Source organism: Pleurodeles waltl, chromosome 11 (genome assembly GCF_031143425.1).
Source record: "Pleurodeles waltl isolate 20211129_DDA chromosome 11, aPleWal1.hap1.20221129, whole genome shotgun sequence".
Lineage (NCBI taxonomy): Eukaryota > Metazoa > Chordata > Amphibia > Caudata > Salamandridae > Pleurodeles > Pleurodeles waltl.
The window spans coordinates 630,139,550-630,283,728 of record NC_090450.1 but is presented as its reverse complement, the minus strand read 5'-3'; positions in this window follow the sequence as shown (position 1 = coordinate 630,283,728).

Here is a 144,179-nt window from a genome sequence, read left to right as displayed (position 1 = left end):
TAAACATACTTGTATTGAATTAAATGAATTCCACTAACATGCAAAAAATAAATATACATTTAAAATTACTGTAACCTGTTATAAATAATGCTTGCAATTAAATAATTTGCTCTGCATATATGAATTTTAAGGTTCATAATAGGTGTATTAATGTATTAATAATTGATGTGTATTTTAAGGCTTCCTTAACTTGATTAAGCCTGAAGAAGAACATTCATTTTGCAAGCATCAATGGAAAATTTGGTGTTCATTTTGTCCCCTCTGACCTGAATTATTTTCCTAGGTAGCTGATGTAATGTTGAATTCTCTATTGTATTGCAGAGGAAGAGCTTTAGTTAATGTAACAATATTTGTTCTAGCTGTTGAAGCGGACAGGAAATCACAGTGTTCATTTGGAAGAATATTAGTTCAGTTTATTGTGTGTCATGAGAAAGGAACTGTATGTAGCAAATTATTAGAAAATGTAATATTTTGGCAGAATTGCATGTAGTCACAGTATGAACAGTGGACTTTTGCTGAGAAGGTTCTTAAAAGTATCAGAACTTGGTGGTGCCATCGACAATGATTGGATGCTGAAACTGATGCACAGAGTGTTCCCACCTGAAGGACCAATCAAATTGATTTTAGCTATTTTAATTAGGAAAGAACTTTGGAACTGAAGTCAGTCCATAACCAATTCTTCTTAGAATCTTGTCATATTCAGTCTACTCTTGTCTTAAAGCTGTTTAAGTCGGGTATCACATTCTCTTCTCTGAGTTTCCTGTTGAGTTTCCTTATAATGGTCTTAACTGCCGTATTTTGTTATGTTGTGCTGTACTAATAAGGCCAACTAATTCAAACTTGCTGACTTGTCCTATGTGCAGCCTGTGTTCTGCACCATCCTAATGGTGCTATCAAATAACTCCAGAAGACGGTGACTGTTCCTGTGGAATCATTCTGTATGCTTCCCCATGAGGAGTGGTATGACTAAATGTGGTTTCTTGTTTCCTTTTTAACTTAGTCACTTCCCAGAATATTTTTATAAGGAGTTGCCCTAGTTAGATGTTTTCCAAATAACTTTTGTCTTCTTTTATTGTTGCTTTTGTTCGCATCTGTTAGCCAGTTCCCACACATGCAAGTCCCAATTTTATTTAGTGCCAGGAATGGTCTAGCTCAGAGAAATTGTTAAAACTGTATTTTGATGATTTACTGATGCCATCATCATCATCTGCTTTGAAATCTGGTAGTAATGTTCTTATTGTGCTGTTACTAATCTGTATCATTCTTTTGGAGTGCCTAACTGTATTGATGTTTAGTAGATTGAACCTTTTTAGATGTTTTAGTCAGCCTATGGTTTTTATTTATGTTTACAATTTTGTTTTGCGCACCATTTATGTGGCTTTGAGGATTGGAATAAAGCTGTGAACATATATTTGGTTTGGAATTTGATTTAGTGTTCAAACTGTTATGGTGTTTAGTATGGCTTATGGTGCAATGTCATTGATTTGTTGTGTTGATTATGGCTACTACACTCTTTGCCAACTCCAAAGATTCAGTCAACCCCAGAAGGTGAGAGCTTGGTGTTTGGTGTCTCACACACACCGAACGCTGGCGGCAGTTGAGTCCAGAACTGCAGAAGTGGGAATTTTCCGGGCTCCCTGCACTCCAGCACAACCATGGTATTGTAGGCTGGCTGGCGTACAGCATTTTCAGTGAATGTGCTCCCTCCATCTAAGGAATAGAACCTTTCCTAAAGATTTCCCTGCTTCATCATGGAATGCTCTAATTATGGCGAGAGGGCTGTGAATGGGTACCTAAGCTGCCTCTGTCATTCTTGCAGATTTTTTCATCCCTTCTTCCTCCTTTTGTCACTGTTTATTTGTCTTTTTATTTTTCCTTGTTTCTCCTTTTCTCTCCTTTCTCTCTCTTCTTCTGGGTCAAACTCTGATGACCAAAAAAATAGTCCTGGTCTGCGACCACCTGCATTCAACAGCACACATTTGACATAATGTTTGAGGGGATTGGGCCACTTGAACTGGGGGATCAAAGCATTACTAATGCAGTGGGTATGAACTCGAAACAGTGGATCACAGGATTTATCCAGGATGACTCAGATGTTCATCTTTCTGAAGTTGGCAAAAGCATAAAAAGAAAAAACTTACAGCACTGTTGTTTATATTACTCTAAATGCAAAACTAAAGTTCCCAGGGGAGTGTAAAGAAATTACTTACAGACATTTAAAACAGTAATTGCACCTTGTTAAGCATGAAATCCTTGGTGTGGTACTCCCCCAAACTTTTTGCCTTCACACCTCCTGTTTGATGAATTCGTTTTTGTTATCTTTAGGACCATACCACTGCTTTACCATGCTAAAGTGCTTGTGCTCTCGCCCTCAAACATGGTAAAATTGGACTACACCTAATTAGCAAATTTAATTTAATTATAAGTCCCCAATATATAGTACGACAGTACCCAGCCCTGTAAATTAAATGCTACTAGTGCATAGCACCACTCATTTGCCACCTACTCAATATAGCCTTTTGAAACATGCCCAAGGCTTGCCACTGCTTTAGTGACGCACAGCTTAAAAATTATAATGCAACATAACAAAATAAACCTTTTGCCAGACCTAAACCTTCCTTTTGAATGCTCATAAATCACCCCCATGGTAGGGCCTAAAAGCTCATAGGGGTGGGTGCGTGGTATTTAAAATATAGGACATGTGTGTTAAAGTTCTACATGTACCTGGTAGAGAGAAACTTCTAAAGTTGTTTTTCACCACAGTATAGTGTATTGCTCCAATTGGCTAACAATGGTTTACCTTATTGCCTATAATGAGTACTAAGGCCCTCATTTCGACAATGGTGGTAAAAACTGCCTACCGCCATGGCGATGGGTGAAAAAAGACCGTCGCCGTGGCTACCAGCCATCTGCCGTGTCATGACCACAGCCGGATTTCCACCAGAAGGATGGCGAATATCCAGATGTGGCCATGCCGGCAGATGGGGGTAAGGTGGTGCTGCTGCCACCAGCAGCGCCAAGCCAGTAGACCTCCACCCATAATGACCCATAATGCAGCCTGCCGGTGTTCTGCTGGTGGACGCTTCTGGCAGCAGCAGCGCCCTCTCCCGTCTCCTTCCCGAGGACCCCATGAACACAGATAAGTTAGGCCTCCAATAGGGGAGGGGTGTGGGGGGTGTTGTATATGTGTGTGTGTGTGTTGGGGTGTATGTTTGTGTGTGCGTGGATGCCGGTGTGTGTTGCGTGATGGATGCGAGTGTGCATGTATGGAGGTGTGAGTGCGTGTATGTTGTGTTTTGTGAATGCGTGTGTGCGTGTATGTTTGAAAGTGTGTGCGGATGTGTGTGAGTGGATGTATGCATGTGTGGATGTTTGTGGGAAAAGGGTATGTGTATGTGTGTGTGTGTCAAGGGGAGTGAATGTAGGGTGTCGGGGATCTTTGGAGAGGCTAGGGGTAACTGGAGAGGGAAGGGGGAGACCCCAATCAGTGACAGGGAAAGAATTCCTTGTCACTGATAGTGCCTACCGCCATGGTTTTATTGGCTGTAGGGAAAGCCATGAAACCCTGACGGTAGGTGGGGTCATAATCCCACAGGCGGAACAGTGACGGCCGTTGGGCTGGAGATGGATGTCTTAAGCCTGGCGGCCATTACCGCTGTGGCAGTCAGAGTGGTACATTGGAGAGTTTGCTGCAGCCAACCTGCCAATGTCATAATATGGCAGTAAGTACCGCCAGCCTGTTGGCAGTACTTACCGCCGACTACCATGTTACTGCCGACTGCCGGGGTCGTAATGACCCCCTAAGTCTGGAGGCCATAAAGCACAAGGCCGAAACGCGTCAACTAACACCTTCCAGGAATAACACCTAACAAGAAGAGCTAAGACTGAATATTAAATGCTGTGATAGACCAATAATCCAGTTACAGTTTGACATAATTGAGTTGTGCATTGTACGGGGAGGTCTAATGCTATTGGGTGTTTTTACCTGGAGACGGTTATTATTTAGTTCCAATTATTAAAGGTGATGGTCCGTCATTGCAGATTCATTGTTTTCCTTTACATTTTGTGGTTTTTAAGATTTTGTATGACTTCCTAGCAATATTTGAGAAATATTTGTACATTATCAGTCATTTTTCAAAAAAGGTGTACTAGCAGTTGCTTTGTGTTTATCATAATTATGTAAATGACATTTGCAAAAAGTAAGGTGCACATGCAAAATAATATGCAGCTGACAATTTCTCTATTGTAGTACAGCAATGCCGTTATGGGAGTTTTATATACCACTTTGTGAATGTTGTTGATCAAATCCTTCAAGGTGCCTTCTTGCACCATTGAGGCTTCAAACAATAAGTTGTTCTCTTTTGTGAATTACGATTGATTTTTCCTGCTACGAGCCTTGTTCTTTGATATTACTTTTAGGATGTGGACATTTTCTTGTCCTAGCCATTTTTGCTTTCAGCCAGTGTCCTGGGTCACATGACTGTGGACAACTATGCTGTTGGATTTTGTGTATTTCTCCCAGACACTGACACAAAGGGGACTAGGGCATTGGGCCATCCTGCCAGGCTAGGGTCAGAGCTGTGCCCTTCCCCAATTACACTTTAAAGGGTTTGCCTCCAGCAAACACAAAGGACCTTAACACCAGTCTATAGTCACCCCAGGCTGTTTTAAAGCATGCTTCAAAACCATTTGCTTTTGCATTTATGTGGTTCCTGTCTCCCTTCCTACATGTTTGCCATGAGTAATGCTGAACTTCGGTGCTTTTTGGGGAAGACGGGAAATGATCTGCTTTTGCTTGGCTCAGGGAGTCTAGTACATATATGATAAGACTCTTCAAAATTCAAAACAGTGTGTTTTTGTTTATAATGTGATCTTTGTACTGAATTTCAGTTCAGTAGGTAAATTATACTGTTGTATTGTGTGGCAGTTGTTCGTAGTGACAGATTCTAATCATGATGAACTTAGAAAAATCATTCCCCAACCACCACCCTGACGATGATGCTATTAGTAAACCAAGAGCAAAGCTATCTTTTGTCCCCTATAGGCGGCCCAGATTGATAGTAAAGGCACTGGGTGTTTCCTCAGGAGGCGGGAAGTGTGGTGGTTAGTTTTCTTACTAGGGGCTGAATTTATTACAAGGGGTGATTTTCCAGTAGCAAATTCAGCAGGTCTCCACTTACTTTCCAGCCTCCTAGGATTATTTGGCAACATGGCAGCAACTCCAAGTTGGAGGGACGCACGGATTAAAATAAACACCAGCCATTGTCCATCTTTTATTTCCGTGACATCAGTCACTGTGGAACTAAAAGACAGACAATAGCGTTCACTCTGCACTGATCACGTGGTCCCAGATGGTGATGTGATGAGATGCAGGCAGAAGATGAGTAGGAATATGCAGGGCCAAGGCTGGGTGACCTGTGTGGCTGTAAATTACCTGGAAGTCAACCCACTACTGACTGTACTTTGTACCTATACCACCTGCTTTCTTAAACAAATTTCATCCACAAAGTTGTGCATAATCTATGGCATTTGTCCTCCTTATTTTGGCACTGCCCAACCGAGCATATATTTTTATATTCCCGGCATTAACCCTGTATCATAGAAATATGGTACAGACTCATTTAACGGGTACATTTTGATGTACATGTCTTTCCAATTGCACACAACCTTTCGGTAATTATACATGAGCTTTTTTGTTTTGTACTTGTGACTTGCACTAGGTAAAGCTCGGTTAAGATGCAGGAGAATTGAACCAATTCATAAATAAAAACAAGCTATCTGTTTTGCTTAATGTCCAATTACTATGCTTTCTCACATGAGACCCTCCACATGCAGAGACTATGAGAGGCTGGTAAGTAGAAGAAATTCTTAATTATGGCAGTAAATGTAAGCTTTTTTATAATGCTGATGAAAAAAGACAATTAGAAACACATAGGGACTGATTTAGGGTTTGGCGGATGGGCTACTCCATCACAAACGTGACAGATATCCCATCCGTGTATTACGATTACCTTAGGATATAAAGGGATCAGAACACGGCAGATGGGATATCTGTCACATTTCTGACAGAGTAACTGATCCGCCAAACTCAAAGTCAGGTCCATCGTTTATTTGAAAGATGGAATAGGTGTGAATGTGAAACTGTGAACTTAATAAATACCAAATAATTATTTTATGCTACTGTTGGACTTTTTTGCTTATGCAGGGTCATCCCCAGTCTTTTGCCTCCTGCCTCCTATTTGTTCTGACCTGTTGCTGATGGCTTTTCAACTCTGAGCACTTTACCACTGCTAACCAGTGCTAAAGTGCATATGCTCTCTGTAAGTTGTATGTAATTGGTTTAGCCATGATTTGCATATTTGATTTACTAGTAAGTCCCTAGTAAAGTGCACTAGAGGTGCCAGGGCCTGTAAATCAAATGCTACTAGTGGGCCTGCAGCACTGGTTGTGCCACCCACATAAGTAGCTCTGTAATCATGTCTCAGACCTGCCATTGCAGTGTCTGTGTGTGCAGTTTTAACTGTAAATTCGACTTGGCAAGTGTACACACTTGCTATGCCTAAACCTTCCCTTTTCTTACATGTAAGGTACCCCTAAGGTAGGCCCTAGGGAGCCCTAAGGGCAGGGTGCAGGGTATGATTAAGGTAGGACATATAGTAATGTGTTTTATATGTCCTGACAGTGAAATATTGCTAAATTCGTTTTTCACCATTGCAAGGCCTGTCCCTCTCATAGGTTAACATGGGGGCTACCTTTAAATCTGATTAAAGTGTAGATTCCCTTTGGGAGCGGATGGACATGTGGAGTTTGGGGTCTCTGAGCTCACAATTTAAAAATACATCTTTTAGTAAAGTTGATTTTAAGATTGTGTGTTTGAAAACACCACTTTTATAAAGTGAGCATTTTCTTGCTTATACCATTTCTGTGACTCTGCCTGTTTGTGGATTCCCTTTCTGGGTCAGTTTGATAGTTGGGCTGGTTGCACCTCACACTAGACAGTGACACAAAGGGGGCTGGGGTGTAGTCTGCATTTCCTGATGAGCCATCTGTGCTAGGAGGGAGGGGAGGAGTGGTCACTTACACCTGAAAGGGTTGTGCCTGTCTTCACACAATGCAGTCTCCGACCCCCTGGTGAGTGTCTGGGGCCTGGCCTGGGAAAGGCAGGATTTCACATTCAAAACAGACTTTACTTTGAAGTAGGCCTACTTCAAAGGGAAAATTGGGTATATGAAGGGCACCCAAAACCACAGACTTTAGAACACTTCTGGAACAAGAGGAACCTCTGCCTGGAGAATAGCTGAGGAGAAGTGCTGCCCTGCCTGAGACTGTGCTTTGTGGAGCTATCCTGCAGTTGCTGCTTCTCCCAGAGTAAGAGGGCAAAGCCTGTACTTTGCATGCCTTCCATCTTGTGAAGAAATCTCCAAGGGCTTGATTTAGAGCTTGCCTACTGTTGTTTGAAGTCTCTGGGACAGCAAAGACTTCTCTCTGCCAGCCCCTGGAGTCTCTGGAGAGTCTCCTGCTCTGACAAGTGGTGCCCTATCCCGTCCCTGGACCCTTGAAAGGAAAGCTGGTGGAAATCCAAGGAAATCGACTTCGGACGCCTTCGGACCGACGCCGCTGCTGAATCCGGTGACGCCTCCTGCACCCGACTCCGTGATCTTCACTGGAACCCGAGACCTTTGCAGTCTCGATGCCGCTGCAGCACAGCTGAGGTCTGCAACTCCGTGGAAGTCGCCGCACCACATCGGGACAGATGCCGCTCGAAGTATATGGATTCAAAGTTTCGGACAGAAGCCGCGATCCCCGACTTCGCGCATCAGCTTGTTTTCACTCTTCACTAAAGGTACTGTACTTGGGGGAGCCGTAGGTGTTGGCTTGTTGGGAACGACTCCGTCACGACACCGTGTTAACACCTCGTCAAAGCATTTTGTGTTTCTAAGCGCTATTTTTGAGTTTAATCTTTAAAAATGTATAACTTGACTTGTGTAGGTCGGTTGTTTGTTGTTTTGGTCTTGTTTTGTTTAGATAAATAATTCCTATTTTTCTAAACTGGTGTTGTGTCATGTTGTAGTGTTTGCATTAAGTTACTGTGTGTGTTGGTACAAGTACTTTACACCTAGCACTCTGAATTTAAGCCTACTGCTCTGCCAAGCTACCAAGGGGGTAGGCAGGGGTTAGCTGAGGGTGATTCTCTTTTACCCTAACTAGAGTGAGGGTCCTTGCTTGAACAGGGGGTAACCTGACTGTCAACCAAAGACCCCATTTCTAACATTGGTGATCAGCGGTTGGGATTTGGACTTGTATTTGTACTTGACATACAGTGATTAAGTGTACACTACAGTTTTGATCTCAGACCACTACGTGACCACATACTACTTGTTTGGTGATCTTTCATTTTTCTCTTTGGGACTCCTTTTTGTTCTACTTCCATGATTTTGCTGATCCTTTGACTGATTCTTTTTACTTCATTGGGAGCTTGTTTTCTGCCGTTGGAACTTTGCACTTGTTGCCATCATGTCTCAATCTGGAGATGCAACAGCTGGAGCTGTGTTTGAATTTGGGAAACTGAAGAGGTTCTCAGTTGCTCAATTAAAACAGTTCTGTGAAGATCTTGCCTGTCCCGTTAAGAGCTCCACCAGGAAGGGGGAGCTGCAAGAGGCATTGAGGGCCTGGGTGACAGTCAAGGAAGTTGGGGGGCACACAGAAGATATGGATGGGGAAGTGCAGAGTCTACACAGTGGTGTAGTAGAGGTACCTGTTACATCTGGGGGGAGGGTCTTCAGGAGTGGTAGCAGTTGGTCCTCTAAGGCAGTGAATCCCAACCTTTTTATCGCCGCGGACCGGTAAATGTTTGATAATTTTTCCGTGACCCGCTTGTTTTGATTTAATAATTTTAATTTAATTGTATTTAAACATGCCTTCAAGATTTGAAGGCCTCGGGCGGCCCGGTGCCGATTGATCCGCGGACCGGCACCGGTCCGCGGCCCGGGGTTTGGGGAACACTGCTCTAAGGGACTGACTCCTAAAGATGTGCAGGACAGACAGGCAGAAAGGGCTCGCCGGTTGGAGTCAGAAAAGTTGAGGATGCAAAGGGAGCTTGACGAGTGGAAAAGGAACTTAGGGATAAAAAAGATGATTTTGGCTTATGAGCTAAAACTGGAAGAGCTGGCAGTCAGGAGGGCTGAGTCCAGCTGGAATTGTGGCAGCAACAATTTCATATCTAGTGCTACTGAGGAAGTGCACATGCCCAGAGATGTGGTGCCCTACTTTAAGGAGGGAGTTAACACATGCCAGGAGGTTCAGGGGTATGAGGTAGCTCCAGTGATGCGCAGGGTCCCTGAGGTGGATTGGGGAACTGGCATGTGGATTCATATTCCTACTGGTGAGAGGGACACTCTACTGACTCTAAGTGAGAGTGACAGGGAGAGGGGTTCCCCCCAGGTAGAAGTCCTGGTTATGGAGTCTGAAGACATCCCAGAAGAGTGTGGGTTGAGTGTCAGGGACAGTCAGGTACTGTCTCCCCAGTCTCAGGAGGGTGATGTGGGGTGCTTTTTCAAAGCAGAGTCACTGGATGGTTGGGTGAAGGGTACTTTGGTTAATTCATGCGTGGGGCTGAGTGATGTAATTTCTGGAGAGCATATGTCTAGTCCTTATTTTCCAGAGCTACGCCAACACCAGGTGGAGTTTGAGTTCTCTGACCCCAGGAAGCTTACAATGGAGGCAGACTTCTGGGTGAGTACCAGAGAGTCTGAAGATGCATTTGGGGGTGCTCCTGAGAGGAGTGGTCTATGTATTTCCCAGCCAGGTGAGGTAGGGAAGGATTGTAGTGTCCCAGGTAGGTCCCAGTGTAGTGGGATGGGTGAGGGACCCCATGTCCAGTCTCAGAGGAGAGGGAATGGGGCTGGGATGAGGCCCAAGGTGCCTGGGATCTGGTCCCAGGTCCTGGAAGGTTCCATGAGGGAACTTCAGGAGGGAAGCCTAGCCTGTACCGTAGGGCCATCTGTTGAGGGAGACCCCACAGTGTCAGGAGAGCTCAGGGGGGTGGCTGTAGCCAGCGTCCCACCAGTTCTGGTGTCTGGCAGTACCACTCCTAGTGAGGAGGTGCAAAAGTCCAGACAGAGGGTTGAGAGGGGGTTGCTGATCCCAGTGGAGAACCTGGAGGGTCAGGGGTTAGCTCTGAGAGCAGAGCCCCCCAGGAATGACCTTGGTGAGACCATTTCTGTGTTGGGGGGAATCCAGACTCTGTCAGATGGGCAGAGGTCAGGAGACCTGCGTCAGCCTGACTCTTGTTTGGCCCTTGGGGATGGTGTGTCCCTTGTGGGGGGTAAGTGTGCCCCCCTAGAAGTCCTGGTGTGCCAGGCAGTGGTTCAACCACAGGGAGGTGATTCTGGGTTGGATGACCAGGTTCAGAGGGTAAACTCTGACCTGCTGTGGGGTAGGTATGCCCCCCAGGAAGTCCTGGGTTGCCAGGCGGTGGTCCAGTCTGTGGGTACAGACCCTGGACTGGAGGATCAGGTGCAGGCGGTAAACCCTGACCTGAAAGGGTGGGCAGTTTGCCCAATCGCCCTCCCTGGTGTGATTCAAGGGATACTCTCCCTGATGGGGGGTGCAGAACCCTGAGAGTAGGGTCAGGGGAGAGAGAGACTCACCCCTTACCCCAGTGCAATCTAAGGGTACAGACCCTGGGTTGGAAGGCCAGGTTCAGGGTTTCCCCCCTGACATGTTGGAAGGGGCTACTGCTAACAGTGCCCCTACCATGTTGTCTTCTGGGGAGGCACTCCTTGTTGGGGGGTGCAGGACCCCAGAAGGGAGGGCAGGGAGAGGGAATCCTAAACCCTGGCCCTGGTCCAACCTGAAGGTACAGACCCCAGGATGGACGACCAGTTGCAGGTTTACATCCCTGTACTGGTGGAAGAAATGTGCAGGACTGCTTCTACAAGCATCCTGACAATTTTGGACTCTGGGGGTGCCGCTCCTGCAGTGAGGGTACAGAGCCCCAGAGGGGAGGACCAGGGTCAGGTTGTCATCCCTGACCTGGTGGAAGAGAGAGTGGTCAAAGCGTGGCAGGCACCTGGGGCTACCGCCTTCCACTCTCCGCAGTCACAGTGGTTGGAGAGGCCTGAGGTTGGGCTCTCATCCCTGACAATTGTCTGGGGCCACTGTGGCTTGCTGTCCTGGTGGACAGAGTTGCCCCTGGGGGTGGGACGAGAGTCACACCCTGGGGGTGGAGTGGGCAACACCACTGTGTTGGCCCTGGTGGTGCTATCTGCCCATTGGGATACATCTGTGAGCAAAGTAAAGTTAGGTGCTGCAAAGATGGTATCTGAAGATATGGAGAAGGGTTCCCCATGGGTTAGCTTAGTGGGCCCTGAGAGTATGGACAGAGGGATCCAACTGGAGTCAGGAAGGCGTAGAACTGGAACATGCCCCTGCTGTTGTGGGCCTGGGTCCTTGTTCTATTGCCCCAATCAGGGAAGTACATCAATGTATTGATTGTTCTTCCCTGGCTTTAGTCTGGTACTGGGTTGTGTTGGACTTTTTTGCTTATGCAGGGTCATCCCCAATCTTTTTGCCTCCTGCCTCCTATTTTTTCTGACCTGTTGCTGTTGGCTTTTGAACTCTGAGCACTTTACCACTGCTAACCAGTGCTAAAGTGCATATGCTCTCTGTGTAAATTGTATGCAATTGGTTTATCCATGATTGGCATATTTGATTTACTAGTAAGTCCCTAGTAAAGTGCACTAGAGGTGCCAGGGCCTGTAAATCAAATGCTACTAGTGGGCCTGCAGCACTGGTTGTGCCACCAACATAAGTAGCTCTGTAATCATGTCTCAGACCTGCCATTGCAGTGTCTGTGTGTGCAGTTTTAACTGTAAATTCGACTTGGCAAGTGTACCCACTTGCCATGCCTAAACCTTCCCTTTTCTTACATGTAAGGTGCAGGGTATGGTTAAGGTAGGACATATAGTAATGTGTTTTATATGTCCTGACAGTGAAATATTGCTAAATTCGTTTTTCACCATTGCAAGGCCTGTCCCTCTCATAGGTTAACATGGGGGCTACCTTTAAATCTGATTAAAGTGTAGATTCCCTTTGGGAGTGGATGGACATGTGGAGTTTGGGGTCTCTGAGCTCACAATTTAAAAATACATCTTTTAGTAAAGTTGATTTTAAGATTGTGTGTTTGAAAACACCACTTTTATAAAGTGAGCATTTTCTTGCTTATACCATTTCTGTGACTCTGCCTGTTTGTGAATTCCCTGTCTGGGTCCGTTTGACAGTTGGGCTGGTTGCACTTCACACTAGACAGTGCCACAAAGGGGGCTGGGGTGTAGTCTGCATTTCCTGATGAGCCATCTGTGCTAGGAGGGAGGGGAGGAGTGGTCACTTACATCTGAAAGGGTTGTGCCTGTCCTCACACAATGCCGTCTCCGACCCCCTGGTGAGTGTCTGGGGCCTGGCCTGGGAAAGGCAGGATTTCACATTCAAAAGAGACTTTACTTTGAAGTAGGCCTTCTTCAAAGGAGAAATTGGGTATAAGAAGGGCACCCAAAACCACAGACTTTAGAACACTTCTGGAAACAAGAGGAACCTCTGCCTGGAGAAGAGCTGAAGAGCTGAGGACAAGTGCTGCCCTGCCTGCGACTGCGCTTTGTAGAGCTATCCTACAGTTGCTGCTTCTGCCAGAGTAAGAGGGCAAAGACTCGACTTTGTATGCCTTACATCTTGCGAAGAAATCTTCAAGGGCTTGTTTAGAGCTTGCCTCCTGTTGTTTGAAGTCTCAGGGACAACAAAGACTTCTCTCTGCCAGCACCTGGAGAGACTCCTGCTCTGACAAGTGGTGCCCTATCCAGTCCCTGGGTCCTTGAAAGGAAAGCTGGTGGAAATCCAAGGAAATTGACTTCCGACGACTTCGGACCGACGCCGCTGCTGAATCCGGTGACGCCGCCTGCACCCAACTCCGTGATCTTCGCTAGAACGTGATGACCTTCGCAGGCCTGACACCGTTGCAGCCCGCTGAAGTCCGCGACTCTGTGGAAATCGCTGCACCATGTCGGGACCGACGCCGTTCGAAGTGTGCGGATTCAAAGTTTCGCACAGACGCCGCGATCCCCGACTTAGCGCATCGGCTTGTTTTCACTCTTCACCAAAGGTACTGTACTTGGGGGAGCTGCTGGTGTTGGCTTGTTGAGAACGACTCCGTCACGACGCCGTGTTAACACCTCATTGAAGCATTTTGTGTTTCTAAGCGCTATTTTTGAGTTTAATCTTTAAAAAATCATAACTTGACTTGTGTATGTCGGATTTTTGTTGTTTTGGTCTTGTTTTGTTTAGATAAATATTTCCTATTGTTCTCAACTGGTGTTGTGTCATTTTGTAGGGTTTTCATTAAGTTACTGTGTGTGTTGGTACAAATACTTTACACCTAGCACTCTGAAGTTAAGCCTACTGCTCTGCCAAGCTACCAAGGGGGTAAGCAGGGGTTAGCTGAGGGTGATTCTCTTTTACCCTGATTAGAGTGAGGGTCCTTGCTTGAACAGGGGGTAACCTGACTGTCAACCAAAGACCCCATTTCTAACAGCTACATTTTAAGCATGGTGATGTCATTGTTTGTAGACTGCAAAATAACTAGTGTTGTTAGATGACTCTCTAAATATACAAACTAAAAATATAGGACTAGCCCTGAGCTTTCCTTAAAGAAAAAAGGGGCTTTCTGGGAGATGAAGTCTTTGCTTCAGTTGAACCAATGAGATTCACACACCCGATGTCACTGATTTGCAAAAGGAAAGCCAGGACTGAATACTTGATGGTCAGAATGCAAGGAGTGATCCTACAACTACAGAGATGACGGCACTGAGTTCCAGCGATATGATTGCATAACAGTATAACAGATTATAAGGTTCTAATTGCAAGAGAGTGCACTCTATTGTTACCTACAGTGGAACATTCCACAGAAGGCAAAGATGTGATCGTCTGCAAAGTATTCCATTGCCACGTGAGAGAGAGATGCAGGACTGGGCTTGTCCTACTGGGCACCAAGGCTTTGACTGGTGTGCTTACAGGGTGGGGGCCGGTTTTATTTCTGGTGGGGGCTGGTTTGCTTGCTTAGGACTGGATGGCCACGATTCTTTTGCGCTTTACAATCAATGCACAACAAATAGTTTGAAACGTTGCGGTCAGACGAGGCTTGCCAGAAAAGCATTTGTTTTTGCATTTCGTTCATTCTGGTCTCCTGCAGGGTCACCACGAGCAGCGCTGACCTTCAGGCGGAAGTGAAACACATATCAGTTTATTATATTAAATTATGCAATTGCATTGATTGGCAAATGCTAGAAGTGATTCTAATTATGAACTTTGAAATATTCATCCCCCTCTGCCAGTGCCCTCATGAAAATGCTATTAGTGAACGGGAGGAAAGTCAGTTGTCTTTTGGCTCCTATATGTTTTCTAATATGTTACTATAGAGTAATATTATAGTCACTTGCTACATGCTGTATGATGACTGGTCTGAAAACATTTGCCAGGGCTGCTTTTGGACCCCATTCAACCCATGCCTATAGGTGGCCTTCGGTGTTACTATAGACAGAATAACACTATAGTGTTGTGTTTTTCTTGAAGCGCACACCCCTAAATTATGTATTTCGAGGTGCTTCCGTATGATGATGAAAGGAAATGAGGCACTGTGAAAAAAGTATTGGCCTAGGATCATATGATATAGTTGAGTGGAAGTCGGTATTGACACAAGATTTCCTGGAATTCAGCCATTAAATGGTTATCACATTCTCTCTTCCATTTTACATCAAAGCTTAATTATTGTCATTCTGTTCTTTGAGGTGTTAAACCAGCGCACTGTGTTAAATACATCCAGACTATGCATGTCTCATAAGGACTGGTAGCAGAAGTGTTTGTGGAGGACAATGTTTTAATGTGAAAGCTAAAATGAAAACCAGAACACACACCCTCCCTTGGTCAGTGGAGTGAAACCGTTTGTTCCTCTTAGGTATAAGTCTATATTCATTGTCATCCGCACTTGAATTAAGTCATCCTCCCATTCCTCACCATCCCACTATTCATTTATTGAGCCATGAGGCCCTTCTTTCTTCCTGCCCCACTATATCCAGTCATTCATTGATTGAACAAAGTTTGGTAATGACAAATGTGTTGTCAAATGCACCATCTTTTTTCAACCTTTCCTTGGTGAGAAAAACCCTCTCTGTGCCCTCAAAACCCACTTGTAGAGGTTAAGTAAAATTTTGCAGAACTACTTTTGATTCCCAGTGCAGCCAAGTCCAGGATCAGGGCTTAGGGTATTTAGCAGTCTTTGAATCTTTGATGTCTGCACACTTTCTAAAACCTAACCCCACTGTTAGACCTGTCAGCTCAAGGGTGGATTTCCATCAAACTTTTTGCCTCCTTCATCTTACTTTTGCTAATGTCATTTCTGCTGGCCTCAGGACTGTGCACACTTTACCACTGCTTACCAGTGCTAACGTGCACGTGCTCACTACTCAAATTATGATAATAATGGCTTTTTCCCCCAGTGACATATTTAATTTATTTGTAAGTCCCCAGTAAACTGGTACTGCATGTATCCGGGACCTGTAAATTAAATGCTCGTAGTGGGCCTGCAGCACTGATTGCGCAATCCACTACAGTAGCCCTATAAACAGGTCTCAGGCCTGCCATTGAAGCCTGGGTGTTTGCAGTATTAAACCACCATTGTGACCTGGCAAAATAAACCTTTTGCCAAGCCCAAACCTTCCTTTTTAAATACACATTACCTCTAGGGTAGGCATTCGATTACCCAGAGGGCAGGGTGTAGTGCATTACAAAGTTGGATATGTAACTTTAGGTTTACATGTCCTGGATGTGAATTCAATTAGTTTTTTTCACTACTTGAAGGCCTGCCTGTCCCATAGGCTAACATTGGAGTTACCTCATTACATCTAATAAGTGATAATTTTCAACTGGGAGCCAGGAACCAGTTCGTGTTTGCTGCCTTTACAATTGTAATGAAAAATTCTGTCTCAGGGTGTAGTCAGATTTTACGTTACAATTTTAAAAATTCTACTTTTAGAACAACAGCATTTTCCTGCCTTAGCCATTTGGTGCCTGTAGCCTGCCTCTGGGTCACATGAATGAGTGTAGCTGACAGTTAGGCTTTGTGCATTCCTCGTAGACAGCCACACACCTTAGAGGGCTTAGGTGTGCCTGGATGGGCCATCACTGGCAGGATGGGAGGGTAGTGCTCAGCACAGCCCTATTTACACTCGAATAGGCTGTGTCCTGCCTCCACACAAAGTGCTGCATACCCCTTGTAGTTAGTCTGAAGCAAGGGCAGGAAAGGCACGAAGCATGTGCACTTCGAAGAGAATTTCTAGAAGCTTCTCCCACCTTGAAAGGGTACCAGGTATACAATTTGTACCTCGGACACCACCTTTTCAATAGAATTGTGGACTCGCAGATACTCTGCCAAGAAGGAGGGCTGCTGTTTTGCTAAAAGGACTGCCACTCTGCTGGACTGATGCACTGAAGGATTGCTGCCCTGCTGTGCTGACATGCTGTCCTCTTGCCTGGGTAAGAAGGACTGGGCCTGCATCTGTTGAATGCAGGACTCAAAGTGACTCGAAGGGCTAGTTGTCTGGCCTTCTGACCAGAGCCTCATGGACCAAAGGCTCCAACCATCTTGAACCCAGGACCTAGACACTGCCATCTGTGAGTTCTACCCTGCCAAGTGGTGCCACTCCAGTCCTGGACCCTTGGAAATGGGCCAGAAGATGTTTTGCCAGCCCACCTATGGATCCAGCAGAACCAACAAACCTCCCTCCTATGCAGTGCAATCTCAAGCAGATCCATCGCATCACTTCTGCTGTAAGTGTGCTCCCAGTGCAAGGACTCCACATCGATCTCGCAGCCCACATCGGAGCCACTGATGTGCAAAATTTCACTGACGTGGGCCCTCGCATTGTAAATCTCTCGCCAATGTCAACCTCCTCAATCATGCAGGTTCTTGCATGGCTAGATATCCACAGTTTGCTTTTTGTTATTTTTGGCTCTATTTTCATTGAAATATTTAAACCTGCATCTCTCTAGTTGTACTGGTTGCTTTTTAGTCATTTTAGTCTTTTTGTATTACAAATTACTCTATTTATGTAAGGTGGTGTGGGATCCTTTTGTGTTGTGTTTTCACTGCATTGCTGTTTGAGTGTTGCCCAACTACTTTACAAATTGCCTCTAAGTTAAGCTTGACTGCTCTGTGCCAAGCTACCAGGGAGCTGAGCAAAGGATAATTAAGGGGTTGCATATGATTTCACTCTGACTGTGGTTCCTGCTTGAGTAGGATTCCCCCCTCAACCACTAAACGGATTTCGTATAACCACTAAAACTGAGATTCTCTTTCTCAGCTTTTCCTCCTCCTTTAGTCCTCCTCTGAGCTTGTGTTCACCTTCTACACTACCTTATTCAAATTGTGTTAAAAAACTAGGCTTCATGTTTCAGCAATCTTTGGACTTTTCTTCCCAAATTACTTTAGTTGGGAATTGGGTCTCTTATTGGCAGAGGAATGCATCCTGACAAAGGAGGGACCACAATCCTAGTCAGGGTAAGTCAGATCCCTTAATTAACCTGTGCTCACCCACTGGTAGTTTAGTACAGTCAGTCAGGCTTAACTTTAGAGGCAATGTATAAAGTATTTGCACAATACTTAATTACAGTAACACAATGAAGGACATCACAAAAAGACTCCACACCAGTTTAAACAAATAGAGAATACATATCTGCGTAAAATAGTAGAAGTCGGGATATGGATTTTTAAGATTAAACTAAAAATAGGGCTTAGAAGTCACTATTGGTGAAAATGTTAGTTGAGGTCATGAGGGACTGGTGAAAATCCAGAGTTCAGGCACACCACAATGGAGGATAGGCTGGCTACAGAACCCACACAGGGTCTGCTGACAGAATACCTTGGAAGGGGGAAGCGTTGATGTTGAAGAGCTAATACGAAGGCTATGCATCAATCTTTTCCATGCAGTAAGGTCACGGAGTCATCGTCGGGTCTCGCACTCAGGTCCCCAATCGATCTCAGACTCCATTGAGATACATGCAATGCATTGTCATCGGGTAAAGCAGAAAACTATTGTTGGACTGTGCAGGGTGTGGATCTGCTGTCATTGAATACCCTCTGCATCGGTGTCAAAGGGCGATGTGTTCGTTCTGACCAGCACAGTGGTGGTGATGCATCCGTTTTAACAGAAAACAGCTGCAGAGCCCACATCTGAGGTCTTGGACTGGAGAGGGAGACTTTAGGCAAGGGTAGGACTCACAGGTGGCAGTGTCCAGCAGCACAATTAGAGTTTCAGGCAGTATCCGATGTCCCTGAGACTGCAGGAGAACAGAGGGCAAGCCAACAAGCCATTGAAGAAACTTAAGTTCAAGGATGTAGATATTAAGTCCAGTCCTTCTCACTCCGAGGCATAAAGCAGCAGGCAGCAGGCCAACACAGCAAAGCGGCAGTCCCTCCTACAGGACAGCAATCAAAAGGTAGCAGGCCAACACAGCAGAGCAGTTAGCAAAGTGGCAGTCCCTCCTGCAGCACAGCAGTATTCTTCCAGGCAGAATGCCCTTGGTTCCAGCAAAGTTTGGATCCGGTGGTGTTTGGGGTCCAGTACTTATACCCAGTTGAGCCATTGAAGTGGGCCTTGAAATTCACAAGATCCTTGCTCTTCCTTCCCTGGCTTCAGAGACTCTACAGGGGAGAGAGGCACAGCCCTTTTCAGATGTGTCAGATCCTCCCTCTCATCCAACCCAGGAAGACCCATCAGCATGGTTAAAGGTCATCAGGATGCAAATGTCACACCCAATCTTCCTTTGCGTGTGAACGTTTAGAGTAATGCAAAAAGCCCAGCTGTCATCTACCCCAGACATGTATTCAGAGACAGGCAGAGGCACAGAATGGTTGAAGTAAGAAAATGCCGACTTTCCAAAAGATTTCCAGATTCAGATTTACAATTTAAAATATGACTTTACCATAAATTGTGATTTTAAATTGTCCCAGACACCACACTACAAATTTCTATCTTTTTTCAATTCGAAGTTATACCAAGGATGCTTCAAGGTAATCCAAATGTTAACCTATGGGAGAGATAGGCCTTGCAGTAGTGAAAAGCAAATTTAGGAGTTGTTCACTAACAGGGCATGTTAAACTTAAAGGTACATGTCCAACTTCTCAAATACAAAACACCCTGCCCTTAAGGCTATCAAGGGCCTACTTTGGGGGTGATGTATATGTAATAAGAAGGAAGGTTTGGGCCTGGCAAGTGGATGCACTTGCCAGGTCGAAATGGCAGTTTAAAACTGCACACATGGGCCCTGCAGTAACAGGCCTGAGATGTGTTTAAAGAGCTACTGTAGAGAGTGGCACAATCAGTGCTGCAGGCCTACTAGCAATATTTAATTCACAGGCACTGGGCACACATAATGCACTTTACTGTGGACTTACATGTAAATTAAATATGCCAATTGTGGATAAGCCAATAACCTCATATTTTGAGTACATAGTACCTGCACCTTAGCACTGATCAGCAGTGGTAAAGTGCACAAAATCCTAAAGCCAGCAATAATGAAGTCAGAAAACAGGAGGTCAAAGGGAAAAAGTTAGGGGAAACTACACCAAGGATGCCAGGTCCAACACTGTTGTTTCTTGTTATTTATACATTTACACCTCATATTCTTGTTCATTCCCTGAATATTTTTCTACAAACCTTGCTCTTGTCCTGACTTAATTATTCTTCATCTGTTTTTGTTGGGTTGCATAAATATCCTTTAACTCTGCTTCATCTAATTCAAGACTTCATTTTCGGTCATCCACCTCACTTATCAATTTCCCCTAATCTGCAACAACTTCCTGGCTTTCCTTTATATTCAGTGTTAATATTGCTTGCATTGCCTGGTCTTTAAAGATTACCACTCATTGACCCATCTTTCTCTTCCTGCGTCCTCAACCAAACTCTCCTCCCTCCCTCCCTGCCTCCTTGGGCTACTTCCCATTTTCCTTCCTTCATTTTGTTTGTTGACTTATCTACTATGGCATAATTTACCTGTGCCTATAAGATCTGCTATAAATATTGTTACATTTAAGAAATTATTGATAGAACTTGTTTTGTGCGCCCAGACTTGACCTTGACTGAGCACTTCCGTCATTTGTCTCACTTTTGTTTGTACCAGTTTCCTTGCAACCAATGCTTTGGATAAAAATGCTGTTATAAAATAAATTCATTAAATAAATGACTAATTAACTAAATAAACCAGTAAATAAATGCTGGTCAGGTTGACATAAAGAGATTATTTTCACACACTATGAAAGTTTCCCTCCCTTTGTTGCTATTCTTCTGCGAAAGGAACAGGTAAATCTCAATCAATACTTAGGCCCTCATTACAACCCTGGCAGACGGTGGTAAAATGGGGAAAAGTACTGCCAACTGGCTGGCGGTACTTTTCCCCATATTACCACATTCACCAATGTACCACTCCGTCTGCCACGGCAGTAACAGCCGCTGGGCTGGAGACTTCAGTCTCCAGCCAGGCGGCTGTCACTAGCCTGCCTGCGGGATTATGACCCCGCTTACCGCCATGGTTTTCGTGGCTTCCTTACCGCCACAAAAACCATGGCAGTAGGCACTATCAGTGACAGGGAATTCCTTCCCTGTCACTGATAGCGGTCTTCCCCACCCCCTCCCTCTTCAGACCCCCCATGACATGCATGCACCTTCACGCACCATCGAACACACATATATACACACTCATACCCACATTCATCCACGCATGCATACATCCATTCACACACACACACATCCAAACACACTTACATAGATATATGCACACATGCATTCACACAACACAACATACAGGCATTCACACATCCATACATGCACACTTGCATCCACGCACACACAAACATACACACATGCACCCCCCCACACACACACAACACCCCCCACCCCTGTCAGAGCACCTGACTTAGCTGTTTTCAGGGGGTCCTCCGGCAGGAGACAGGACGGGACACTGATGCCATCAGCAGCGTCCACCAGCAGAACACCGCCAGGCCGTATCATGTGTCATGATACGGTCTGCAGTGATCTACTGGTGTGGCACTGCTGCTGGCAACAGCGCCACCTTACCGCCACCCACCGCCATGGCCGCAGATGGAATTCCGCCATCCTTCTGGCGGAATTCTGGTTACGTCATAATTTGGCAGATGGGTGGTAGCCGCGGCGGTAGGTGGTATTTACCGCCAATGTTATAATGAGGGCCTTAGTGTGGGATAATGCCTGACAGGCAGGAGGGGGCTCTTCCTGCTTTGGATTCAATTCTCACAATCTTCCAACGTCCTTTATCAAATGAGTACAAAAGCGAACAGTTTCCCCATGCTGGCAGGCAAAGTAATCCCTCAAGAAAAATGGCAGCTGGCTCTGCAAGACACACGTCATTTTGGGGGAATTCAGATACATCATTTCATTTCAGGGTTTCCTTGCTTCTCTAAGTCATATATTATTCACTGGTTAGCTGGTTTGTATGTGAAGTTTGTTTAATAGACTGCATATAAGTAACTAGATGCACATGCTTTCCAAATCATTAACACTTAGGCCCATATTTATGGGGAATTTGGCATAGGGCAGCACGGCAAGTCTTCTTGCTGCACTGCCCTAGGCCAATGTGAAAATGCAGGAATGAACTGTATTTATGGGTTACTGCCCTTTCTCCCTGCGTTGGCACAAATAGGGCTGCCTAGTGCCAACGCAGGTACCCTTGCACCATGCACATTGTGTGCAGGAAATAGGAAGGGACAACTTTGTACACAAAAACAATCCCAAGAGGCTTTTTTCTCTTTTTATGTGTGCTGCAGAATGCAGCACAAATGAAAAGACAAAAAAACATGAGGAAGTGAAAATATTTCTTCTTGTTACGCCTGCTGGGGGGAGGCATAAGGTTTTGGTGCTGCCCTAAGTTTACATCATTGAGTAAATGAGGGGCAGAGTCAAAATCTATAGGTACTGCATAGAAAAACCTGCCGCAAAGCCTATAGAATGCCTCCCTGGCTTGGAGTAATGCAACACCGCGACTTGAGCTTCTTTGTATTACTAGTGGCTTTGCATGACCGCATCGATATGGTTGAGAGGCTTGCACTGCCGGAGCAACAAAAAAAGCAATGCTCCGGTGGAGCAAGCCTCTCATAAATATGCCCCTAAAGCACTAGTAGTGAGTGTGTCAACCTTGTGCTGCAGTCTGAGAATTCCACCACCTTTCAAGGCAATGTATCAAGAGGAAGCTTAGAGAAGTGTCATACGACAAGAAGATAGGTATGTCCCTATTGGTGAAGTCATTGACAGCTTAGTTAACCTGTACCCAGGTATAATTGAGGTGGTTTTAGTCACAATTAAAGTATTTGTCCTTTGAGCATTGTAAAAATTCCACTTCAGAGAGAATAGAAAATATACTACTGACTGCCAGGCTAGTGCTTGTCTATACCCACATGGCAATGTTTCCTGCTATGCAAATCTTGCACTAGCTATTAGCCAGGAGCTGCACTAAATACAATATTATATGCATAACAAACAAGGTGGTCAGGAAGGCAGACCCATTTATCTCTCTTTGCAAGTTTATTAAGCAACCTAAGCCTGAAACTGCAGTGTGTAAAGAGAGTACAGTAGGATTCAAAATGTTGGGCTGTCATACAGCCTGGATTACACAGGTCCAGCAATGGTTGGTGATTATTGAAAGTTGTGGGGTATAAATACTCATTTTGAATTGAACAATGCAATCCAGGAAAGCAGAGGTCCCCTTTCAAATAATGCATTTTGCGACACTATTTTCACATAAATTTGCTAAAATGCCATAGGTTGTAAACAGTTTGTCCAAAACTCTTCGATGTGTTAAGCAACCTAACTCCACCCAGGAGTGTTTTTACACCCGTAGAACATTGTAAGAACATGGTAAGAAAATAAGGCAAAAGGGTGCATTACTCAGCACAACATAGCTGAAGCAATTTCCAAAACTCACTGGGTGACACATCCAATTCAGAAAATACAGTTTCACATGGACTGAGCTACAGATAGCATTATAAAAAGCTGTATAGAGGACCTTATATCATTAGTTCTCCAAACAAAGTACAATATGACGAAGTGCAGAATGAAAGTGGGCTTTCAGTCAGCCTCCTTCAGCAATTACCTTCATGTGTTCTTTATACTTAGCCATTGTTGAAATGGGCTCTCCATTAAGGCCTTGACACTTTAGGAATGGCTAATTTGACCATTTACGTTCCCATCAGGGGTTGGTGATGGGTATTAAGTGATCCTCTTCTTAGCCTGTAGAAGTGATATAGTGTGCCGCTTGGAGTGGTAGTCGGTTTGTGTTCTTTAATTACTTTGCTGATGGGACGTGGCTAGCGGCCGATGATGTGAGATGTCTCTACTGGCTCTCGCCTGGCAATCCCACATCCCTGGCCATCCTGACCCCATGATAGCCCTACAATCTCCCTTAATGCCAGTTTACCCCCCCCCCGACTGGACCCCCTGGATGCAGTGCAGTAAAGAAGACTGTGACCCTCATTACGAGGCTGGCGGTCATGTGGAGCAAGCTGTAAAGACCGCTGCATTACAAGTTGTGGGGTTTGGCAGAAGCTGAACAGCCACAACGCCACCTGGACTGCTGGTGCAGTTGTACCGTTGCAGCTGTTGCTGAGCACCTCCAGCCTGGTGGCAGGCCCCCAGCCTGCCGGCCGGATTACTAAACTGCATGAAAACTCTGGCTGTAATGCACGCAGCGACATGAATCCTCATTCCTGTTACTGGCACACACATGCACACATGTCCCAACACCTCCATGCACCCCCCACCCATCCACACACTTACATACACTCCCCCTACTGTCCATACACTTCCACATACCCTCCCAACTGTACAGATCCATTCAAACACCCCCCTGCACCTCATCCATACACTCACTCCCCCTGCACCACATACATACACTCACTCCCCCTGCCCCCTGCACCACATACATACACTCACTCCCCCCTCCCCCTGCACTGCATACATACACAGGCTCTCCCCGTTCACTCACAGAAACACGCAGCCCCTCCCCATCCACTTACACAAAAACATGCACTCGCACACAGGCACCAACAAACACCCCCTCACCTCCCCATCCAAACTCATTCACCCCCACCCCGTCCACAATCGCTGACACCCCCACCACCTCTGTATTCATGCACACCCCCACCCCTTCCACGCATGTATATATTAACACACTCACCCTCTGCATACGCACACTTGCACACATCTACCTCACTCACTTGCAGACTTGCACACAGACACCCCCACTCACTCGCTCACAAACATGCACTTATTCACCCCCATTCAAACACATACACGCACACACCACACACATACACCCAACACTCCCCACCTCCACTTTCGGATGATCACCTTACCTTATCCAGCAAGTTGGTCGTCCGGGAGGGGATGGGTCTTGGTGGTTTTGGACAGCCAGCACCACCACGCCAGCAAGACTCCGCCAAGCCATATTACGGCTCGTAGTATGGTGGGCAGAGTCTTGCTGGCATTTCGGTGCTGGCAATGCCCCCGCCTCTTTGGAGGTGGTCTGTTGGCTGCAGTGGCTTCATCGGTCTTTCAAAAAGACCGCAGAAGCCGTGATGAGGGCCTCTGTCTTTAATGGTCTAGCGGGACAGACGAGGGCTGCTCAAAGATGGCGGTGCCCAGGCCGCAGACACGCAGGATGCCCTGAAAGCATGCCCTGGTGAGATGAGCCATGCTCCTTGTGCTGCCAGTTTGGTGAATCCGTGCCCAACTGAAGGATAATTGCTGCATGGCTTACTGGAGCAGAAGTGGTGACTGAATGGCCTAAAGAGGCAGAGCCGTAGTACCCCTAGAGCCATGCACTGAGACTCTCCTGTGCTATCTGGTAGGTCTTGGGAGGCTGTGGTGGAGATGCGAGGGTTCGCCACTGCGTCCTCGCTGCTGCGGGGGGCAGCGCGGCATCCCCAGATGGCAACCCACATTTCATTGTGGAGCTGCAGTGGCAGCACATACAGCCTGAGTGGCACACAGAGGCCTCAACATCCCAACATGGAGCCGTTTAAGATGGCACGCCAGGGGAGTCTGGTCGCATGGTGTGAACGGAATGGGCGCCTGGGACTACAGCCACTGGCAGTGACCACCATGGAACTTTGTGCTGAAGACAGCAAAATTAGATTGCGGAGGAACAACATCTGCATAGGTGGCCTGCCAGCATAAACAGAGGGAAGGAACGCACTGATCTTCCTGGAGAGATTGTTGCGAGAAGAGATGGCTCCAGAGGGGCTCTCCTCTTTTATGCATTGGAGCGTGCTTGCAGGGTCTCTGCCAGGCCACCCCCTCATAAGGACTCTGACAAGACCTATTGTGGCTCGGGCCTCCACTTCTGAGATTGTGACCAGATATTGGTGAGTGCAGGAGAGAAAGATAAAATCACAGAGGATAATCACAAGGTAATGAATTTCCCAGACTTTACTAAAGCCATACAAAAGCAGAGAGCATTGTTTGCCGAAGAAAAGAGGAGACTACGGCAGCTGAACATGAAATATGATGTTTACTGCCCGGCTCCAGGTCTCGACCTCTGATGGGGTGCTCTTTTTTCAGATTCCCCAGGAGATGTGGGACTGGCTAGATCTGCTTCCCCAAACCGGATCCAGCGAGAGCCTCCTCTGGAAACGAGACCACAGAAGAAGAAGAAGAAAAATAGAGATAGGCGAGGCCCCAGGATGGAAGCTATGAGAGACCGATAGAGAGCAATAAAGACAGTAAAGACAGTAGCGGTGATGAGTAAGAGGAGAGGAGAAGAAGCCGTTAACATAGCGGCACACAACACTAGTGATACTACCTTGTCCAGTACTGATAGTTATTCTGCCCAATCAGATGAAGACCTGCCCAGGGTTACCCCAAGGACAGCAGATGAGTTATTTTAAGACCAACCAAGAATGTAGTGTTAGTGCAATGAAGTTTAAGTAACTTAGGAAGGGGTTTCCACCACTTACCGAGCTGTAGGGGGACATCACTATATCCCTTTGCTCAGTTGCAGGTCACAATTAGAGAGTTTCAATTTTCACCTGCTAATTGACACTTAGTACATTCTGAATGATTGACTTGTGTTAACCACAGCTAACAGGGCTAGTCAGCCAGGCGGTGGGGGGAGCCTGGCCGACTAGCCGGGGGAACCGGGTAGGGTGTGACCTGCTGTCCACAATCACCCTTACTTAGTTTGTTGGTGGGCATGCCCACTAAAATTTGAAAAAAGCAATATTGTTTGGATGAGGGTGGAAGACCTATTTGTCCTGGGAGGGGAGTTGTTGGGATTTTTTTCAGTTCTGGAGTTCAGTGAAGTTGGGTGTCCTAAATTGTTGTTCTGAGACCTTGCTAATTGAGGGATGTAGGAACCATGAGTTGAGATGGGTATTTCTTAGGTAGAGGCAAAATCACTATAGGCCAGCTTACCTATGGCAGTCCCTACAAAATAGTCACCTGGAATATTAGGGGGATGCACACTATGGCCAAGCAGTATAAAGTCGACTCATACCTGCAGTGGCGAGGGCACAGATCACCCACCTACGGAAAACACATCTAACTGCCAGAGAAGGGCTAGCATTACACTGCAGCTGGTAAGGTAAAATCTGTTATACCATGTACTCCACCTATACGCATGGGGTGCTGGTTTGGGTCCAGGCGGGAGTCCCCTTTCCACATATGAGTCATATGATTGACCTGGCTGGCCGATACGTGGTCATGACGGGTCATCTTGATAGCCGAGATAGAGTGCTGGGTAGCATTTATGGTCCCAATGTAAATCAAATGAATTTCTTTGAAGAGCTAGCCCAAATACTAGCTCCCCACTTAACTAGCTCGTAATATTGGGGGAGATTAGAACTGTGTGGCAGATTTGATACTGGATGAATCACACTCACTTCTCCAAGGCGTGCTAACAGAGCGAGTGGCCCCCTTTTTCATGAGCTGGCAGACTGGGTGGGGGCTTATGGACTCCTGGTGGCTCCACCATCCACCTGATCATGACTATTATTTTCATTCTACACTGTGTGATCTCCTTGTGAGACTGGATACCTACCTCTGCTCTCCAGACATCCATGCACAGGTTCACCTAACTGAATATCTCTTCAGCACCATATCAGATCATAATCCCTTGTTGTTATGGCTTGTGTGGGGGAGTGACAGTCCCAGCATACCGACATGGCGGTTGTAACGGAAGGCTTCAGAGGATCCAGTTTTCCGAGACACCATTGGCCTAACCATCACCCAATATTTTGCAGACAACATGGGAACAGCCGAGTTCCCAATGTCAGAATGGTATGCATTAAAACGCGTGATAAGGGAGAGATGCATCTTGGAAGCAGTGGGAATCAGGAGGACCTTGTTGCACAAGATTCTAGCAGTTGAGGACCTATTACATGGGAGCAAGAAGCAATGCCCTGGCCACCCAGAGTTTCAGCAGGAGCTTTTAGATGCAAAAGGAGCAGTACCTTTCAAAGTTGAGCAGTTGCGTTGCTTTGATTGGCGAAACTATATGGTATGCGCAAACACCGAGAGGGATCACACGGGCTTGCTATTAGTGGGGCTGGTGAACCCCACAAAATGAGGATCGGTTACAGTGGAGAAGGTCGCTGATGATGGGACGAGGCGGTACAATCAGAAAGATATAAATAGTGAATTCTATGAGTACTGTGCCCAGCTCTCATTATTCCTCCAGTTGGTTGAGAACAGAAGGTCCTACCAAAGGAGATCGAAAATAAATGGGCCCTAAATAGCAGCCTTCTAAGTGAGCACCACGATTTCCTGTTATTTTTCAAAGGGCATGCAGGAGATTGATAGAGGATTTAACGGCCATATTGACAAGATAGTAAAGTGATCACTGATTAAAATATGAGAATTTTACTTTCTGAGTAATTGAGCTCTCGAAGGTTTCTGCTGAGGTTGAAGTTCACTTGACATTTTATTTTAATACAATTGCAAATACAATAAATGTACAGTAATGGTGTTCTTTAAACCAAAGCTCCACTGGCTGACTTATTTGTTTTGCTGCATGATACGGAGGATCCCTTTTAGTAGGTAGTACATAAAATTACATAACATATAACATAACATCACGCAACATAAGACTAAGCCGAACCTAAACTAAATTAAAGTAAACAATAGTAACATAACTAAACTTTTAACTAAACATACCTAACCATAATTAAGCATAACTATAACTAAATATAAATAGAAGGTAATAGGACTTCTCCTGAGTCGGATGGTTTCTTCAAACACAGGTCAGATGGCACTGAATGTAAGCCGCTGCTATACCAACCAGTACGGATTTATGGCATGGTCTGCCACAAATTAATTGTTCAGTTCACCTCAGCTTGTTAGGGGCAGAGAAGCAGACGATTACTGCACAGATTATATGTGATTATGACTATAGCTGTCCTTTTCCCAAACTGCAAATGGGAGTAAATGATTGCTACACAAATAGTTCAAGGAACTACTGAATCTCAGCCTACCATTTGGGCAGTGTAGAAAAGTGTCAATAATTAACTAACCAATCATTCAATGAACCAGGCATTTTTATACCACCAAAACCCTAAAACGTGCTCTGGAGTAGGGTGAATGTCTCTCACAAAGCTTCCAAACACTAACCTGGAAGAAAGAGCAGGACCATTAAGCAAAGCTTTGTCTATCTGCCTGCAAGAGTGAAACATCACTTTGGCGTATGAGTTATACCATAAAAAACACAATTAAATATGCAGAGTACTCCAGTCACCGAATATCGTGTAAACGAATACATTTATCAGTGGCATATAAACAACAATCATTTATTACTCTGCCTTTTGGACGGAAAACTAGGGTAGGCTACATATACTTGTTAACGTTGTATGAAGGTGTCACGAAGAGTTGTGAAAGTCATAGATTCTCCCAGTTGATGCAGGAGAAAAAACATCTTATGATCTGTTATAAGTATATAGTTCTGCACATATAGTCCTGCTGCAAAATGCCTCATCCAGGTCACAAACTTGAAATGGAGGATACCTAAACGCTTTATAGAAGGTTATCATCCCCGTCATTTCGTGGACAATTAAAACCTTAAAAGTTATCAGTAAAATAAGCAATGCACAAGAGATAAAAATAACGAACTAAACGTAAAGTGAGCTCAGGAAGAAGAAAGATGTCAATCAATTCCTTTTTCCACAGTGTATGAAAAAGCCTTAATTTTCTGGTCACGGTCATTTTTTCTGGACTGATGCTACTGTTTTTTTGACTCTGCACACTGTGGTACTGCTAACCAGGCTCCATGGCATTTGCTCTGACCCCTAAAATATGTTGAAATTTTACACACTCCAGATTGCCATATCTAACTTACTTGTGAGTTTCTAATGCATGGTACAAAAGTGTCACTAGTGGACCGCAGCACATATTGTACCACCACTAACGTAACAATTTAAAACATGACTCCAGACCTGCCCTGCACCTTGGATAGGCTGTTTTAAAACCGACAATTCAACTTGGCAAAATAAACCTTTTCCCTGCCTAAACCTTCTTTTTTTAATTCCTATAAGTTGCTTGTAAAGTAGGGTTGACTTGCTCATATAGTAGAGTGCCTGGTATTTAAAAAGTGCTGATTTCTGTTGTCATAGGTGAACATGGACCAAGCGTGTGTGCCATAACATAGGCCTGTTTCACAAATTGCTATCTTGTTGGAACAGGAGGTGCGCCCAAAGCACACCCTTATAGCGATGGAAGGTTACTGCCCTCACCAGGAGTTAAACAGCATAGTGCAGTGGTGGCAACATAATGTGAAATGGTCAGTTGGAGTCAACCAATCTTTTTTAACCTGTGTCACTGGAGTGAGGCCTACAGGTTCATTAGCTTTTTAAAGGTTCTGCTGTCAAATGCTTAACTCACCCTTGGCCCGCATCAGGTTGGTGTAAAGTGCTGTGCAGCACAGATGTGGTGTACCTATGCTGGGTGTAGGTCTTCCTGTGCAGGATGCCATATAGGGATAATACAGTACTAAGTAGTGCATACATGTCGTATGCATTTGCTGGAGGTGCATGTGCCTATGACTTGTACAGCACTTGAAGGATGTAACACTACGCATTGTATGCAGGTTGAGTTGTGCAAGATAAGTGCAGGGGGTGGGTGTATGTGTACCTGAGAGTTGTACAATACATGAGGACTGCAGTGTGTGCAGGATAAGTGCATATGCTGGTTGTATGTGTGTCTGTGAGTGATACAGTACATAAAGGATTGAGTGTTGGACAGTGCATGCATGTTAAATGCATATGCTAGATGCATGTGTAAGTGTGCCTGTTACATTAGATGGAGGATACAGTACTGTGCAATGCGTCTATGCTGTATGCATGCACTGGCTATACACGTGCCTGTGGGTGATACAATACTTGGAGGGCCCTTGGTTCCATATTGGGGGACTCAGGTCTCATGGAGTGGAAGTAGAGAGAACTGCTTAGACACAGTTAAGGATTGCTGCATTCCTATAAGTTGGGTGGGACACACATTGGATAGGGGAGGGCCAGACTCCCTGTACTCCTCAAAGTGTGCTCATTGAATCAGTGAGAGGTCACAAGGAAGGGGCCAGGGCACGTCTCAAGATGGAGATGGGGCTGATAGGAGAATCATAAAGAGTAGGGCTTGGATGCCCAGGGTAATCTTCTGAGGTACATAACACTGTGGTTGACTTCCAGGTGTGAACTCTAGTCACTCCCTTGGCCTGGAGAGACACTACCCCTGTAACAGACTGTTTTTTTAAGAGAGAGAAGAAGAGTGTGCACTTTAAAAGAAGCAGACCTCTTTCAAAGACTCAGACCCTAAATCACATTTGGTGTCTGCAAATAGACTACCAGAAGGGGAAGTTGGCACTTCAAAAACAGTGATCTGCCAGGCAGCAGGACAGGCTGTATTAGAAGGGAAAGCTCTGCAAGACTTCTGCCTGTGATGTGGAATAGGGGGCCAAGGCCTGCTAGTCTCTGTGCTAGGTGAGGGGACACCACCCAGGGACTCCACAACCACCTGCCCTGGAGCTTGGAGCACCAGCGCCTGCCTGCTTGCCAGGACCAGTGCGCCTTATGAGGAAGAGGAACGATTCCTACACTAATTAAGTTATTATCTATGTGGGGAACTGAGTCGGCAACCCCCGTAGCCAGGAGTGGGCTGCCATGAAGATAGCCATAGAAAAGACTGCTGTACGGTAAAGGGCTGAAACCTTGAGCGATAGCTTTTCAGCAACCCCGCATTCAGCAGGCAGCAGTTGCAAAGACAGCCATGCATTAAGGGACAAAGCTTTGTGTGGCAGCTGTTCATCAAGCTTCAACAACCCTGTATGCAGGGGGGCTGCCAGGAACATGTGCTGTATTGATCGAGTCTGTAGAATGAGAGCGGTCGTGACCAGAATGTCGAAAGGGACTGTGACTGGTCCCACCCCAGTGAGCAAGTGAGAATGCTTTCAGAGCATTGTCACACAATTTTGGGATCAAGGACCATAAAAGGAGTGCAGGAAACTTTCGACCCTTCCTGGAGTGTTATCGTGAGCAAGAGAAACCTGCACTTATTCAGTGCAGCTTCTGAATCCACGTGAAGCAGACTCACCTGATCGAGACCTGAACTGCTGTATGCGCCCGGGGACAGGGTGCACTCCAGGACTCTGAGCACTTCACTCCTAACGGAGTGGGTAAGACTTGTTTTGGGCCTATCGCCCCTTGGGGGAACTTGCTGTTGAGAGCGAAGTGGGTCAAGGACACCTTTGACTGAATTTAGGAGTCAGAGTGGACATGTGAGACACAGACTGCTAGTAGGTCATTCCATGAATGTTACCAAGAGTGATTGGGGAATAACCACTGTGGTTAACACAAGGAGGGATACATTTAGATGAAAATAGCGCATGAAAGTGCAAAATGGCAACTGTGATTACCTGGTTGTGCTGGATTGGGGCAAGCTCACAAGTTCAGGCCAACCACGATGGAGCATGGGCTAGCTACTGGGATCTACTTAGGTCTGCTAAACACAGTTCCTTAAATCTTGGTGCACGGTCTGCACTGTGTTACTTTGCAAGACCTTGTGTCACCCACCATCGATTCTGAAAAGATGTGCAGCGAAGCTTAGCGGGCTTGGCATCACTTTGTATTGGTCCTGGGGAGCTGTGCGGCAAGGCTTTCAGGGCTTGGCGTCACCAGACATTGGTCCCATGGAGCTGTTTGGCAAGGCTTTGCAGGGCTTGGTGTCATTTTGCATCAGTTCCAATGTGCTGGGAGCTGTGTAGCTGTACAGCAGGGCTTGACAGAAGCACCTTCAGGCCCAGTCCAAGGGTCCAGGACTAGGGTGGCACCACCTGGGAGGCCAGGCCTCACACATGGCAGAGCCTGGGTGCTGGGTTCAAGGTTGTTAGAAGCCTATTATGTCTCTGAGGCTTCTGATCAGGATGCCAATCAACTAGCCCTTGGAGGCACTCTAGGATATGGGTTCAAGAGATGCAAGCCCAGTCCTTCTCATCCAGTCATGAGGGCAGCAGGCAGAAGGTCAGCACAGCAGGGCTACATTTCCTTTAGAGCAGCTGTCTAGCAGCACAGCAGTCCTTCTTCTTGACAGATTATCGACAGGTCCAGAAGTGTACTGCAGTGGTAGAATCTGAGATCCTTCTTTTATACACTGGTGACCTAGTCTGGAAGGTCAGAGAAGCTTCTAGACAGTTTATTTTAAGTGCATGGAATTCCCTATCCCCACTGTCCTGGCTCCTAGCTGGCTGAAGTGACGAAGCAGAGTCGTTAGTCCCTTTGTGTGGAAACAGGACTCAGTCTATTCAGGTGTACGTGAGGCTGGGCCCAGCTCCTCCCTCCCATCCTGACAGTGAATGCCCATCCTATCACACCTAATCTCCCATTGTGAGTAACTGTCTAGGAGGAATACACAAAGACCAACTGCCAGCTACCCCCAGTCATGTGACCAGAACAGTCTGCAGGCAACAAATGGCTTAGGCAATAAAATGTCAACTTAATAAAACTGGTCAAAATCTGACTTTACCATAAGTTAGGATTTGATTTTAAATTAGGTTTTTAGAGACACCAACCATGAACCAATCATCTCTTTCCATTTAGAAATACACTTATAAAATATAATTAGGCCACTCCAATGATATCCTGTGAGAAAGATAGGCCTTGAAGTAGTGAAGGATGAATTTAAGAGTTTTTCACTCCCATGGCATGTAAAACATAAAAGTACATGTCCTATTTTTAAAATATGCTGCACCCTGACATCTGGGCTGCCTACAGCCTGCCCTAGGAGAGACTTATATCAATTAAAATGGATGGTTTATTTTGCCAGGTTGAAATGGCAGATTAGAACTGCACACAAGGGCGGCCTGGAACAAAGGGCTACTTAAGTGGGTGGTGCAATCAGTGCTGCAGGCCCACTAGTAGCATTTAATTTACAGGCCCTGGGCAATGGTAGTGCCTCTTTACTAGAGCTTAAACGTAAATTAAATATGGCAATTGAACATAAGCCAATGTTACCACGTTTTAGGAAGAGAGCACACAAACTTTAGCACTGGTTAGCAGTGGTCAGGTGCACAGAGCCCCAAAGCCACCAAAAGTGAATTCAGCAAGAGGGGAGGAGGAAGGCAACAGGATTTGGGATGGCCCTGCAAAAAGGGCCATTTCCAAAAGACTCCATTGGTCATTTGGCTGACCTTCTGTTAAGCTAAAAGAAACACACAAGCTACAAGAAACCCACTTTCCTCAGGAGTCCAGCTGACCAGTTCCAACAGCACCTGGACAGGACCCTGCTGATGGCTTTTACTGAAGTAAGTCCCAACCTCTAAATGGTGCCCCTGAGGCCATGGGCCCTTAGATCAGTGTTGGAGGGTTCCCCTCCTGCCTAATGCTATGTGCTGGGACATAAACCCTTTCAAGTATTTTTAACTGGATAATTGACAGAAGACCAGGTCCAAGCTGCCAAGTCAATCTGAAAAAGGTGTGTTGCCACTGTAACAAAGATTCAGTTTGCTCCCACTTGGAGCTTTTACGGAGCAGCAAATGTGTTTCAGTAGGACATTGCGGAGAAGGTATCCAGCCTCGTGGAGTCCTATTTGGCTACAGATTGCAGCCTTGCATTGCTGGAGGAATCCAAACTCCCAAAAAGTGACTAAGCCTAAAATCAGAAGACATCCAATGTAGCCGGCTTGGGAAGAACCTTCCTTGACTACAAATTTTTAATTTCTTCCACTCAGAGCTTTCCCACTAAAAGTCAGCTGCTTCACTGGGACTTCATCAGACGGCTATTCAGCCTTGTGAAACCTATCATAGCCTGCTGACTTGCTCCATTGAGATTAAAAAGGTAAAACTTCCAACCAGGAAGAACCTGGTCTTTCTGTCTGACCTGTGCTCCATCGCGGTTGACCTTTAATCTTACAGTTGTCCCAGTCTAACAAGATCAGTTACCCTTGGTAAAGCTTTGCTCTTTCTTGGGTTATTTTTATCTAAAAATTTTAAATTGATATTTCTACTTTCCCTTTTTGGATTTTGTGATGTAATTTGGTTCATTAAAATATTCTCTAGATTTATAAATTTGAGTGGGATTTGTATTGTGTTGTGTTTTTTTTAACTGTTTTGGTTCTTCTAAATGCTAAACAAATTTTCTTAGGTTATGCCTGTGTTTCTCTGCTACAGCTACCAGGGGCTGAGCTCAGGCTTAAATTACTGAAACCTTTACTAGACCTAACAAGTGACTTTATAGTTTTAGTGGTTTATTATTGACTCCCAGCTAATGATCCACGTTCTCATACATGGTAACACTGTCTTTCTGTGTTACCAGTCAGATCTCTTACAGCTGAGGGCATCATCAGAGAGGGAAGATTTATCTTGGACCACCTGCAGACGTCAGGCATCCTTACGTGAGAACATATTTCCCAAGAAATACAGGCCGATGAAGCCAAATTTTCAAATGTAATAGTCTCCGATCTCAGGGCCCAGGTTCCCATAAAACAAGCCCACGCTGGAGTATGATGGGTAAAAGTAGGATATGCAAGAGGTACAGTTAATTAAAACAATAATGGAACTGTGACTGCTTCAATGTCAGTGTCTCTGACAGCACTCCTATTTACAGATGTCTCGTGAACATTCACATATTCAATTATCACTTCCCATCTCACTCCACATCTGCTCAGTAAGACAGCTTTCTGATTAGATGCATGAGATGAGACAAATGGCAGGTCACGCTTGCATGCAACGCTTGAGAAACAAAACTGCGTCAGCTAATTTTTACTACTCCGTCGCTTCAAGTGCAAATTACACAAGATAGCCATGCTGCTATCAAAGTCAATCAATCACGCTCCATTCGTGTTTGTATTCTTCCTGTATTTACCCTGTTTTTTACAATTTGCAACAAAAGACAGCAAGGTAACATTTAAACACATCAGCTTATTTTGTGGTTCCATGGTGCTGTTGAATACACATTATGGGGTAGATTCACTAAGATTTTGCATTAGATTGCATGTTTTGTGGTACAACTCCGAGCCATTTCTGTTATTTACTAAGCCATGCAAAGCTGCTTGGCTTTGTGTGGTTTAGTAAATACAAAGGAATACAAGGCAACTCTTGCGTCATCTTGCAGTGGGAAGGCGTTCTGTGGGTGGACCTGGGCGTCCCATGCATCCACCAATGGATTTTGGTGCATTCACAGATTTACAAAGACTTTAAATACAGGAATGCATCAAAAATCGAAGCCACCCTGAAGCAGACGTAACGAGGAGAAATATCTTTATTTACCATGGTGAAAGTGTGCGTGCATTGGCAGTGGGCAGCACACAGTGCACCAGAGGCTAGAAGACAGCAGAAATGCATCAAATCTTAGCTAATATGGCACACTTCTGCTGTTTCTCTTTCATGCAATGCTGCTTGTTGCCCTGTGTTGCATATAAAATTTGCAAATTTGCCCAAATATACGGATTATAGGAAAAAATAACCCCATAATGTTTTTGCATTCTCACTCCATTAGCTCCACAAACTCTCAGTGCCCTTTTATGTCTGCATAGATACATCTTTACTTGTCTGGAACTTCTTATCATCAGTCATTCAAAAAACGAACAATTGAGAAGTACAGATAGAGAGGGCTTTGGATGAACAGCCTTCAACCACTGGATTTCATGTATTTTACACGGCTTGCCATTACCTGGATGGACTGTCCAGCAAGGCAATGGCATTTTGTGAATGGTTACATTGTCTCTTTTGTTTACATTAGGATCAGTAGTAAAACATCAAATGGTTATTTTGTTAGATTACAAATGTAGGATGATTTTTAGCTTCCAATTGAAATTAGGTGTGTAACATACTTTGCTGACACAAAGACATTTTAACTGCTAATTAATGCTTGTTTTTGCTTTAGTGTATGCTGTTCAGATTCCTTATCCTGCAAGAACGAGACAATGGTATTCATTAGTTGCCCTCCATTTTATTATTATTTTGCTGTCATCGTAACATGGTTTTGAATCTACAGCCTTTTGTTAAAAAAACCAAAGATATGTTAAACAAAAGGTCCTACTCTGAGCTTCCATTAAATAGCCCAAGATGTTGCTTTACTATGTGATTTTTTATTTGGGGACAGCACACGTAAAGTCGCCCAGCAATTACCAAACAATTCCCCTATGAGATATCCAGAACTATTGACTTTGGTAATACTTGTTATATAGCTAGTGTTAAAGGCACTGGTGTTTTGCAGTTATGTATACGGAAGAATGCATGGAGGCAGAGAAGTTCCTCTGTACCTCTGCACATCTTGGGATAGAGGTCTTCCATTTCCATGCATCACTGTAAGCAGGGCTGTGTGCTCCTGTTACAGAATGTTGATACATCCCCACAGGAATCTGCAGCAGCAGTTGAGAAGAACAACTATGCATTGATTGGCTCATATGATTCCACCCTGCATGTGAACTCTCATCTCCAACTTTACTCCTTCCTTTTGTCTGTCCTGTTACACCTCACCCCGTCTGTGAACTCTCACCTCCATCTTTACGCCTTCTCACTTTTGTCTGTCTGTTACACCTTACTCTCATCTTTGTCAGTATCCCACCATCTCCATCATGCTGAAAGGTGGCCAGCTATTCTGCGTTTGACTTCATTATCCACATCACGGCCATGCAGATCCCTTTGAGCTGGAGAACTTATTTTTTAACACTGCACGTACATCAGACCCGTAAGAGAAGTGATGCATAGAACTACAGAGAGTCAACAAGCATCTTGATCTTTCACTGGCCACGCCTCTCCTCCTCATATATTGGTGTGTGTTTCTGAAGCTGATGTCCAACAAGCCCCATTATCTCTGCTGGCTAAAACTGCTACACACTACATAGGGGCTTCCTGTGATGAACTGAAGACAAGGAATTCCACTGCAAGCTAAAACAATGAACATCATCTAAAACTTAAATCTAAGTGTATATATATATATATATATATATATATATATATATATATATATATATATATATATATATATATATATATATACATACATGTAAAAAACAAAGGATATAAGGATGTTATAGTTAGGTTCTAAATGTACTTGCACAAAACCATAGACATTCAGGCATTATCGTTAGAGTTATTTAAAGTAACTATAACTCACGTCCTAAGGTAACTGTGACTCGCGCCCATGCACAGTTTTTTCTTCAATAATTTGACTTCTAATGTTTTATTGACATTTATTGAGGTTATAAAGTTGGCATGAGTGCTGTAATATCTGGGGTAATTAGCAGTGCATGGCATGGGCACGAGTTTTTGTTACCTTAGGCCGAGAGACCTTATCCCAGGGGTCTGCCCTTCTACATTTTTTATATTTTTTTAGGGGGGCCACATGCCCCCTCCTCCCCTGGCCGATCTCGGTCCCAGGGATCCCATCCCCTGGGACCTGGCCATCTCTCCTGGGTGCCCCACAGGACACCCAGTGTGCAATGGGACCGTCGGTAAGGCCTGAAGGCCCCCGCGGTCCCAGCAGGTTCCCCACCTCCAGGGAGCCGGAATTGCTGTCACAGACAAGGAGCTGCTACAGAGGCAGCTCCCTGTCTGTGCGATCAATTGTTTCCTCTGTTTCCTTGCCTGGATTTCTGCAGGCAGGGAAACAGAGGAAATCTCCGCTTCCAGCAAGCGAGAGCTGTTTGAGAGCTCTTGTTTGCTGGACCCGAAGTGTTTGCTCTGACTTGGTAGGTCCTGTCAGAGCTCTGTCTAATTCAGAACACTCCAGGACATAGCAGGAGCTGGTCCTGAGGGGTGGTGCTCCCTAGGGCCATCTATGGCTCCACAAGAGGGCCCCCCTCCAATGTTGTATTTGCCCCAGTGAAGTGATGGTCCACATGGGTCCACAACAGACCCCCTTCATTCTTTTATTTTAGCCCTGGGAAGGTGGTGGTTCCAAGGGATGACTGTATTTAAATGTTTTCCCAGAGAAGGTGGCAGCCCTGGGGCAGGTGGTGGCCAAAGGTAATACACAGGGATGGGTTGGGTGCATGCAGCCAGTCCTCTCTGAGCACAGCCAAGGGCCATGTGTGGTAGTGGTTGTATTAATGTGCAGTAATTGGATATTACTTTACATTAAAATACACACCCAAATTCACTGAACAAAACGAAGGTTACAGGGATGTAATAGTTAGGTTGACATTTTACCCATACAAAATCATAGATGTTTTGCAGTTATAGTTATACTATTCTAAAGAAACTATAACTTGTGCGGTTAAGTAACTTTAGAGCACAAATGATAGTTCCTTATCTGGGGCAAAGAATTGGCCAATTTAATTTCTTGGCTGATGCACGCATCCACCATGGTACAAATCGGAACCCACAGTGTAAATCTACTGTGGATCTGCAGATCCAAGCCCAATGTTAAAAAAAACCTCACCCTTTCACACGCCATACCCCTCCGGACACGGCTAAAAGCTGTGCACATTGTGGGGTTGGGTAACTGTGGGCGAGTTGGAAGGGCCTGGCCACTTCAGTCATGTGTGGCAGAGGTTGTATTAACGTGCAGTATTTACATATTCATTTACCTTAAAAAACATAGAAATTCATTGAAAAAAACAAAGGTTACAGAGACGTTATAGTTAGGTTCACATTTTACCCATACAAAACCATAGAAGTTCACCAGTTACAGTTAAACTTATACTTATTTGAAGAAACTATAACTCATGCCAGAAAGTAACTTTAGGCCATAAATTATAGTTTCTTAACAAAAGCATCACTGTAACAATAACTGCTGAATTTCTACTTTTTTTATGGGTGAAACGTGACCCTAACAATAACGTCCCTGTAATCTTTGTTCAGTGATTATGTATATATTTAAGGAAGATCTTATTTGAAGCCGGGATTCTGGGATTCACACTTTATATAAACTGTGTGATAAATATTCATTCAAAACTAGTACTGCATTAATTTATCAGCAATAAAGTTCACAAGCATTCGATTCAGTCAGAAAATACTTTTCGAGCCCAGAATTTATTTTTTACATCCTGGTACTTGTGATTTTTACATTTTGTAATAAAGAGGAAAGACTAAAAGCAGAAGAATGCAATAAAGAGTCAAGGCTGGCTGAAATACTGACACCTGACATGAATCAACTTGAGATCTCTGGAATTGCTCATGGGAGCCTGTCATTCACAGAGAATAAAGTGAATCCAGTTGATACACGAGGATTCCGTAGCTGTGGAAGTTCACTGTGTGAGAATCAGAGGTGTTTACATGTACCCATCCTCTGGTCTTTGTCACATCCCACTTCTGCCAAAAGTCTCACAGCTGCTTTTGCGAGGTTCCTTTCCTGCAGCCCCGACTGGCTATCGATGAGGCCCACTGTTAGCGCGTCTGACCTTAATAAGTAAACTTACAATGCTAAGGTCATGTAGATTAATCTCAATATCAAATGAAACACACACAGAAACAATACTGGCTGTCCAAAGCGACGGAAGAAACTTAATCTAATCAAGGCTTGAACAACAAAACATTCTAAGGTTATGGTGCAACTCAATAGCAAAGTCAACTGTGTCAATGAAATTATATACATGAAGTTTAGCAGGGAATTTTATCAAGCATTAGTCTCTGTTATCATAATTCATAAGTGAGAATCCTTAACTAACATCAGATTAGCATCAGCATGTTGGGCTTCATGCAAAACAATTTAGTAACACTGGTTCTGAAAAACATCTAACTATGGCTCTATCAAAACTGCGCAGTTGGTACCTAGAAAGAAAAGCAATTCACTGTTGCTGCATGAGCCGTTACTACTCTGCGTACCAGAAGGGAGTATAACCTGCTGCTGCACATGCTGTGTCTAGGAACTATACAAGGTTGGTTCACATGCAGTATCTGGGTGGGGGCGGTGTCTGTGTCATATCTGCACTGTTGCTTCTTGTTCTGTACCTGAGCTGGGTTTTGTAGGTGCTAGTGTTTCAGCAACCCATGTTGTAGCCGTGCTGCGTGTGATTGTGAAGCATAGTAAACCTTTTCAATACACAAAAACTAAAATAATTGCCTGTGTACATCTATGTTTTAGGTTTGTGAAGAGAACGTATTTCGATTTTTAAAAAGATCAAAAAAGCCTACTCGGTGTCGCCATATTCTGTAACTGGGTATTTATGAAATTATGTTTATGAACCTTTGATGCAGATTTTTGTAGTACTTTAAAACTCGTCAAGCGAGATACTGAGCTCCCATCTGATAAACTCTCATAGTCCGAGATGGTAAATTAGGAAATACCTATTTCGCAAAACCAATCACTGGGCTATTCACTTGTATTCACTAATAGGGAGAAGCTGTGCTTCAAACCAATGTTTCGAACTCTATAGGGCGTGACATAACTGTTAGAGAAAAGGTTTATTAATAACCCGTTTTTAAACCTATATAGAAGTGGCATAAAGCAGACTGTGTACTTCTTGAATATTACGACGCCCGCAGGAAATGATCCTTTCGCCAGGTCTCTGCATAGGAAGCCCTACCTTCCACAGAGGAAAAATTTGACTTTTCATTAGTCGTGCACAGGAAGTGACATATTTCTCAAATTCTAGGCTTTTAAGGGTTTCCAATCGGCAGCACAAGGTTGCGCATTTGACCCAGCACGAGCTGCAAGTTACTGACGATCCTGGTCCTGTTGTTTCTGTTCCAGGACGGGAAGGCTCCCCAGTTTGCGAGAGGCCAAGGAGCTGCGGTAAAGCCGCAAAAGCTGAAGTAATCAAGGCCGTGACAAACTCTCAGGATAGAGATGTTAGCAGAAGCGGGGAAAGGCCGGAGACAGGGATATCCATCACAACTGCTGACGGACTATATTTTAAACACAGGATCTAATGGCTGGGGGTTGAAGTGGGCCTGATGGAGTAGAAGCCTGCTGACAGCAATGTTTTTTCGGTGTCCTTGTAGGAGGAAAACATATTACCATTATACATGTGCATATTACAGGCTTGAGTATGTAAAGATATAGAACTTTCCGGAAACATAAAAAGCCGAGCATATTTAATATAGGAATGTACAGGGAAAGAGATATGCATGTGGCGGAAACTGTACAACAAAGTGAAGGAACGGTTTGCAAACCACAGGATGTTTTTATAAAAGGGTCGCTTTTCTAAGTTCCATTCCGGTACCACCAATTGTCCCGTATTTGGTGAAACAGAATGAATCGAAGCAAGATTTCCGCTGTCTCTCTATCACCTGTAGTTGGCAGACAGGGGTGGTGGACTCATCAACGGCTAAAAAGTAATCGAAGTAAAAAAGTAATCGAATGGAATTCAGCCCGGAGTTATTACGAGTGGCTAACATAAATTCAAAGTTTTGTCCCAAAAATTTTGTGTAGTCTAGATGACCCAGCAAAAACTCAATGAGGCACTGAATCAGACACTGAACATAAAAACATATGACCGTATTATAAATATCTGAGCTGCCTGGGTAATCGCTGAAAGCACTTCGGAGTATTCCTTCACTACAAGCAGTTACCCACACTGCAGGTAATTATAAAACATTGATTACTGCGAGCACGCCTGATCCTTAGTAGGTAAACGTACAAGGGGATGCGTATAGGCCGATGAACCTTTTGGATCGCATGGAGTATCCTAGCCATGTGCTGACCAGTGTCATCAATAATCAATGTAATCAATCAATAACCACTAAGAGAATCATTAAACATTAGACAATAATCAACATTTCATGAATAACCACAACTCAATAAATGTTTTAACGATTTTTATTTCCCTATAAATTACAATTCTAAACAATCAGATTAATTCAAATTTTATTCAACTATCTCAGAGTTAATCCATTAGTGACCACCAATAACATAATCTAATCAGAACTTGAGAAAACATATGCTCTAATGCTTCAACATAAGCTAACAAAGAGGAATATATCAACATTAATAGCAGAGTTCAGCAATCAGTTTGTCAATCATTTGTCACTGTCAAAGTCACCCAAAGGAACCTTACCTAACCCAGATTAGCATTAGCATGTGGGACTTTGTGCGAAAACAATCTAGCTAAAAGAATGTCTGTTCAAACAGCGCAGTTGGTACCTAGAAAGAAAGGCACAAAAAGTCAATCAGTCACATTGTCATAGCTACCTATCCACAGAAAGGATCAGCAACAAAGTCAGTCTTCGTCTTCCGGTCATCAATCGATCAGCAACGCATCAGACTCTCAAGAGCATGAGCCCAATGACAGAATCTCGAATAGTATCTTCTGGCATCACCAATTCACCCCTCACATCTGAAGGTTTTACCCTTTGTCATGACTTTTTATTAAGGTTTTCCAGTCCATCCCCCTAATTCCTACTTGGTCAGTCAATCACCAGTTATCACTCTGCCAAATAATCTTAATTTTACAAATCTATGAATTCTAATATTACGCCGTTCTCAGTTGATTGGTTCACTGTACAATGTCCTCATCATCCAGTTCATGAAAATGTTGCCTCGTCTTCTCCAGTCAGTGTCTCTACTGTTCAAGTCCTGGGAAAGTACATTGAGTCTGTCTTACACCAAAATTGTTACATGTCTAGTTCCATCACCTCCTGTCGGTTGGTACATTGCAGAAAATTCTAACTAAGCAGATTTTATTAACATTAGTGGTTCAAGGACAGTTCAACGCACCAGCTTCTCTACAGTGCGTTAGAAATTCAGCTTCTGCATGAGGCCTGGAGACTAGGCCACAACTTCAGCAAAGTTAACTCTACAATATAATGCAAAACATAGGTTATCTTAATATGACATATTACTACATTATTATTACTCTTTTTCAAATTTTTAATCATTTTAGTGCAAGTTCATTTAAACTGGCTGTCACTCTCTGTGGACACATTTTCAATCATGCACATTAATTTCAGTAACCTTGTGGCTCAACTTTCAGAGGAGGCAAGCATCCTTGGGGTTAACAGCTACCCTGAGGGAAAGGCCAGCTTAGAATGTCCTAGGTGCCTCTCAATGACCCCACTCAAGAGCTTTTCCAGCTACTGTTGTCATATAGAAATACAAAAAAGGAGCAAATCCTTTAGATAAGAGGATGCATCAAAGTGCACCATGCCGCCAGACACCAGTGGGAATAATGCTTATGCAACTGTACAAAGCTAGACTTCTCTTAATAGAAACATTGATGGTACTCAATTTATTGTCATGTTTTCTTCTGCATTTTGTCTCCCCCCCCAATCTATTTCCACTGTGAGGGCAGACAATATAAATCACAACCTGTCACCAATCAAAACGTCTTCTCTGTGGTCCCTACAAATTACCATTTGCAGCGCTTTGATGGCAATATTGTGCAGCACCAGATCTGCAGTAAAACAAGGCCATGAAATTACAAAGCTACGCGAATGTTACAACTTTGCTAAATTTTATATAACTAAATACTGGATCCATCATGCCAGTTCAAGGTTGTTCATAATAATTTTATTCCCATTAATTTACTGGCCCGGCAGGACCTAGCCTCTTGACTCTTCTCTACTAATAGAGACATAGGTCAGTTGTGTCTGAACAGATTTCATTTCATCGTCGTGGGAGACTTTAAGTTATGGCTAGAGTCTCCCATTGCAACAACTTTAAATTTAAAAAATGATCTTGCATTTTTCAGTTAAACTTGAGAAATCAGAAATACACAATTATTTCATCTAATTTGGTCAGATCATTTGGCACTCTGATTCTCCATAAAAGACTCGGAGTCAAGCAGAGTGGCCAGGTTTAAGGTCACTGTTGTAGAAGGGATTGGGAAAGAGCTAACCCTGAAGGAAGTAACTGTGTTAATTCCTGTTTTTCAAACGGAAACATTGCTACATAGGTGCTGCTCCAAATAACTAATCTCAGCCTTCAAAATATGTAATCATAGATGTATAACAGTGAATTATGTAAATGTTTTTCACTGAGAGATGCTCAGTGACATGACAGAAGCAACGAAAGCCTAGCTTGAGTTGTCTATGATGTCAATTTAAACCCAAGGTGAAAACATCCCTTTAGTGCACTATGGGGAAGATTGGGTGTCTTTGGTAAACTCCACTTTCTATGTCAGATTAGCGTGGTACAATCAAAGCATGGTGTGCCAAAAGGTAGGTAGGTGAAAATGTAAGCTTCCCCAAACTGATTGGGATTATACTTTGTGATCTTTGAAGGGGTCTGTATCATCAAACCTCGTCACAGTTTTGGTTCTTTTAACTCTTTGGATATTTTTCTGAACCAATACTATTACTCTTTACTACAACGGTTCCATTATTGTGGACCAATACTGGCCATTAGGGTTATTCCTACATATTACTAAGTGATTCATTTACATTCCTTGAAAAAGTCAATGCTGATGATGAAACATATGTAGGCTGTTGTCTGGATGTCAAGGATCATTGGACTGACTACGAACTTGGTTTTGAACAAATAATTCTGGACTAGCTTTCCTCACAAATCCTCCTTTGTGGGACCACTGCCTTATCTTCAAAAACTTTTTGTATGCATTCACAAAGGGGAAGGGGTCCCTTGGGGACCCCTTATTCTTTGCGAATGGGTTAGTACCGATTTGAAATTGGTGCTAACTGCGATTGTTTTGCGACCGTGTTCACAGTCACAAAACAATCATACATACCATTTAGATTTGGTATTAGAAAGATATGCCCTGAACACGCCTCTTCCTAATACTGAATCACAAAACCCAAAATGTGATTCGGTACCAAGTTACCGAATCGCAGTTTGGGCTTTGTACATCCCAAAAAGCATTTTTCCAGTCGCAAACGGGCCGATTCTGTGAATCGGCCCATTTGCGACTAGAAAAATGTTTTGTACATGTGGCCCTAAGTGAGCACCAACACATACTTTTTTCTCAAACAAGAAAAACTACCCCATAATTATCTAATTTGGAGGTGTGATCATTGTACCAGAACTACCCAATTTCCTCTTTTAGACCTCCCTGTAGTTAGTCTGGAGCATGGACAGGGGAGGCAGGATTCCTGGGGACGTAAGAGGGATACTTTTAGAAGCTTCTCCCACACTTCAAAGGCACAAATAACTGGGTACAAATATTGGACCTCAGACACCACCAATTCAGTATACTTCTGGACCTGTGGTTACTATGCCAAGAAGAAGGACTACTGTGCTGCTGAAGGACTGCCACTCTGCTACACTGATGCCCTGCTGGACTACTGTCTTGCTGTGCTGCTGCCTTGCTGTGCTGACCTGCTGCCTGTTGCCTTTCTGCCGGGGTGAGATGGACTAGACTTGCAACTCTTGAACCCAGAACCCCAGAGTGACTCCAAGGCTAGTTGTCCGGCCTCCTGATTTGATCCTTGTTAGAAATGGGGTCTCTGGTTGGTAGTCAGTTTGCACTCTGTCGAAGCAGGACCCTCACTCTAGTCAGGGTAAAGGGGATACATACCTAGGATAACCCCTGGTCACCCACTTAGTAGCTTCACACATTTGTAGCAAATGCTGATGGCTCCGCAGACTGAGACATGCTTGTGATTAAGGCTCAACAAAGATGCAATGTTCAGGAAGGCAAGGAAAATCCAAGAAAAAGGAACAAAAGGAAAAAAAATCCCAAAGAAAAAAACTTATGTGGCTGTGTAATGGTTTGCAATAAAACAGTAATGTACACTAATCACTATGGGGGTCATTACGACCCTGGCGGAAGGCGGAGAACCGGCGGTAAGACCGCCAACAGGCTGGCGGTCTTACCTTGTGGGATTATGACCATGGCGGTTACCGCCATGGTCATCCGCCGGTTCTCCATTCCACCCGCCAGGGCGAAGACGACCGCCGGGCTGGAGACCTGGGTCTCCAGCCCGGTGGTCGTCACAATACCGCCGGCGGTATTTGGACCCGGCTTACTGTCGTGGATTTCCAGCGGTTTGAACCGCCATGAAATCCATGGCGGTAAGCACTATCAGTGCCAGGGAATTCCTTCCTTGGCACTGATAGGGGTCTCCACCACCCCCCACCCCCACCCGACTCCCTCCCCTACACCCCCCACCACCCCTGCCACCCCCCAAAGGTGGCAGGAACCCCCTCCCCACCCCGACCCCCAACATCACATAACTCACACACACCCGACACGCATGCAGGCACCACCAACACTCACACGCACACACCCCGACATACATGCCAACATCCACACACACACTCAGACACGCACACCCACATTCAAACATACACGCCCACATCCATACAGACATACACACACTCATTCCCAAACACGCATCACCCCCACAAGCATACACACACTCACACACCCCCTCTACACACTCAGACGCACACCCCCATGCACGCACACAACACACAACACCCCCCCAACCCTCCCCTACCGGACGATCGACTTACCTGTTCCGTCGATCCTCCGGGAGGGGACGGGAGCCATGGGGGCAGCTCCGCCGACACCACACCGCCAATAGAACACCGCCACGGCGAATGACAGGACGTGATTCGCTGGGCGGTGTTCTGTTGGCGTGGCGGTGGAGGTGGAGCAACCTCCACTTCCCCGCCTCCAGCCAGTATGGCTGTTGGCGGCTCTCCGTCCGAAAAAGGACGGAGAGCTGCCAACAGTCATAATAGGCCGAGCGGCAAACCACCTGGACTGGCGGTCTTCCGCATGGCGGTCCCTCAGCGGTCTTCAAAGAAGACCGCCGAGGTCAAAATGACCCCCTATATGTCAAATACAAATACAAGTCCTATCCCAACCACTGATCACCAATGTTAGAAATGGGTCTCTAGTTGGCAGTCAGTTTGCACTCTGTCCAACAGATACCCTCCCTCTGGTCAGTGTAAGGGAGTCACACTCCTAAAATAACCCCTGCTCACCCCCTTGGTAGTTTGGCATGAGCAGTCAGGTTACTCTCAGAGGCAATGTGTTAAGTACTTGTACCCACACACAGTAAGACAGTGAAAACACTACAAATGGACACCAAACCAGTTTATAATAGCCAATATTCCTCTCAGTAAAACATGACCAAAATGACAAACGTCCAACATATAAAACCAAAGATATGAATTTTAAAAGATTAAATCCCAATAAAAGCACTTAGAAACAGAATAGCCTCAACTGTTGTTATCACTGCATTGTGACGGAGTTGTTCCCAACAGTCCAACGCCACTCGCAAGGGAGTGTGGCGCCGGTTATGGAGTCGCATGGACCCCAGGTACAGTACCTTAGAAATGAGGCAGAGTCAAACACGTGACACAGAGTCAGAGTGGTGAGGCATTGTTGGAGCCAGTGTGGAATCAGTTCCATACTGCTAAGCAGGACGTAAGGCATTGGTTCCTTACTGATACACAGTGAGGCGTCGGGTTCTTATGAAGGCAGCGGAGGTGAGGCAGTGCTGGCGGCCAGGTGTAGGTTCCTTAGGATCCATCGGGGTTGATGAGTCCAGGTGGTCAAGATGCAAAGCCAATTACACATACAGTTTACACAGAGAGCACTTGCACTTTAGCCAGCACTGACAAGGTTTTTGCGCGTGGGGGAGTCTTGACCCCATTTCTAACAGCTGGTGTGCTGGCTGTAATAATGTGTCGAGGGCGAGGAGGCTGGTGATTCACCTTGATGGTTCAGGACGGCTAGGCCCCCAGGCTCAGACTAACATTGCTCCTGCGAGAGGGGCCTACAGGCCATCCCACCATGTACAGGCAGCGCAGGCAGCCCAAGGGATGCTGAATGGGGGTACCCCAGGGGCCAGCATTGTGTACCCTGTAGTTCCAACTCCAGGGGGAACCACACCCTCAACTCAAGACTCATTGGCTGCAGGTATAGGTACTTTACTGCCAACCACTGGGCTGGGGGATGTGCGTTCAGAGCATGCTGAGATGAAAGAAAAAATATGGATAAGGAGTTATGTCAATATATGTGAGTTGACTGCTGATTGGCCTGAAAGGGAAGAAAGCAAGTGATCCAAGGAGTGCTTTCTCTCCATGGATTTTGGTCACGGGCCCCACAAGAAGAGGGTTGAGGAGACACTCATGAACTGGGTGAAAGATTTCATGGTTTATCAGGCTATCATATTGGAATGTTTAACAATCGTGGCTCCCGGAACAGGATAGTCGATGCACAGGATGAGTTTGGGGGTACAGAATGGAGAGATTACGTCAAGGAGTTTAGTAGAATCAAGGCTAATAGGCCCACAATGGCATGGGGCCAGATAGATATAAACACCAAATTGCATTTTACAAAGCCGCAGTGCCTTGAAGCCACCCCTAGCCAGCCCTTTCGGATGGGCACTGGGGCAAACAGCAGCTCAGAAGGGGGGATTGCGACAGACAATCCAGCACCAGGTTCAAATTTAAGCATTACTGTGCCTTCTGTGGTTTACCATCCCACCGGAGAGAAAATGTTTCAAAATATCCAAGGACAGGGGTACTAGGAAACAGGAATAATGACACCCTTATGATTAATGCTCCCTCCCAGGTTAACTGGCAGGCTATTATGTCTTGGATGAATGTTTATACCAACCCTAAAGCAGCACATTTGCTGTATGAGGGCTTCAAGGAAGGCTTAAGGGTCCCAGCAGAGGGGTGTGTAGGTGTTGCTTACTGCAAGAATCAGCAGTCTCTCAATTCTAATTACAACGTAATCAGGACCAAGAATATTAAGGAACTGAACCTGGAGAGGATTGTAGGCCTATGCACAATTCATCATGCCTGCCTACATTTCATGACGGCAGAGTTTTCCCTTTATTAGTTACAGTGTACACCATGGACTGCAAGGCAGTGCTTATCACTGATGTGAAAGACCTACAATGCAATTTTATGTGAATAAGACTGTTTTTTGGTCATTGCAAAGATCTGGAATAAGCTTCTACTCAAAATATGTCTTCATCTTCTGCTCTTTTGCAGGAAACTAAACACCTTTTAAATAGTCACTTGTCTCTTCAGTAGCCTGTAGTGTTTAAGGGCATTATTATGACCTTGACGAGGAGTTTCCTCCATCAGAAATGTGACGGATATCCCGTCTGTTGTATTACAATCCTCATTGAAATGAATCGGATCATAAACGGTGGACGGGACATCCGCCACATTTGTGATGGAGGAAATCCCTCCGTCAAGGTCTTAATAAGGCCCTTAGGGGGTCATTCCGCCAGGGTGGATGACCACGGAAGCACCGCCAACAGGCTGGCGGTGCTTCCCTGCCCATTCTGACCGCGGCTTTAAAAGGGGATCCGGCGGTTTCCCGCCAGATTTCCCCTGTCTGGGCTGAATCTCCATGGAGATTCTGACCCCCTTCCCGCCACCCTGTTTCTGGCGGTTTTTACTGCCAGGAACAGGATGGCGGGAACGGGTGTCGTGGGGCCCCTGGGGGCCCCCCTCACTGCCCATGCCAGTGGCATGAGCAGTGCAGGGACCCCCTAACAGGGCCCCAGCATGATTTTCACTGTCTGCTTAGCAGACAGTGAAAATCGCGACGGGTGCAACTGCACCCGTCGCACCCCTGCAACACCGAGGCCGGCTCCGAATTCTCTGTGTTGCAGGGCCTTTCCCGCTGGGCCGGCGGGCGCTCCTTTGGCGGGCGCCCGCCGGCCCAGCGGGAAAGCCAGAATGGCCTCCGTGGTCTTGTGACTGCGGAGCGGCCAAATGGCGGTGACCGCATGGCGGGCGGCGGTAGTCAGAATGACCGCCTTAGTGAAATTCTTTGCTATTGTCTTGTTCAGCAGTCGCATTGGTTTATCTATAGGGCATAGACCCTATGGGCTTCACAAAAATAGAAAAGATAATATTGCATTGGATTGTATTGATATTTATATAGTGCAAGGATCCTAATCAGCCTATGCATAGTTGAGCAAGAAGCTATTCCTTTTGTATAAATTATATAATGATTTTCAATGAAGCACTGTGTTCCTGAACATTCTTTGGTGCATCATTGAAAAAATGTTGGTTGTAGAGTGGCCTACGTGGGAGAGACCTTGGGTATTGTGCGTGAGGTTTGAAAGTACCTTGCAACAAGTGTGTGTTGTGGTGACCTCCTGAGGACTGAAATAACATGCTGATGTACTTCCAAAAAGACTGGTCATCATCGAGCTTGATTTGTATGTTTGTTTTCTGGTTTTGGTTACTTTTTCAAAACTGTTGCCTCTTACATTGAAATGCTGATGAGGTTCAAGTTCCAAGAAAATCATTAGGTCTGAATATAACTCCAATGATAAGGGTATATTGATGAGGACGGCTTGTCCATAAGAGAACCTAAGCCACTACAGTTCTCAAGAGACATGCAGACATTTCATCGGCAAAACAAACTCAAGGGCTCCAAAAGGGCTCGAAAACTTGAGAATACAACTTAAAATGTTCTTCAGAGGCTACAATGGTCTAATTTTCTCCACTGTAACATTTACACTTCTATATCAATCCCCAAAATCTGAAGGAAAACATCTTGACTGTGATGTCCAATGAGGCTTACCTGAGCTGTGCTCCATTGTGGCCATCCTTAAATTGCACGTGGGTCCCAGTCAAATGCATCAATAGACGCTATCCTGGTTCTTATTGCTTTATGATTTAACAACTTTAAACATGAATATCGCCAATCTCTGTGGTCTGATTTTGGTCATTTTGGTGTCATATTGCTTATTAGAATGTTCTTCCGTTTGAAAAATAGTTTTGTCAATTTGATTGTGTTATTTCATGGCATTTGTTTTGTTTTGATGCTGGTTAAATTACTTACATGCCTTTCTCTGGGAAAACCTCTATCTGCTATAACTACTAGGTTTTAAAACAATGTTTTCTCACTGAAACTGTTTTTTGATCTAGAACAGTGGTTCGCAACCTTTAGACTTCTGTGGACCCCCCACTCTCTCAATATGGGGACACGGGGACCCCCATTGAATAATTATTGGAATCCGGGGACCCCCCCAATGAATCATTATTGAAAGCTGGGGACCTAATTTGTTAATGTTATATAATTTTCTAAGCAGTCACGGACCCCCTGAGGAGGCTTCCCGGACCCCCCAGGGGTCCCTGGACCACAGGTTGGGAACCACTGATCTAGAAGGATACTATATGGTGGGGTCTGCACTCTCAAATTAATAATCCAAAATCTTACCATAGTATTTATCTTTCTTTCTAAAGTAATGATCAAATGCTATGAAATTGCTCGAATGTAGATGTCTTATTGGAGTTTCTCACGTAAAAATATTGGAATTGAAACCCAACTAGTCTGCTTATTTTACTAGTTTTTGTGATCCGTGAAATATGAAATGTACTATTCGTATCTAGTTTTATCATGGTCGCTCCAATTCTTACTCTCTTTGTTATTATTTTCGGCCCACTGTTAGACTTCTGTGAAAAATCTGATTTGCCTTTGCTGCTTGGCAAGGGGGGAATGATTGACCACTATCCCAGGAGCTCTTATATTCAAACATTCGTACGGATATGTGTTCACTACCGTACGCACTCCTTGAGGATCTTATCATAGAATGCCGTGTCAATGTTCAAGATTGTTAACGTTTGGTGGTGAATCCATGTGAGACCATGGAGGAACATATCCACATTGCACTGATTTACTTGCAGCCTGTTCTACAACAGTGCTGACCCTAACAAAGTGTGTTGAATCAAGAAGAGATCATTGTCTTTCTATTTCTACTGCAACTAGAATCAACTGTTGAAATAACCGAGCACTGATCCACTGACGTTCATTGAAATATGGTGAATTTCAGTTGTAGTCTTTTCCCCAGTGGAATCATTTCTCAGCTGTCCAGCAGTAGGCGTAATGTGGAGACGACTGGAAAATGAATGACCTCTTATGTAACAGGAGTGCTCATGACAGAACTTCCCTGTTGTTCTCCATTTATAGCGGAAGCAGCATAGAATGCAGGTTGGTGGCTCTAGGGAAGTTTTGATCCTCCAAGAGACAGAGCAAGTGGGTAGCAGAACAGGACTCGTGATAAGGAAGGATCAAAACTGGTCCTCATACAATTATTAGAAGGAGGACTGCAGCTTATTAGAATAACCCATGGTACATTCAAGATATGCCACTCCTTCACTCCTTGCAGTATGCTAATGTGAGAAGGTGGATTATTAGTTGAGGTGGTTGTGAGACCGTACCCAGTAATAATGTCACCGTTCTTTAAATCAAACCTCAGCTCAGTCCTGGGTAACTGTGGCTCAGATCAGTTAGACTTAACTCAAAGGAAAACAAGCGTCAATCATTTATCAGTACCAAAACAGTCAGTAGATACAAAAACACAATAAAAATCGAACTCTAATTTATACAACTAGTACATATTTTTTATCTTTACATCTACACTGAAATTACAAAAATAAGGTGAACTGGAGTTATGATTTTTGCAAGATTTTAATAAATCACTGCTTTTCCAAAATGTCAAAAATTTTGTGTTAGAAATTGGGTGTCTAGTTGGGAGAGGTTTGCTCTGTGTCTATGCAGGGACCACAAACCTAGCCAGGGCAAGAAAGATACACACAAAAGTTTTACCTGTGCTCACCCTCTGGTAGCCTGGGACAGAGCAGTCAGGCTAAACTGAAGAGGCAATGTGTAAAGTATTTGTGCACGCACACAGTAACATGGTGAAAACACCACAAAAGGACCCCACGCCGGTTGAGAAGAAATAGCTAATAAATCAAAAGATTAAATCTAAATGCAGTGCTTAGAAAACAATAGCTCCAACCAGAACTATCTGGTTGTGCTGGACCGGGGAAAATTCAAAACTGCAGTCCAGCCGCAATGGAGTGTGGGCCAGGAACACGAGTCACGCATACCCTCTGACAGTACCCTTGTTGCGTCTCTGCTCAGTAATGACGTGTTGATCCAAAGGAGGGGATGCCTCATGCTTGTAGGCGATGCATTGTTTCCTGATTGAGCAACATCGTTGATGCGTTGATGTCCAGAAGCAATGAGTACTGGTTCTGATGTATCTGTGCTGTGTTGGCCAAGCTGGGGCTGCATAGTAAGTTGGGATTGCTGCATTGTGCAGAGTCGGTGAGCCATGTCTGTGGCTACCGTGAAGGCACCAGCAAAGTGACTACTCAGCAGAGGGATTTGTTGGTTCCAAGTGACATACTGGTGTTGTTGCATCAGTTCTTGTTTTGCAGCACCATACCTCCAAGGGCCCAGGAGTGGATTTGACACCACTTGGCAGAGTAGGACTCACAGCAGGGGAGCCCAGGTGCTGGTAGCAAGATGCAGGTGAAGTCTTTGATATCCCTGAGACTTCAGGAAGAGGAGGCAACCTCAATCAGGCTCTTGGAGAAACTTGTGATTGCAGAATAAAGAGAGTTAGATCCAGTCCTCTCACTCCCACGCAAGAAGAAGCAGGTAGCAGGCCAACATACCAGAGCAAACAGCAAAGTGGCAGTCCTTCCTGACAGAACAGTGGTCCGTCTTCCTGGTAGAATGTCCTCAGTCTATAATGTTCTGAGAATATGGTGTCAGAGGCCCAGTACTTATACCCAAAATGGCATTTGTTGTAGGGGTAACTTCAAAAGAATTCTCCGAAGTGCACAAGGATCCCTTTCAATCCAGCCCTGGCTTTAGACTACCAGTAGGAGGTAATTAGCCCTTTGTGTGAGGGCAGGACACAGACTAGTACGATTTTAGTGTGGACTGCCTCTCCCTCTTCTTGCCCAGAATAACTATCAGTATGCAGATGAATGCAGATGTATCTCATGTCACACCCATCCCTTCCTGTTTGTAGCTGTCTGGAAAGAATGCCCAAATATAGCTGTCACCTAAACCCAGGCATTATTCAGAGACAGGCTAAGGCAAGTAGAATTTCAGACGTGCAATTTAAAACGAACTTTACAAAAATACGTATTTTTCCATTGTGAGTCCAGAGACACCAAACTCCAGTTTTCTATCTTTTCTCAATTGGAAATTACAATTAGAAGATGGTCCATGGGAGTGATAGTCCTTGCAATAGTGAAAAACGGATTTAGGAATTTTTCACTATTTGGAAATGTTAATCTTGAAAGTACCGGTCCAACTTTTTAAATGCACTGTATACTGCCCTTGGGGCTAACTAGGGCCTACCTTTGGGGTGTCTTTCATGTAATAAAGAGGAAGATTTGGGCCTGGCAAGTGGGTACCCTTGCCAGGTTGAAATGGCAGTCTAAATTGCACACACAGGCTCTGCAATGGCAGACCTGAGACATGTTTGAAAGGCTACTGTAGTGGGTGGCACAACCAGTGCTGCAGGTCCACTAGTAGTATTTGACTTACAGGCCCTGGGCACACATAGTGAACTTTACTAGGGACTTACTAGAAAATCAAATATGTTGGTCATGGAAAAGCCAATCTAACCACGTTTTAAACACAGAGCACATGCACCTTAGCACAGGTTAGCAGTGAAAAAGTGCACCTGGTCCTAAAGCCAATAAAATCAGGGTCAAAAGTCTGGGGATGACCCTACAGAAAAGGGCTATTTCCAACAATTTGTAAAAGGCAAAGTTTCCAGCTGACTGCGACGGACGTCGGTGCCTGATGCGGGCAATGGTTTGGTCCCAGTCAAGATTTTAACTTTGCACTTAGAAACTTTTCTGGTTCCTTTTCTAATCAACTGTGAGATTGGCAGGGTCCTCGCCAGCTTGAGACAAGCATTGGGTTTTATGTCGAGAGACAGGTGAAGTCCAGCAGTCTGGTGAAGTCTTTGGTTCTCAACCGCAAACGAGGCTATTAAAAAAACAACAATTAGTGATAGTCTGTGAGCTTCGCACTCTGTCCTTCTCTTTAACATTCAGCACCTTGTCCTATGGGCTACTAAGGCTTACTTTACAGGTGATTAAAACGTTTTTTAAAAGGAAGGTCTTGACCTCACAAAAGGGTTTATTTTGCCATGTATTGCTTGCAGTTTAAAAGCTGTCTGACTAGGCTGTGCTATGGACATAGAGCCATTTTTATGGGCAAGCGCAAAGCGCTCTGTCCTTAAAGTAATCTCTCTTCGGGCTTCAAACCACACCCAGGTCACGTCAGTCTCCTTCATTGGTTCCTAGGCTTGCTCTTTAAAATTTGCTTGCTTTCATTTGTGAAAGGCATGCATACGTCATGCCTTTTCCGGTGTTTAGCCCACCTACACAGCACTGGTAAACTACTAGAAACATACGAGGCTCGATGTTTTGAGCCTGGTTTCTGGACCACTTTATCTGTTAATTTTCCCTGCAGCGCGATCGCGCTGGGGTTTACATAGCGCGATCGCGCTCCGTTTTTTCATTTTCAATTTCAGCACGATCGCGCTGCATTTTACATAGCGCGATCGCGCTATGTTTTTTTTCTTTTCATTTGAGTGGCAAGAAAAGTTAGGTTAGGAGTTTACAACGCAAATAGATCCAAATCGAGCAAATGCGAGCTCTATTGCATTGAAAATGTCTGTTCATCTTGTCACTATTCTGGTGGCACAGTATGTGCTGCAGTGCACTAAATACATTTAGGGCCAGATGTAGCAAAAATAAAAATTGCGACTCGCATTTTGCGAGTTGATGCGACTCGCAAAATGCGAGTCGCAAAATGTAATGCCAGAAAAAAAAACGATCCAATATTGCGACTCGCAGCCGGACTCGCAACGCAGTGTGCGAGTCCGCAGATTGCGAGGTCGCTTTTTGCGAGTGTGCAAAAAACGAACTCGCAATTAGCGAGTAGGTGTCGCAAATTGCGATTACCTTGAAAATTGCTTGCAGGTACAGCAGAACACTCCAGAAAGCACACCAGAACACTCTGGAAACACTTCCTGGCACATGATGATGACATCACAGCCAGGAAGTTTACAAATACACCTGGGAGGAGGGAGGACCACACCCTTTTATAACTGCCAGTCTTCACACAGAACAAACAGCAGCTGCCATGGAGGGAACCCCAAGAAAGAGGAAGCTCAAATTTTCTGAGAGGGAGCTGGAGGTGCTGACAGAGGAATGCTGTCAGCACCATGATGAGCTTTTTGGGAGAGCAGCCCTCAATGTTCCTGAGGCCACAAAAAAACAACTCTGGCAGGACATTCAGGATAAAATCAATTCCCTGGGTGTGAGCCACAGGACAATCGAGGACATTAAGAAGAGGTGGTATGACCTCCGCTCCCGGACCAAGGAGAGGGTGGCTGAAAGGCTCCGGGAGATGAGAGGCACAGGAGGGGGACCATCATCTGTGCCACCACCCACACCCCTGGAAGAAAGGGTGGAAGAAACATTGGAGCAGGAGGCAGTGTGTGGATTTGGGGACCTGGACACCTCAGAGCCCAGCACATCAACCGGTGAGTACCATGTGATAAGCCTGTACCCCTATCAATGCCATACCCCCACCCACCATGTACACAGGTGCATGCACAACCAAAATAGCTCCATTTCAGGGTAGAAATTGCCAGAATGATGCATTATGGGAAATGTAGTCAAATAGGCAGTTCATAGGCAAATGTTTATTAGGATGTGTGCAATAGATAGTAGACACTGACAGTCTGTTCCCCATGTCCCACAGGTCTCCAGCAAGACACCCCCAACACCCCAAGCACCCAGGCCCAGGAGGACACCCCAGGACCCGCCAGCACCCCCACCTGCACGGTCAGCAGCATCCCTGCAGTAGCCACACCTGCTGCAACAATCACGCAAGAGGCTGCCCCAGCAAGAGGCAGGGAGGACACAGGTGGGAGCACAGGGCAGCCACCGCTGCGCAGGCGTCGCAGGTCAAGACCATCTGGGCTGCAGTCTGCATCCGGGATACTTCCTCCAACCACCAGTGAGGCACATCTGCTGCGTGGTCAGCGCCTGCAGAACAGAATTTTGGGCAGGATTAGTGGTGTGCTGCACCGCTTTGTGCGAAACAACCATGCAAGCATGCAGCACCTCAACAGACGCATGGACATGATGTGCCAGAACACTGGGGACCTTGCCCTTGCCATTAGGGAACTGGCGGGAGGACTGCTGGCCCAGGCAGAGGCTGGGCGGCGCAGAGAACGGCAGATAATGCACAGACTGGACAGGATGGCCAAATCGATCGGCAGGCTCGCCATGAATACAACAGGCCTGTCGAGGAGGACAGTTGGGCTGCAAGTAGAGATGGGCCATTTTGCTGGGGATGTTGCCAGGGGCCTGGGACGTCTCACCCACATCATCGAACTTATGGAGACACGGGAAATGTCGAGGGCCACAGGGGAAACACCCCAAGACAGTGAGGAGGGCTCAACAGTGAGCAGTGTCTCTGCCACTGACAGCAGGGTGCTCAGGAGTGGTAGGCAGAGCACCACGGACGCAGCAGGGACCAGCCAGGCTGGCAGGAGGGGCAGAAGATCATAGAGAACACCCAGGACCATCAAATGTGGCACATGGCGTTAATGTGCCACATGACTGGTTGACATTTTCCTGCCCATGGACAATTTTGACTTGTATATAGTTTCTTAATTACAGTAATAAAACAGTTATTTTTGTTCCACTTAACGAATGGAGTTTTTGGTCAATAGGTGAGTATGGTGGGAGTTGACACGTACCGTCCAAAATATTGTGTTGCAATGTGTTCCGTCTCAGTCTGCCTTGATTAGCTAGACTCCTATCCCCATGATGGCGATGTGGTTGTTCTTGCTCTTCATCATCAGGATCTGGGTCTGCAGGGGTGAGAGGTAGCCCACGTCGGGTGGCTATGTTGTGGAGGATGGCGCATGCGACCACAATTTTGAATGCGGTAATGGGGGTGTATTGGAGGGCGCCTCCACTGCGGTGGAGGCATCTGAATCTTGCCTTCAGGAGTCCGAAGGTGCGCTCTATCAGGTTCCTGGTCCTCTTATGCGCACTGTTGTATTGCCTCTCTGATTCAGTGCTGGGTGTTAAAAACGGAGTCATGATCCAAGGCCTGAGAGCATAGGCACTGTCACCTGTTGGGCACAAAAGTACACTGTTAGGAAGTCCAGATAGTCGTGCACAGTGACCTGTGTGTATGTCTGCAAGTGTCTGTGGCTCTACCTAGGAGGTAACCGTCTCCGAATTCCCCACGTTCCAGGCGTTGATGTATCCCACTATGCCTAAAAATGTATGAGTCATGGGTACTGCCTGGAAACTTAGCTACGATGTCCGTGATGACATAATGGGCATCACAAACAACCTGTATGTTGAGTGAGTGGGTACACTTTCTGTTGCGGAAAATGTGTTCCAGATTTGCAGGGGGGCATATTTGAATGTGTGTCCCATCTACACACCCTATGACATGGGGAAAGTGGGCAATCCTGTAAAAGTCCAGCTTGGTGCTGTTCATTTCTGCCTCATTCCTTGGTAAGTATATGAAGTGAGACATGTGCGTGACTAAGGCATCTAGGAAGGCCCTGAGGAACCTTGACACTGCACTTTGGGATACCCCACCTGCCACAGCAATGACCCCCTGATAGCTCCCTGAGGCCAAGAGGTGCAGTGAGCATAGTACTTGCACATGCGTAGGAATGGCGCAGCCACGCAGACTCTGGTGTTCTAGCTGTGGTTTGAGTAAATCTATTAATTCTAGAATGGCTGCGCTGCTAAGGCGGTATTTGTCATAGATCTCCTCTTCAGTTTGCTGAAAAAGAGTCTACCTGGTTCTATATATCTTCTCCTGTCTGTGGCCCCTCCTCCTCCTCTGCTGGGCTGCGTAGACTCTCCTCCTCACTGCTATCAGGTATATCTCCGCCATCTTGAGTAACCCAGATGGCTTCTGGGTCCCCTTTTATACTTTGGTAATGGTTACCACCTGCTCTGAGTTAGTGGTAAATGGGACATGCAAACTGGGCTTTTTGCGACTAGTCGCAATTTGCGAGTTGCAATTGCATAAGGTTTGCGACTCGCAAATTGCGACTTGCTATTTGCGGGTCGCAAAATGGGGTCGCAACGGATGCGACTCGCAAACAGGTCCCATCGCTTTTTGCGAGTCGGAAATGGGCTTTTTGCATCCCATTTCCGATTTTGCACTGTCGCAAATTGCGATTCTGCCCGTTTGCGAGTTGCAAACCTTTGGTACATCTGGCCCTTAACTTCCTAAATCTTGCTACACTTGGCACCATCTATCAGGGACATATAGGTAAGCTAAATATGCCACTCAGGAATTAGTCAATTACACATACACTAAAAAGAGTCAGAGCACATGCACGGAACCGGGACAGCAAGGCTCAGGGCACCTCATAGTAAAAAAACTAGCACCATCAGTCTAATAACATGAAGTGTTAACTATAAAAAAAGGCACTTAAAAACTTCTAACAGCATCAAATGTGAAGTTCACATTAATTTCCAACAGTATAAACTTGTAGGAAAGTCCTCCTTTTTGCCCTGGTCACCCCCAAACGTTTTAGACAGGTACTGGTGGTTACTGACTCTTGGGTCTGCCCTGGGTACTGCTTACCAGTCCCAGGGCAAGTGCTCTGTGTAAAATGGATATGCAAATTAGGCTCATTATAATTGGCAAAATTAACCTACCTATAAGTCCCTAGTATATGGTAGGGCATGGAGATTTAGGGACCCCAGCATAGGTAGTGCCCCGTTAGGTGCCGTGCTGAGGTGCCCAGTGTCATTTTAAAGGCAGGCCTGCCTTGCTGGCTGCTTTTAAATTAAAGTTACATGCAAATTCGACTTTGGAATGAAAAGTAGTTCCAAAGTCTTAAACTCCCTTATTTTTACATATGTCACCCCTAAGGTGTGCCCTATGTGCCCATAGGGCTGGGTGCCATGTAACTATAAGCAGGGACCTTATACAAATAGTTTTATAGGCCCTGGTGAGGTAAAATAGCCAAATTAAGTTTTCTCTCATTGTAGTGAATGGCCTCCATAGGCTAGGATGGGGAGACTTTATTTACATTTTTTAAATCCCCTTAATTAACAGATACCAGAAGTTTGGTATCAAATTAATTGTTATAATAAATCCCACAACTTCCAGTTGTGGGATTTAATATAACTTGTTCAGGTAAAGAGTTTAAAACTTTACCTGAAAAGTTGCCAACTTTAGCCCTGCAGTGTTTTTGCCGCTTTGCTATGATTGGCCAGCCTTTGGCAGCCTGGCCAGGCTGCCTGGATGAGGTGTCAAGTGGCCAGGCTCAGCACAAAGAGATGTGCCTGGGGGAGGAAATCTCCCCTCAGCAGATGGGGAAGCAGGAAGGGGATGGCTGCCTAACTGTTCTTCAAAGGCAGAGAAGGACATCTGGAGCAACCCAGCAACACCCTCACATCCTGGAAACCCAGACCATTAGGTGCCCCCTTGATTAGATTAGGAGAGGGCAGAAGAGGGGTGTGTTTATGATTTTTAGCCACACCAGTGGGTGGACTGAGCCAGATGTAACCTGCAAAAATCACTTTCAACCATGGTGGATTTTTGAGGAATGTTACTCCTTGGGATTGATTTTTGCCACACTTCCCAGGAAGTGGTCATTACAGGGGGAAGGACCCTGCAACTGATTGGAGAACCAGGACCCCCTGTTTTACACCAAGGAGCAAGGATAAAACTGGCAGACCTGCACCCACACCTCAGATCCCCATCAGATTCCAACAAGGAAGAACTACAGTAGAAGAAGGACTGCCCTTCTGGACCCCTGGCCTGCACCTAGATCCTGCACTCTGGAGGACTACACCAGCTGCACACTTGGGCTTCAACACAAGAAGGACTTTGCCTGGCTCAACTGGTTCAAGGAGGGACTCCCTGTTTGCTACAGGTGAAAACGTGCCAACCAGAGTCCCCTGCACCAACTCCTGACGAAACCAACCAGCTGACCACTGTCCAGTGACCAAAAATGAGTTTGCGCCAGGTGCATTCTGTCAGTTGTAGTCCACACCCTCAAGGAGCTTCTGGAACCTTGGGGTGAACTGTGGACATCAAAGAACCTCAAAAGAACATCTGAAGGAGATCCAGAAGTTTCGAGAACTTTTGGAAAAAAACGCTATATAGAGGGACCGACCTGCCGCGGCAACTCTAGCCTGACTTGCAGGTTCATCCCGGTGAAGAAAATCTCCAAAAAAGAGACTTAGTCCGAACGTAGAAAGTTGACCGGGACCTCCCAGCCAGCGCATCCGAAGAGGGCTCCACGGACGTCAGATCAGGCTTCAGGTTTGCCCCTGTCGAAGGATTTTCACCTCGAAAAAATGACTACGTCCGAAGGTAAAAATCTCCACCGAGGGCTCCCGCAATGCGTATCCGAGGAAGAGTTCAAGGAGGTCGGATTTACCTGGCAGGTTTGTCTCACTGAAGAAAATCTCCAGAAAAACAACTAAGTCCTAAGGTAAACTTTTCACCGAGGCCTGGCTGTAGCCAAGCCGGGCTCCATCGCGGCCGGCCTTAAACTTTGACTTTTCCCTGGTCAAGGTGCGACCAGATGACCAGATTGGCGCTTTTTATTTCTATGCGCTAGAAAGCAATAATTGTTTAAAAATTCATATCTCCGGTTCCCCTTATCCGATTTTATTCGTTTTGGGTCATTTTATAGCAAAAACGATTTCCTATTTTTATAAATTGATTTGGGATTTTTAAACTGTTTCCTGTGATTTATTTAATTACTGTTTTGTGATATTTGAATGCTTCACTCTTTGTCTCCTAAATTAAGCCTTGTCGCTCGTTGCCAAGCTACCAAAGGTTGGGCTAGGTTTAATTTACTGAGACCTGACTGGACCTAGGTGGAGGTTGGTGGCCTATTGCTAAGTGTAGGTACTTACCTGCCCTTACCAATAACCCATTTTCCAACAAAACTCCATTCAAATTGTGAATTAAACCCATACTCCAGTTGCTTGACTACTACCAAAGTCATTGTGTTTGCGAAATTGGAATAGAGGCACACAACGCTCAGTCAAAATCAGATATAAATAGTTTGTTTATTAAATCGTGACTGGATTGCTAACTATATTGTTTAACACTACTATTAACCATGAACAATTGCTACTGTATTGATCAATTATTGCTTTTTGTAATTTCTTCTATAAAACGTAAAAGACCACAGCAATAATGTTTTTGATTACAAAATATTTATTATATCTACACACACATCTTCTATCACTACTCAGCCTCACTACTTGACTTCCAGTTTAAACATTCCTACTGTCCTTGAACAGGTTTATCTTTCTGTATCCTGTTGTTGATACTTGAGTATTCTTTTATATACATTATTTAGACTTGAATGCAAGATCTTGGAGTTAGAAAATAAATCAGACCTCAAAATATTTAACTGTTGGTGTCAGCATTGAAGTGTTGGCCCTCACATCATGTTCTGCAAGTCTTACTCTGAACTAGAACTTGTTTTTTTAATGTCAGGATTATTAATTCCTACCTTTTTTTTCAAAAATATTTTCAAAGTCTGTGTGGTCCATTCATGTTGTTTGCCACTTTTAAGTATTAATCTCACCCATTAGATATATTTAGGGCCATATTTATGGGCTTTGGGTGCCCTGCATCAAAGGGAAAGGAGCAGGAATGCATCATATCTATGGCATTCCTGTCCTTTCCCACTGCCCTGATGCCGTTTTGGCAGCCTAGCACCAATGAAGGCACCTGAGCACCATGGCACAAGTGTGTCTGTGTTGTAGGTAGTATTGTTTTTGTGCAGGGAAGGGGATCTTTAAATATATATATATCTATATATATATATATATATATATATATATATATATATTATATATGTACACATATATTGGCATTACAATACAATATATTGCGGCTTGAATACTGGGCGTAAAGGCTGTACTGTTTGCCTTCAGCAGCACTGTGGCTTTTGTTAGGATATATATTTATGCAGAGGCTGCACTAATTTAGAATGCCAGATTAATCCAGACGATCCGGGACCCAACAATTCAGTTCAGTGTTTCTTTTTACCCACTGTATGTGTATTTAGAATGTTAGCGTGTTAGTCTGCGGGATAATTGAGATGACCCAGGAACACAACTCCACCAATGTACTGAGTTGTTAAATGAATGCCTAGAGCTGGAAATATTACCGCGACAGCATGGGGTCAATGATCATCTTATGTTTTCTTTGTGTGCAGTGCAAACTCCATACTATTTGCTAAAATAGTTTATTTAGTGTCATATGGAAGGGAGACCAGGGAGGCAATGAAAATATCTTGTACCTTACAGAGTCCCCCTCCACAGAACATCACAGGAATAGATTATTTCTCAAGTGCCAGCAATGTACTTACAACTGTGCTAAGGAGATTTCACAGCACGGTCTCCGCGCTCCACACTGCATGCAGGCAATTAATATTATTCAGCAACAGCTGATTAAACTGGGACACGGGAAGTAGTCTGACTGTTGAAAGGTCACAGCAAGTGACTGATGGGGCGGCTCTGGATAACTAAATACCCTGAATCTGCCAGGATGTCATTTTGATCAACAGTAACATTTAGTTCATGATTTTGCACCTATATAAAGTGCACGAGGTACTTGCATACATGCTACAAAAAGGAAAAAAAATGTGATCTTCTCACTGCACTCAGATGGTACAAATACAAATTCCCATGTAAAATTCCAAGCCCTTAGTTCATCCTTGAGCTGTAAATAAATTGTGACACCCAAGCACTGTAAGTGTTCTGGACCTGATATATGAAACCTTTCTGCATTTGGAAAAGGCCCGATTAGCAGAACTGGCTGTTTGCGATTGCAAAAAGTATTTTTGTGATGTATGAAACCCAAATTGCGATTCGTTTACACATGACCGAATTGCAATTTGTGTGTGACCAAGGGCCACATGTACAAAATTCAGGTTTTGCGACTCGCAATTTGCGAGGCGCAAAACCTGATGTACAACAGTGTCAATGACACTGTTTGTGATTCCCAATGGGGTCGCATATTACCTACCTCATGAATATACATGAGGTAGGTCGCAATTTGCGACCCCATTATGAATGGCTGCCCTCACAGGGATGGCAGCCTGCTGTAGACAGCAGACCACCATGCATGTGACTGCTTTTAAATAAAGCAGTTTTTTTTTTAAATGCAGCCCGTTTTCCTTAAAGGAAAATGAGATGCATTTCAAAAACAAAAATGAAAAGTTTTCTTTTCATTTTTTCAGAGCAGGCAGTGGTCCATGGTACCACTGCCTGCTCTGAAAAACAATTTTCGCTGCCCTTCACAAAGGGGAAGGGGTCCAATGGGGACCCCTTCCCGTTTGTGGATAGGTTAGCACCAGTTTGAAACTGGTGCTAAACTGCGATTGTTTTGCGACCGCATTCGCAGTCACAGAACAATCATACATACCATCTGGATTAGGTATTAGGAAGGGACCCCCTTGTCACACCCCTTCCTAATACCGAATCGCAAAACTCAAACTGCGATTCGGTAACAAGTTACTGAATCGTAGTTTGGGCTTTGTACAACCCAAACAGCATTTTTCAAGTCACAAACGGCCAGATTCGCCGTTTGCAACTTGAAAAATGCTTCGTACATCTGGCCCCAAATTCAAATTCTGAATTTATACTTATTCCTATTTGGAAGGAGTATGTTTTTTTTTCTAAATACCAAATTAAAATGGTATTTATTCATATTTTGAGAATGAAATGTACTTGCAAAACATTAATGTTTTACTGACTACTGAAAGGTAGTGGGAGGGCATTCACAAATGGTAAATAGTCCCAAAGGACCTCCTCCTCCTCCTTGTGAATGTAGATGGAAACATTTTAAGAATAGGCAGTGGTGCAAGTCTTAAAGATGTTAGTTAAACTTTTACTAATTTATTTTTTAACCACTTCCTAATTTTGTTTGAGGAAAATAGGCCACATTAAAAAATCACTTTATTTGCAAGCAATCATAGACATAGTGGACTACTGACCTCAGCAAGCCACCAACCCCTGTGATGGCAACAATTCATAGTGTGTCGCAATTTAGGACCTACCTTATTAATATTTATGAGGTAGATGGAATTGTGACTCACTACAAATCAGATTTTTGGGAGCCGAACAATTAGTACATTGGTTAGTTTGTGAAACCAGAATGGATTCAGTAAAAGTCTGTGCGCATTTTGCACTGAATTTTACCAACAACATTCTTTGTACATCTAGGCCTGTGTGTTAAAGTGTTTTTAATCCACTGCCGAGTCTATTAACACATACAGGTAGGTAGCCTCAATTTGCTGTGCAGTCTGAGGTATGTAATAGATGCCTTTGTCAACAGACTGCAAGGGAGATGCTGTCTATTATTGAACTGGGAAACCAAGTTCAAGTCCTGGCATTGACTCACTATTCTACGATTCTTAGAAAATCACTTAATCTCCTCATGCTTAAAAATGCACTATTATCTGGTGCTCATGTAAAGAGGTGTCATGCCCTAGGGACAAGTCTGAGCTGTATTTAAAAGAAAATGGCAAGGTCTTTCAACAGGCCCAAAGGGGGAGGGCTGGGGTGTCTATACAGTGATGAAACACCTTTTCATATGGACCAGAATACCACAGACAGTACACAATGGCAACTCGTAACTGAGTAGGTAATCCCCCATGAGCCAGAACCAAGTGGAGTATAGTGAGGCAATGTCCTGTTTGGGGAACTGGATCACTTGTTCATCTTAGTAAGAACAGGCTGCATGGTAGAGGAAAATGAGGATAACATAATTATTGCCATCACAGTCTTAAGATGGGCCCCAGTAGTAGAACCTGAGAGACTGAACAGGAAGAAAAAATATAGACTGACTGCCGGAAACCACACTATGAAAGACTCTGAAGGTAAGGCTTGTAATAGGGCGATTTGGAGATGGAAGTTAAGGTCACAAATGGAAAATGATGGATATAGAGAGAAGACTAACCCCCACTTGGTTGTTAATATTTTATTTTTATGGATTTCATCCGGTTTAGGGCCGTTTTCTATGTTTTTTTACCTTCTGTGTGCTTAAGAGAATGCCTGCAGTATGAGTAAGTCCCACGACCCAACTTCACATGGATGTCACTGTTAGAATGTTCTGGCTGATTTGAGGAAACAGGAGACAGGAAAAAGGCAGGATAGCAGTTCTTGTCAGGAGTCCTCTCAATGAGAGCTATCCGTGGCTAGACTTAGGGCCTGATTACAACTTTGGAGGACGGTGTTAATCCGTCCCAAATGTGACGGATATACCACCTACCGTATTACGAGTCCATTATATCCTATGGAACTCGTAATATGGTAGGTGGTATATCCGTCACATTTGGGACGGATTAACACCGTCCTCCAAAGTTGTAATCAGGCCCTTAGTCTACACCAGTGCTAGTTTGTAGCTCTACCAGGGGCCCCTCTCAGGTTTCGTCTGAGAGAGATAATAGGCTCCTGTTGTCACAGTCACCCTTCCAATCTTCCCTATCTTGGGTACAATTCACCATTGGCGATAAAGGAGCCACAACGGCTTAGGTACCTAGGTGCACACAAGAATCTAATGTGTCATTGAACAGATGGTCCAATAAGTTGCTGAGTGACGATAGGTTTAAAGTAGGACAGGCAAATAACATGTGAATGGTCGCCGAGTCTAAAGAAATAGAGTTCAGGGTACCCCAGTACCAACCTTAGAATGGTTTATGAGATTGCTCTTGAAAAATCATGAGATTCACAGGATTCCCGTGTGGCCAGTATTATAGAAGGAGGCAACCCAAAAATGTAAGCTCTCATTATTAGTCATCCTGATATATCACTATGTCATTCAGCTAGAACGGACTAAGGTCATTGTTCCAAAAATGATGGGAAAGGGAACAACCCTTTCCTGTTAGCTTTTCCAGCACCACCATCTATGCCAGGGTGTAGTTAAGATAGATAGGTAAGAGGGGGAGCGCTCCAAATAGGCACACAGCAACCCAGTCGTACAAGAAGAGGGTTACAGATATGTTTCTGTCTTTTGCCAGAAGAAGGCTGGCGCTCGGTTTCAGACGACAAGAGGGAGCGCAACTAGGTTGCCATGAACTACTCGTGAAAGAAAATGGGATCACCTCAAACGGTAGGACAAAGGAAGGTCAGTCATCAGTCTGAGAGAGTAATCTACAATACTCTACCGCCCTCTATTCTGCTCTGATCTGTTCTCATCAGTTCTAAAGGCATGCAGACATTAACATTTTACACACCTACGCTCACTTCTCCCAATGACTATCCCATCAAGTTAAAGATAAATGATATAATTACATACTCAATAAATTCTCAAGTTTTCTCACAATACAAACTTCTCTCTGCATTTTTCAAACCTACACTATCTGTAAGAAGATAAGATACATTGAGTTTTCTACACACTGCAGATGTCTCTTGAATGTGCTATTCATTAAACAACATTCCAAAAAGATCGCAAACAACATTAGACATTTTGAAATTCTGGCCTACACTAGTATTAATCGATTTAAATGTGGCTAAAAATAATTTATCTCTACAAATAGCCTAATTGTAGCTATGCATTCATATTATGTGAAAATGCAACCATTTAATATATCAAACAACTTCACCAGGTCCCTCTTGCAAACCTTCCAGCACTAGTGCCCCTGAGCCCCAAAGAAAAATTCTATTTGTGGCTGTTTTCATCTAAAGTGCCATATTGTGTCATGGACTGTTTTTTCCGCTGTTGTGTTCTTTCAGTGTGTTATTGGGTTCCATTATATTACATGACTGCTTTACAGATCCAAATGCTGCTGCGTTTCCAGCCACAAAACAGCACTTGAAATTACAGTTCCTTAAAAAGTACAAATATTTACCACTGCCAACCCTATTAACATATAGCCAATTTCCAGCAAGTAGTAAAAAAGTAGAACTTCTCGACTGCATGGCTAGTGGATTTTGTAATTTATGTTGCCTTTGAGTCTACAATAATTTAAATTTACAATTAGACCTTCTCTGTTGCTAAGGCACAGAGGACTTTTAATTTACTTTTACAAGCAGAGGAACTATTTTGTTGTGATCAAATTACTGCAGTCTTGCTATATCGCTGCTCTATTGTGTCAATACAGTGGCTTAACAAAGGCCCCCACAACCCCTGTGGTGCAGGGGGGCCTGATCTCCAGGGGGCCCCCTCAGCATAGTGCCTGAGCCTGAGAGCTTGTGAGAGGGAGTGCCCTCCATGTACTTTGCAGGGGAGCCCATTCAAGTTTTGTTGCGCCACTGTGTCAATGGGCTGACGGCTGTCATAAGACTTTAGTTTCAAGCAAGTGGAGGTACGCTGATCCTTCTGTCTGTCCCAAGTCTTTCTTACCCCTGACACATCAAAGCAAACTGAGGGGCAGAAGATTTAAGGCACTTTGGGGCTGATTTAGGAGCACCTCCTTGAGCCACATTAGAGTCATTTTTTTAACTATACTAAAATGTGCCCCAACGGGGCCAAAGTATTGCACGCATTGCACCACTTTGTAACGCTTTGCGATACATTATGCCTGCACCAGGCATAATGTATGCAAAGAGGGCATTCCCCCATTAGGGGGGGGCGAAAAAATGGTGCAAAGAAATCTAAGAAATTTCTTTGCGTCATTTTTTTCTGCACTTTTGATGCTTGCTCAAAGCAGGTGTTAGAAAGAGACACACCATTGTTTTTAATGGGCCTCAGTGGGCTTTGGAGGTTTAGTGTCAATATTTTTGAGGGTCCCTAACTACCATCATGGTGTGCTGTATCTTAGGCACACATGGGGTGGCGTTAAGGGGGATGCTAAGGGGTGCAAGGAAAGTGACGCTGCACTGGGCCTAGCATCACTTTCCTTTAATCAGGCCCTTTATTTTTCATTTATTGACAGTGCCCATTACTGTGCAGTAATTGATGATTTCTGAAGATTGAGGGATCTTCCAGTATCAAATTTGTATTTACACAAAAAGATACTTATAGTTATTCCCAAGTGATAAAGCTATTTTATTTCTGTCAGAAATTATTTCCTTTCATTCATGTTCTACACATCGGGGTCGTTCATTTCTTCTTCCATTATGTTTGATTTCTAGACAACTGACAAATCTGTTATGTTCTATTAGAGTGCCCTCTCTAGCCCACTGCTATAGCGCTGGTCCTCATTCAATTGTGCTCAGGCTGTTGTCTCGTGAGTGCTCTTGTACTTTTCAATCTCATGTTCTCGTTCTGCTGATGTTTGCATATCAAGGACCAGATGTAAAGACTGGTGGTCAGGCAGAAAGGCTATGCCTTGATGGTGGCTCCTCTTAAGACAGCAATTATTTGCTGAGTTTCACACAACTGCTCAGAAAACTTTATTGTTTTACAAAAACACAGTAAAAAAGTGAGAGCTTGTTTCTATAAAACAAAAACTAATGGCCCTGCACCTTCCAAGTTTCTTTCCTATGATATAGAGGTAATTTTTCATTTTTTTCCCATCAGAATCGCCAGTCTTTTACTGGTGGTCACAAGAGAAAAAAAAGTACATCAGACTGCCCGTTCTAAATAGGGCAGATGGACTGATGTATTTTTACACCAATGGGCCCAACTCTGTTTTTGTTATAAATGAAGGCTTCCACCAGTGGAGCCAGCGGGGGCACTGCTGGCGCAAACATGACGGTGTGCCCAACTCCAAATAGAATGGGCAGACCATCCGTATGATGGACAGGTTACTCAGCCTTCACTTTACCTTCCGTACGTCAGGCAGTGTCTAACCCACAGAGCTAAGTAGGGTTTACAGGCCCAGCTATCCATTGCAGACCAAGTGGCCTGGTCTAGCCTCCCCTTTGATACTGCTATCTGATCTATACAAATGTTCAGCTCTAGGAAGAAGCTTGACTGTGGTGATGAAAAGTCGTGCCTGTACAAAGGCGTGCACAGCCTGTTCCAGATGTTGCATTCATTATTTTATTTTATTTCAATAAATGTTTCAATTCATTCTGTTCTTCTTGACCTCTGTGTTTCAGGGTTAGTTGCAAATACCTCCATCTCTAGATTTCCTACAATGCTCCAAGTTCCCATGTATATTGACCATTTGCTTTCGCTTTCTTCACTCACAATTTTTTCTCTCTCTAAACTATTTTGCAGTACACTTCAGTTATCATCCTTCTTTCCGAGGGCCTGTTGAAGATTAATTTTCTTTGTCACAATATAGAAGTCCTAGGCTGAATATGATATAACATAACAAATCAAGGCCCATATTTATGGAAAGTTAGCGCCGCCTTAGCGTTATTTTTTTTCTGCTTAAGCAGTGCTAACTTAACACCATATTTATATTTTGGCGCTAAATATGTCTAGTGTCCAAATATCTGAGTTAACATCATTTTCTGGAAGCGTCAACCCACCGTCTGCCATTTTGCGACAATGATATGCAAGTTAGGCGTTCCATTCCAAAAAATGGCGCTAGCCCTCTAGTGCCATATTTAACTCCGGATGCATAAATGACGCACACTAAGAAGGCGGACCCAAAACATTACCAAACCCTGATTTGAGTCAAATTTTAATACCTGGTCAGACCAAGCATCACATTTTAATGCCTGGTCAGACCACGCATTAAAAAGAGGCCCACCCACCACCACTTAAAGAGAACACACGGAAGGAGCATTTGCAACCTCCAGGACAACCTGGAAGTTGTACTGCTCTAGCTTGGCACATGCCGCAGATGTCAGTGAAGACAGCAGGTCTCTCCACCACCACCACAGCAACCCCAAACACCACCAGAGCAGCCACAAAGGCAGGAAAGAAGATGGGAGAGGATCTTCAGACAGCGTACAACTATTCTTGGGCTCAGGGAACAAGATGTGATCAGGATGTACCGAATGAACAAGGAGTCCATTGTACGCCTGCTGCACCACATTGCTCCAGACATCACTGCAAGGGTGGAAACTCCAAGAACTATTCCACCCATTACCAACATCTTTGCTATCCTCCGTATGCTGGCGTGTGGATCTTTTCAGACAACGGGTGCACAAGTGGGCGATATCTCCCAGCCATCCTTCTCGGTCTTCCTTCCTGAGGTCCTGGACGTAACACCCAGCAAGTGCAGCAGGACACCAAGCAAGGTTTCTATCTAATTGCTGGGTTCCCACAGGTGCTGGGTGCCATGGACTGTATCCATGTCCAACTGGTGCCACCTGCAGCAACCGAACATCTATACCAGAACCGCAAGAACACCCATTTGATCGATGTGCAGGCCATTGTGGACCACCATGGGCTTTTCACTAACATCCTAGCCAAATCTCCTGGCAGCGTCCATGTTGCCTACATATTCCGCCATTCCACTATCAATGAACGGTTCCAGGATGGGCAATATGGCAATGTGCTACTCGTAGGTAAGTCATCCTCTGGCTGCACCAGTATCAACTACATATCACCTACACATACCTGTAGTGTGCACATTCACCTGTCTGCTGTATTGAGCGCACACATAGGAATACAAATTAACCTGCAATGAAAGAGCATGGGACAGAATAATGAGAAATGGTGCAGCACTTACTCGAGTGCCACCTCACATTCGCCCCTTAGCGCCCCAACACCACCATGTATGTTCCGTATACAAGAAACAGTCCACTATGATGCAGAGCTTGTGCAAAACTGTAAAAATAATGGATGCCATGGCAGGACTCTGTAGGAGTATAGAGGATATACCTGACCGCACTTGGGGCCCATGTAAAAAAAATGGTGTTCCCCCTCCCAAAGCTTGCACTGTGCACGTGTTGAAAGTGTCTGTGATAAATCACGTATTGGAAGCTAGGCGATTCCACAGCACCAAATTTGATCATCCTTCAAATGTGTGATTTACACCCTTGTACACTTGATGGCTGGCACAACCATCATCTGCCACAAAGGGTCACAAAGTGTAATACTGCATGTGTAGTGCCACATGATAACATAGAGCCCAGAGTTTGGCTTTGTAGGGCTATCATGTTGTCTCCCCATATGACACCTATGTGGTGCAAAAAGGTGGTAGGTTCCATCCAACAAAAGGGACACTGCCTTAAATATGGACTATACAACACATCTTTGCAATGGTTTAACCATCAGTTTGGATTTAATTTGACAATTCCCAGGTCCCTGAGACACAACCAAAGATTGTAATATCCATCAACACAGACCTAGTATATCATTTCACAAAATGGGAACAGACACTATACGAGAAAAAAGTCTGAGTCACCCCTCCACCTACAACTAACATCTGCCATGGAATATTCCAAACCTCTATCAAGCCTTACCAACACATCTTCTCTCATTCCTTTGCAGGCGATCGAGGTTACGGCATACAGCCATGGCTCATGATTCCATTTGCCAATCCCACAATGGTAGAAGAGAGTACCTATAACAAAGGGAACAGAAGAACACGCAATATGGTGGAGAGGACATCTAGGCTTCTGAAGGCAAGGTTCAGGTGCCTGGCCACGACAGAAGGAAGCTTGTGGTATGCTCCACCACTGGTAGGTAAGATCATACTGGCATGTGCAATCCTGCACAATATATGTATACGGACAAATGTTCTCTGGGATGAACTGGTTGATGTCCCCAACGAGGAGGAGGATGACAATGGTGCAGCACATTTGTAGGGGGAACTACACAACACTGCTGCAGGAGTTTGCAGGAGACTCCACAAAGTACAGAACATTTACACATAGTGACTGTACAATCATCATCACATTGTAAATTGCAGCAATAAAATACTTTGCACCTAAATCTCCTTGGTCTACTAATTTTCCTCTACATATACCATTGGAATGTAACTCAAACCTCAGAGAGCAGGAAAGAAACACAATAGTTACAAGTATGGTTGCAACATTGTTTGTGATGTAAGAGGGTCTACTGCCTCCATTTCACATAACAGTGACACCCAAATCATGGGCATGTGACTCTTGAAGACCTAGATCCATGCACCACAACATATAACATGCCGTCAAGTGGCCAATTTTGTAATTCCTAGCCCTCTCCCCACTTCATCACGACACCTGCCAGGATGTATGCAATGGGCATACATAAGGTAGGGGCTGTGAACAAATGGTGTTTAAGTAGTGTCAGAACTGAACACTGTCACATCTCAGGGGGATTGCTGCTTCGCCTGCACTGTGCCTGTGTTAAAAGGGGGGGACATCATTGGTAACCATGGACCTTCAGTAACTGTACAGGGTTTGTAACCAATGTTAGAGGAAGAGCCTGCACTGTGTATCCATAGGATTATGTCCTGGCACTGGCATTGGGAGCAACCCTGACACATGCTGGGCAGTACCTCACTAATGGCACATAAACGTTGGCTGTGGAGTGCGCTATGGGTTGCCAGACAAATGAAGGAGCAATGGGTGCTGATTCAATATCCAAACTTGCAACCCATTGTCAGGATCAAGGAATAAAATGGGACAAGGCACCACCAAATTATTGTGGGATGTAGGCAGAGTGTGTTACACTCCCTATGTATGTAAGATGCACACTTGTCACACAAATCTGCTGTCTTGACATATGCCTACAACAATTCCAGATCCACCTCTGAAGATTGATGTATGGGTGTATGTCCTAGGTAGCAAAGGGCGTGCTAGAACCAACAATGGTTGACATGTGTCAGCATGGTTACCTAGTATGCTCTGCATAACAACATCACACAGCAAGTCACAATACACAGAACTCTTTATCACTCACATGCCAGATCACGAGCAAGGTACCAACAGATATAAATTATTCCAAACATGTGTTGGGCTCCAACATGGCACTCAGATGTGGGATGTGCAACTATGTCCAGCAATGTCCAAAAATGCCAGAGACCCATCAAAAAAATGAATTGGAGTAGAAGTAGCCATATATGTTGCATTTGGCTAATGAATAAAGCAGCACTGAGATGATTTCACACATCAACATCATTCATCCATGGTAAGAGATACATAGATTGTGGCATGCAGGAATAAATGCATACCCATGTTGAACGGAGGATGTGGATGGACAGCTGAGAGATACTCACAGATACCTTGAAATACAACATGGGAGGTCACTTTGAGACAACACAAGTACTGTGGCTGGTGTAATGTCATGTGTGTGTGGCACTCATTACATCTCACAAATACCGGCAATGGGACGGTAACTATCATGTTGCCAGTAGTAGAAGATGTGTTCATCTACAATTTGCACAAGTCACACATTGCATCCTGTCGATGTATGACCAGACAATGTTGCTGTTAGAAGATGTGTACAAAGTGTAAGTAGCCTAAAGAATGGCAGCAATGTAGGACACAAAATATACCTTAGAAATAATGGGGGTCATTCTGACCTTGGCGGTCCATGACCGCCATGGCGGAGTGCGGCGGAAGCACCGCCAACAGGTTAGCGGTGCTTCCTGGGCGATTCTGACTGTGGCGGTAAAGCCGCGGTCGGAAAAGGGGAGCCAGCGGTTTCCCGCCGGTTTCCAGCTGGCCCAGGGAACCCGCCATGGCGGCGCTGCTTGCAGCACCGCCATGGGGATTCCGACCCCCTTCCCGCCAGCCTGTTTCTGGCAGTGTCCACCGCCAGAACCAGGATGGCGGGAACGGGTGCCGTGGGGCCCCTGGGGGCCCCTGCACTGCCCACGCCACTGGCATGGGCAGTGCAGGGGCCCCCGAACAGGGCCCCACAAAGATTTTCACTGTCTACTGTGCAGACAGTGAAAATTGCGACGGGTGCCACTGCACCCGTCGCACCCCTTCAACTCCGCCGGCTCCATTCCGAGCCGGCTTCATTGTTGAAGGGGCTGTCCCGCTGGGCCGGCCGGCGGTCTTCTGGCGGTTGCCCGCCGGCCCAGCGGGAAAGCCGGAATGGCCGCCGCGGTCTTTTGACCGCGGAGCGGTCTTTGGGCGGGAACCGCTTGGCGGGTGGCGACCGCCGACCGCCGCGGTCAGAATGACCGCCAATGTGTTAAAACGTGGAGTAGAAATACACATAGACCAATACTTGTCTGTGCAACACATCAATGTCTACATGTGAACACCCAACTTATGTACAGAGAGGGTGGCTAGGTCAGTACATAACCCTGCTATGTTTGCCACCATCAGAACCTGATAGTTTCCCATCGCATGACAACATGACAGGAGGCAGTGAAAGATAACACCATCTGTCCCCTGGCACGTTCCCAAAATAGATGTCATAACAGAGATACAACCCCTAATCAAGCTGCCCGTGGTTACAAATGACATCAAATGATAAGACATGTCCAACACGTGCAAGTAGCCAGTCCTCTGTACATGATGCGGGAAGGCTGACATCAAGTACTGCAGAGGAAAAAATGAAATCCCAGTCCGTTGGATCAGGATTGTCCATGTGTATGTCTGCAGGGAACTGTGCATTGCTCTGCTGATTAGTAATCATGAAGAGGCTAGATCCCTGCTCAAAACACCCTAACACCACTGCTCTAGCTACATAAACTTATGACATTGTCAGGGGCCTGGTGCATGTGCGGAGTGTACTGAGTAATCTGGAGCTATATAAACCTGCCCCTTCACATGCAACCATTGGTTTGTGTTGGCATAAACAATCCCACAGTAGTGATGAAGAGCAGACTGCCATCTATGCCAGACTGCAACATTGCTACACAGTGGTATGCCATTGTATGTGACAATCATAACAAACATGATGTGGATGAATGTGAGTGCCTAGTTGATGGCATGCACACATATGCAAGATGACTCAGCACACATGTACCACTGAATTGGTGCAGGCATATGTATCACAAGATCATTTACAGAAATAAATGACCTTCACATGTGTTCCGACATCCAGAAACATAGGTGGCACTGATGTGATTTTACAGGCATTTGTCAAAGTCCAACATGTGTCCATGCAGGAAGATAGATATGTGAGGTTTCATATCCCATGAACACACCACTGTGGTCATATGTTACAGACATAACTCTACATATATCTTTACACACACACGGCTTGTAGCAACCTTCACTGACACATGTTTATACCATCTCCTGCAACTAAGATGGATAAGGGGCTATATGTCACACGTGTAGCAGAGCATCATGAAGGCTAAACCAACAACACACCACAGAGTGCACACACATGCACACACAATTGCCAGGGGTAGTGTGATATCAACCCAGTCCTAGTCCACTGCATCCTCTGAGTAAAAGTTGTCATGGCTGTCACATGCCATACCATGTTTTGGACATAGGCAATCTTATCTATTGTGTTGATGTGTACATTTGTATATCACTCATAACAATGTGGTACACCCACAGATAAGTGTTCAAACAGATATGTACATTCATAGTACACATGTGCTAACATGCATGAGGACACAGTGTAGCTACACATGCACATATGCACAAGGTTTATGTCATCACATGCATCAGAGATATAAACAAACATATAGGTTGAACATACCATTATCGTTGTAAAGATATGAGTGGATAGTCATACACATGTAGCCATACCATAATGACAACCTTGTTGCATAGCCTATGTGACATGGTATGTGAATCTGGGTACACTCAAGGCCTACATAGCAAATTTCTACACATTCCCCATGCGTCAAACATTTTGACACTAGTGCCTAAACTTTATATTTTCCTCTTCAGCAAAAAGACACCTGGCCCCTGAGCATCTATCCCACATCCACAGGCCTTTTCAAGCACAGTGGGAAAAATACGACGCATGACCGTCATGCGACACAAATGTTGACGCTAACCCCTAAACTTCATACTTTTCTCTTCAGCAAAAAGACACCTGGGCCCTGAGCGTCTATCGCAAGTCCACAGGCCTATTCATGCACAATGGGAAAAAATATGACACATGACCTTCATCCGTAAAAAATTTAGATACATAAGCATAAACCATACTTTTCTCTTAAGCAAAAGGACGTCTGGTCCCTGAGCAGCTATTGCATGTCCACAGGCCTTTTCATACACAATGGGTAAAATAAAACGCATGAACGCCAAGCGTCAAATAAATTATGCATGCCGTTACGCACAGGCCCAGGAAGTGATGAAACAGGACATCCTGCCTGCATACATGGTACAGTGAGTTCACTTTTACTTTCACTTCACAGTCTATTTGCCTGTGACTGTGTGAGGGTGTGTAGAGCTGGTGTTGTTGGTGATCTGGAGTTATGGGAATGTTTTTGTGCTGTGTCCTGTTGCTGCTGTGTATTTTTTGTCTTCTAATCAGTCTTTTGTATTGTATTTGTTCTGTCTCTCTCACTGTACTGTGGGGTGTTTGTCTAGGGTAGGATAGTTTTTGGGTAGTTGGGGTAGTGTTAGATTTTATTATTTGCCTGAAACTGCATTTGCAGTTATTTTACAGTGCATGATGTCAGGGAAAGGCAGAATGGCCAATATGTTGGCAGATGAGCTGGGGGACTTCATATTGCTTGTCCAGCATTACCTCCCCATGATGCTTGTCCTGGGTGGCCATGTAATCCAGGGCTATCCCACACAAGCCAGGAAACTAGGGCAAGGTGCTCCACCACCTGACCTGAGATTTCTGCACCAGATGCAATCACCATCTACTAAAACACTGTTGGGCTGACCGTATCGCTAGGGAGCAAGATCTACTGGTTCACCTGGGATTGAGATTGGTGGATCAGTTGGTAAGTATCCCATTTCCATACCAACACCATTATTTGCATGTGCATGACAGGTGCTGATATGGTTGAGTGCAGCATGTTTTGTCTAAGGATCTGGACATGTCGTTTGCTGCCTGTATAATGAGCCCCAGCGCCACCTTAGCACTGCCATTGTAATATAAATTTATGAAGCAGAGGCACGGCAGAAGTGGCATCTTTCCTGCGCAACCATGACAATGTGTTGTGATGCATGCATAGCGCAACTCTGTTTTCAGCAGCACAACATGAGGCCTGTGCCATGCATAATGTATGGTAGGGGGCCCAACACCTATTTGGGGGGAAATTGTACAAGCCTCTGGGAAATATGAGTAATAACTTAATGACATTTTTCATGCTCTTTGAATGGCTGCTGAGATCAGGTGTTTAAAGGGGACATATACGTGTATATGATGGACCCCTCTGTACTCAGCAGAAGTTGTGATGGTCGGTTTTGTTGCTACTCTTGCTGAGTACATCATTTGCCTCCATATGAATAGATGCAGTTGGACCCTACCTGCATCATGCTGTGCCTTATTTCTCATTAGGCACACACAAGTGGGGGGTAAGGAGTACACTGAGCGCCGCAAGGACTGTGGTGATGTACTTAGTGCAGCACCACTTTCCTTCAATCTGCCCCTTTTTGTCATTGGCCAGGGGCATGTAAGGGAGCTTGACTATGCACTGGGTCCAGACTACTACCACTTTCCTCTTCCCGTACATTGTGTATCACATACACCCCTAACTTTGTCTATCACCCCACAAATGTGCTGATTTTTTACCACAGACCTGCCGCATCTTACTGACAGTATGGGGCAGCCCTGCATCTGCACCATCACTGGCACATTACTCAGAAACCTGCACCAACATATGCATCCTTGGACCACAGAGCGAGTGTGTCTATGTTGAGGCATATGTCTATGCGCATGTTCTAATCCCTTCTTGGACAAATACTGGAATACCATGCCAACAATGGCTGGCCACACAGTATTGGCAGTGTTTCCATAATTTCGATCAGTCAATGTGCAGGTAGGTTCAACTAAATGACCATAGATAACTTCCCATGGCATTATTGCTCATGTGTGTGCCTTGTGATGGCACACACATATTAATAACTACAAACAAGCATGTATCAAAGCATCCCTCAACACTTTGGAATACTCACAAACCCCGTGGGCATTTCTTCGTCAGTTTGTGGTGACTATGAAGTAGATGTCTTCAACATCTGGAGCAGGCTCAAAAGCTATGAGACGGCCAGTGCAACAACTATCGCATGTCCCCAGATGCAGTATACAGTGTAATGCAGTCCCATGTCGTCATGGAGGTGTAAAGCTAAAAAACACCTGCATCACAATGCCATGTATATATGATGCAGTAAAAAGCACCACAGGAGTGGCTGGGAAAGTGATAGTTTGTAGGTGTCAAGGTCACAGATGTTTGACAGTTGGTCTGATCTACCACTAGTTTGACTTGCTCACTCAGCCTACCAAGTTGATATTAAACAATGTCCCCCTTTAACAGAAAAGTCCAAATATCACAGAGTTATATTTTCCTTTCAAGCATTGCAGGTGGACCTCCACTCTACACTGCTGGAGAGGTCGCCAGATTTGAAGACCCCCATGCAGCCAGTAAGTGTCTTCTTGTGCATCATATATGGCAATCCAGGGTTTGGTGTGAGTCAGTCTGATGTGTGCAATGCTATGAATAATAGTTTTGCCTGACCAATGCTATGATATCACTGGAGTTAGGATGGTGACATCATGTCTGTTGGAATGTTGAGCATTGAGAATGGCTTGATTGTAGCACAAGTGGCAACTTGTGCTGGTATGGAATTGTGGGTATTAAGAAATGGAATGCATGACCACATATTAATTGATGTCTATCATGATAGGTGTCAGAGTAGCTGTTGATGTAATTAGCATTCCTGTTGACAACAACTTTGTACTTTGACCTTACTACCTTTACCCAATGCTTTAGTTAAAGCTTGTTCTCCTCATTTTTCAGCTGCCAATATGACACCTGAGGAACGTAGAGCTTTCCACAAAGGGGCAGACAGGCACCATCACATTACAGAAGTTAATACCAGGTACAATCGGATGGCAAGAAAGTACCAGAAGGGAAAGGCAACAGGGGCATTGAATGTGTTCTACATGGGGGACCTCTGCAGCAGCAACCACTTAAGCAGCCAACATTGCCAACACCATCATGAGTCCAGGGAGCCTCTGCGAGTCCAACCCCATCCACATCTGTTGCACCTGTCTCAAGCCAGCTCTGATGCAGCCACCTGCTGCAGTTTTGAGCGCGTACTTTGAAATAGACATGAGAAGGAACATGCTGGCCATGATGGACAGATTGGACAGGTTAGAGAAGGAAAGTGCTCAAAATTGGAAACTTTTGAAATACTGCAAACAAAAGCTTAAGAAATTGTGATGTGGCACACACACTACCTCCCAGTTCCTTCCCTCTCCCTTATACTGTTGTAAGTAGTTTTAGATTGAGTTTTAGATGGGTAGTGTTAGGTTAGCGTAGTAGTGTAGTATAGGCATAGATTAGGTTAAGTATGGTTGGGGGTGGGTTTTAGTACTTATTTTTTTATTGGGAGGTGGTGGGGGTTCATGTTGGGGCATTTGTGTAAAAAAAGAAAACATACCAAAATAATTTAAAAGAAATAAAATATATACACATTTGTTTAGGCCATAGGTTAAGTTAGTACATGTGTAGTCATAGTTTATATTGTTGTACTTGTATCTTGTCTCTTAAGAGGGGTGTTTAGAGTGTGGCATTACATGTGTAAGATTAGTTTAGAATAGGTTAGATAGGTATAGTTCTAAGTTAAGTTAAGTTAGTTTAGATTAGTTTAGTGTAGGGCCGTTTTTAGGATAGTTTTAGGTATGTAGTTTGTACTAATTTACAATAAATCCTGTTTGTATAAGACTAATTTTTTCCATATTGATTGAGTGTCTGGGGGTTCTCATGTGTGTACTGGCCAACTTGGAGGAATTGCCTAGGGTATACTTACTGTCTTGATTTCCATTGATTACCATTTGCATCCCCTGTGACCAAGGAGCTGTCAAAGTGGATGCTAAATAACATCAACTAGTCCATACATTTGCCATCCACTGTTCCAGCCATTCACATTGTGTATGTATACTTTATCTTGGACAGGTAAGTATGGAACTTCAACTGTCATTGGTGGGGTCATTGTTGGCAAGTGTGGCACATACGACAACAGGCACATTTTGAACTGTATCCTGCAACACTGACAGGTGCCCATCACTGATAAGGTTAGCCTCTTCTGTACCACACACATTAGTTGTACTGGTAATCCCATTTGGGTAAATTACCATTGACTTGGTTCTGAGCCATACATGCCATATGTCAACTTCAAAGGATATCTGTTCAATATTTGTATAAAATACTCAGTAAGTTGGTTGTAGCTCACAACACCATCATTTACCTTTCTCATGTTAGGATCCTCATGTGTGGCTTTGTGTCTGACAGTAATGCACTCATGTAATGCTGTTCTGTACTCACTGACATGCGTTCACACAATGCAATCATTTAAATGAGTAGATGGATCACAGTAAACTTACAAATGGTACATGTATATAAGGTGCTTTATTTAAAGGTGCAAGTAGGTGTGTTTTCTACACAATGTCCAGTTCACAGACCCCATGACTGAACCTTAGACACATGTAGCACAATCAGAGTCCAGGGGTGAGGGACATATCATGAGACATGGTTATGAGAAGTGTGCATTAGCGAGGAGGTTTAAAATTGCCCATTGGGAAGAATGGAGACAATGACAGTACATAGCAGACAAGTCAACAGTGGTTGAGTGAAGAGAGCACATTTCCTATTGTCACAATACTGGCATGATCTCAAGCCGAGAACAAAGGAGATACTGTGCATGTGGCACAGACTGGTACTACCGGGTGGTTTTACTTGTGAATGTTATATCTTCCACATCTTCATCCTCCGATGTGTGTGGTGCCTCCTGTGCCATGGCTGCTGCTGTTGTAGAGGTAGAGGGGCGCCACACACACATAAGGGGATAGAGATGTGGAGTCAAAGGTCCCGGCAGCTGCCAATTGTGGGAACACATAAGGCATCACTGAAGCAAGGAGGAACTGATGATTTTTCAACACGGCAGCAACATCAAGGTGGTAGGCAGCCATGTTTTCCCTGAGGGAGGCCACTTCCTGCTGTAAAGACTCCAGGGTCTGCTGCATAGCCCCCAGCCTGTTGTCTGTCATGCTGCTGCCAGTTTGGGAGGGCAATTGTTGTAGCCTCTGTCTCATAATAGCAGCTATATCAGCCAGGGACTGCTGGAGTCAACTTAGCAGGGTGTGGGTGTCTCTGATGGCAGTTGAGCTGTCCTTAAATAGACTGAGGCACCTCTGCATTCCCTCTAGGCTGCCTGCCATGGTCTCTATCCCCACCGCACCTGCTTGGTCAACTCCCGCTGGACTCCTACCACTGCCCTCTGAGAGGTGATCTCTGGGTCCTCGGAGCCCAGGGCTGTCAGTACTGGCTGGTGGTGTGTGTGGGTAGCTGGGTGGTTCATGTGGAGATCCCGCAACGCTGTGTGTCCTACCTGCAGCTGGAGGTGGTGTCTGGAGGGATCCTAGGACATCCTGGAGAGTCTTCATTGATGTTTGGCAGATGGTAATCCATGTCATCTGTAAAATCCAGGACAGGCAGGTCGGCAGCAGGTAAGCCATTATCCTCTGCAATGAGATAGATTGTTGTGGCTGTTGACATGGCAAATGCTTTATTTGCAACTGGAGGCTCAGTAACATGTTACTGACCCAAGGTTCTAGTTGTACACTGTGTATAGCATTATGCATCACACATGGGTCAAGCTCAGAAGGTATTTTGGGGCATATTTTTGTGACACTGTGGTGGCGCTAAGCACTGTTCCATATTTACAAGGAGGTGTAACAGCACATTTTTGTAGGGTTATGCCACCTTGTAAATATGGGCCCCTCCGATGCAGTTTTCTGAGTCAGAGGGGTGTGCAATGGGTGTTGCGGTGGGCGTTCCACTGCAACACTGATTGATTTTGACACAGCCTCAGATTTACGAGGTGTTGGAAACCTGTGGCAGTGCTAAAAAACTAACTCCATCCCAGGGATGGCGTTAGCATGGCCAAACAAGGAGGAATGCTTTAATCCCTCCTTGTTTTTTGCTTTTTCTAATGTGTGCTGCCTTCTGCAGCACACATAGAACAAGCAAAATTTCATGGATGATTGTTTAAGTGCAGGAAGGGACACCTTCCTGCACATAAACAATCTATCCCCTCAAAGCAGACACCATTATACTATGGTGCATGGGTTGTTGCGTTGGCCCACGTCAGCTAATTTAGCCCCGGCAAAGGGAGTGACACAGGGGTTCCCCGTATTCAAGTGACTACTGGCCATCAGTGCATTTTGAAAGTGACAGTGTGCAATGCCGCCACCATTGGAGTTGCGTGGAACACCATAAGATCCTGTTACATCTGGGCCTTTGTGATTTTATCCCACCCCACCTACTTCTTTGCAGGCTCCTTGTTCCTGCCACTAAAACAAAGGTGGCATGTAATTAGCCTTCCTGTTCACCATGGTGGACATTGCCACAGTAGTGTAATGTGTGCTGTCACTCTTTTGGTGCAATGATGCATTGGCACCTTGAATGATGATACTAGTGCAGCATAGCACAGGTAGCCACTGCATACAATGCTTTTGTTATATTTTCAACTGCCTGTAGCAGGTCCCACACATGTGCTAATTGGAGGTGACAGTGCAACCTTATTGGATTGTCTGCCCCATTAGATTGTCCTTCCCTAAATTTGTATCATTTCCTTGCACACAATATATCAGCAAAAGGCATGTGTTGGTGTAAGGATGTTGAATGTGGCTCACTGCATGCATTTTGTGACTTTGTAGATGTGGCTCTGGGGAATGTGCAGCTTGGTTCCACATGGGCTACTACTAGAATGATGATACAGTTGCATTACAGGCTAGTGACACTGTGCACAGTAGTACAACATTGATGCTACTTGTGCCAGTAATCACGCATGTTGAATGTTCCATTAAGCAATAGACCAACCTTTCACACAAGACACAGGCGGTCATTATGAACATGGCGGACTGGGCATGGTGGCCTAGACCGCCATACAATGTTTGTGGCATAACTGCCACTTTTGTAACTCCCCCACTGCCAGGCTTCCACCACCAGGCAGCCTGGCGATGGTGGAGTTACATATCTGAGGCAGGTTCCACCAGCCTTTCCCTGGCGGTTTACCCCGCCAGGGAAAGGCTGGGGGAATGGGTGCCTCGGGACTCCCATGTACAGTCCTGTTGCGCATTTTACTGCACAATTTACGGACAGGAGCTGCTACACTGCAGCCTGCTCCATTTGGAGCTGGCGTCAATATTAAGGCCCTGCATTCAGCTGGTCTGGCTGGCGGAAACACAGCTGAATTTACATTGTGTGCCCGGAGGGTTGTTCTGCACACTGGTGGTCTTTTGTTGACCATCAGCGCCGAACTCGGTGGGTTTTTCTGCCGAGTTCATAATGACCACCTCAATCTTGTCAGATGGTTAGATTGCAGCTACTTATACAGCTGCACACATGATGTTCACAGACATGCTCCATGTGTTGTATGTGTTTTATGTTGTGGCCATTCCCATATTACACATATAGTTGTGTGTGAGTTGTTGTTGGTTGTGCTCCAAAGGTTGCATGCTCAATGGCTGATTTTTTCTCAAGTGGCACAGCTCAGTGCAGCAGCAATATGTGTTGCACAACACTACACCAGTTTAGAAATGCAGGGATGAGCCATGTTTATTAGAATGCGGTGCACCCCTGCAGTTCCCCCTGTGCCTGCACAGATTTGTTCTCCCTGCACCAACACAGGCATTGTTGCAGCATTATGAAGGGGTGCCTGCCTTGAGGAGATAATTTGTTTATGTGCAGGGAGGTGTCCCTTCCTCCACATGTACAAGCTATTTTTGCTAAGGTGGCATTTCAATGTGTGCTGCAAAATGAGAAGGGCAATAAGACAAGGAGGAAGGGAAGCATTTTTGCCAGTTACACCACTCTGACACCACCCCTGGGGTGGTATTGATTTCAATCCTAGTCTTTGATGTCTAACTTGTGTAGGCACAGAGGTTTTGACAATATGCAATGGGTGTTGTTGTGGCACATCCACAGCCACACTGTTTGCACGTCCCTTCCAGGCAAGGTGCTGCATATTCAGAGGGTGGAGATAGCCAAAGTGAGTGGCTTATGTCCATGCTGTGTGTATGTTGGAGATCAGTGCACAACCAAAGCGTCAGTACATGTGTGGCTTGGGTGGGGATTCAGGGCCTATGTGTCCTGATCGATCAGCCCTTTAGCATACATTGAGTGTACTGTGTACTATGTGCCTCACACTTCTGCCATTTGTGGAATTCCAGATATTCCCCCTGAAACTTACCCTGCATTTGTTGTGGTTCTTGGTAGTCTGCACTGTGCTGTCCTGCGATACCAGTGACCAGATCCTCTGGGATGGCCACTGAAAGTGTCTCCTCCAGGTCCTCCTGTGGTGTGGGACTTTCACCTCTAGTCTGCATTGCTGTCTTTCGGTTCCTGGCCAGTTTCTCCTTAGTCCTGCGCTTGCAATTATGTCAGCGCTTCTTGTACTCGGTGACAGTCCTATTAACCTCTGCCACGCTGTTGACTTTGTCTACTATTGCGTGCCATATTGTGTTTCTCCTACTGACTGGCAATTTGGAGAAGACAAAGAACTGGTGTTGGTGCTTCGTCACTTCTCTGACCAGGATGTCGTGCTCCTCCTCACTAAAGCAACATGTTTCCTCTTCTCCTTCTCCTATGACTTTTCTGGGCCCTCCTGGCTGGTATTTAGGTGATTGGGGTCTCCCTGGGTTCTTTCCTGGCCTGCAATCTCCATCTTGGCTTTCAATGTTTATTTTTCCTGCTTGTGCATTTTATTTTGACGCTAATGCAGTAAAAAATGGCGCTAATCTGTTTTGCGACATATATACATGCAGCAAAACGGTCTAGCACCACTTTTGCAGCATTAGCGTAATTTTTCCTTATGGCATCACAATGCTTTATGCAATTGTTTTACACTAACTATTCCTTTTTAAATATGGTGCACGGATGGAGCTAGGGAATGATGTTAGCTTGCGTTTAAAAAAATAACGCACAAATGCGCCAGTACAGTAGTGCATTATTTTTCATAAATATGGGCCCAAATGTATGCTCTCAATGCAAAGCACACTGTTCAGTCTTGTTAATGACCTCAGAAAGGTGAAAGAATGTGTGAACCCAATAGGACATGAATCTGTGATCAGGAGGTCAAACGAATATTCCTGGAGTCGGAGCATTAAACCACTCAGACACCAGCCCGAGGAAATCTCTGCACAAGAGACAGCAGGAGCATACTTGACCCGACTGCATGCTTCCCAACTGCTGTCTTTTACTTAGGACTGCACTGATGCCTGTCCATCACCACATCACAGTGCTTCTGCACAGGTGCATTTCCAATCCCTGTGGGATGCTGAGTATTTTTTTCAAAGGCTGTAACCAGCTCTGACATGCAGACTGCTCTCAGATAGGAGACAGACATTTTCTTTACCAGCTAAACTCAAACTGCCTTTGATCCCCAAGGATGTTAGGGTTCTACCTCAACTGCGGTCTGCCTAGCATCTTCAGCCATTGCTTTTCTCACTGTCCTACCATTATCACTGGCAATGCTCTATCACCACCCTTGGACATTCTTGGGTAAACATGAAGCATCAACTCCACTGATTACTACTGACTTTCTCTCATCGATGTTTTGGTAGATCTTTCACCAACCTGTGTCCTGGTGCTTTATATGTGTCACTGCATCAGTTTACTGGGAGATGTGTGTCACATTACTAAGGTGTGTCGCTCTGTGCATCACTCCAAAGAAGCAGTTATTACCATGTCATCTTGTTCTCCTCCGCTGGTGTGCTGACACCTATGTATGCACTCACTGGATGATTTTTTCAGACAAGTGGGGGTGTTACAACAATAAGCAACAATCATTTGCAATGCAATAGGTCTTGCATTTTCTTGAGTTATAGCTACTGGCATTGTAAATTCATAACTGGACTTTTCTTGTCACATAAATTGGTCAACCCTACCTCATAATTTTGTCTTTTCGTGCCATATAATTCCAGTGGCCCAGCATTTAATTAAAGCCATTCCATTTACCTTCTCCCTCTATCTTAAAACATATACAATTATCATATAAACCTTTATTAGAAATAAACTTTTGGCATTAGAGTGTAATGCTCAGAACACCATAACAAAAATATCATTTGGGAAGGATTGGAGGGTGAAAGGAAAGAGGAAGTCTGAAGTAAAGATGGAGAGGACAAGTGGCGTGGTAACAGTGCCAAGGGCCCTGGAGTAAGGAAGGAAAATGGTTGACTGTAATTTTGGCAGGAAAATACAGCAGTAATTATAGTTGAGTGAGGTCCACAGGTCTCTGGGTCCCGGTGCCACTGCACCTGTTGCTCCATTGATAAATAGGCCTCAGGAGAGAAAGCGGATGGGGCAGAAAAAGAGAAGTGAAAGGAATATAACAGATAAAAGGAAGAAAGGGAAGAGGTTGCAAAGAAATAAAAGAAAGAAGGGAAAAAAAGAACGTAAAAATGAAAACACAACTAAGAGAAGAAATAGAGCAAACATGTGAGACGAAAGGAAAAAAGGAAGGAAGCTAGCAAATGAAAGATAAAGAGGAAAAATAATTAAAGAAGTGTGAAAAGAAAGAGCAAAATGAACATTAAAGAAAAAAGAGAGATGGTGAGAGAAACAAGCAGCGAAGGAACCAGGGCATGTATGTACTGACACATTTCCCACAGACAAAGAATGAGAAAAACACTTTGACACTTTGGGTCCCAACAAGTAACTTGTGGCTTCCACATACAGACAGGAAAAAAGAGGAATTTATAGTAACACATGAATTGACAGAGAAAGGTAAGAAAAACACCAGAGAAAGGAAGGAAGAAAGATCTCAAAAAAAGAAGAGAGGGGATGCATACGGAGTCAAAGGACATAGCAAATGAAAAAGACAAAGAAAGAATGGAGGGAAGAGAAAAAAATTGTGAAAGAATGAACGCCTGATGAAAAAAAAGAGAGGAAAGAAACAAGGAAAGAAATAACCATGTTTTTGCGGGTTTGAGAGAGGAGGTAGCAAAAGGAAGAGGGAAATAAAAAAGGGAGAGGAGTAGAAATAAACAGTTTAAAGAAAGCTAAAAACTGTTAACATATGGATTTTAAGATCTGGAAAGAGAAAAGTGGGGGAGAAAGAAAACTTTGAGGGCCGTATTTATACTCCGTTTGCGCCGAATTTGCGTCGTTTTTTTCGACGCAAATTCGACGCTAAACTAACGCCAACTAACGCCATATTTATACTATGGCGTTAGAGGCGTCTAGCGCCAAAGTTCCCGGAATGTGCGTCATTTTTTAGCGTGAACCCCTTCCTTGCGTTAATGATATGCAAGGGAGGCGTTCCCGTCTTAAAAAATGACTCCCAGGCCTTTACGTGGTATTTATACTCCCGGGCAAAAGAGAAGCCCGGGAGTGGGCGTGGCTAAAAACGGCGCATTTGCGCCGCTTTTTAACGCCTGGGTCAGGCATGGCGTTAAGGGACAAGTGGGCTCAAAATGAGCCCAGAGTGCCCTCCCCTGCCCCCAGGGACCCCCCCTGCCACCCTTGCCCACCCCAGGAGGACACCCAAGGACGGAGGGACCCACCCCAGGGACATTCAGGTAAGTTCAGGTAAGTATTTTTTTTTTTTTTTTTTATAATTTTTTTTGGCATAGGGGGGCCTGATTTGTGCCCCCCTACATGCCACTATGCCCAATGACCATGCCCAGGGGACAGAAGTCCCCTGGGCATGGCCATTGGGCAAGGGGGCATGACTCCTATCTTTACAATGATAGGAGTCATGTTGATGGGGGATGGGCGTCGTTAAAAAATGGCGCAAGTCGGGTTAAGACGATTTTTTTGCCTCAACCTGACTTGCCCCATTTTAAGACGCCCTAACGTCATTTTTGCCTAACGCCGGCGCTGCCTGGTCTACGTGGTTTTTTTCCACGCACACCAGGCAGCGCCGGTCTGCTTGCGCCGGCTAACGCCATTCCATAAATACGGCGCCCGCATGGCGCTTCAGAATGGCGTTAGACGGCGCAAAATTTTTTGACGCTAAACTGCGTTAGCGCAGTTTAGCTTCAAAAAGTATAAATATGGGCCTGAGAGTAAACAGTGTAAAGCAAAAAATGGAGTGAGACAGGTGAAACAGACCCTCCCGAATAAAGATGGCAGCTAAGAATAGATTTAATTGGCTACCCCATGACCTCAAACAGAAGTCAGAGTGTGGAACAGCACGGGCATTGCAGAACAGCAAGAGGTGCAGTAGCAGAGTTGTATGTGAACCTCAATACAGCAATATTGGGTTCTTCAGATCAGGATTGGGGGTATAGTCAGAGCTGTATCCCGGTCCCTTGCTGGAATAACAGAAAGGCAGGGGGTGAGAAATGAGAAACGGAGTGCTGTGTAATTCCTGGAATTGGAATAATGGGGCACTGTAGGTTAAGGTTGAGGTGCACTGACAGGGTTATATGTGGGCTGCAGTACTGGAATAGTTAGGAGCACACAAGCTCAGAAATGAGGTATGTTAATGGAGATTTGTGGAACCTAGTATTGGTGTGCCAGTGTTGTCAAGTGTTAGCCTGGAGATGCCCTGGAGAAGCTGCAAGTGGGGCCCAGTATGGGAAAGGCATTGCGGCTGAACAACAGAAGCAAGGAGTCCTGAAGGGCATGTGTGTGAGCATTAGTACTCAGAAGAAATGTGCACTGAGTATTAGAATTGATGGATTTTGGATGAGCTGTAGTGGTTCCCATCAATAGCAGCATTGGATGTTTGACTTGAGGTGCACTGGCTGAGCTGTGTTTTGCACTTTGGGTCTAGTATTGGCTTGGCAGTGGGATTGAATATTAGAATTGCACTGCTGTAATGGGACTGTATGTAAGTGGGATCCCAATGTAGAAAAGGAAGTGATCTAGCTGAGTTAGTACTGACGTACACTGATGGATATGCGCCTGAGGTCCCAGTACTGGAACAGCAGAGTGTACTGACTGTAAGAACTCAGGTGCTCTGACAGACTGCGTGTGTGGGGCTCTGGCATGGCTGATGGGTTTGGAGTGTGTGAACTGAGGTTCACTGATGGAGCTGCGCCCAAGGTCCCATTACTGGAACAGTAGTGTGTACTAACTGTAAGAACTGAGGTGCTCTGGCAGACAGTGTGTGTGGGGTTCTGGCACTTGCATGGTTGAGGGGCTTGGAGTGTGTGAACTGAGGTGCACTGATGGAGCTGCGCCTGAGGTCCCAGTACTGGAGCAGCAAAGTGTAATGACTGGGAGAGCTGAGGTGCTCTTGCAGACAGCGTGTGTGGGGTTCCTGGCACTGGCACTGTGGAGGGCTTGGAGTGTGTGAACTTCGGTGCACTGATGGAGCTGCGCACATGGTCCCAGTACTGGAACAGCAGAGTGTACTGACTGGGGGAACTGAGGTGCTCTGGCAGACATTGTGTGTGGAGTTCTGGTATGGCCACAGCTATGGGGTTTGGAGTGTGTGAACTGAGGTGAACTGATGGAGCTGGGCCCAATGTCTCAGTACTGGCAGTGTGTACTGACCGTAAGAACTGAGGTGCTCTGGCAGACAGCATGTGTGAGATTCTGGCATGGAAGAGGGACTTGAAGTGTGTGAACTGAGGTGCACTGATGGAGCTGTGCCCGAGGTCCCAGTAATGAAACAGCAGTGTGCACTGACTGTAAGAACTGAGATGCTCTGAGGGACAGAGTGTGTGGGGTTCTGGCACAGCTGAGGGACTTGGTGTGTGTGAACTGAAGTACACTGATGAAGCTGCGCCCAAGGTCCCAGTACTGGAACAGCAGTGTGTACTGACAGTAAGAACTGAGGTGCTTTGGCAGACAGTGTGTGTGGGGTTCTGGCACGGTGAGGGACTTGGGATGTGTGATCTGAGGTACACTTATGGAGTTGCATGCCGAGGTCTCAGTACTGGAACAGCAGAGTGTACGGACTGTAAGAACTGAGGTGCTTTGGCAGACAGTGTGTGGGTTTCTGTCACTGGCACAGCAGAGGGCTTGAAGTATGTGAATTGAGGTGAACTGATGGAGCTGGGAGTGGAATTCCACTATGGAACAGAAGTGGGCACTGTCTCTAAGGATTGCAGAGCACTGGTAGAGCTGGGTGAGGAGTGTTGGCACTGGGACAGCAGTGGGCAGTGAGTGCTTGGAAGGAGGTGCTTTGGCTGAGCTGCATGTGGGTAGCAGAGATGAAAGAGCAGTGACGCCATACAAAGTTTTCCTAGGTGTCATCATTTTACATCTGAGGCGCGGGTCCTCTGGATGGGGGAACGTTTCTGTATGCTTTTTGGGACAAAAGCGGAGGTAATAGTTTAATTTACAATGCCACTGAATTACTTAATTAGGAAATGTCAGGCACATTTTCACTAAGAAAGCAGGAAATGTCAAACATTCAGTTTATTCCAAAGTTCATGAAAACATTTTTGTGGTGTGCAGATAACACTGCTAATTTTGTTGCAGACCCTGATGTAGGAAGCCATGGGCAACTGTGCTACAGTCAATTACAAGCCATTCTCCCTTGTTCTCCGCACCAGGGACCACAGGCAGGCAGACCAAATCTGACTGAGATAACAGCCTGCTTTATTGCCTTATTCATAGCTAAGTTCAGAAACTGAGGTGCTCTGGCAGACAGCATTTGTGGGGCTCCTGGCACTGGCATGGCTGAGGGCTTGGAGTGTGTAAACTGCAATGCATTGATGGAGCTGCGCCTGAGCTCCTAGTACTGGAGCAGCAGAGTGTACTGACTGGAAAAACTAAGGTGGTCTGGCAGACAGCTTGTGTAAGGCTCCTGGCACTGGCACGACTGAAGGCTTGGAGTGTGTGAACTGTGGTGCACTGATGGAGCTGCACCCAAGATCCCAGCACTGGAGCAGCAAAGTGCACTGACTGGGATAAGAGGTGCTCTGGCAGAGAGCACGTACGTATCCTGGCACTGATGCGGCTGAAGGCTTGGAGTGTGTGAACTGAGGTCCAATGATGGAGCTGTGCCCGAGGTCCCAGTACTGGAGCAGAAAAGTGTACTGACTGGGACAACTGAGGTAATGTTGCATACAGTGTGTGTGGGATTCCTGGCACTGGTATGGCTGAGGACTTGGAATGAGTGAACTGTGGTGCACTGATGGAGCTGTGCCCGAGGTCCCAGTACTTGAGAAGCAGAGTGTATTGACTGGGAGAACTGAAGTGCTCTGGCAGACAGCATGTGTGATGTTCCTGGCACTGGCAGGGCTCAGGGCTTGGAGTGTGTGAACTGAGGTGCACTGATAGACCTGCCCTTGAGGTCCCAGTACTGGAGCAGCAAAGTGTACGGACTGCAATAACTGAGGTGCTCTGGCAGACAGCTTGTGTGGGGTTCCTGGCATGGGCACAGCGGAGGGCTTGGAACTTGTGAACTGAGGTGCACTAATGAAGTTGCGCTCAAGGTCCTAGTACTGAATCAACAGAATGTACTTACTGTAAGAACTAAGGTGCTCTGGCAGACAGTGTGTGTGTGGGGTTCCTGGCAGAGCTGAGGGCTTGGAGTGTGTGAACTGCGGTGCAATGATGGAGCTGCGCCCAAGGTCCCAGTAGTGGAGAAGCAGGGGTTACTGACTGGGAGAACTGAAGTGCTCTGGCAGACAGCATGTGTGATGTTCCTGGCACTGGCAGGGCTCAGGGCTTGGAGTGTGTGAACTGAGGTGCACTGATAGACCTGCCCTTGAGGTCCCAGTACTGGAGCAGCAAAGTGTACTGACTGCAATAACTGAGGTGCTCTGGCAGACAGCTTGTGTGGGGTTCCTGGCCTGGGCACAGTGGAGGGCTTGGAGCGTGTGAACTGAGGTGCACTAATGAAGCTGCGCTCGAGGTCCTAGTACTGAATCAACAGACTGTACTGACTGTAAGAACTAAGGTTCTCTGGCAGACAGCGTGTGTGTGGTTTCTGGCACTGTCACGGCTGAGGGCTTAGAGTGTGTGAACTGTGGTGCACTAATAGAGCTGTGCCCAAGGTCCCAGTACTGGAGCAGCAGAGTGTACTGACTAGGAGAACTGAGGTGCTCTGGCAGACAGTGTGTGTGGGGTTCCTGGCCCAGCTGAGGGCTTGGAGTGTGTGAACTGCGGTGCACTGATGGAGCTGCGCCCAAGGTCCCAGTACTGGAGCAGCAGAGGTTACTGACTGCAGAACTGAGGTGCTCTGGCAGACAGCATGTGTGATGTTCTTGCCACTGGCAGGGCTCAGGGCTTGGAGTGTGTGAACTGAGGTGCACTGGTGGAGCTGCTCCCGAGGTCCCAGTACTGGTGCAGCAAAGTGTACTAACTGCAAGAACTGAGGTGCTCGCAGACAGCTTGTGTGGGGTTCCTGACACGGGCACAGATGAGGGCTTGGAGTGTGTGAACTGAGGTGCACTGATGGAGCTGCACCCGAGGTCCCAGTAATGGAGCAGCAGAGTGTACTGACTGGGAGAACTGAGGAACTATGGCAGACAGCGTGTGTGGGGTTCCTGGCACTGGCACAGCTGAAGGCTTGGAGTGTGTGAACTCCGGTGCACTGATGGAGCTGCGCCTAAGGTCCCAGTACTGGAGCAGAAGAGTGTACTGACAGGGTGAACTGATGTGATGTTGTATACAGCGTGTGTGGGATTCCTGCCACTGGCATGGCTGAGGACTTGGAATTTGTGAACTGCGGTGCACTGATGGAGCTGCGCCCGATGTCCCAGTACTGGAGCAGCAGAGTGTACTGACTGCAAGAACTGAGGTACTCTGGAAGACAGCATGTGTAGGGTTCCTGGCACCGACAAGGCTGAGGGCTTGAAGTGTGTGAAGTGTGGTGCACTGATGGAGCTCCGGCCGGGGTCCCAGTACTGGAGCAGCAGTGTACTGACTGCAAGAACTAAGGTGCTCTGGCAGACACCGTGTGTGAGGGTCCTGACACCGCTGAGAGCTTTGAGTGTGTGAACTGTGGTGCACTGATGGAGCTGTGCCCAAGGTCCCAGTACTGGAGCAGCAGCGCGTACTGTCTGGGAGAACTGAGGTGCTCTCGCAGACAGTGTGTGTGGGGTTCCTGGCATAGCTGAGGGCTTGGAGTGTGTGAACTGCGGTGCACTGATGGAGCTGCGCCCAAGGTCCCAGCTCTGGAGCAGCAGAGGTTACTGACTGCGAGAACTGAGGTGCTCTGGCAGACAGCATGTGTGATGTTCCTGGCACTGGCAGGGCTTGGAGTGTGTGAACTGAGGTGCACTGATGGAGCTGCGCCCGAGGTTCCAGTTTTGAATCAGCAAAATGTACTGACTGCAAGAACTAAGGTGCTGTGGCAGACAGCACGTGTGGAGTTCCTGGCACTGTTACAGCAGAGGGCTTGGAGTGTGTGAACTGCAGTGCACTGGTGGAGCTGCACCCAAGGTCCCAGTACTGGAGCAGCAGAGTGTACTGACTGCAAAAACTGAAGTACTATGGCAGACAGTGTGTGTGGGGTTGCTGGCACTGGCATGGTTGAGGGCATGGAGTGTGTGAACTGAGGTGCACTGATGGAGCTGCGCCCAAGGTCCCAGTACTGAAGCAGCCACGTCCATTGGCTGGGAGAACTGAGGTGCTCTGGCAGACAGTGTGTGTAGGGCTCCTGGCACTGGCACGGCTGAGGGCATGGAGTGTGTGAACTGTGGTGCACTGATGGAGCTTCTCCTGAGGTCCCAGTAATGGAGCAGCAGAGTGTACTGACTGCAAGAACTAAGGTGCTCTGGCAGACAGAGTGTGTGAGGTTCCTGACACAGCTGACGGCTTGGAGTGTGTGAACTGTGGTGCACTGATGGAGCTGTGCCCAAGTTTCCAGTACTGGAGCAGCAGAGTGTACTGACTGCAAGAACTGAGGTACTCTGGCAGACAAGGTGTGTGGGGTTCCTGGCACCGACACGGCTGAGGGCTTGAAGTGTGTGAAGTGTGGTGCACTGATGGAGCTCCGGCCGGGGTCCCAGTACTGGAGCAGCAGAGTGTGCTGACTGAAAGAACTAAGGTGCTCTGGCAGACAGCGTGTGTGAGGTTCCTGACACAGATGAGGGCTTGGAGTGTGTGAACTGTGGTGCACTGATGGAGCTGCGCCCAAGGTTCCAGTACTGGAGCAGCAGAGTGTACTGACTGCAAGAACTGGGGTGCTCTCGCAGACAATGTGTGTGGGGTTCCTGGCATGGCTGACAACTTGGAGTGTGTGAACTGCAGGGCACTTATGGAGCTGCGCCCAACGTACCCGTACTGGAGCAACATAGTGTACTGACTGGGAGAACTGAAGTGCTTTGGCAGACAGCATGTGTAGGGTTACTGGCACTGGCATGGCTGAGGGCATGGAGTGTGTGAACTGAGGTGCACTGGTAGAGCGGTGAGTGTGATCCCAGTGTGGAGCAGAAGTGGGCACTCTCTCTGAGGATTACAGAGCTGTGGTACAGCTGTAATAAGCAATTACAAGCGACCCTTCGCCCTTTCTCTCAGCACACAGGCAGGCACATTTGATAAAGAAACTCCAAGCCAAACTAGGGCGGGAGCCAGGCAGCTGAGAGAGGGTGGAGAGAGCCCACAATGACCAAATGTGACTAAGATAACAACCTGATTTATAGCCTTGTTTACAGCTATGCTCAGAGGAAGAATGATCTGCAAAAGAAAAAGGAAGCTTCCCTGGACAAGAGCAGGAAACAAAGTAAAGAAAATAGTCCCCTACAGATCAGATAAACAGGTCAAAGCATAATTATACAGTAGTTGGTCTCTGCTCCCACACAGAAGAAGGAGGGACAAAGATGCATGGCTGACCAGTAGCAAGCAATGATTTTTAAATTACAGTGAAACAAAAAAAATTAATAGCTTCAAACCCTCTGAAGAAGTATACTTAAAAGTATACAAGAGGTTGTACGCTTACACTTGACCTAATTAAAAGTACACAAGAGGTTGTACGCTTACGCTTGACCTATAAAAACAGAAGCCTTGTTTCACCAGAAGAGCTGAAGTACTCTAGAACATCAAGAAATAATGATTCTATAGCAAAATTATTTTTAAGAATCAATCTTAAATTTAAAAACTTGACATTTCATTGTTTTCTTATTTGTCTGATTGGTTTTGTTTCTGCTTGTTGCTGGGCGTGAGACAGAGTTAGTTTCATTTTCAAGACCATTTGCCCTTTTTATATTGTTTGCCATTTATCTGTACCAATGCTTAATTTGTGCTTGTTGTTTCCGGTGCTGAGCACCGGCACTTATTTTTGAGGTCCAGGGCTTACTCCTCTGCCTCAAGCATTTGGTGTGAGCAAAAGAGACATACGGGGAAGATGAAGGAATGGAAAAATGAAAAAGCGTGACAAAGGAAGAAAGTAGAAAGCTGCAGGGCTGAGCTGAAGTGGCAGGGAGTGGCTTCATATGGATTGAAGTGGCCCGAGATGGCTTCAGGATTACGGCGCCTCAGTATTCTGTGTTCACACATTTAATTGCAGCAACCGCGTGTTTAAGAGGAGGGCTTTGAGTGCCGGCACCTTTTTATTTACAAATTAAGCACTGATCTGTACCCTAACGTAGCAGAGAAGTGAATTTTTTTTAGAAAGAACCTTACTGACACTGATGAAGTCGTATTTTGCCTCCCCTACTTTGGACTTAGTTTAGTTGTTCTTCTTCATTCTGAGGAACTGTTGCAGTTTTACTGACCTTCTCACAATGTAGATGTTCTAGGATGGCATTGGACCATGTTAATCTGAGCCAGCAAATGACTAGTTAGAGTCCCACATGCCGCCCAGACATTCTCTGATAGTCAGACTTCCTTCTAGCATCTGAAACACTCCATAGTGCCTCAGGTCTGATGCCTTCCTAGTCTGAAGGATGCTGGCCATCTTGTCCCAGGATGTGTCTGACTTATTCATCGCCCCTATCAAGGAGATATCCTGTATAATGACCAGTCAAATTCCAACTCTTATTCCTCAAAGGATTTCAGAGGTTTACCTCTCAGAGGCTCCTATGACCAGCTCTAAGCATTAATACCATCATTCTCACACTGGTGAAACTGGTCTATATTTTTTGGTGTTCTGGTTCAGAGAGGACCTGGCCTGGAAGTTGGGACTGAACTGTTACTATATGAGAAGTGTCAAGACTGGTTTGCACATGGCTGGATCCAAACTGAGGTGTTGTGGTGGGCAAAATATAGATGGATTGGGTAATTACCAGTGGGTGAGATTAATTCAAGCATTCCACTCATGTTTTAAGATACTTCAGACCAGTGCTTAATTTGTGCTTGTTGTTTCCGGTGCTGAGCACCGGCACTCATTTGTGAGGGCTTATTCTTATGCCTCAAGCATTTGCTGCGAGCAAAAGACACATATGGGAAAGACGGAAGAAGGAAAAACTAAAAAACGTCATAAAGGGAGAAAGTAGAAAGTTGCAGGATGAGCTGAAAGGGCAAGCGTGGCCGTAAATGGATTGAAGAGGCCCGAGATGGCTTCAGGATTATGCTGCTTCTGTATTCAGTGCTGCATGCAAGAAAGAAAGAGCAACCAGGGCACTCCACAATAATCAGTCCGAGATAAATAAAGCTGCAGAAAATGCTTTAATCCTTAGTGCTGGAAAAATCCAATAAGTGCTCAGTGAAAATTATGTCCACATGTTAGGAAAGGCATATCAGAGTTGAGAAACAGCCAACACGTGTTTCGTCCACACGGACTTTTTCAAGGCTGGAAATGGAAACAAATAGGAACTCTTAAAAGTAATAACTCTACCATCCTGGTAGGTACAACAAACAAAGATATACCAAATTAAAATTAAAGTTACAGCAAAAAGATTATTGCAAAGAATGCATAGAACTTCGGCGTGCAAGCATGATCTATATAGAGATACTCCCATTGTTGAAGAGTTGAGCACACAGAAAAGAAAAATGCCACCCTGGCAAAAGCGGTGGATACAGGCCAGAGGTGAGAGAATAATGTTTATATTAACAAGTGAAGATGTGAAGAGATACCACGTGAATAGTGAGTGCAGACAAAAGTCTGATTATCAGACAAAAACAATAGAAAAAACGGGAAATAGTGCGCATGCTATATACAGGAGTGGGATAACCGATGCCCATGGAAATTTTCAACTATAGGACTACAGTGAGCCGACCAATTCTCAGAGTCATTTTGAAAAAAACATAAACTGCGGTACTATATCTCAGAGAGGCCCACCAAAAATGTGTAAAAGAGAAATGGTGAAAGAGAAAGAGGCAACTGTTTTCCTACCAAACAAACATGAGTAGTCCAGCAGAGAATAGAGCCGTCCCTTGCAGTATAGGGAAAGAAGTGGTTTTCCAAATCGGTATAGACTGTAGGCATTGAGAATATCCGAAATTAGGATAACTCTGTGCAGGTGGCCAAAATTAGACCTCGTCTGTAATTAAGAAAAAAGAGTAAAAACATATAAGAGGTGACAAAATAATTGAGCAAGGCCATGTGAATATATATGGCATAACTTCTGGTAGCTTCAAAACGGGGGCGCCACTGGAAGATGCAGGAATTTGTGCATAAAAGAGAAATTGAGCAAAAAGATGGCCTGCCATGTAGGGCAAGCCGGCCAAGAGATCATGTCCAAAACTAATATAGCAGGATGAATAAAGAAACCAAATGGGCAGTAACCCAAAATAGTATCAAAAACCCAAACTCCTAGGGCAGCTGTTTACATAAGCTGAGTAGTCGCCAGGATGTAGACATCCTGGTTGTATGGGGTCTTAGGCTCCGTTAGTGTGACCACATTAGAAAGTTAATAACATGAAAAACACTGTACAGGTAACAAGTACCTCCCATTACATGTCTCCCATTCCCCAAAAGTCAACCTCTGTATGGAGAATGCATAAAGACGGCAAAAAGCATTCCCCCTTACCTGTACTCTCCAGGAATCCGAGAGTCAGGAAACACAAACGTGTCTGTTTAGTTGCAGTGCATGATACCGCTGCCGCATTCATAAGAAACATGCCCCGGTGAGTGTCGGCGTCTAAATACGCACACTCTAACAACGAAATAGAAGAAGGACTCGAGATCTACGGAGAGAAGCACGAGCATACTCTACTCGTCGTTCACGGATGGAAACGGACCCCATGTTGGAAGTAATAAGCGCTGTATCAAGGGAATCGTTGCAGAACAGAAACACATCAGAAAATGTGGAGAAATTAGTATAGGAAATCGAGCGGGAGTTGAAATTTCCTCCAGTGACAGTGTGCCCTTAGATAGAGAGTTAAGTGAGAAAGATCCCTTAACCGGAATTTTTGGGAAAAAGACCAAGAGAGGCACTGAGTAGAGAAGGAATTTCATACATATAGAAATACGATTACATATGACAATAAACAACAATACATAAGAAATAAAAAACTGGCATATAGTACAAAGAAATGTACATATAGATTGTTCAAAGGAAATACAATCATTTATGGCCCTAATGCAGGGTACTATTAGCTATGTATTTATATGATGTACACAGGAGAGAGAGAGAGGACAAAAAACAAAGTTCCATAGGCAGACAATCCAAAAAGTAAGAATGTAATAAATCTTTTTTCCTCCTATTTTCTTTTTTCTACCCTCCCCTTATTTGACACAGGGTGTGGTGATACTATATCCCAAAGTATACATCATAGTAACTACTGGAAAATGTGCCCAGTGATCTCACAATAAAGATGTAGTGAAAAAAAGGAAAGTAACAGACAAAATCAAAGGTTAGAGAAATACATGAAGGTCCTTGTGGATGTTAAGGCCCTGTTCTACCGCTCGTGGTTTAATGATCCATCTGCTTTCAAGGCGTCTCAGGGCCAAAGTCCGGTTGCCTCCACGAGGTGTCTTGTTTAGGGAGTCAATCCCATGGATAGAAATGTTCAAGACTTCTCTGTGTCCATGTGTCTCATTGTAGTGAGTCGCAAAAGGATAATTGGTGTTTGATGACCGAATAGCTCTCAGGTGTTCTAGTATCCTCTCTTTTAATGGTCGGATGGTGCTTCCAACATAAATGAGCCCACACATACAGACAATGCAATACACTACAAAACTTGAGTTGCAATTAATAAAATGTTTAAGTTTGTGTTTAACCTGAGTATTGTACTGGAAACTCACTGTCTTGTTTTTAATATACCCACAAATGGTACAATGGCCACATCTGTATGTGCCTGGTGGTGGTTTCGGCAACCAGGTATCCCTACTTTCTGGTGGCATGAAGCTATGACATAGCTGGTCCCGTAGGGTGGTGCCCCTCTTGTAAATTATGCTGGGTTTTACAGTAAGACCATTCTTTAGTATATCATCTTTTAGTAGTAATGACCAATGTTTGTGTATGGTACCAAAGACTTGGGAGCTCAATGCAATATGCTTTATCACAAGAGAGATATGTTTTTGTGAACTATCCCTCCTTGAGTTAGTAAGTCAATTGGAACGTTTTGTTTTCATGATCATATTGCAGGCTTTATTAAGAGTCTGTGGGTGATAGCCTCTATGAATGAAGCGTAGTTTCATGTTATGCAATTCTTTTCGGAACACTTGATCCTCACTACAATTGCGGCGGATCCTCGTGCTTTCCCCATATGGAATGGCATTAATTTGGGGCTTAGGATGTGAGCTGGTGGCGTGCAGCACAGCATTGCATGCTGTAGGTTTTCTGAACAGTTTGGTGCAGATTTTACCCTGTTTAATGTATATGATGAGATCCAGGAAGTTGATGGAGGACTGACTGGCCTCATGGGTAAACTTGATAATGAAAGTGTTATTATTTAGATGTTCTGTGAGGAGTGTTCGAGAAGGTGCATCGCCTGACCAAAAAACTAAGATGTCATCAATATACCTACCGCAGTACAAAATGTGTTGTGTCAAAGATGGGGGGCAGGAGCGCCACACATGTGTTTTTTCCAAGTACCACATATATAGATTGTCATAAAATGGAGAGAACTTAGCCCCCATGGCCACTCCTTGTATCTGACGATACCAACACCTATTGTGCAAGAAGATGTTGTTGTCCAGGAACACACTTATCAGGTCCAAAAGCATATTTGTGTGATCTAGTAGGGAGGCATCCCTGGTGTCCAGGTAGTGTTGAATAGCAGAAAGACCCTCAACTCTTGGAATGCTAGTGTATAATGAAGTAACATCCAATGTTACTTGGTAGTGGCCCTCCGTCCAGTCAAAATCTGCAATTTTACAAAGTAAGTCCTTGGTGTCCCTGATGTAAGAGGGTAGGTTCTGAACAAAAGGCTGTAGGAAGATGTCAATGTATTCCGACAATTTCTCCGTAGGGGAGCCAATGCCGGAAATAATGGGTCTACCGGGGGAAAAATGCCCGTTTTGTGTATCTTCGGTAGAATATACATACATGGTGAAGTGGGTGTACTGTTGAACAGATATTTAAACTCCATATCAGATATCAGATCAACATTCAGAAAGGTTTGAAGTTTCTGTAGAATGCATCTATTGACTCCCGACATGGGGTTAGAGGTAAGTTTAAGATATGCAGTACTATCCGATAATTGACGATCCAGTTCGGATATGTAGTCTGCCCTGTCCATAATCACAATGTTCCCACCCTTATCTGCCTCCTTAATGACTATGGGCCAGATGTACGAAAGTTGGGAATTGCGACTTGCAATTTGCGAGTCGGAGCGACTCGCAAATTGCAAGTCGCAATTCCCAATGCAGTACGGTGTCTCAGACACCGACTGCAACTCGCTATGGGGTCGCAATGACCCACCTCATGAATATTCATGAGGTGGGTCGCAAATTGCGGCCCCAAAGCGAGTATGGGCACTCGCTAACATGGAGGCCTGCTGACGTCAGCAGACCTCCATGTTCGCGACCTGCTTTTAAATAAAGCAGTTTTTTTTTTTTAAGTGTAGCCCGTTTTCCTGACAGGAAAACGAGCTGCACTGCAAAAAAACCGAAACCTTTTGTTTCTGTATTTTTTCAGGGCAGGGAGTGGTCCCTTGGACCACTCCCTGCCCTGAAAAAATATTTTGGGGTCCAGTCACAAACTGGAAGGGGTCCCATGGGGACCCCTTCCAATTTGCGAGTGGGTTACCATCCACTTGAAGTGAATGGTAACTGCAATGCCATTTGCGACCGCGTACGCGATCGCAAATGGTATTGCATCCCACAGCGACTCGCAAATAGGAAGGGAACACCCCTTCCTATTTGCGAGTCGGAAATGCATATTGCGAGTCGGTAACGACTAGCAATATGCATTTCTGCATGCCAAACCCACGTTTGCGACTCGCAAACGGGTTGCTACATCTGGCTCTATGTCCTTACAAGTTCCGAGGGAATGTAGAGCTTGCTTCTCTGCCAGAGTTATGTTATGCACGGAGATGGACTTGTGTCCCAACAAATATTGTTCCTCCATACGATAAAGATCACTGGTGACCCTATTACAGAAAGCGTCGATAGCATAATCCCTGGTTATTACAGGTGTGAACTTGGAAGTTGTTTTAAGGCCACTGATAGTCTTAGTGTTGGACACTATATTTAAGTCAGTAAGGATCTCCCGAGTGATGGCATGGGACCCTCATTGTGCTCAATTGATAGTAAGGTTTGAATATCCTTGACATCCTTGATGGTCATTGTGCTAGGAAAAGAGCAGTAGCAACCTGGCAGGGGGTGTTTGTGTCATAGAAAAATTTGTAGAGTTTGCATTTGCGAATGAACTTTAAAAGACTGATATGAAGTTGTGTAAAGTCAGGGAGTGTGGTGGGTACAAACCCTAATCCTTTTTTAAGGATGTTAATTTGGTCAGGATTCAAAGTTACGGAAGATATATTGACAATAGGAATGGTATCAGGAGTATAACCCGTAGATCCACATTTATCCGTCATTGTTGAGCACTGCGAGTTGTCGAACGCGTGGCAACGCCCTCTGGTCGTCTGTTTGTGTTTGTATTTGCGCTTTCCCCGCCTAATGGCCTTGTGGTTATTTCTTCTCTCCTTTGAGGTTGTTTTTGGCCACTCCGAAATCTCTCCAGTTCTAATAAAAAAGGTGACCTATGTGTGGAGGAAGGTAATAGTGCTTGGTCCCTTGCATCTTCACTAGTTCCACTCATCTCACTAGAGACACTGGAAATGTCTGTGTCACTAGTAGTAAAGTTGGAGGGAGAAAGATTTTTCTTAGTGGTTGAGGATGCCCTGTTAGTATCTAGTTCAGTGTTATCATATTTGCGTGCAAAGGTGAACACCCTTCCATTCTTGTAGTCATTGTCATCTCTCCTGAGTTTGAATAATTTCTTATCCTTTATGTAAAGCTGATGTTTTTGTAGGACCTCTTTAAGAATGTTAAAGTTTTTAGTTTTAGTGTCAGGTGAGTCTATGTCATTAATCTCTTTCTCTAGTAATGTAATGTCCTGTAATAGTTTTTCTCTCTTGGCCTTGGCATCACGAATAAGAATATCCATCATACCATAAAATGAAGTAATCAGCAATTGTTCCCACTCCTTTAGTAAATCAGGACTAAGGTCATCAAAAGACGGAAATAATATAACCCTCAAACCCCTCGGGATTTGGTTGTTTTCCATATACTTCTGTAGGATAGTATAGTCCCACCGTGAGAGTTCTTGTTTTCTTAGACGTTCCAGTTTAATAAACTTAGTTCTAAGACCCTCCTGTGTGGGATTAAGTGCACGGGGTGCACTAGTTTGAGTATCAGTTTGGAATAATTCTTTTAACAGAGTATCTCTATTGTCATCAAAAGTATTCATTTTCAACATATAAAATTATTGCTGTAAAAAATGAAAAATACTGTGCACAGTAATACGAACCATGAATAAACCACAATTTTAAATACAAGATTGTTTAGTAACAGATTGCAGACAGCATCCAATGTATTCGGTGCTGGCAGATTTAATTACAGCAGCCGCGTGTTTAAGAGAAGGGCTTTGAGCACCAGCACCTCTTTATTTACAAATTAAGCACTGCTTCAGACCATATGCAAGATATGTACATCAATCTTATCAAGGTGACATCCAGCATGATAACCAGCCAAATTCCAACTCTTACTCCTCACAGGATGTCCGAGGTTTGCCTCTTGGCGGCTCCTCTGACCAGCTCTAAGCATTAATATCTTCACTCTCACACCAGTCACATTGAGACTTACTCTGCTACATTGCTCCATGATAGCAATTAGAGGAGTGTGAAATTCTATTGTACCTAATTCCGAGCTGTGCAAAATGTGCATATGCACTGTTTGCCCGCAAAATTTGCACCAAGTGAAAATCTTGCAGTCCAGGGTGTAAATTGCTCTCAATTTTGAATCACATTTCAAGTTTAAAATGGAGAATGAGTCGAATCGCTATTAGTGCAGAGAACAGAAGAGAAGGGGCCTTTGGAGCCAGTTATCACCAAGAGTTGCGTAGCCAGTGTCTCGTGGGCTCTAGTGCAAGGAAGGAAATGCCCCACCTCCCCACTTATACTGTGAAATACGGCACAATGTCATCTGCGACCACTGGTAACTTTAGTTACATTTCCATACAGCTATCTGGCCTCTGAAAGGAAGCAGCACTCAGGCGGCAATCCCCGCTGCGTTGCTCCGGCAGTGCGGGGGCGAACTCGGCAATGTATTCTGCCAAGACCGCATTGCACCGATACAAACTCTGCCCCGGCGGCGGTAAATATTCATGGAGGTCCCGCCATAGCACCTCGTGAAAGAGCAAACAGCCAGCATGACAGAGTGCGCTCTGCAGGAATACAAAGCAACTTATCGAACGTCTGCTCTGCCTGACTGGGGTGTTTTCGAGCAGAGGTCAAAGAGGACGTTCGGATCTGTGTATCTAGGGCAGTACTGTATCTGCAGCGAGGCAAGGTCCCCTTAGACCTGAAGCAATCCGAAAACCCATTGAGCATTGTAAATTCATTATAACCACACGTTTCTCAGGACACTAAAACTAACTTGGATGAACACATTTGTATTTCGGGGTGCCTGCCATGATAAGAACATCGTAACAAACACCTTTATGTTTGATATGCCTCACTGCAGAGATCTTATACTAAAATTCTAGAAGGCTGACTCGACATGTCATCCTTCAAGGGCTATAATACCTTTAAATTGGCTAGTAATGCACTGATTACTTAAATGTAATCTCCATTACTCTGATTACTCATGTTCTTCTCAGTAATGCTCTTCCCAGTACTAACTTAATTGAGAGGACACCTCCTCTCCCTTGCCACCATTTGACCTAGCTGAAGAAAAAATAATAATGGGTTAATGCTTAGTCTTTAGTCAATTAAATACGCATGTGTCAGGCTGCAGCTCAAACTCATAATGTTGATAAATTGGCACAGATGATAGAGATTGCTGGAAGGCACATTCTGATTGGTCAATGTGGGAGTTTGACAGTGGTGTTGGTGGCCTTCTTTGGCTTATACCGGTGAAAATTAGGTCTCCCGTGGGTACTTGGCTCTGGTGTTTACAAACATTACAAAAATGAAATGGCTATCACTTGCTCTCTGTGGTGTCTCGAATTCTCACTGTACCAGTGGAGTTGACAGAACTTAATGAAACAAAAATCAGTCAGTCACATCACATAGTCTGTGGGTATAAGACATGTGCTTGTCTTTTTCCCAGCCCCACTGGCCTTCACCGGTATTGGCTTGTCGAGATATCGAGATAAGTCCTCTTGCTGGCTCTCCCGAGCACTCAACCGTGGACTGAACTATCTATCCCGCAATCTACCGGTTTCCCTCGAGGTTAGTTCGCCTTAGCATGAATCAGCCATACTCTCATTAGACACGCTGGCCAGAGTATAATAAACAGTTTTTTTTTTTTTTTATAAAAGGGGTGCCTCCGTTCTTCAAGTCAAAGAGAGAGTGGAATCTAAGGCCTTCGTTAATTGCTAATTGATCCGCTGGATTTCACATTGATTTTTTTTCGTGAAAGTCAGCTTGAAGTAACCTTAGGGTATTTTCTAACAGAGTAATCACTGACGCAGGTCATCCTTGAAATGCTCTCTAAACACAGTATGAAAGGAATTTACAAAAATAAAAACAGCAGACACTGCAAAAACCAAGAGGCCAATCAAAATTATCCTAATGAACAGATAAGCAGGAAACAATTAGTAGGAATACAGAAACATAACCATAAGTCACCTGAAAGTGATTTTAGGCATTAATAAAACAGCACTTAAGAATAGTGTTCATCCACCTCTGAGGAAGCTGATTCAAAAGAAAGTTGTTATAATAATAACTTGTTTCTAATCACTGTTAATAACATTTATTACTGTTGCCTAAGGGAACATATGTATTATTCTCCGTTCTTCATGCCCATTGAGGACTAATGCCCCAGGGCATCCACCTGTGGTATACTTCATTTTTCCATACTCCTAAAGGAAGGGTAAATACCCTGGGAGACCAGTGTTGTGGGACACATAGGGGCATATTTATACTCCGTTTGCGCCGGATTTGCGTCGTTTTTTTTTACGCAAATCCGACGCACAGCTAACTCCATATTTATACTTTGGTGTTAGACCCGTCTAGCGCCAAAGATCTTGGAGTTTGCGTCACTTTTTAGCGTGGACACCTACCTTGCGTTAATGATATGCAAGGTAGGCGTTCCCTTCTAAAAAATGACTCCGAGGCATGTGCGCCGTATTTACACTCCCGTGCAAAAATGACGCACGGGAGTGGGCGGGTCAAAAAAAATGACGTCCAGCCGCTTTTGCGCCATTTCTTAACGCCTGGTCAGGGCAGGCGTTAAGGGACCTGTGGGCTCGGAAGGAGCCCAGAGGTGCCCTCCCATGCCCCCAGGGACACTCCCTGCCACCCTTGCCCACCCCAGGAGGACGCCCAAGGATGGAGGGACCCATCCCAGGGAACTTAAGGTAAGTTCAGGTAAGTATTTTATTTTGTGGCATAGGGGGGCCTGATTTGTGCCCCCCTACATGCCACTATGCCCAATGACCATGCCCAGGGGACATAAGTCCCCTGGGCATGGCCATTGGGCAAGGGGGCATGACTCCTGTCTGTGCTAAGACAGGAGTCATTTCAATGGGGGTTGGGAGTAAAAAAAAATGGCGCAAATCGGGTTGAGGCCAAAATTTTGCCTCAGCCTGACTTGCCCCATTTTTTGACGCCCAAGCTCCATTTTCCCCTACGCCGGCACTGCCTGGTGGAAGTCATTTTTTTTGACGCACACCAGTCAGCTCCGCCGGATAACGTCATTCCATAAATAAGGCGCCCGTATGGCGCTTTGGAATGGCGTTAGCCGGCGTTAAAATTTTTGACGCACAACTGCGTTGGCACAGTTGTGCGTCAAAAAGTATAAATATGGCCCATAGTGTCCCTCTCCTTGCCCACCACCATTCCCTATGCCTATTAATGGACCGGGCCTTCTCAGCAGGATTGCCCTCGCTTTTTGCCTTTCCTTGCTGAGCCCGTTTTTGCTGGCCTATAGGACTTTGTGCAATTTACTCTTACTAATCAGTGGTAAAGTGCTTGTTTGCTACCTTGAAAACGTTGTAAAGTTGACCTAAACATAATTGGAACATTTAACTTACTTATACATCCATTGTAAATGGTATTACATGTACCCAGGCTCTGTAAATTAAATGTTACTTGTGGGCATTAGCACTCATTGTACCATCTCCTAAGGTAGCACTGCAAAACATGCCTCAGGTTTGCAACTGCAGCCTGTAGTGCAATTATAAACAGCCGATTCAACCTGGTAAAAAAACCTTTTGCCACGCCTAAACCTTTCTTTTTAATACTTATAAGTCTCCCATAAGGCTGCATCTGTCCACGAAGATTGCCAACGTGAAGCTTCAGCAACACCTGCTCTTTGCAGTGATAGCTCATGTCAACCGCCAGTATAAAGCTCCAGGAAGGAAAAGCTGTTTGTGCTACAACAGTGACCTTACATAATTCCTGTCATGTTCCTTCCACCAACAATGACCTCCTTGTGGCATCTACCAATGTGAACTGCAACTCCTTGCACAGACTTCAGAAGGTAACTCTTCAGCAGGATGAAGCTGGTCCCTGTATCTGACCCGCGCTTCATCGCGGCCGGCCTGAACTTGTGACTTTACCCTAGTTCAGTGCAGCTGGTGCATTGTGTTTTTTGGTGCTATTTCACCCAATACTTTAAAATGTATCTGTGGTTCTACTGATATAATTTGTGTTGTTTTTGCGTCATTTTATTTATGATTTTTTTTTTTTTTTTCTAAATTGGGTTGGGATTTTTCTTGGGTTGTCTTTTCACTTTATTATTGTTCTCTAAATTAAGCCTGGCTGCTTTTGTGCAAGCTACCAGAGAATTAAGTGCAGGTTCATTCAGTGAATTTTGTGGTTGACACTGACAAGGGTTGTTTTTGTTATTTGAGTAGGGCTTCCACCTTTCTAAACTAATGACCCAATTTCCTTCAACCATGCAGGGATGACTCCTCCGCAATGGCGTATGGGTGTCATCCCCCTAGCTAAAAGCCATAAGATGAAAAATAAAACAATAACTTGGTATTGTTTTATTTTTCATCTGCTGGCTTAGCCAGCAGGGCAGGGAGGGGTGGGGCTTGGCCTCAGGATGTGGGGGATCGGAGGAGGAAAGAGTGCAGCTAAATGCGCATGTGTGTTTGGCTGGCCGTCTGAGGCCGGCCAAACACACATTCACACTTAGGTTTGTTCAGCCGGGCTGGAGAAACTGCATAGACTTCAGGGCAGTCTCTGAGCGGCAGCCCGAGCCCCTCAGACCAATCCTGATACCGTGTTCATGCTAGGTTTAGCATGAAAACATCATTAGGTTTGCTGGGAAACCTGTGCTGGTGTCCCAGTGAATGCTGGAACACCAGAAAAGGAGCGAGGCGGCAGATAACGGTAAGTTTTTTTTATTTTAATTTTTTAGTTTTGTTTCTACCCACCTCCACTTGACATTTGCAGCCACTGCTGGAACCATGTCTGCAGGAAGCGAGGAAGCAGGGCCATCCGTCTTCCCCATCTACATTACAGTCAGTGAGTGGGAGATAAAGGAAGAGAAGCCAATTTTCCCTCCAGTTTACGGGAGCAGTGCCAGGTAGCAGGAGGACATCCAGGACCACAATGGCAGTGGAGCTCTATTGGGGCCACCAGTAATGATGTCCCAGGTGACCCACAGGTAACAAACGTAACCGCTTCAAATGGAGAGTCTTGCCAGAGGACCCTCTGTTTTTGTTTAAATATCAATAACAAATCACAAAAAGGAAATGATAAAAAGAGATTGCCTGCGGAAAAAATTGCAGAAAGCTGTGCAAATATTTTCATATTTGGCCGATAATGCTTCAGGAGGGCAGAGGCCACTGCAGGAGACTTACAGTTGTGTTGGGGGTCACCCAGGAGCAGAGGTGGGCCCCTCATAAGTCCTTACTGAGCCCAGTGACCTGTGATTTCATCACCGTAATCGTGCTGGGTCCAAAAAGAACGACCCTGGGGGAACAAATAGTTCTAGAGCTGGGACTTTTGTCCAGAGGCAATGGAGTGCACAGACTTCTGTTGATAGGTCATGTGTTAGCTTAGTAGCTTTGTGAAAGCTAAAGAAACCACTGACTCCGTATTTTGTGATTTGTTGCAATGCATTGTTAATTAAAAACTGCATGTGCTTTCTTACATTGATGGAATATTCTGCTGTCTTGAAAGGTTTCGAATGTTTACGTACAAAATGCATTTAAATTTACGTTTTGACCTGACTGCCATGACACACTGACAAAGCTAATAGGAATGTGTTTTTGCTAATGCACCAGCTTGGTTGTGTTAGGGACATGCTGGAAGTACTGTGTGTTCAGAATGAGGGGTTTGGGGCTAAGCGGTGTTAGGAATTGCTGGTGGGTCACTATTAAAGGTGCCCCCAGAGCAGGATGGACCAGGGAAAATGTTGAGGGTTACTTGAGTTGTGGGACCTTTCTTTTGTTTGTGCACGTGGCAGGCTAGTGGGTTCTTTATAGAGGTTTTCCTAGGCATTTACGTCTGCCATTCTGTATATATTTACTAATTTGTGTGTAGGATTAAGAAGGGTGTGTAATAAAGTAATTGTATTTAAAAAAAGAAAAAACACTGACTGGATAGCACATTATTAAGTGTTATTTATTGCTTTGCTGTGTTCTGACTCTCTAGCCCACAGCACTTCCCCTACTAAGGCTTGCACTGCTTTGTTTTTCTGAAAAATGGATACTTGAGTCCCAGAATGGGAGTCCACAGTATTGGTGCATAGGACACAAGTGGTGAAAGGTCTAGTACTCCCTGATCTCCCTGGGACCCTTCGACCATGATCTTACCACAACCACTTATTATTTCACAGACATAGGGAAAACTGGGTTGAACAGAATGTAAATACCAGTGTATGGTGCATTGGCCTTTTATGGCTGACGGTAAGAAGCATGCTGCAAGAAATCTCACTAACTGTAACTAGTCCTCAAAACCCACCTACAGAATGAAGATTGACAAATACTAAAAAGGATGAAACCTCCTGTAGGGCATGGTGTTGGCCTGTTAGTGTAGTACTTAAAAATGGTTGTTAAAGGTATTACGTTCATGGATGGCGTGAGTTGAACTCCAACGAAAATGGCATCTCAACCTTAGTTCTTTTGGAGGAGTGAAGGCCTGCCTCCATAATCTTAAAGAAACAAGGCCTAAAACGGTTATCACGTAATCAATGCCATGCATACCGGGAAGGCTCCTTGTGAGAATGGCCTTCTGGCTGAATTGCATAAGGCCACCAAAGCCCAGGCCATCCCTATCTTAGTCCTGGTGTATCAGGAGGCCCTATACCATGGGCACCTCTCTGCTGAGAACCTCAAGGCACAATTTTGGTGCTCCCGAATCTGGGGAAGGATCACCTGGCATGCTCTAGATATCACCAGATTTCTTTCCTAAATGTGGTCATTAAGGCCCTCATTACAACCGTGGCGGTGAATGCCGCCAACCGCCGTGCTGACGGCCGCCAACATACCGTGACTGCGGCAGTATTCCGCTACGGGTATTATGACCCACACTGAGAAATCTGCCACTATACAGACACCCACACAAGTCCGCCACACCAAAGGTCAATGATAAACTGGCAATAGCAAAACCCACACCGTTACGCCAACAGGAATACGCCCACAGCATCACAACCCCCGAATCACCGCAGCGGTCTTTCAACTGCGGTAAACCACTGGTGGTACACACCACTGCGCTCAAAATACACACACATTTACAAAACACCACCACATTGCACAATTCAAACTAGACACACCTGACACATATACACACACCACACACTCACACCACTATAAAACACTCACCCACATTACCCACAACCCCTTACAGCAAAAAAAAACAATAGCACACAGAGAGAGACAAGGCAGGAGCAACCACTCAATCAGAAGCACAGAACACCATCACCCATACATCATCTACGCACATCACAGCATACACCACAACACATCAACCCACACATCACCCCACACATCCTCACACATATCACTCGCATCACATCCATTGCACCCCAAAGACACCCCAGGTTTTCTGAGGAGGAGCTAAGACTAATGGTGGAGGAAATCATCTGGGTAGAGCCACAGCTTTTCGGATCACAGGTGCAGCAGACGTCCATATCTAGGAAGATGGAGCTATGGCAGAGAATAGGGGACAGCTCCCCAGAACAAGGGATGACATCAGGAAGAGGTGGAACGACCTACGGGAAAAGGTACGTTCCGTGCTAGCAAGACACCAGGTAGCCGTACAGAGGACTGGCGGTGGACCCCCACCTCCTCCCCCACAACTAACAACATGGGAGGAGCAAGTCGTGGCAATAATGCATCCTGAGGGCCTCGCAGGAGTAGCAGGAGGACAGGACTCCGGTAAGTCATATCTTTACTATTATATCCCCCACCCTACCTGCATGCCATCACATACCAGCCCTCCCTTACCCTCACTCCCATCACTCCATCACCTCACATATAGCCCACCATCACAACCCACCCATCCCAATACCAAGCCCTGCATGCAACACCAATGCATGGACCCCAACACAGACCTGCATGGACACCCATCACCACAGCATGACCAATAAATCACCACTCACACAAGGCCAAGCTGACAGGAAAATCACAATCATAGAGGGAAACACACCCATGCACAATATGGCCCACACAGATACAATAACACTGCATTTGCATCCCCACTGGACCCGTACTCAACGTCACCACAGATGAGGTGCCAGCTACATGCAGTCCCCCCACAGAAGAGGTCCACAGTGATGACAGCAGCTCTGCATACCTGGATCTCGATGACCAACCTGTCCCATCCGGGACCTCTGGACAGTCGGTTCCCCTGCCACAGTCCCAACCCACCACAGAGCCTCCCCCTTCAGGAAACACCAGCACAGCACCCACCCAGCGGGCCCATGCCACTGTCCCCAGGACACGTCCATCAATAGTGTGTCCACCATTACAGGGACCCCAGGGAACCCCACAAACCCAAGAACATCAGGGACATGGGGTCAGTGGCAGTGGGCACACGGTTCAGGGGACAGAGGCACACGACAACAAGGAAGCTGGGAGGACTGCTGTGCAACAGGGTGAGGACTGGCCCAGGGAACCCACTCTCCATGAGGCACTCTCCAACATCCTGGAAGCATACCCCCATTCCCAGGAGATAATGAGCCAGATACTGGCCAAGCTGCAGCAGACCCAGCGGCTACAGGAGGGACAGTACCTGGGGATCAGGGAGGACCTAACAGAAATATACACCATCCTGGTCACCATTGCAGGGGTGGTGGCATACATGGGCAAGACCATGAGGGAGGCAGTGGTACAACAACGGGCGCCTGACACTAGACAAACTGAGGAACAGCCTTCCACCTCCGCCGGCGCTAGTGGATAGGAGGCCCTGCCACAGGACCAACAGGACCAAAAGGACACCAGCACCCCACCCCCTGCAGAAGGAAAACCACCCCACAAATCATCCCTGCGATCCAGGCAGAAGACAGAGAACATTGCCAAGACTCCCGCCAGGAAATAAGACTCTCCTGATTGTCACCCTTACGTCCCACACTGTCACCCTGGCCACCTTGAACTGCCATTAATCCCCTTCCTATGCCCCACAGGACAATGCACCTGTGATACCAAGAGACTGGACTCTACCCTGAACTTCCTTCCACCATCAGCGAGCCCCTTGCACCACCCCCTCTACTTATGATCACCCAAATAAACACCCTTGAAACAAATACCAATCTGAAGTCTGTCAAATGATTCAAATATGTATTAGTACAACATTATCAAAGCATTGCAACTCAAAAGTACAGTGAAATATACTTTAGGATGACCTCTGATGTGCAGCAGTACACATCAACATAGGGAAACAGGATGCATTGTACAATGTCCAACAGATAACCGAAATGTTAAGTGAAGTTACAAGTGTCTTACCTGTGTGTCACTGGAAGTACTGCCGAATAATATTGGTTCTGTTGTTAACATCTTCTTCCTATGCCTCCTCTTCCTCACTGTCCAGAGGCTCCACCGCTGCCACAATACCATCTCCAGGCACACCATCCTGCAGAAAAGGCACCTGGCGTCTCAAGACCAGGCTGTGCAACATGCAACATGCAACGATGATCTGGCACACCTTCTTGGGTGAGTAGTACAGGGATCCACCTGTCAGATAGAGGCACCAGAAGCTGGCCTTCAGGAGGCCGAAGGTTCTTTCTATAATCCTCCTTGTACGCCCATGTGCCTCATTGTAACATTCCTCTGCCCTTGTCCTGGCACTCCTCACTGGGGTCAGTAGCCCTGAGAGGTTGGGGTAACCAATGTCACCTGCAAATATCGAGGGACAACTGTTAGACACACACTAACCCTTATGGACAACCCCATTCCCAGACACCTACTCATACTGTGTGGGGACCTTTGGCTCACCTATTAGCCACACCCGGTGCCTCTGGAGTTGGCCCATCACATATGGGATGCTGCTATTCCTCAAGATATAGGCGTCATGAACAGAGCCAGGAAAATTGGCATTCACATGGGAGATGTACTGGTCCACCAAACACACCATCTGGACATTCATTGAGTGACAGCTTTTTCTATTCCTGTAAACGTGTTCATTTCCCCAGGAGGGGTGGGGGGGCAAATGTCACATGTGTACCATCAATGGCACCAATGATGTTGGGGATATGTCCCAGAGCATAAAAGTCAGCTTTCACTGTGGCCAAATCCTCCACCTGGGGAACATGATGTAGCTGTGCATGTGTTTAAGCAGGGGAGACAACACTCTGGTCAACAATGTTGGAGAACATTGGCTGAGACATCCCTGATGCCATGGCCACTGTTGTTTGAAAGGAACCACTTGCCAGGAAATGGAGCACTGACAGGACCTGCACTAGAGGGGGGATACCTGTTGATTGGCGGATAGCAGACATCAGGTCTGGCTCCAATTGGGCACACAGTTCTTGGATTGTGGCACAATCAAGTCTGTAGGTAATGATAATGTGTCTGTTCTCCATTGTCGCTAGGTCCACCAGGGGTCTGTACACCGGAGGATGCAGCCATCTCATATTCTGCCTCATCGGTTGAAGCCTATGGAAGAGAACGGTGAGCAAAGGGTCATATTCACACTTATATTGCACTAATGATGAATTGTTGACTTTACAGAAACAGTATGTGAAGTCGAGAGTCCATTGATGTGCCATTGTCTGCTGTGACGCAGTTAGGTGCCATGCCCTGTGTCACCCTGAAATGGTGGCTGCCTGACCTGTGAGGAAGGGCAAGCTGAAATGAGGTAATTGTGCTAGCATTGTGCACCGTCGCGATAGGCGGTCGATGACCGGCGTGCAAATTTGCATTGGTTATCATTGGGCCCATGGGTTCCAGGAGCCAATGGCGATGTACGCTGGCAGTGACGGTATGCACCGCCGTGGACGTCACCGCCATTTTCTATCTCTTCACTCACTTGCTACCTGACCTTCAACAGGAGAGGACCTACACTGCAAGTGCTGCTGTGACCTGTGTCTGGAAGCGACAATGGCGCATGTGTCTGGGGAAAGGGCCCCTGCCTTCATTTCGGAGGAGTTGGAGAAACTGGTGGATGGGGTCCTACCCCAGTACACGTTACTTTATGGTCCTCCAGACAAACAGGTGAGTACACTGTGAGCATGATGCGTGGGACATGAAAGTATGGACTGCTGCGTGTGTAAGCCACATGTAGGGGGGGAGAGGGGTCCTGGCCAGAGTGCAGCATGTAAGGTGGTCAATGTATGTGCGTCAGGGGATGTGTGGGATCTAGTCTAGTGGGCAATGAGTATGACAGTCCAGACAGGTAAATAATATCCTTTTCTGCTGTCTCTTCCCTGCAAGTCAGCGCCCACCAGAAAAAGGGTATTTGGCGTGCCATCGGCAAGGAGGTGCTGACCCTGGGGGTCTACTTTCACAGGCGGAACACCCACTGCTGCAAGAGGTGGGAGGACCTGCACTGCTGGGCAAAGAAGACATCGGAGGCCCAGCTGGGGCTGGCCTCCCAGAGAGGAAGGGGTGCCCGTCGCACCATGACCCCCCTGATGTTCCGCATCCTGGCGGGTACCTATCCGGAGTTGGATGGGCGCTTGAAGGCATCACAGCAGCCACGAGGGGGTGAGTACAGAATCTGAAACCTGACTTTGAGCGCGTTAGGAAGTACCTTGGTGGGGGATGTGGGCTGCGGATGCTCCTAGGCCAGGGCGAACATGACAGGGTAGGTCCCTTGTTGGGCAGGCTCAGAATCACTCCTACCCCAATAGTGTTGGCGGCCATCTACTCCTGGGCAGGGTACTGTGGGTTTCAGGTGTGCAGCTAATGGCGTTAGGCATTGAACCCCATGGGCTGGTGACTGTCTTAGTAAATGGTTGGGCATGGCCTAGTGCATAGGGCTGCTCCCTGTCTGTTGTATACGCCAACGGTAGTGATGTTGCTGGCATTGACCAAGTGTATCCTCTGTCTCTCCCCCCCCTTTTTGTTTTGTCACCCTATCCTTGTGTGCATTAGCCTCATCTGGCGGAGGAGTAGAGGCACCAGCTACGGGGGAGCTGCATCCCACATGGGCCTGGAGGCCGAATTCACCGACGGTGAGGGCACCAGTGGGATGGAGGGCGAGGAGAGCACCACGACGGAGACAGGAGGGGCCAGTACCGACAGCGACACCTCCTCCGATGGCAGCTCTGTGCCCACCCCAACAAAAGGTACAGCCGCCACCCCCCACCAGCACCGCCCTCCCAGCAGCCCCTCAGCATGTTTCCCGTGCCCGCTCACTCAGGAAGGTGGGCATCTCCTTCGACCCCAGGCACCTGAGGCCCTGCCCCAGTCAGCCCTGCTGCCCTCAGTGAGGAGGCTATTGACCTCCTGAGATCCCTCACTGTTGGGCAGTCAACCATTCTAGTGCCATCCAGGGTGTTGAGAGGCATTTGCAACAAACAAATGCATACCCGGAGGGCATTCACTCTGGTATGGTGGCCCAACAGAGAGCACTTCAGGCTCTGGCCTCAGCACTGATGGCAGCCCTTGTCCCAGTGTCTAGCCTCCCCCTTCCAACTTCCTCTACCCAGATCCATTCCCCTCAAACCCAGCCTATCTCAAGCACACCTTCAGACCAGCATTCACCCAAATCAACACACGAAGGTGGCTCAGGCAAACATAAGCACCACACTTCATCTCACAGGCACTCACACAAGCACCATATCCATGCAGACACACCAACATCCACTGCCTCCACTACGTCCCCCTCCTCCTCTTCATCCACCTCCCTCCCAGTATTGTCTCCTGCGTGCACTACATCCTCATCCACTACCTCCATCACCAGCACGCCCATCACAACACATCCCTCACTGGCAGTAACCACCCCCACAACCATGCACACATCCACTGTGTCCTCTCACAGTGTTTCTGTGACCCCTCCTCCCAAAGAACACAAACGCAAGCACCCACCCACCCAACAGCCATCCACCTCACAACAGCATCCAGCCCATACACCTTCACCCAAACTCAGCAGAAATACACCTCCTACAACCACTCCTTCTTCCTCCACTCCCAAACCCTGTCCATCTCCCCCCCCCCCAGTGTGTCTAAAAAACATTTCCTGGCAAACTTTGACCTGTTCCCTGCCCCTCCCCCCGTCCTTCCCCTCAGGCCAGGGTGTCCAGAACCCAGCCCAGCACCTCAGCCACCAAGTCACCGTCCAATGTGGAACCTGCAACTCCCAGAGGCTCAAAGGGGGCACCCATCAGGAAAGCCAGTGTACCACCAACCCCTGCAAAGGATCAAACCATTCCGCCACCTGCCAAAGTGAAGAAGGGGCCAGCATGCAGCAAGGAGCACAACCCACCCAGCAAGGCCTCCTCCAAACCTCCAGCTGGCAGAGCCAAGGTCACAACAGCATCTGCCAAGGTGAGGAAGGTGAAGAAAATCGAAGGCAAGGCACTTCACCCGATGGATGATGCAGGTGAAAGCCTGGTGCCCACCAGCAGAACTGACAGCCCCCCCCACCTGCACCACGTGCAGCACCTCCAGCAGCCCCGCCGCAAGCACCACCACCTGCACAGCCACTGCCACCATTACTGTCAGCAGCAGCGTCCCCAGAGGCCAGCCGTCCGAGGCTGCAGGAGAAGGGCTGGAGCCTCCCTCCACCACTGGCAGCACCGGCACCTGACCACAGGCAGCACTGCCAGCATCCCTGCCGCAAACACCGCCACCTGCACAGTTGACAGTCAGACCACTACCAGCACCAGCAGCCCCAGTGGGCGGCCGTCCGAGGCTGCAGGAGACGAGCTGGAGCCTACCACCACCACTGGCAGCACCCCCACCAGCACCGTCACTACCACCACTTAGCAGCCTTTGCCACCGCAGGATGGAGTCTAGCCCTACCTCCATGAACTATCATGCTACCTGTTCCCTGCAAATATTGTGCCTCAGACACCCAGGTGAGGGAATGTGTACTGGCACACCCCAAGTACTGCATCACTGAGCACCAAGCTCCCTCCAGAACCAGTGGAGATATGCATCCACTCACCCCCTGCTTGGCAGGATGAAGCACACTGGGCACAAAGCCTCCTCCAGAACCAGTGGAGATATGCATCCACTCACCCTATCCTTGGCAGGATGAAGCACGCTGGGTACAAAGTCCCCTTCAGAACCAGTGGAGAAGCCATCCACTTGAGAGACTGTAGCCTTACACTCCCCAGGACCAGGCAGTGGGCAAACCACCCACTTGAGGGGCTTGAAAGACTGTGGCTTTGCACTCCCCAGGACCAAGCAGTGGGCAAACCACCCACTTGAGGGACTTGAATGACTGTGGCTTTGCACTCTCCAGGACCAAGCAGTGGGCAAACCACCCACTTGAGAAACTGTGGCCTTGCACTCCCCAGCACATCGCTGTGGGCATGGAGCCCTCTCAAGGAGCAGTGGCGTTCTTCCATCTTTTGGCTGAGGTGCCCCCCCCTTCCCCATCCCCCTGAGGTTCCTGTGTGTTTTCGACCTGATGCCCCTGCAGTGTTCTCTCCATATTGAGACAGGAGTCAAGTGTGGGCTTGGCCCATGATTTTTGACCCAGTGGGCCACGAACATTTGTGAAGGACAATGTACGGACTTCTGTGCATGTTGTTTATTTGTGTAAATACTGTTTTTCAAATTCTATAGTATATCTGCCTATTTCTAAAATATCACTGGTTTGACTCAGTTCCTTTTGTCCTTGCGTTCTTCCAGGGGGTTACAGGGTGTATCTGTAATGTTGTTGGATCTGTTTGTGTGTATGGTGTTGTGGGTGAGGGTGGGGGTGTTGTGTGTGTGTCGCTCTCTTTTTCCTCCCACCCTCCCCTGTGTACTAGGTGCAGTACTCACCATCGTCGTTGCCGCCGTCTTTGGTGTTCCTGGTAGATGAGGAGGTAGACCAGCATCGGCAGGACCTGCAGCTTGGGTTCCATGGTGTCCTGGTTCTTGGTTGAGTGTCGAGCGGTGAGTGGTTTCCCTTCCAAGCACTGTTTCCGCCGTGCTTTTGATGGTGTTGGTACCGCCCCGGAAAAGCTGGCGGATACTCGGGTTGTAATGTGGTGGCCGGTACAATGTCTTCTGCCTGTCTGTTGGCGGTGATGCCGCGGTGTTGGTTGCTACCACCGTGGCGGTCGGAGTGTTAAAGTGGTTGTCTGTGTTGTCGGTGTCTGCCGTGGTCGTGATCCCATTTTTTTACCACCAGCCTGTTGGCGGTATTACTGCTGCTTTCACAGCGACCACCAAGGTTGTACTGAGGGCCAAAGAGTTTGTCGAAGGTATTGACAATGCATTTGAACAAAGTTATCACATATCTTATCCACACCTCCCAGGTCGGCTTTGTCCCCTGACGCTCTTCAACCAATCATTTGCATACTCTCTTGCATATTATTTGGCAGGTGAGGGACAAGGTGGGTGAGAAGGTCCTCCTCTCCTTGGATGCCGGAAGGCATTCTACCGTGCTGATTGGGGTTATCTCTTTTGGACCATGGAGATGATGGGCTTGGATCACAACTTTTGCACTCCAACTAAGGGTATGTTCTGTGCTCCAGTCTATCTGTCACATGGGGTGGTTTCTTCTTCCTGTATTTTGACATCCTTTGAGGCACCAGACAGTTGTGTCATTTGTCCCCGTTGTTGTTCCTGTTGGCCCTGGAGCCTCTGGCAATTGCAAGTATGTCAAATGACAACATTAAGGGTATTCACAGGCCAGCAGGTGCAGGGGAGGTTAATACCTTTTACTTTGAGGATGACATTCTCTAGACATTATCAAACCCTTCTGCCTCAGTCACTCTGATCTCTCTATTGGTCTCTTTTGCCCCTTTTCTGGATATAAGGTAAACTGTTCGAAATGTGAGGCCCTGCTCCTAATGCCATCCACCATAACAGTCACTCTGGGGAGCCTACCATTCAAGTGGCATTCCCATTCAAAGTACCTTGTGTTGCATATTAATCGGGCTTTGAAGACCTGGTTATGGATAATGTCCAACCCATTTTGGATCATATGGAGCATGTTTTCAAAAGGTGGTCTGCCATGATCCTGTCTCTGTGGGGTAGGGCTCAGATCATCAAGATGAATGTCCTCCCCAAATTTAACTACATAACTAGATCTTTGGAGGGCTGTTCCTCATTATATCAGTTTCTCACCTGTGGAGCATCCAGTGCTTTAAACTCCCACTTCATTCGATGTTCAGGTAGACCAAGAATAAAAGAGCCACTCCTCATCGAAGAAGCGCGGCTCATGTCTCTTGCAACTAGAAGTATATTTGTTGGCACAACAACTGGTCCATTCTGTGTACTGGTTGCCGACTTCCGGGTCCATAACCTTGTGGGTGCTGCTGGAGCACCACATATTGCCAACGTCATGGGAACTTGCTATATATTACACTTTGAAGCCTTTGGTTACTACTTTCCTCAACATGACATTCATACTTCCCAGTACTTGTGACATAGGGCTTATACGCTGATGCAGGTCCTAAGCCGTGTTCACTCTAAAGCCCCACTTTGTGCAATGTGGCTATCAAGGTCAATGGCAAGCAGATTCACTGGCCCATTGGATTACTTATGGCATTCACCACATTGAAGACCTTGTCTCTAATGGCTCCATCAAATCGTTCACCGCCTTGAGACTGGAATTTGCAATTCCATCCTCCCAACTATGGTGTAATCAATTGCTCCACACCTTATCATATGTCCTGGGGAAGGCATGTATTGATATCCATAGCTCACCCATTATTCAATACATCCACACTTGGAAAAACTTTGGGGGGAGTGCTGCTGGATTTTATGTCACATTGCTGGACTCTTGCTTTTCTCTCCTACACCCACAGCACTGAGTGCCTGGAGGGAATCACATCTTAATAGGTAATTCCTGGATGATGATTGGGATACCTTACTGTTGGGCTATAATAAAGGTTTATGTGAAGCTTTTTAAAGGTCATCATTAATTGGCACTGGTTACAAACAAGGTTACACAATGCCCATCTTAGTGTGGATTCACAGTCTGGGAGATGAGATGTAACAGTACGCAATATAGTACATATTTCATGGGAATGCGACTAGCTGAGAGCCATCTGGTTGCAGGTTTAGGACCATACAAGGAAAGATCTTGGGCTAAACAGACCTTTCACTGCCCAGCTAGTGTTCTTGCATGATACTTCTGGCTTCCCTTCTATGATTCAACATGTTAATAGATGGCACTCCACTGACCTAAGGGTGGCTAAATTGGCAATTCTGCAACACTGAAATAGACTCTAACTTCCACATTACAGACTTTGTTGGACAAATACAACATGGCATACTTTGAGAGCCTCATTGATAAGTTAAGCGAAAAATTGGAGATGTTTGAAGAGGTTTGGGGCTCTTTTCTTAAAGATTGAAGAACTAAACACACCTATACACTTAAGGTGTCAATTGTGTACCTCACCCTGCATCATGTTCCATGCAGACCCCTAAGTTCCGTTCCTGGGCCCCTTCCTCTTTAGGTTCCCCAGACTTCGATCCTAGTTGCTGTTTGATTTCCTTAATGGGGGCTCCTTGATTTTCATCTTGTATGGATGGGTCATTGTGACTTGGTCTGAAAGGCGTTGAGGACAGAAGGTCACCTTATTTTATTTATTTACGTGTGGTGTTCCCTCCCCTCATTCCCCCCACTGTGGTAGCATATCTTCTTTCCCTCTTTTTGGTCCTGTTCTTCTTTTTCCCCCTTTAAGTTGCTGAGTAGTATTTGTTACCTCTGTTTTGGGTATGTCTCTTCATTTTTTTGCAGGTCCCCTCTAGAGGCCTGGTTTACCTACTATTACAAAAAAGTTGTGTTTGAGGCAAAGGGAAATTTCTCACTGTGTGTTGGGGTCATTATTTGTTCTCCCTGTCGGCGACAACCCTGTATGGCAGTACTGGATGGGGCAATCTAGTATCAGCGGCCCCACCTAAAAAAGGCCTGGGCAATCATCACTATGACCTGGATGGACTACCAGGTAAAGGATTACCACTAGTGAAATAAGCTGAGGCTTCACAGACGGAAACTCACCCACCTTTAAATGAGAAGGGTGTTGACACGTTACCCGTAATTAATTAAGGAGGGTCGGTAGGAAAGAAAAGGGAGAATCCTGGCCTTTAACACTCTGTCAAAAATATTAGGAAAATCTGTACAAGGCTTTTCTAATTCTCAGTATCATTACAGAAAGAAAAAGTCATTACTGTCAAGGGAAGTAACATAACACCAAAATGATTATAAATGAAATAATGTAATGTGCCTTTAAAACATTAAACAAGCACTGCACATCTGGCAGTGATTCAAATATTAGCAAATAGGTCCCCAAATACAGAATGAATCACGACCATCTAGCCCACTCTAAGCAACAAGCAGCATTAAGAAAATGAGAAAAATCCAAAACACAAGAGAAAGAATGACCTGCCTTTGCACATAAATAACATTGACATGTTAACAGTGGCTCAGTTAGGTCCTTGCAATTTCTTAACATTACAACATCCTTTCCCGGGATGCTAGTAAACCATTACTTTGTTAAATGCAAATAGAGACGATGGTATGTAGCTGAATTTTTATAAAGTTCTGAAAACGAAATGAAACAGAAACATGCACATGCACAGTTCTTTTTCACACAAAATTAACGTGCACTCTTTTGTAACAGGGCTTAGTGAGGCCTAGTTATGTTAAAAAAAAACTTAAGTTACTCTCTGTTTTCTAATAAAACATTTTGCTTTCACTGGGAACTACGATTTTGCATGCAGGATATCCACCAATTTTTGGTGGTTCTCCTGCTCCGCCAAGCTCTAAGGAGCTCATTACACGTCAGGGTGAGAGAAGTCATGTAATTGTTTTTCACAAAACTTTGCAAAATTACACATTTAAGGATAGGTGTGGTTTGTTGATATCTATTGTGATTTTTTTCTCAGAAATACATACTTCTTAGAAAAAAGACTCATGGGATATTGGTAGGAGACTCACTACATGACGTTTTGTGAGCGAATGTGTCTTTCTGTATCTAACAATTACACAAAATTGAGTATTGTAAAATTGTGAGAAATTTTACAAATTTCATTGACGAGGAAATTCTGGAATGACATATATTCATCGGGTTTAATTAAATTTCGACCCCAGCCTAATGAAGTTTGCTCATTAAATGGTCCAGGTTTACTGGGAACAGAAATCTCCAATTCCTGACAGTATTCTCACATAAAAATAACAGATATACATTTTATTCCACTCGGAATGGGAATAGAATAAGGAACAGTTAACACCACGTCCTTTCTCACAAAAAATCCCCTTTCCTGACTGATTAGGAGATACTTTTCTGCTGTGATGTACCACCTGCTGTGAGCAGGTGGTAAATGGCGGCACGATTGCTGCAGGTCAAAGCTGGGTGACAAGGGATGGGGCAAGGACATTGCAGGACATGACAATGATGAGGGCCGGGGTATGTGTTCCCCACACGGCGCTCATGGGGCTGGATTGCGGCTGGGCTCCTCCCCTAGCCTCTGCAAGCAATTTCAACAACTGAGGATCTGCACACGCTGATGCCAGGCCTGGTGTTTCTGGAAATTGATTACCAAGCCCTGTATTTCTATTTGCGGTCCTTGTAGTCCTTGGTCTAGAAACACTGGACCACCTAGGATTTCCTAGAGCAGTATACCCCCAGGGATACTACTCGTGGTGACGTGTAATGAGGATCTAAGTGTCTCTCTGTATGCTGAATGTTAGTGTCATGAAAAGGGGAAATTAACTGGGTAATAGGCTACCAATCATTGTAGGCTTCTGGCAACCTGATGCATTACCTAGACGTCACAGCAGCGAAGGTGGAAGCCCACTTAGGAGAGTGCAGTGTTGGTTAGTGAGTACTTTGTTGCCTTCATCAATAAGTTGCTATTTCTTGATGGCAGGAGTTAGACAAAACAGTATTCTAGTAGACGGTTCGGGGACATAACTATAGATAGTGAAAAGGATGAAGACTGTGCATTGGCCCAGGCCCAAAAGTAAGAGGTGCCCACTGTGTCAAAGTAATGGGTATCTTAAACTAACCAACTGGGGCAAAGGGAGCGATTTACTTGCAATGTGACTTGGGCTCAGTGTCATTCCATGGTGGATCACCCACATCTTCACCCCAGACCTCAGGCTTTAGCTCAGTGTGCCAGTTTGTGACTGGAAGAACAAGGGGGAGGCTTTGGAACCTCTTGTCTGCACTGTCTGCCTTATAGTTTTACTTCAATTAGAAGAATGTGGAAGACTGTCTTTACAGTTCAACCTGAATTGCCTATACTGCCTGAACGAGGGTGTTACCAAGCATATAGGCAGCTGCTGCAAAAGACTGTAAAATTCCTTTTAAGCCTTTTGCATCTACCCGGGGAAGACCAGGTGGTCAGAGAGAGGCATAGATGTCAAACTATTAGGCAATATAACTTATGTTTCGTCAGTTTGAACTATCTTGCAGACTACATTTCTTGAATATTTCAATTATTTGTTAATTAATAAATCAAAGTGTTTTATAGAGTGTGGCTGCTAGACCTGGGGATGTCCTGAAGTCACAAGGACCAGGCTGACAGAAGCAAGTTACTCATGCTGACAAAGGCACATCTTCAGGTTCTTATGGAAAGAAAGCTGATGAAAGATAGATCAGATTAGAAGGGGAATAGAACTGAAGTATTTGGCTATAGGAAAGAAAAAGAATGGCCGCTAAATTGATCTAGTTTGAAATGAGAATGAGTGAGCAGGTTGGAAGAGGAAGAACAAAGAGGCTACTTGGGATGGTAAGGCAGTATCTTGTTACTGACATACATAGGACCAGTATTAGATGAGGCACGAAGAAAGTAAGAGCTTGCTTTACAAATGGAACTTTTGGCAATCAAAATTCTTTGAAGATTTTTGAGATGATAGAACTAGATAATCAATGGGGTAGTTCAAGAAGTAAATAGGTAGCCTGAATGTGCTGTAAGAGGTAGGTGGGGATCCCTTTGTACAGTGAGTTCCCATAGTCGAGATGAGATAATATAATGGTTTACCGATTTTCCTAGTAAAATAGAGGAGAAGCTGGATAATATTCATAAGAGATGGAGACAACAGAAGCATATGCATGCAAAATTTCAAGAACTTGCTTTTACATAATTTTGCGAAACTGGTGCAAAATAAGGGAAATTGCATGTAATTACACAAAATCAAAATCTGTCATTTTGCACTATTTCAAGCGAAATGCATCCTCACATCAAGGTTTGGTGCAAGGATGGGTTTAACAAAAGCACAGAGAACAACAACAGTTCTGTTGTTACCATGTGTTTGCAGTAAAAAAATTTTTACCACAGAAGGTGTGTTTTGCAATAAATTCTACTGTGAATGACAAACTCTTACATGCTGTGGTGTAATGGCATAATTTCATGAATTTTGTGTAACAAACGCCATGTGAACTTCCCAAAACATGAATTACTCCAGAGTTATATAAATTTCACCCATGCCTAATTAGAAGCCTGTACATTTGACTAGAAAAGGTAAACCAAGAATCCAACAAAACACCTAGGTTCCTTGCAGTGGTCAGTGGAGACAATGTGTTATTTAGTTTGGGAGACCACCAAAAGAAGAAGATGCATGTGTTTCCATCCATGGTGAGGACCTCCAGCTTGACACTATTTTACTTAAGCTAGGTTCTGTACATCCATTTGTGACAGCTCACATGCAAGATTTTATTTTTTCCTGAGTGGCACTGGATTTGTCATTGATGGAAACAATAATTTAGGTATCATTGGCATATGGCATGAAACTAAAGCAGAAATAAAGAGGAGAGATGTAAATTCGGAAAATGGTGGTGCAGAGAGACAAGCATTGAGAAGCACCACGTGTGACAGGTAAAGTAGTGGGTCATAAAGAAGTGAGATAGACCGTTTGAGTTCTGCCTCAAAGAGATGATTGCAGCCAAGTAAGAACTTGATTAGAAACCTCAGTGATGGAGAAGAAGGCGATTAGAATGTCAGGAAATATGGTGTCAAATCCCACCAACAGGTCAAGGAGGATTAGGGTGGCATTAATCTAATATTATCAGGAAAAACAAGAAGTGCTGTATCGCACACCATGGGAGGACCAAAATTCAGATTGAGAGAGGTGTAAAAGAATGTCACCAGGAGATAGCAAGAAAGCTGGAGATTGATCACTCTTTTAAAATTATTTAAACAGTGAAAGGGTCTGGGGAGGTGGGAAGCACTTGAGATTGGTTGATCAGCAGGAGGCTTTTTAAGTAAGGGGGCAACTAGTTCTTGTTTCTAAGACACATGGTGAATGACAGATACAAGTGACCAGTTACACAGATCTATAGGCCCCACAGCAGATCAATCGGGGCATAACTCGCAGAGGAGTGTGTGTAGCGGAGAGCATTCCCCCAGTATATGATAGCCATATTAAGCAGTAGTAAGAGTGTTGGAGGGGTGTGTCACTCCGGTAGCAGCAATGTATGTAAAGCACCTGAACGCAGAAGGCGCTGTGAGTGGGCAAATTCTTGTAAGTGTATCCCAGCCAACCAACAAGATACCTACTGTAAATGGGCAGCGAAGCAATAAGATTTGAATTCTGGTGCACCCAGACCACCTCTATCCAGTGACAGCTGCAATTAAGAGCTGACTAACTCATCTTCATCTGGAGCCCGAAATAAGATCAAGAAGAATGAAGTTCAGTGTCTTGAAAACAGAACCAGGGACCACTGTGGGTAAGTTTATAAAATAATACAGCAATTTGGAAAGCAATACCATTTTGGAGAGTGTCAAGCAGCCAGCCACTTATACGGGCAACGTTACTCAGAATTTCACCTGAGCTCTTAATGGTGTGATGTCCTTGAGTAGGTTCCCATCCAATAAATCTGAGGGTGATCTATAGATCTGAATACCCAAATATTGGAATGCATGGTGTGCCACTGGTACGTGTCATGTGCCCAGAGGGATCATGTCATGGGGCATAGTGACATGGAATGAGAAAGCATATGACATTATGTGGTTGACTTGTAGGCCAGGTAGGTCCCCAAATGAGCGGAGTATAGTGGAGATAGGTGTAAGAGCATTGCCCAAATCCCGAGTGTATACTACCATGTTGTCTGCAACAACAAAATTGTGTGGACTGAGGCCCCAGTGGAATACACCAGCTGGATGACTCCTGTCAGAGTTTCTGCACCAGGGGTTCGATTGCTGAACCAAACAAAAGCAGTGAAAGTGGGCATCCCTGCCGGGTGCCTGGAATGTCGGGTATTGTTATAGAATGTGCGTCCATGTTTTGACCCTCGCTTTGGGATTAGTATAAAGAAGTTTAACCCAATTGATGAAGGTAGGTGGAATGTTAAATTTGCACTTTGTGAACATATAGTACCAATTTAGGCAGTCAAACGTCATCTTGAGGTCTGATGAGATGGATTTTAAAATCGTTCAATTTCTTTTCTCATACAGTGGCCTGAAAACACAGTGTGCCATCATCTCAGTATCTGGCAGAAGACCTCTGCCTAAGTTTTCACTCTAAAGTGGAAAAAAGTCTACTCTCAGTATAGCAAACAGTCTGACCACCCCCTTCCAAAGAACAACCCCTCCACAGGGTAGATAAAATGGTGGCACAGCTTGAGTAGTTCGAGCCAATGTATTTAGAGGACTTGGAGCAATTATATAAAATTAAATATGGTTCTCCCCTAGATCCCTGCCAACACTTTATGCTCACCAAGGCTGCCCCTACCATTAATCCACAAATTAATGCTCTTTGTAATCTGTCTCTAGGATGCAGATGGTCCCTCTAAATTGGAAAAGTCACTCGTGATTCCTCTGTTAAAAAAGCAAATGCTGACCCATGCACTCTGAGTAACTATAGGTCCATTTCTCTTCTCCCTCATCTTGGCAAAATGCTAAAATCCCTGGTGAATCATCAGATCACCAGTTATGTGGAACAAAATAAGATTCTACATTCATCCCAGGCTGAGTTCTGCGCTACCTTTAGTAAAGAATTAGCCCTTCTTGGAGTTACCAAATACATCATAGGTAATCTCGACTCAGGACAGAAGGCGGTGGTCGTCCTACTAGACCTTTCCATAACCTTTGAGACTGTGCCTCACCTGATCTCCTTACAGGGGTTGGAGGAGGCGGGCATTATGGGCTGTACCAGTGCGTAATTTGTAAATAAAATTGTGCCGGTGCCCAAAGCCCTCCTCTTAAACATGTGGCTGCTTCAATTAAATGTGCCAACATGGAATACTGAGGCAACATAATCCTGAAGCCATCTCGGACCTCTCCAATTCATTTAAAGCCAATCCCTACCCCTTTAACTCACTCTTGCAGCTTTCTGCTTTCTCCCATTGTGACGCTTTTTTGTTTTTCTCTTCCTCTGAATTTTCCACATGTATCTTTTGCTCGCAGTAAATGCTTGAGGTAGAACCATAAGTGCTGGCCCTCAAAAATAAGTGCTGGTGCTCTGCACCAGAACATCAAGCACAAATTAAGCACTGGGTTGTACTCTTAAATGGCTCCGCTCTTTTCTAGCAAACAGACAACAGGCAGTTTTCCTATTGCCCTATACCTCCCAGTCTAGAGCTGTAAGCTGTGGTGTCCCTTAAGGCTCATCACCAAGGCCAATTCATTTTAACATCTATCTACCCCTCTAGCTTTAGTTGCACAAAGTTGGAATATGAATATCATCTCATACAAGGACGATACTCAACTTATGCTATCCTTCCATCTACTTGATAATACTTTAATTGGGGATTCCCAGGGCTGTCTTGAGTCCATTTCCCAATGAGTGCATAACAGTTGTCTACAACTTAATTCTGATAAAACAGAAATTCTGATGTTTGAGTCTTCTTCTACCCTTGATGCTTTGCACCTCTGGCTGTATGACTTAAGTCTGGCCCCCACCCCTTCCACAGTTGTTAGGAACCTAAAGGTCATAATGGGCACTGCCCACTTTCAAACCACACGTTAAGACCACAGCAGCTACCTGCTTTGGTTTGTGAAAATCCTTGTAAAAGCTCTTAAAAATACTTGGCCATGGACACCTGTAAGGGTATTGTACACAAATTTATCACCTCTAGGCTGGATTATGCCAACATACTCTATGTAGATGCCCCACAGAATCAGCTGTCCAAGTTCAAAATGCCACAGCAAAGCTTATTCTAAATATCCCCAAACGTCAGTCTATCACTCTAGGGATCAAAATCTACACCAGCTACAAATCAATTCTAGGATAAAGTTTAAAATTCTTATGATTGCTGGCAGGGCTCTCCACCAATGAAGTCCCAGATATATCCAAGACATGTCTCATCTCTACTCTCCTGCAATCTCTAATCTCAACTACCTGTGCATTCCCAGATATCGTAGATTCAGAGTAGGGGGCAGATCTTTCTTGGTTTTGGTGATAAATTTCTGGAATGTCCTCCCACTCGCCCTCCATTCCATATCCTCTGAAAGTCTGTTTAAGGCACAGTTGAAAACAGTGCTGTTCGGTGAGCTGTAACCCCTCCACTCTTACCTATCTCACGCAAGCACCAGGACACTTCTTCTGAAGCATCAGTTGAGCTCTAAAATTATCTCTTTACTCACTCAGTGCCCACATCAGTATATGTGTTGCTATTTCCATCACCTAGTATAGTCTGTGTATATTTACGGAGGTTATTCTGGGTGGGCAAAGACCACATTGGTCAATATGAATCAGGTCTGGAAGTAGAGGGAGGAGATGCTGGCCCATCCTCTTGCTCAATATTTTGTATTCTGATGTTAAAGGAGAAAGTGGTCTATACAAGGAAAGGTCTCCTAGACCCTGACCGGGCTTACGTAGAGAAGTGATCAGCGAAGTGACCGGAGCTTGCCATCAACTGGTAGCTGGTGGCAGTGATCCTGCATCCAAAGAAGCCTTGTAAAGCCTGTCTAGATGCAAGACTAATCATAAGGAAAATGTAAAATAAAACCCAATGGGTAACCCATCTGTTCTCTGTGTTTTGTTGTGCGCCATGTCTTGAATTGCCCGACGTATTTCATCCAGCGACAGCGGAGACAACAATTCTGTCAATGTCACCACAGAGACCCTCAGGAGTAGCAAGCCATGCAGGAATAAGTCTTTCTGTAGGTGAGTGAGGGGGCTGAGCCCTGTGTAATATGAATGAACAGCCTCATTTATCTCCAGCTGTGTGTCACACCATCCTCTGGTGGGTGTCATAAAGGATAGGGTCAACATAGAGTGTAGTCTCTGTAAATAAGTTTTATGGTCTATAATCTATGATTCTCAGGCACTCCAAGAGTTCAGCATGCTGTATCCTGACTGTGTGTAAGTCATTCACGTGTCAGGAATCGTATACTGATTCCTGTTCGAGGAGGCCCAGTTGTGTTTCTTTGTGGAGTAACTTTTGGAGTACTGATTTGCTGGCACATGTAATTGTTGCAATAGACACTTCCCTAATCGCTACATTAAATGCTTCCCACTCTATGAGTGGCGTGGATGCTGTGCCCTCTGTGTATGTGTCTCAGTAGCCACGGTATCTATGAAGACTACATCTTCCAAAAGAATTGGCTGCATGTGTCACGTGGGAATCAGTGTCAGGACCATGCCTCATGTCATATCTATTTCAAGTGGATTGTGATCTGAAAATGTTTCACCTAAGTAGGTCGCCTGCCTGAATTTCTCCACCATGGAAGAGAGGCAAAGAATACAATCCAGTCATGTGTGTGGGCCCTGTGGGGGAGGGTAAAAGGAATATTCATGCATTCCCATGTTGTGGGCTCTCCATATATCCAATGATCAATTTGATATCCAGCTGGAAAGGGCTTTGTCCTGTTTTACAGAGGCAACACTCTGTAAGAGGGGATGGGAGCGGTTGAGGTTGACATCCAAAACTGCACTGAAATCGCCTCTATCAGTCATGGGAGATGGACCATTCTGCCAGCACTGATCATATGCACTGTAAAAAGACACCTTGCTCTGTGTTTGATGCATACACAGTTCCTAGTACTAACATCTCACCATCCAATATCTCATGGACAAAGTCATAACAATCATATGTATCAATTTTCGTGCTTCTTGCTTCAAACAGTACCTCAATACACAGTGGCCAATAGTTGAGCTCTTTATTTTGACTGTAGTTTAAGGGCCTCAGCGGAAGAGAGGTGGGTTCCTGTAAATAAAATATATTTGCTTTCTGGAGATGGAGTTGTGCTAAGAGTTCTGTGGCGCTTGTGGATGGACCCCCATACCCCTAACATTCCAGTTCAGTATCTTGTAGTGTTACAGAACAGGTAGCATGGCTGCAAAACATAGCAACCCAGGACTGGCGGGGTTGTCACTCATCCTAGGTACAACTGCATGGAGGACAATGGGACCTACATGATCGTAAAAAAGAAAAAAAATGACTCTCTCAATACTAGGCCCAGCAAAAAAACTATTGTTCAATCAAAACACACCTAACAACAAACCAATTATAACAATATAGTGAATTGTGCAATCACTTTGGGGGTAAGCCAGCGGTAACATGAGTTCAAGAAAGCATGCACCGGACACTGGAAGTGCGGTTACCTCGTACGGGTGCCCTGAGAATGCCAGCTAATAATAAATGAGGGGAAAAACAACAGTAATGCAACAGGTGGTTAATCATACTCTAGAAATAAGAGGTGCAAACATTCTGCATACATGACAACATTAGACCCATATGTGTTTCAAATAGTATACATGACAGATATTACACTATGCAATAATAGGGCCCATCCCAGGAGGAAAAGGAAACAATGACCAACCTTCCCGCACCCATCAATAGTACCTCCCATATGCAGTGATTGTAAGGGAAAAAGAATGGGGAGAAGGGAAGGAAGGAAGGTCAAATAGGAAGAAAAGAATTGGGGGCACAGGGAGAGACTTATTTGTTATGGGCATTGTGCAAAGCTGTAGAAAGGCAACAGGGTGGACCATATTGAGTCAAGTATCAAATTACAATATCTGTAGTCTGTGGCATCACAGAGGGAAAGAGAGTCATGCTTGCATTAGAGTCTGGGTCTGTCAACACCAGATCAGTACGCGCTCTATTGGCGACTAAAATGCAAAAACCCAGCACTGTCAAAACAACGTAATTTATGCATTGTGCTGATATGTTGTGGTTTAACCTTTTGCATTGCAGAGTTAAATCCTAAAAACTTTTTTTTAATATGCTTACAAATACTGTTCCTTTGCAATGTATTGCTGCAGGTTTTCAGAGTGTGTTAGGGTGTGGCCCCTTTCCAGGGCCTTCCAGAGACTTTCCCTGCAAGATGCCTGGGCGTGGTTGTGGGCTGGGCCAAGACTCTATAAAAGAGAGCCATCCCAACTCCCAGTGCTCACTATTCAGATGTCCCGGTGCAGAGCAGCAGCTTCTTCCTGAGCTCCTGTCCCGGCAGCCTATTTGGATCTTCCAGTCTTCTGCCCTTCATCCTTCATTGTTGATCATTGTTCCAGGCGGTAAGACGGTGGTTGGACTGTCCTGACACCGTTATCGAGAATTTTCATATTCTTGGTTTAATTCTTAAATGAGTAACAGATTACTTGCGCGCTACCATTTCTTGACATTTATATAGTAGTTTACAAATAGGCAAGACGCGCGATTTGTTTCATAAAGGTTTGACTTTGTTATTCATTGCGTGCTACCATTTCATGACATTTGCATGGTGGCTTAAGAATCGTCAAGACGCGCAATTCGCTTTATGGTGTTTAAACATTGTTGTCCATTGCGCGCTACTATTTCTTGACATTTACATGATGTTTTACGAATTGGCAAGACGCGCAATTCGTTTCATGAGGATTTAACTTTGTTGTTCATTGCGCGCTACCATTTCTTGACATTTACATGGTGGCTTAAGAATCGGCAAAAGAAGCGCGATTTGTTTCATTGTACTTTGATCTTGTTATTCATTGTGAGCTGTTATTTCTTGGCATTTACATCGTGTTTTACTTATCGGAATGACGCACGATTCGTTTAATGATGATTTGACTTTGATATTCATTGCATGCTACAATTTCTTGGTATTTTACATGGTGACACTCGAATCGGCATGACGCACGATTCTCTCCTCCAGTTTAATCCATGTTGTTTATTGTATGCCGCTATTCTAAGATATTTATTATGTAATATTCGAGTTGACAAGTTATGTGATTTGTTTCCTGAATCCATATTGTGTTATTCATGGTGCACAATCCTTTTATGGTGTTTACTATATATATATATATATATATATATATATATATATATATATATATATATATATGCAATATGCACAATTTGTGTTGAAACATTTTAAGAGTACACAGAAGGCCAGAGTTTCTAGATGCAATATTGTATGGTCCTAGTATACATTCTCAAAAATGGATTTATATGACTGGTTTAAAATTTAGTCAGAATGTTTTTCTGATTCTCATGTAAAGGAAAGTACTTGAATAAGAAAGTTTTCATTTATTTCATCTTGATTCCCTTACAGGTATCCGGCCATCTTGAAATTTAGTCATTTTAAACTTAATTCTTAGATTGTTCATGTTTTCAGAATGACTAGGCTTAGAATCATAGTCTAGTATTGATTTCAGGAGATATAATTTTCATATTGTGTGTTCTAACCTTTTTCTTACTACAGGCCTCCTTCCCAGCTGTTCCCTTCCTAATCCCCTCTTCTCCTCTTGAACTCTTCCAGCCTCTGTGATTTATCTATCAGAGTCTTGGAGCTGTTCAGTGGTGGATGTGTTGGGAACGTGCACAGACCCCGAGGATCTGGTGACTCTGACAGGGTCAGAGCCGGCACTTGTTGAGGAGCTAGATGAAGGCTGTCACCTCTGTGACCCTATACAGGACATTGTTACTATTATAGCTTGCCTACCCGCCAGGGCCTGTTGAGGGGAAGGGGCCACCTTGGACACAGACTTACAGGGGGTGGGGTCCTCATCCTCGTCAACAGGAGGAGACTTTCATATCTCACCGGACGGCTGTTCCTCCATAGGAGGGTGGTGTGCTTTAGGTTAGTGCTGTTTCAGCCAGTCCAACCCAGCACCTGGAGAGTCAAAGAACAAGGAGCACTGATCGTGAATTACTTTCAAGTGCTCTGAGAACATCAATGCATACTGGAACGCCTCCTTCCGCAGTTGTCCCTCAGCTGCCAGAAAGGATGCGCGCCCTTGTTGAACCTCAAATGTATAATCTGAAAAAGCGACACAGTGACACTCTCCATGACTATAGGCACCATCTTTTTGGCCTTCTGTAGCAGGGCATCATGATCCCCATTAAGAATATGTGCAACCGTGGGGTGCAGCAGCACCCTAAATGGAGGACAATGGGTCAGCACCCTGTGCACTCTTTCTACAGTGAAAGAGGCTTAGCGCCCCTGCGGAGCTACCACCCTCTGAAACCATTACTCAATAAACAACATTGGATTAGATCCCTCTTTAACTTCTGGCAGCCCCACAATGCACACATTAATGCAGCGTGCTCATCCTTCGGTGTCCTTTGACATAACCTGTGGAACTGTAAGCTGCCTCTGAATATCAGGCATTGTAGCTGATTGCGATACTTGTTGGGGGGCTGGAGTTGACAATGTTGTTTCAGCAGTCTTGACTTTGTCAGAAAGTTTGTGGTGGTCATCGCTCAAGAGCCCAAGAGCTGCAGAAAGTGTGTCAATGTAATGCTCTATGGTAGCTCTGAAGTATTGAATTTCCTGGAGGATGACGTCCAGTTTGTCAGGTGAGGGAGGTAAAATCGTGGGCTGGATGCATCGTTCGGGAATATGAGTGGACGAGCCTTCAGACTGGGTGTGTTGAGATAGCACCTAATCTTGCCGAGATGTCAGTCTAGTGTATTAAGTGCGACCTTAAGTGTCGGTGTGTGCCGGGAAGCCTCATCATGTGGGATGCAGTGGTACCCACCAGTTATGGCAGAACAAGTAAGCGAGGCTCGGGTTGTGGCCATTCTCTCCACAGCTTAATTCAATAGTGTGATCAATACACCTTCGGGCCACTAATCTGTTGTATCTTCCCGCCGTCACAGAAGAACAAGGGGCTCGGTTTGGGAGTGCATGAGCAGGAATCATGACCCAGAGAGTCTAGGTATGACAGTAATCTGCTCTGTGAACCAAAGGCCAGGGCCAAAGTGAACGTAACAATAATTTATGCTGCAGATTGACAGTAAGCTCAGGCAGGGAAATGTCCACCAAGGACATGGCTCAGCGATCTGCACAGTGTCTGTGGATTGTGCCTAGACAAGCAAGGAAGTTTCAGGCAAACAATTGACTTGCAAGGCCTGCTGAAATAGTTGTGGTAGCTACCCTGACTACAGACTACATAGGTAAGGGTTCAGAGCCTCCATACGTCCAGTGGGTTTGGCACACCAGTGCATGTAGGCCAGGAGGAGAGGGGGAGCAGACCCCAAAACAGACCATGCCGTCTAGGCCTTAAGACCCCACAGAGTTACTGTAGAGGCTCCAAGGCATGCAGCACACATGCTGTGCTCCAGCACAAGGCTCCCCCACGGTCACAATTCAGGGTGGTTAGTAGATGGGAGCAGACTTCATGTGATCCTTAGCAGGGGCTAAGGGGCCAGGATAACACCTCACATGTAGCATCCAGCAGAGGGTGAGAACTATGAGGCGCTACGGCGATGGAGCCTTCAGATGTGCAGTCAATCTTAGCACAGTGTGTGTGTCTCCAAAGCAATAGGCAGGGCCGCCAGTTGCCAAAGAAGACCTGATCCAGATTGGCTGACTGCACCAGAGGAGAAATAGTGTGGTAGCGTCGAAGCATGTTGCTCACCAGGAAACGCACCCCAGTTTCCAGCCAGTCAGTGTCCTGTAGGCACTCACCCTCTGTGCCGGTCCCTCTCACCTACGGGCATCACGGCCACACCCAGCTGCCGCAGGGACCGTGGCTCATACCTCCTCAGTGTGCAGTCTTGCTGCAAGGCAGCTGTGGCAGTCAAGGGGCAGAGGCAGCGTGAAGGGTAACCAGAAGGTGCTCCTGCTGTCACGCCGCAGTGCTGGTTACTGGCCACCATCCTCCAGGCTGTTACAGCCAAGGGCACAGTCAATAGGGACAATACCTCTTCTACAGTGCAACAAAGTGATATGCCGTGCCATTGTAGGTGTCTCTGTAGCGTAGCCCCACCTATGTTGCTAGATAATGTAGGAATCTTTGGCACCAGACAGGAGCTCTAAGAAAGCGTCTGCCATCTTCAGCGGTCAGCGACGCCCCCTCCACTGTACTTAGAATTCTGATATCTGTGATAACAGGGGTTACAGATAGTAATATGGCTTTATAATGTAGTTCAAACAAACACCGTTCCTATGTCAGAAGCCTGTTTCTCTAACAGCCAAACTGTCCTAGTCCCATGCTTCGCTGCTTTCAGAAGATCAGCATACATGTGGGACTCTGGGCCTTATCCTGAGCCTTATTTAGAGTTTGGGGGAAAACAAAACTCCTCCAATTACTGGAGGAAACACTAAATATGGAGTTGGATAGACTGGTTGAACATTCTCACCAACACCACCCATATAGAGGAGGAAACTAAACTAGTGGATTCAAATTTACATTTAAAGTTTCCTACAAGAAGTGTTAGATTTTCAGGTCCATGCAAGCTGTAGAACAGACTCCATGTCTCAGTCTGCTGCTGCGGCTCAAGATCCTTTCAGAGAGACAACTATGAAACCTGTTAACCTACCACCTGTTACTTCCATGCTCAGCAACTCTGTCATCCAGTGACCAGCACCTCCTGCAATATCATCAGCATTCTGCTGGTGTGAGTGAATTATCATCAAAAGGGACACCGTGCACACTTTTGACAGAGTGAAACATTAACCCTACTGGTGGTTGTCCCTTACCCTCATGGTTGAATTGTAGACAATATTCCATGTAGGGGCATGTAATTTACTTATGTTTAGCTGATGCCTATTTACAACTGCTATGAACAAACAAATTATTTTCTTTCCATCTTTGCCGTGCTGATGTTTTATGCACTACTGATAAAGTGAGGTTGTGAGTCATTGCAAAGGCATTTAGATCATTCCACTAGGTACAAATCCAAATACATTTTCACTATCCATACCTTCTATACACCATATCACACCCAAAATCACCCTTGAGTCACACTATTTTCTTTTTTCTCACTCTAGAACAGTGGTATCTAAACTTTTTAATGTGGCACCCCCCAGTTGGAAAATAAAAATCCTTGGGCCCCCCCCTCAGAATTTTTTCACAATTATTTTATAAGGATGGCAATGTTTAAATAGGCCTCTCAGTCCTTATAGTCTCCGTGAGTGAAGGCATGAAGAGAAGGCTCTTGTTATTCCATACCATCATCAGGAGATGCTGTTACCATTTACAATTACCTGCATCTCCATGACAACCAGCTCTGCAGTACACCCATTAGATTCCACAGGGTACAATCAAGTGGTGATTTGGAATGCAATTTTCCTCTAGAATAACTACCTACACACGAGAAGGACTTGAGAATTACTTTCCCAGCTCCAATGTCAATGACATCCCGCCATCCCAAGACCTCTGCGACTCCCTAGCCTCCTACTTCCATCCCAAGATTGCAGACATCCATGACAGCTTCAGCACCCAGACCCCCCCGGCAACCACCAACACCACAGATTCACCTCCGACCAGCCCCCTGCTCTCCTGGACCCCCGTCAATGACACCATCAAAATCATGAACACCATCCACTCTGGCTCTCCATCTGACCCCTGCCCTCACCACATCCTCAACAAAGCAAGCTCTGTCATCGCACCCCAACTATGGAAGATCATCAACAGCTCCTTCGAGTCTGCCACCTTCCCGGAGAGCTGCAAACACACCGAGATCAACGCCCTCCTCAAAAAACCCAAGGCGGCCCCAAAGGACCTCAAGAACTTTCAGCCTATCTCCCTGCTCCCCTTCCTGGCAAAAGGCATTGAGAAGACTGTCAACAGACAACTAACCTGCTCCTAGAGGAGAACCGCACCCTTCCCAATCCGGATTTCGCAGCAACCACAGCACAAAAACTGCCCTCATCGCTGCCACCGACAACGTCAGAACCATGCTGGACAGCGGTGAAACCACGGCCCTCATCCTCCTGGACCTCTCTGCCTCATTCAACACCGTCTGCCACCACACCCTACGCCCTATGCTCACTCCTCAGCATTGCTGGAATCCGCGATAGAGCCCTGGACTGGGTCATCTCCTTTCTCACCGGCAGAACCCAGAGAGTCCGCCTCCCCCCATTATGCTCGGAGGCCACAGAAATCATCTGTGGTGTACCCTTGGGTTCGTCCCTCAGCCTGACCCTCTTCAATGTCTACATGGCCCGCTCGTTAAAATTGCCCGAACACACAACCTCAACATCATCTCATATGCCGACAACACCCAGCTACCCCTCTCCCTCACCAAGGACTCTGCCAAGACCTACCTCCACGAAGGAATGAAGGCCATTGCCAAATGCATGAAGAGCAGCCGCCTCAAACTCAGTTCGGACAAGACGGAATTCCTTATCTTCGGCTCCACCCTCTCCGCATGGGATGACTCCTGGTGGCCTGCCACTCTCGGAACCGCTCCGACTCCCACCGACCACGCACGCAACCTAGGATTCATCTTGGACCCCTCACTATCCATGACCCAGCAAGTCAACACCATCTCCTCTTCCTGCTTTAACACCCCTGCATGCTCTGAAAGATCTACAAATGGATACCCACCAAAACCAGAAGAACAGTCACCCAAGCCCTCGTAAGCAGCAAACAGGACTACACAATGCCCTCTACTAAGGATCCACGGCCAAACTCCAGAAGAGGCTGCAACGCATCCAGAACACCTCCACACGCCTCATCCTGGACATACACCGCCACTGCCACATCACAGACCACCTGAAAGACCTGCACTGGCTCCAGTCAACAAGAGAATCACCTTCAAACTCCTCACCCATGCTCACAAAGCACTGCACAACACCGGACCAGAATACTTCAACAAACGACTCTCCTTCTACACCCCGACCCAGCATCTCCGCTCTGCTGACCTCGCCCTCGCAACCGTCCCATGCATCCACAGAACTACAACTGGTGGTAGATCATTTTCACACCTCGCCGCCAAAACGTGGAACACTCTTCCCACCCACCTACGCCAGACCAAAGACCTCCTTACCTTCAGGAAACTTCTCAAGACCTGGCTGTTCGAGCAGTAGAAGCACCCCCCCCCCACTCCTTCATCCCCTCCCCTCTCAGCGCATTGAGACCCTCTCGGGTAAGTAGTGCGCTTTACAAATCCCCTGATTGATTGATTGATTGGGGTAACTCTGTGACTAAAATAAGTGGCACTTGGACAACTGTCAACCCACACCACAAAAAAAACAGCGACATCAATTACTAAGACATTGCACTCAGTATCCCTGCCTATCAGGCTAACAAGCTTCTTATTTTTAGTAGCTCTTGGTACACCCTAAGTCAGGATACAATGAAACCAAAGATGAAAAAGTGAAAATAGAAATAATATCACACCTTCTCTATTTATGCATCCAGGATCTGGAACAACATCCCTGTAACCCTCAGAACTACCACAAAGATGATACAATTTAGGGAGAGGTTGGAAATGGACCTCTTTAAACAACAATACATCACAATTAAGTATTGGCACATCTCAACTCTCAGAATCCAGCTTCCGGTCCAGTTACCCATTAACTATATGTTTCCTTCTGACTCTACAGCTCTCCACTGCTTTTTGGCTAGGTCTGCACTAAACAAGTACCCCATACACACATAAATACATACATACATACATACATACATACAATAGACATCTTAATAGAGCCAGCTAACCCATTTATAGCATCACCACAACCCGTATTAAACACCTCACCTGCCCTCAACAATAAGCCCACCTCCTCAGACCTGTGTGATTTCACCTTAAATCCGAGGTTACCAGACGACTCTTTCAACAGGGGCACGTGCTTGAGCCCTGTGTTGTTTTCTTTTGCAAATCAATGTAATCTGCTAGCGTCATCCAATTGGCTTCAATGTTGGAATTCAAGACTACAATTACCAGAATGCACGACGATATATAATAAGAGCAGTGGAAAGGAACTCTGAATCCTCAGTGACATTGAATCATCTGTACCATTTTGTAATTTCTATACCTCCCTCAGCCAATGTGTACTGCTTACACTCCTGCAAAGCTTTCAATTGCTTCCAAGCTAGGTTTGAACTTTAAAGATACCAACAAATGCATGCATAAATGGGCTATTCGTTACCACAGGCAGCACCCACATTTATCTATGTTCTTACGGGTCAAACACAAGGACTATAAAGGGTGCTATGATCAAAATTAGATTGTTTAAACAATACATATTTTGGCAATCCTTTTGACGGATTTCTCACAGGACAACTTTACTGTCAGTCAAACAAGAGTAAAACGCACTTCCACGGTGCAGGTTTCACTGGAGCTATTTGGAGAATAGCTGCCTGGAAGCCGAGTGGTTACACCTTACGCCAAGATATATCACTTCCTAGGGAGAAATACAAAGCAGACTGTTCAGTAAGCTGTGTATAAATAAACTCTCTTCCTCACTCAACTCGCACCACGAGCACATTTTATAATTAAAGAAAACGTCAGATTCCAAGTTAATCCAATTTTCCATACGTCGCCAGTGGCTTGATGAAATTAACCCTGGTACACGTCTGGCAAAGTTCAGTCTGGGATGCCTGACTCGGGGATGCTGTCGCACGGAAAACGGATGAGCAGCAGTCTGTTCCATTTATGCCAGTATGTCACTACGGAAGGGGTAGGAGTCAGGCCTTGCCTGGTAGCGGAAGCACGCGTGGATATTCACAGGAGGCTCTCGGGCCTTGATTTCGCTGTCTGCCTGCATTAACGCACTGCGCAGCACGCCTAATAGCACAAGAGGCCTCCCTCTGGGATTCCCTGCTTATGTCTCAGTGAAAATAAGGGGTGTGAACAAGGTTATAGATTTATCTGCCGGGACGACACGACCCTGGCCATTCACTTCTGCTACGGTCTAGTACAGTATGGTCATGACCACTGGAATAATGTGGCCGGGGAAGGCCAACGTATGTGGGACGGTTGACTAAATTATGCGTCGAGAAGGCAAATTATGCAGCATAATGGGGCACATTTGGTGATAGTAGTATTGCTTCATTTTTTTTCATTTTTAGGGTTGAGCCTGTGAGTACATGTGCTAGTGCATGCGTCTCGCATAAGAGACTCTGTTGTGTTCAGTAAAGGGCTTGGAGCCCACCTGTTGCTCACCATTTGTTGGTTTGCGTGGCACTCTTCCTTACAGCCTCGTAATTCGTCAAAGCATGTTTGGCAACACTTCCGTTTCTCTGTGTGGAGCAGGGATCAAGCACTAATTGATGCAACTTAATTAGGGCTCATCCGCTGCTCCCGACATGATCGAGGTACCATTTTTTCTTTTTAACTTCTAGCGCCCAGCAAACAGAAGGCTTGAGACTGACAAATACGTGGCCAGCAGGTACAAAATTGCAAAGTTTCATTTTTTAACACTAAGGCCCTCATTTATACTTTTTGGTGCAAAACTGCACTAACGCAGTTTTGCACCAAAATGTTTAGCACCAGCTTGCACCATTTCTGAGCACCAGCCGGGCACCATATTTATGGAATGATGCAAGCCGGTGCAAAGGGTAGGCTAGCGTAAAAAAAAATGATGTTAGCCAGGTGGGGCAGGTGGTATGGAAGAAGGGGCTTTTGCACCAAAAAATGATGTTAGGCAGGTTAGAGTAAAAAAAAATGACTGTGACCAGCCTAGCGTCATTTTCTGATGCAAAACCATCCAAACCACATGACTCCTGTCTTAAAAAAGACAGGAGTCATGCCCACCACCCCATTGGCCAGCACAGGGGACCATGGGCATGGCCATTACACTCAGTGCCATGTAGGGGGGTCCATTTCAGGGCCCCCAATGGCACTAAAAAAAAAATACTTACCTGTACTTACCTATTCTTACCTGGGATGGGTTCCCCCTTCCCCCTGCCGTCCATCTGGTGAGGGTGGGGGTGTCCCTGGGGCCTGGGGAGGGCACCTGTGGGCTTATTACATGGTGTTCCACCATGGAAATAGGCCCACAGGTCCCCTAACGCCTTCCCTGACCCAGGCATTAAATAATTCTGCAAAGCAAGCTTTGCACCATTATTTGACCCCTCCTCCCCCTTGTGTGATTTTAGCATGGGGTAAATATGGCACTAAGACCATAGAGAACGTTTTTGCACGGGAATGCCTACTTTGCATCTCATTGATGCAAAGTAGGTTTCCACGTCTAAAAATGAATTTAGCTCCATAAATTTGGCGCTAGATGGGTCTAGTGCCAAAGTATAAATATGGAGTTAGTTTTGCCCCGAATTTGCATCAAAAAATGAAGCAAATTCGACACAAAGCAAGTATAAATATGCCCCCCACTTTTTTATTTTGCCACATTGCCTTTTCTCAGTTTCCATGCATGTCCTCTTTTATTTTTGCTCATGGGTGCTGTTGTCAAAAGATGACAATTCACTTATTCTAAATATGTGAGATCTATTGCATTGCAAATACTTGTTATACATGTTAACAGTGCCTGGGCATAGGTTGAACCTCGTTAGTTTCAGTTTAACACCCCAATATTGTAATAAGCAATGAAACGCTGACCACCCAACCTTTGTAAAGAGCCATCTACTGTGTGGCAGCACATGTTGCTGCGTTTTGAGTAACTTTTGAACGTTTTGAGCTAGGAACAATTTTTCTTTTTGGTTAAAATCTGCAGATTGTGTAGCAGATGATCGATTATGTGATGAGTGCGGCAAATCCATAAAAATGCAGAGCCACACAATCACTAAATTCCATTGGCCCGGAGTATGGTGCATATAAGGCGCTACATGAAGCTGAGGCTGCCTGCAAGAATGTTTTCACTCAATAGACTGCACTAACAATGGTACTCTCCCTCTTGGCAGTGCACAGTATGTTACAATATGGTGCAATGTGATCACCGCCACTGGAATTGTGTGGCAATTGTGCACTAAATTATAAGGCAGGTTTGAAAAGGACAGTTATGCAGTATAATGCAGCACTTTTGGTGGGAATAATATTTCATTTTTAGTCCCTTTAGCACGCATTAATATTGTCTGAGAAAAGGTTTCACCTCATTAATACCAGTTTGACATCTATATAAAGTGATTAGCAAATCAACAACCATCAGCTGACCAACTAATCTCTGCAAAGAGTTGGTTACTGAGAAGTATTGTATGCAATTTATTTTAGTTAATTTTGATTGTTTCTGCTGCAAACAAAATGTTGAAATCTGCAAAAATACCCAGTTGATAGTGGATTATGTGTAAGTGCAGTAAACTTACAATTATGAAGAAAATAACCTGTCTATGGTACTTTATCACAGAGTAGTTGACATGAATTGGGTTTTGGTTAGTGTGCGGAGCCCACCAAAGACTACTTTAGAACCTTGTAAAAAATAGAAAAGTATGCAATCCTTCTGCAATGCGGCCTGTGATATGAGCTACCAGCCTACTGGTGAGGAGGCAGCCAGACTGAAAATATTTGAACCACAAAATAAGAAAAAAATGTATTGTCATGGGCTAATGCACCTGCAGAACAGATGTATTTAACTTGAAGCCAGATGAGAAGCTAAGTGAGAGATTAACCCTGTGCTTGAAAAATAATAATCCCTTTTCAGTAGGGCAACAGAAACAGTGATCCAAACTGTGCAAAGGATGTAATGATCCTGGAGATGCTCTGTGAAAGAATAGTTATGAATCTGTATCATTTTAATCTAAGTCAAATTTTCTGGACATTGCAAAAGAAATCAACACATTGTTAAACCTGAAACAGAAATCGCCGCTGGCAACAAGAAGTTGAGAAGACTTGATTAACTCAGACTGGCAATCCCAAAATTCAATTCACACAAGCTGACAAAAGGTATTTCTACAGAGTGGCCACTGACTTCTGGAACTTACTGTTAACCGATCTAAGATGCACAAAAGATCACATTCACTTTTTCTTCTGGCTAATAACATGTCTGTTTAAAATCTGTCTTAATTAGTCTCTCAATAGTTGATACAACTTCCACTCTATTTTTCTACTGTATTGTAGTACATCTATTCCATTTACTATCCCCCAGATGGGTGCTGAAATGTTTACCCCACATGGTTGGTATGCTACATCGTATAGTGTGTGTTGCTGGTAGAGTGTTGTCTTAGGTTTGAGCTTGTGTGAGAAATAGCTCCATGATATAATACTCACTGAGGTGTG